A 140713-nucleotide genomic window follows, 5' to 3' on the forward strand; every position below is an offset into this window, starting at 1 on the left:
AGAAATGTCTGTAGTCCCAGGTTACTTAGAAGTGAGGAGGCTTAGAGCTATGTTCCAAACTCAGCCTGTCATAAAAACTGTATGCTTAAAAAACATGAAAGATTTGTACAGCAGATTGAAGAAAGGCGATTAGAGGGTCACACAAATAAGAGACAGTAAGTGAGGAAAATCTTGGGGAGTGAATAGTCTGGTTATGGAAAAGTTTCACAGCTCACAGGCTAGTAATAGAAATAGGCAAATAACCTCTGTAGACCAAACTAGGAAAAATAAGAAATCAACTAAATTTGTCAAAGGAAAATATTCTTTATTTAAATAAAAACATGTTAAGATGACAATCACAAGAGTTATTAAAAGTTGAGGTTTTCTTAAGGTTTAAAATGACTTCTATTTGTCTGTTGACACTTTAATTCGAAATGTCTCCATCAGTTTTTCTGACCTGAGGGGGGGAAAAGAAAAGATTGAAGTAGTGTCATTTTCATAGCTTGAGTTGTTCCAGCAGAATTTAAAAACAGTCTTTTCTCCAGTCTGATATGAAGTCCCCAGAACTTTCCCTGTATCCTACTGTGGGTCAAAGAGGAATAGAATAATATTAATTTTTTTTCTGGACATTGAACCAGGACCATGTACATATGAGGCCAGGGCATTATCACTGAGCTGAGTCCCCAACCAGCATTTTAATATTTTAATTATTTTTTTGAGATGGGGTCTTCTTCTGTAGCCCTGACTGGCTTGGAACTCACTATGTAGACCATACTAGACTTGAACTCACAGAGATCTGCCTGCCTCTGCCTCCTGAGTTCAGGGGGATTAAAGGTGTGCGTCACCACATTCAATAGCTTTCTTTTTACTTTTGTTTTCATTTTTTGTTTGTTTTTTGAGGCAGGGTTTCTCTGTGTAGCCTTGGCTGTCCTGGATTTATTTGTAGACCAGCCTGGCCTCAAACACACAGAGACCAGCCTGCCTCTGCCTCCCATCAAGTTCTGGGATTAAAGGCTGGCACCACCACTGCCCAGCTTGCTTTTTTATTTTTATTATTCTTATTATTTTTATTTCTTGGTTTTTAGAAACTGGGTTTCTCTGTGTAGCCTTGACTGTCCTGGACTCACTTTGTAGACCAGGCTGGCCTTGAACTCACAGCGATCTACCTGCCTCTGCCTCCCAAGTGCTGGGATTAAAGGTGTGCGCCACCACCGCCCAGCTGCTTTTTAATTTTTTAAAGAAAGGTTTGTCTAAGAATTTCTGCAAGTTTAGATCACAATGTTAAAACTTTGATGTTACCCTGATAAAAGTAACTTTACCTCTTCCCCAGGACTTGTAGCTGTTGGGATGTTTATCAGCCATGGCCTCCTGTAGGTCTCTTGAGTCACTGAAGGAGAGAACCAGAAGAGGAAAGTTAACAGGGCAGCAGGCAGGGGAATTAGGGTTGACATACCCAGTTCCAGCGAGTCAGAACTTCATTACTCAGCATAATTTATGTTAGTTACTCAGGGTTACAGTAGCAACCATTTGACTTCTGTCTTTTGCTTCCTTTGTTACCCTTCCCCTCTCCTGTGGCAGGTGACTCCATCCAAGGCTCCTGCCACCCTTGTGTGTGCTCTCTGAGCTTGTCTGGCTAGGGGTCCTGAGCTGTTTGTGCATAGATGGTTCCTTTACATCTGGGAAGTTGGGTTTTTTTTTTGTTTGTTTTTGATTATTTTTTGTTCTTTGCAGAATTATAAATATTGTATATACAAGGCCTTGATGGAATACATCCCCAGTGAACTCTTGAGAAGGAAAGTACCCATTGTGTGTGTGTGCGCCTCGGTGTGTGTCTGTGTGTACAGCTCAGTGTTGGATGTTTCTTCAGTTGTTTTCCATCACGTTTATTTTAAACATGTAAAATTTTATGCATCTATATCTGTGCACCACATGTGTGCCTCATGCCTGAGGAAGAGAGAAGATGTTGAATTCCTGGAACTGGAAGTTACAGGTGGCTGCGATCTGCTGTGTGTGCTGCCAATCAAGCCTGGGTCCTCTGGACGAGCAGCAGGTGACAACTGCTAAGCCACCTCCTCATCGCCGTGTTTTAAACTTTTAAGTGTGTGTGTATGTGTGTGTGCCTTGGGGATGGAACTCAGGCTGCCCATCTTGGCAACAAGCACGCTTTACCTACTGGAACATCTCTCCAGACTTCCACATTAATAATTAATAATAATAAATGATAATAATAACATTAATATTATTTGATATGAAGTTTCCTACTGAACCTAGAGTTTACCGATTTGGCTAGACTATGTGTCCAGCAAGTTCCAGGGACCCTCCTGACCCTGCTTTCTCAGTTCTATAACTATAGGCTCACACCACTACACCTCACTGCTTTTGTTGGCCTGCAGTCTGAATTTAGGCCCTCAGTTTATATAGCAAGCATTTACCAATGGAGCCGCTCCACAGACCTGACCACAAATCTTTTAGTTAGGGACTGAAGCCCAGGCATTTGAGCCTGGTGCCAGGTGGTCATTTTCTCTTCAGAAGTCCAACTTTAGGGATGGTGAGATGGCTGAGTGAGCAAGAGTGCTTGCTGCCAAGCCTTACAACCTGAGTTCGAAGCCCAGAATCTATGGGGTAGGAGGAGGAAACTAGTGACAGCATGTTGTCCTCTGACTTGCCCACATATGCCCTGGCCACACTAAACAAACAAACAAACAAACATTTAAAAAAGCAGTCGGCCTGGTGGTGGTGGTGGTGGTAGTGGCAGCTCATGCCTTTAATCCCAGCACTCGGGAGGCAGAGGCAGGTGGATCTCTGTGAGTTCGAGGCCAGTCTGGTCTACAAAATGAGTCCAGGACAGCCAAGGCTACACAGAGAAACCCTGTCTTGAAAAACCAAACCAAACCAAACCAAACCATAAAAAATGAGTAAAACTTAATAACCTGAATGATGGAGACGAGCATATAGTTTACCTTACCTTTCACAAACCAGCATTTTTGGAGCAAAAGTCTCAAGAACAAATGAAGGAAAATGGTGCATATGATCTAGAAAGTAAAGAACGAGAAAGAAGAAACACAATTCCTGAGCATTTTCAGACTGTTGCAGAGAAAGCTAGCTGGTAGAGAGCCTTTCTTTAGTGTTTCTTCTATGGCCGTGGCTGGGAAGTGGCTGTTCTGCTTGGGACCAAACGTCCACCCCCTTATGTTTAGGTATGTGACCTTTTTACCAGGGGAACGTGAATGCAAGCGTCTTCTCAAATCAGGTGGTTAAAGGCAGTTGTACATGGCTATGTAAGGCTGTGGAATACATGGAGATGTGAGTGAGGGTATTGCCAACTGGGGGATGCAGTTGTTTGGTTAGGGCCACTTTTTGGTAGTTTCCTAGCATGTAATTTGCACCATGTGAATTAAGGCAGTCCAGATCTAACTGTTTATGATACAAGGGCCTTAATTTGAGCTGCTGAGTCTGATTTTCCAGTTGCACAATCTCTGCCATGTAAATTAGGAGGCTATGCAAAGTATGACTGCCTTGGTGGATCAAGGTTCAGTCTTGGTCAAAGGCTGTGGCCATGGGATGCTGGCTCACAGCTCAGTCAGACTACTGGTTTTAACTAGGGCACCCTCTAGAGACAGATGATGGACTCAGTAATTTGATGTAGTGAAAGGATTTTATGAGAAGAACATAAAGATTTATTACTATCTGCTGCTGGTTCTTTCTGTTGTTGTTTTGTTATATTTGTTTTTTGAGACAGGGTTTCCCTGTGTATCCTCGGCTGTCCTGGAACTTGCTCTGTAGACCAGGCTGGCCTCAAACTCACAGAGATCTGCCTGCCTCTGCCTCCTGAGTGCTGGGATTAAAGCCGTGCGCCACCGCCGCCCGGCACTGTCTGCTAGTACTAAAGCACACTTCTCTTCACAGTTGTGTTCAGATCAGCCCTGCTCACCCACATTCCAGACATCAGGGTCAGGAATCTGATTGCCAGCACTGCATAAGTTTTCGTCTCCTTCAAAGCTTGGGTGAGTAATCTTTTGAAGATTAAGTGGCTCTGAAACAAAGTAAAAAATGTGGTCTTGAATTAGAATAGTTGATTAAAAAATTATCTGCTGTGTTTGGACAAGGCTTTTAAGTCACTATGGGATATGGGGAATTAGGAGGCCATAGAATTTGGTACTACAGACCTGTTCTCAGATAAAAAGCTTACCATCATCCATGGCGGTCCTGTTGACACAGTTGGCCTCATGTTCCTTGAGCCTTTTGATCGGGACCACATGACAAGCATTGTATTTGCAGTTAGCCATCTTTTTAGCTATCTTTGGATTTTTCTAGAAGGAAAAATTCTTGTTAGGTTTTGCCTGTATGCCATCCTCCACTCATTTCTGAAAATGCTGAAGAGATGTTATGTCTTCACCAAAGAACTATCTTTTTATATTCTGAAATTTTCCCTCTCCTGTAATTTACAGCTATTATTGGGGAAACTTACCTTTTTGCATGACGCTAGATGGTACTGCAACCGGCTGGCTGGCACCCTGTGGTTTGGGTCATAAGGACAGAGTTCTATGGATTCCAACTCCATTAGTCCTAAAAGGCAGGAATCATAGGTTGGAAAAAAAAAAAAAGATTACCACTTAAGGTCAGGTTGTCTTGACATAGGCCTATTTTCTACTCTTAAAAGCAACATGGTACTGGAGCTGGAGAGAGATGGCTCATCAGCTAAGAGTGGTTTCTGCTCAATCCTAAAGCCTGGAGTTCAGATCGCAGCACGCAAATGGGTGGCTGACAAATGCTAGTAACACCCACTCATCCCACACCTTCTTATTATCACACACACACACACTCACACACACACACACACACTCTCTCTCACACACACACACACTCACACACACTCACACACTCACACATACACACACACTCACACACACACACTCACACATACACACACACTCACACTCACACATACACACACACACACACACACACACACACACACACACACGCATACTCACACTCTTGAGTAACAAAAGCTTGTTGGACCATAGGGGAAAGTATCTGCTTCTTTGCTTTGGGAAGCCAAATTTAACATTTTACACACTCATAGATTGCTTTAAATAGAGTGCTTGCTTTACATTTAGAATATTAAACAGGCAAGAATCCCTGAAAAAATCACAGAGCTGGATATGATTAGACTCAACATGTGTGCGCTGGAGAACGCAAGGCTTGAGGAGCTGGCTCCTTCAGTGCTCATTCCTCTCCCTCTTCTCCAACTTTCCTAAAACTGAGCTACCAATTGGGAAGAAAAAAAAAAAAAACCCGCAATATAATGTCTGAGTATAGGCTACTTGCATTTACCAAGAATACTAGCCTGAAATCTCTAAATTGTGGATATTAACATATGAAAGCTCCCAGAAGTGAGCTAAAAGCAAACCATCTCAAAGCCAATAGGAGGCCCTCTCTCCCCCAAGGCTAGCTGTCTTTAGCTCTCCAAGCAGACATGCACGTCAAGGATCCCCGAGTTTCCAGGCAACAGCTATAGCTGAGATTTCTGCAAAGCAGTGGTGTATAGTTTGGTGGTGGTGGTGGTGGTGTGTGTGTGTGTGTGTGTGTGTGTGTGTGTGTGTGTGTGTGTGTAAGATCAAGGCAGAGTGGCATAAACAACAAGGATAAAGAGTGCCCTAGAATAGCCCATTTCTGTTTGGCTGTGCACCATGCCTAGGGCATAGACAAAAAGGCATAGAGCTAGACTGTTAAATGTCAGATTTTCCTGAGGGCATTTTGGTGATTAAATCCTGAGAGTTAGACTCCAGTAGCTTTTGTGAACACAACCCAGGGTTAGCCTTTATTTATTTATTTTTTTCAAGATAGGGTTTCTCTGTGTTGTCTTGGTTGTCCTGGACTTTTTTTTTTTTTGGTAGACCAGGCTAGCCTCGAACTCACAGAGATCCACCGTCCTCTGCCTTCCCAAGTGCTGGGATTACAGGTGTGTGCCACCATGCCCAGCACTGGGTGGGTTCTTTACGGTGTTTACTGCATATTAAGGAATATATTAGACCCATAGGTACTTAAAGTAAATTGACTTTCTGGAAAATTAAAGCTTGTAAAACCCATTATTAAATATGATTATCTTTAGATTAAAAAAGGTAATGCAAAGGTGTTTTAATACCTATATATAGTCTTCAGAAAATCTGTTATTTCACCCAGTTGCCTGGGGAAGCATGAACTCTGGTTACGGCTGATACGGTCTCACTAAACAAAGATTGTTGGAGGATACACAGTGACAACGGCGATACTGCTTTGTTCATTAATCAAAACACGGCACTTCCTGTGGAGGGACCATGGCTATGACAGAGGCCATTTGATTTAATGTTAGACTCCTCAAAGTCACCTTCATCCTTTAAACTAGCATAAGGATCATGAGACTTACCGTATCTCAAGCACTGCCCCTTAAAGGGAAGTGTCAATGGAAGAAGTTTGAGAAGGCAGAAAGCACAGTACCCTCCAGGTAACAGAAGGAATCAGCTTGCTGTCCAGGCTTTCTGTTCAGTTCCTCTCCTCCCACTGTCGGTTCTACCCTCAGAAGTTTGGGAAGTGTTGATGATGTCATAGTGAAGTCTTAGAGACGTGATTCTCAGTCTGGTTCCACGTGGGGAATTGCCGAGAAGTCTTAAAGGGACAGACCCTTTGGCGCTGCTGCAGAACTATTGGATTAGCTCTTAAGAGGGCAGGCTGGCTGAGTGTGGCTTTAAGAGCTCCTCAGAGGATTCTGGGTAAGAGTTACTAGGTTACTGCATTATTGCTAGGCCTTGTTCTGGGGTAATTAAATGTTTTTTAGAAGGGTTCTTCAAGTACGCAGAAGGAACTATGGTATAATTCTAAAAATAAATCCCTAAAGACTACCTGTTGACACAATAAGCCCCATCTTTCAGCCTGTCCCTTTTGTTTATAGGGAGTCAAATATAGAATTCCATAGAAAGTGATAGGACAAGCTCATTACATGTTCAAAAATCAAATTTTCAGGTTTTTTTTGTATACTTAATCCAATATACCAGGCCCTGAGCTAAGCATACACATGTAATAAATCACTGAGCCCCTTCCATAGTTGTATAAGGGACTAGCTTCATTTAATAGATTAGGAAAAGCAACTCAATAGCCTAAAGCTACCACAAGGCTTGCGCATGTTTCAGCAGCATTATTAATGTTGTCTGAGCTAACACATGTAGAACACTGAAATAGCTGCTATGTAGCAAACAGCCAGGCTATCACTTTACATAAACTAATCAATGTAACACAATAGTCTCACGAGATAGAAGTCACTATCAATACAATCCCATTTAAAGGTAAACTGGGTCCGCTGGTAAATGATAAACTTGAGACATAAACTACCTGGGCCCAGAACCTCGGCTCTTAGCCACTAAATCATAGGCTCAATTCATTGTACTGAGCTACATTAATCAAGAGTTCGATTCTGGCTGATATCAAAGTGTGGGTTCCAGCCCTCCCAACCCCACACCAGCTGAAGGCTGGCATTGCCAGGCTCCAGCAATCTTTCACTGAAGGTGGGGTGGGAATATAACATGAAATGGGACTCCTTTCTCTCACCTCAACCCAAGATTTTGAGCTCATGTGAAAGTTCTGGATATGGGGAAAAAAAATGGGATTATTGAATAGCAAAGATGAGGCTGTGGGAAGGAGGTAGAAGCAAAGGCATCTCTGGCTTAGCACTTTCCCTGGATCTTTTACTTTGTGTTGGAAGAAACTTGAAGTGAGTTGGACGTTCTTTAGGTAGAGGGTTGAAGCTTGGTTGGAGTATGAAAATAATCTCATTGAAGAGTCATTATTAATTTTCTCTTGCTAATTAATTTGGCTCCTCCTTATGGGACTTATTTTTTTAAATCAATTTAGACTTAATTCAATAAGTTATTAGTATTATGTCTTTGGTTTTTCAAGACAGGTTCCCATGTTGGTTAGCCTGTAGTCAAAGATGACCTCGAACTTTTGGTTTTTCTGCCTCTACCTCCTGAGTGCTGGCTGGCGTTGCAGGTGTGCACCAGCATGCCTGGTTTTATGTGGTGCTGGCTATCAAACCGAGGACTTCATATACGCTGGGCCAGCATTCCATCAACTCAGCCGCGACACTAGCCCTCAGGAAGTTTCTATAACCAGTATATTTGTCGAGTGGTTGCTGTGTCTAAGAGGCGTTGCTGCAGATGGGTGCTTCTCAGATGAGTTCCCTGGGACATTGCTTCAAGACCTCCTTGGGAACCTGGGAACTCAGGTTCCTACCACAGGTTTGCTAGTCCAAATCTCTGAGGGCAGGGACTGATCTCAGTCTGCTGAGTAACAGCTTCCTTTGGGATTTTTACATTCCACCTATAGGGAAACTCTTTAAGCAGGAAGGCAAACTATTAAGAGCTCCAGGAAGTCTTTGAAACTGACTAGATTCACAAGGTCCTGTCAGAATAAACAGTAAAAGCTTAGAGTCCCTCTTAGAAGAGAGACCCAAACTGCAAAGAAGGCTTTGAGGCTAGAATAGCCGGAAGAAGCAGAAACCAGCTAAATCGCCTGGCTTAGGCCAACTGTGTCACCTGGAAGGACACACCAGCTGAGCTGCTGAGGCTGTGCAGGGGGCTCCAGATGCCCAGCCTTGTGAGCCCACCCATGCTGGGGGGCTGTGGTGATGGAGCTGTCTTTGAGTTATTTCTGCTCCTGTAAGTAACCCCTCAACCACGTTCCTGTAAATAACCTAAATGAAATCTTCGGTTCATCAAGTTTTACTTTGGTTTGTTGTGGGCTCCCCATCTGCGGTGAGTAGAACGTGGGTTGCATCTCCCCAGGAAAAGTTTTGTTACACAGCACCATTTCCTTAGCATTGTTCTCAGATTGGAGGGCACATCAGAGTCACTCAGAGAACTTGTTACAGAATACAGGGTGTTAGGGGATGGAGAGCTGGCGGCTCAGGGGTTGAGGACTTGCTGCTCTTCCAGGGAACCCGAGTTAGGGTTTAGCACCCACCCACCTGTAACTTCAGCTCCCAGCGGATCAGATGCTCTCTTCTGGCCTCCTGTGTCATGTGTTCGAGTGAGAGTTTGGCCTTAGTAGGTCTTGAGTGAAGTCAAAGAATTCGCATGTCTAGTAAGTTTCTTTTAAATTATTTAATTTTATTTTTTGTAATATCCAGCAAGTTTCCAGGTGCTGCTGCTACTGCTGGATCACACTCACAGAATCACCGTACTAGACACCACAACAGATATCAATATTAGATATCATACCTGCCATTAGGGAGGAGCATATGATGCTTAAAAATATAACAAGGAAGCTAATTCCAGCACAGTGGGAGTGGAAGCAGGAGAGCAGAGGTTCAAGGCCATCGCCAACTACATAGAGATAGAGTTGAGTATAACTTGGGGTTCACAAAACCCTTTCTCAACCCTCCCAACCGTGTGTGTGTGTGTGTGTGTGTGTGTGTGTGTGTGTGTGTGTGTGTACACACATAAAATAGAGTCGAATAGAACATGGCATTGAATGGAATAGTTAGAGATGGGATCTGACTGGGGTCCTAAAGGATGCTAGGGCCTAAGGGTCAGTAGTAAATAACAGGCATTCTTGATGGGGACATAAAAGGGAAAGTGTACAGGTGTATGGAGCATGTTTTGTCTGGGACACTGGGGAGGTGCTGCATTGAGAGGAGCCTGTTTCTTTCTTCAGTTTCCGCCCACATCTTACCAAAGTGCTGCACAATCAGAAAGAGGAAGTCTCCTCTGCTGAGGGTGCAAGAGGAAGCACAGGAGGGTTCTGAGGGCCTGTGAGCCATCGTGACTGCTGTGAGCCAATTGCAGAAGCAGCCGGAAGCCTAGCACACCAACCAGGCTACGTCCCTTCACACAGAGGGCGTTCCACCCAGGCTGAGAATATTTGGGGCGATCGGGTTTTGCTACCCGGATGCTCCTTTCTCTCGGTGGCCATCATGTCTTTGACCTCTGCCTACCAGCATAAATTAGCAGAGAAGCTCACGATCCTGAATGACCGGGGTCAGGGAGTTCTCATCCGCATGTACAATATCAAGAAGGTGAGCCTGGAGGCCTGCAGGCCCAGCAGCCAAGCGTGCCTCTTCTCCTCCGACGCTTAAGTGGCTTTCAGCCACTCAGACGGTATAGATCCCACAGTTTGGGGAGATAGAGGGAGACTTCTTTTCAAGGTTTGCCCTTTCTACATAGATTCTTGCCTTTCCAAGAGCATCATCTTTACTCTAGGCCTGAGGGTAGGGGTTGAATGGGTGAGAAGATTTGTGTCCTGAATGATTTGGATAAGGGTCTAGGATCTAGAATTTGAATTTGGGGTGTATTTGTTGCCAATTCCTCTACTTTTTGAGATTCAAGTTGGGTCTCTGGCAAAAACTTGTGTGTGTGTGTGTGTGTGTGTGTGTGTGTGTGTGTGTGTTTGTGTGTGTAATCATTTCCCTAAAAGGGATTAAAAAGAAAAAAGAAAAGGAGGTAGTGTCTTCTAAAATACTTTGGGGGGCTGTGAATTCTCTCTCTCTCTATCTCTCTCTCTCTCTCTGTGTGCGTATGTGCTTAGGAGGGTAACTATGAAACTGGGCAGAACTGATGTTAAGAAATGAGCCAGGGCCTAGACAAAGCTGTAGGAGGCAGAGATAAAGGTGGGTAATTGTGAGATTCTCTAGGGAGAGAAAGAAGGGACTCATAGGAAGGGGCATTTGTGCACCCTCTAGTAAAGCTGCAGGAAGGAACATAGTCTCTGTGTCCTCATGCTGTTTGTAAAAGCCTCTTGGGATGAGATAGCTCCTCACATACTGGGTAGACCTGTGGCACTGAGCTTTATATAAAGTCCACTTTCTGATCAGCCACTTTTCTCACTACTTCCGGCTTCAGAGGAGGGGCAGGGAATCAGCTTCCTCTCTGTGTTAGAGCCAAGCCTCTGTTAAGACAAGATGCCAAGCTGTTAGCTCTGATGGGCACTGGTTCACTGTCTGGAATGAACCTCTTTCTCATCGACTGTCTTGCTTTTATAACGAAATCCCACACTGCCATTCCCAGGAGAGAGGATGACTGAGTGATGCAGGCAGAGGTATGTATCTAAGTGGAAATATGGTTTGGTGGTTTTATTTTATTTTCGTCTGTGCAGACCTGTTCAGATCCAAAATCCAAGCCACCCTTCTTACTGGAAAAGTCTATGGAATCATGTCTCAAGTATATCAACAAGAAATTTCCCAACATAGATGTCCGAAACAGCACGGTGAGAAGCCCATTTCCCCCTTTTCTGTAACATTCTCTTGCAGGGTAGATTCTTGCAGATTCTTCACTTTTGGCTGTTTGTCTTTAAGTGTGGCCACCTTCCTTGTCTCAGATGGTAGTCTCCCACAGTGAGTGGGGCACAGGCTTGCAAGATAGGTTCATGAGGACACTGGTGCTTACAGAGAGGCCAGCCTTGCAGTGCACACCTTTTACTGCAGTTCTTATACCCACACCATGTTTCTTTGCTGCTGGATGCTTTGTATCCAGTGGCATATTCTGCACTTCTGTATGTAGCACAGTACTCCTGTATTGTGTTGGCTATAGATTTGTTACAATCTATACACAGAACATTTTCAGAGTCTGCTCCTCCCCCCCGCCCCGCCCTGCCGCTCCCATTTATTTGTATAGCAAACCTCTTCAACTGTAAGGAAACTGAACATCTCTTTTCAGCTACCCTTCTGATTGTAGTCAGATGCACATGTGGCTGTCTAATCCAGATATAAGTTTTTTGTCTAGAGAATGCTGGTGAGTCTCTGATCCCTTCCTAGCACACAGACTCCAACTTCTCCAAACCTACTTTATTTGGGGCTCTTTAAATGCTTATACCTCCCTTCCAACCCACCTACCCTAGATAGGAGAGAAAGGAGGGTTATGGGACCAGGAGAAGTAGACCTTGTTGAATTCAGTTCCTGGGAGCGAGTCCGATGGCTTAGTAGGCAAGATTTCAGCAGACCAGCAATTCCACCAAAGTTGCTGCTTGAACCTGGAACAGCAGCCGGGGCCGGGAGTGGTCCTCTCTTGGAGCGTCTCGAAGCGGAGTGATGAACAGCCAGACAATACCTAGACCCAAAAAGCCCCAGCCTCCTCTACTAGGATGTTTTTCAGCTGGCAAAAAACAAGGCCCCGCACAAGGTGGTTCCACTTCCAAGTGGATAAACATCACCTGTTCTCTCCCAAGTCTGTTCCCCATCCCACACTTGGGATCAAAACAAAAACATGTTTACATCCACTAGAGGAGTGACGGATAATGGGAGATGGCTCGGCAGTTAAGAATGTTTGGGTATTACTCCTAGTTTTTAGTTACTTAGATCAATTGCTTTTTTATTTTATGTCTTGTTTGGTTCTTTCAGCAACATTTAGGACCAGTGCATCGTGAAAAAGCTGAGATAATCAGATTCCTCACTAACTACTACCAATCATTTGTGGATGTCATGGAATTTCGGGTGAGTCCTCTGTAGCCAGGGCAGGCATGGGCTTCAGTAGCTGAGCCTTTTTAATAGGCGTTCATGTATATGCTTGATGCAAGTTCTTGAAAGGAAAAAGGAGAAAGGTGCTGATATGCCATGACGTCTAAGTTGTGTTGTTAATGAACGATATATAAAATACTGTATTTTTATTTCAAGAGACACATAAGGTGGGTGTGGCCAGTGGCGTACATCTACTGTCCCAGCACTTAGGAAGTAGAGGTAGGGAGAATCAGAAGTTCAAAGTCATCTTTAGCTACCTACTGAGTTCTAGGCTAGCCTGAGTTACACGGAACCCTGTTTAAAAAACAACAAAACAAAACAAAATATAAACTTATATCAAGCATTATTAATATATTCACACTAAGGATTTAGAATATTTATATCAGATACCCAAACTAAATACATTTGATGATGGATTATGGCTGGTTTCTGCTTACTGGGCCATAGTTCCTCCAATTTTAAAAAGTACTTATTTACGTATGTGTGTTGTGCGTGCATTTGCAGGCATGTGTATGCCAAGGAGTGGATGTGAAGGTCAGAGTACAAGTTTCAGAGGTTGGCTCTCTCCTTGCAGGTCCTATTTGTTTCTGCTACTGTGCTTTGTAAACCAGGCTAGCTGTAGGAATGCTGGGATTACAGATTTGTGGGCTCAGGGGATAAACCTTGGATCATCAGACTTGTGAGGCTAATGCCCTCGCCCACTGGTGTAAGCGGTGTATGTATGAGTGGGAGTGTGTGCGTGTGTGTGTGTGTGTGTGTGTGTGTGTGTGTGTGTGTGTGTCACAGCGTGTGTGTGTAGGACGTGTTCTCTGCGTCTGCCTTGTTGACCTGTTTGCCTTGTCCCCCTTTCTAGTGCGCACACCATAAAACTTACTATCTTCTCCATTTTAAGTATACAATTCAGTGATAGTAAACGTATTCCTGATTAACTACTGTCTTTTCATGTTGTAAAACTAGCATTTTCCTCGCTTTAAGCAACAGTTTCTCATTTTTCCTGTCCCACGGCCCTTGAAGATTTCCATTTTTATGATTTTTAAATATGTTGTCTTGTGTAATTGGCACCTTTTGTCCTTTTGTGATGGCTTGTATAATGTAGTAGGGTATGTTAGGGTTCACCCACGTGTTAGAACCCCCCTCTAAGGCAGAGCACCGCCCCACTCCTTGGTCATGCTTTGTTTGCGTCCCTACTTACCTGTCAGAGAACACTTGGGCTGTTTTAGCTTTGTGACTAATCCTGCTATGAACTGGGTGTTCAAGTGCCTCTTAGAGCATGATTTCAGATCTTTGATATACCCATAAGTGGAACTGCTAGATTGATTAGGTATTTTTACAAATTCTTTTATTATTATCACGTGTGTATGGCATTTGTGTGTATGGCGTGTGTGTGTGTGTGTGTGTGTGTGTCAGAGGACAACTTTAGGAGTAGGTTACCATCCTTTTTTTCCTGTAGTGGCTGTACCATTGCGTGTGTGTGTGTGTGTGTGTGTGTGTGTGTGTGTGTGTGTGTATGTGTGTGTGAGGACAACTTTAGGAGTAGGTCACCATCCTTTTTTTCCTGTAGTGGCTGCACCAGTTAGTTGACGGCTAACAGTAAACAAGGAGATAACTTACCAACATTCTGACATGCTAAAAACTCGTGTTTTCTGTGTTTTGCATAGTGAGTGTCAAACCTAAGGCCTCACAGACCCTAGGCGAAGCTTTACTGCTCAGCTACACCCTTGTCTCAGGGCTTCTGTAATTTATGTCCCACTACTTGGTGATGCAGGGCATCTTTTATTGTTTTTATTGCACATTTGTATATCTTTTTGGAGAAATATCTCCTTCAACTTCTTTGTACATTTTAAAATCAGTTTTGTTTAGTTTTTGGTGAGTGTTAGGAGAGTTCTGTGTAGGCCACACCTTTTTGCATTAGTATTTCCTCCCATATTTTATTATAAGCATAGTAAAAATGTCCAAATGTAAGCCAAGCATGGTGGGCACACCCTAACCCCAGCACGTGAGAGGCAGAAGCAGACTGATCTCTGAGTCTGAGGCTAGCCTGGGTTACGTAGTGAGAATCTATTTGAACTAGTCCTCCATCCCACAGAATATAAATGTGGTACTGGTTGCTTTTCTCTAATCTGAAAATCTGAACTCTAGAATACTCTAAAATCTGAAATTTCTTGAGTGTAGGTCTGACCCATGTGACCAGTTATAGTCAAAATACGAAAAAATTGAATAATGTATTTTTAGGTTGTGTATTGTTACTTTTCTGTTATATGATAAGACACCATGACCCGAGCAATGTGTGGAAGATACTGTTCCAGAGGAGGAATCCATAACAGCAAAAGAGGCATGGGAATTGGGGCGGGGGAAGGAACAGAAAACTGAGAGATCATGTCTTTAATAATAATTTCATTCAAACCCATACAGGCTGTGTACAATGAGGTGTCCATGTAACACAAATGAATTTTGTGTTTGGATTTGGGTTCCATCCCCAAGATATTTTATACATACATGTAAACATTTCCATATCTGAAATATCCAAGGTAGAGACACTTTTGGTCCTTAGCATTTTGGATCAGGATAGTCAACCTGAATAATAAATGCTGTTTTTCTTGTGGATCTCCTAATTGTTAGTATTTTGCCATATTGCTTGTCACTCACTTTTCCTCCAAACCATTTTACTTATTTGCAGACATGACATTTTCTTCCCAAAATATTTTAGTATACATCTGCTAAGGACAGGAACATTTTCTTACATAATCCAAGTACAGTTGTCATGCTGAGGAAATATAATATTCCATGATAGTATTGGCTAACACAGAGCCCATATTTGCACTTGTTTTGTTATAATAATTCTTGCCTTTGTCTTTTATGACCTGACCTTTAAAGAGTCCAGGAAAGTGGTTCAGAATTTGTGTCAGTTTGGATTTGCCTTGTTGTTAAAAGCTTTCAGTAGTTGTAGCACATAGTAATATTTTGTTCGGATTTTAAAGGGTAATCATTTACTTCTTTTTTTGTGTTTTTGTTTTTGTTTTTTGAGACAGGGATTCTCTGCGTAGCCTTGGCTGTCCTGGACTGGCCTTGTAGACCAGGCCTTGAACTCACAGCAATCCACCTGCCTCTGCCTCCTGAGTGCTGGGATTAAAGGCGTGAGCCACCGTGCTCGGCCACTGCTTTTTTTTTTTTTAAGTTTTTTTTTTTTTTAAAAAGATTTACTTATTTATTACATATACAGTGTTTTGCCTGCATGTATATCTTCCACCAAAAGAGGGCACCAGATCTCATTATAGATGTTTGTGAGCTACCATGTGGTTGCTAGGAATTGAACTCTGGGCCCTGGAAGAGCAGATAGTGCTCTTAACTGCTGAGCCATCTCTCTATCCCTCATTTATTGCTTTTAAAAATTAAGAAAACACTAAAAATCATTCTACAAGCAGCCTAAGATGCAAATATATGTAAATAAATATTATGTAGTTGTTAAATTTGATAATATATGTTTGCATTAGCTGGCATGCAAAAACATCCTTTACATTTTGTTTAATGTTAAGAGAAAATTACAATAAAGCTTAAGATGTAATTGTTCTCTAAAATGTATATTTATATAGATAAATATACATATACAGATGAATTTTGAATGGTAGAGTTATGAGTGTTTTTAAAACATGAAGGTGGAAGGGGCTGGAGAGATGGCTCAATGGTCAAGGGCACTTGTTTGCTCTTTCAGCGGACCTGGATTTGGTTCCCAATATCTATAACTTTAGTTTTAGGGGATCCAACACCCTTTCTGCCCTCCACAGGCACCTGCTCCTGTGTACACATGGTGCACATACATACATTCAGGGACACTCATCTACACATACAATACTTTTTAATTGGGGAGTGGGGGATGGCTTAGTGGGTAAATTACTTACCATACAACAAACAAGAGGTGACCCCAGCCAGGTGTGGTGGTTTATGCCTTTAATCCTAGCACAGGCAGATTAGATCTCTGTAAGTTTGAGACCAGCCTGGTCTACGTGTTGAGTTCCAGGTTCATAGGAGCGAGTGGTGAGACCCTGTTCCCAAAGCAGCAGCAACAACAAAACAAAGCCCAACACAAGCATGCAAGCAAGGAAGCAAACACAAACACAAAAAATCAAGAGGCAGTCTCAAACAAGGCGGAAGTTGGGGACCAACAACAAAGTTGTCCTTTGGCCAGGAGGTAGATGCAGGTGGATCACTGTGAGTTCAAGGCCAGCCTGGTCAACAAAGTGAGTCCAGGACAGCCAGGACTACACAGAGAAACCCTGTCTCAAAAAGCAAACAAAAAAAAAAAAAAGGGGAAAAAACAAAAAACAAAAACAAAGTTGTCCTTTGATCTCTATGCTGCTGTAGCACATGCATGTTAGTATTCACACACAAGGACATGTATGGGCATGTGGCCTCCCCACACACATGTATGCACACATGTGAACATAGATTTAAAAAGAAAACAATTAACTGCTGGGTATGGTGACTCCTCCCTCTAATCCCAGCATTGAAGAGAAAGAGATAAATAAGATCACTGTATTCTCAAGCCAGGACTACAGTCTCAAAAGTCTAAACAAACAAACAAACAAACAAACCCAAAAAAAACAAAAAAGAAAAACTAATAGACTAATATGGTGGCTGGTGTCTATAATCACAGCTATATAAGCTATATATATGCAGTTTGAGGTCAGGCTGTGTTTCAACAGCAGCAGCAGCAACACCCTAATTAAAATTAAGCCTGCCTGTATTTTCTTTTAATTTCTATATATTGAACATATTTTCTTTCTTCTTTCTTTTTTCTTTTTTCTCTTTTTTGGTTTTTTGAGACAGGATTTTTCTGTGTAGCCTTTACTATCCTGGAACTCTGTAGACCAGGCTGGCCTCAAACTCACAAAGATCCACCTGCCTCTGCCTCTCAAGTGCTGGGATTAAAGGTGTGCGCCACCACCACCTGTTTCCCCTGCCCCCAATTTTTTTTCTAAGAGAAGGTTTCTGTACATAGCTCTTACTGTTCTGAAACTCTCTATGTAAGCCAGGCTGGCCTCAGATTCATGGAAATCTGCCTGCCTCTGCCTCCTGAGTAATGGGATTAAAGGTGTGTGCCACCTTGCCAGGTCTGGACATGAGTTCTTTCCATATTTGAGAAATAATGCATATTTTACCCCAATAGCACCCAAGTTTGTGGTGATGTTGTTAGGGTTTTTAAAAATTATTATTATTTTTTTATGTGCATTGGTGTTTTGTCTGTATGTCTGTCTGTGTGAGGCTTTCCTGGAACAGGAGTTACAGACAGTTGCGAGCTTCCATGTGGGTGCTGGGAATTGAACCCAGGTCCTCAGGAAGAGCAGCCAGTGCTCTTGACTGCTGAGCCACCTCTCCAGCCCCTTATTGGGGTTCTTTACATGACACAACACTGTAGACCCTGCTTTGAAAATACTGAGCTGCCAGGAGTGTTGGAGGGTTGGAGGCAGAGGCGGGCAGAACTCTGTGAGTTCAAGGCCAGCCAGGTCTACAAAGTGAGTCCAGGACAGCCAAGGCTACACAGAGAAACCCTGTCTCAAAACAAAGACAAAAACAAAAACACAAAAAAAACTCCCAAACAACAACAACAACAACAACAACAACAACAATGAAAATACTGTGTCAACACTAGGGAATTAATTAGAGTGTTATTTAGATTCTATAGTGAATAGAGTGGTATCATGGAGGCTGGGAGGTTAGGAGCAGGGTCAGGTCAGAGTATTAATCTTGAAGTTGAGTGTGGCTATTAGGAAGAGGAAAGTCACTTGAGGGAGCAGGAGAAGGAAACCTGGCTCAGACTCACTATCCTCTCCTGAATTTTCCCCTGGCACAGCAGGAGCTCCCATGCCCAGCTTTCGTACACATTTAAATAAGCGTTGACAAACTTATCTGTTCTTGCATCACCACTCCAATCAAAGTACAGAAAAGTTTCGTTACCCCAAAGGTACCTGGGCCTTTCCCCTTGTCACTCCTGGTCTCAGGCAACCGTTAAACTGGTGTCTGGAACGGTGTTTCTTCTCTAAAGGTTCAGGTAGATGGAATCTGATCAGCATGTATTCTTTCGTGCTTTGAGATTCATCTATAGCCTGTCATGTGACGACAATGGCTCACCACTTATTTTTGCTGAGAATTATTCCATTGTACAGATACAAATGGCTTATTTATTTCTTGGTTCGTGGGTTGCTACCAGATTTGAACCAGTTTGTATAAATTTACAATGAAATTCCAAGTAAAATCTTTTTAGGGATGTGTTTTTCGTTTCACTAGGGTTATTGAATCGTATCGTAAGAATATATTTAATTTTTTTGAGATTTTCCAATTCTAAAAACAATTGGTACATTTTGTGTGTGTGTGTGTGTGTGTGTATGTGTGTGTGTGTGTGTGTGTATATGTGTGTGTGTGTGTGTGTGTGTGTGTGTGTGTGATCATTTGATGTATATGTACAGGGTTTTGTAGTCAACTTAGGATAATTAGCATTTCCATGTTCTAAACATCATCACATCTTTGCATGGAGAACTTTCAAATTCCTCTCTTTTTGTTCTTTAGAAAAGAGTGTTTTTGGAGGATCAAGTCCTGGGTCTCTCTGTGTAGCCTTGGTTGTCCTGGACTCACTTTGTAGACCAGGCTGGCCTAGAACTCACAGCGATCCACCTGCCTCTGCCTCCTGGAGTGCTGGGATTACAAGTGTGCACCTCTGTGCCTGGTTGAATTTTATTTTATTTTTTTAAATGCCAAACTTTTTAGTCTTTCAATTAAGCTTAGTAGGTTAGGTGTAAAGATGTTTTTAGATGAAGGATTTAAGTTACTAGAGATGAGATATGATAGATACTGATCTTCATTCAGAAATTTAGACCCAACAAGATAGGAAAGATGTTTACTTCAAGTTTGCCAAATACAAATAGCTAAATCACTATGAATGTAACATTTATATAATTCCTGATTATCTTGTGGTTCTTCCTGCTGTATGGAGTTTATTTTATCCATGTGTAATAATATAAATGTATACATTAAAAAAGAAACATAGTTTAAAAAAATACCAAACTTCAAAAAGTTGTTTCCTGTTACCTTGTGGGGAAACAGGACCCAGGAACAGGAAGTCAGGCATTATGTGCGTAACATCAGGGCCACGAGCATCTGTGGCCTGTGGCAGCAGACGACAGTCTGACAGGGGCCATTGATGGCCTGTGAGAAGAAATGTTCTTCTCTTTTGAAAAATGCTCTTCCTTAAGGTGGATTCCCAGGACCTCTAGGGAAGTGGTTACGTCATACCTGTCTCGGTAGCATGCACCACTTTCTTCTTACTCACTTTCTTCTTCACTTCTACCCCCAGGACCACGTGTATGAACTTCTCAACACTATTGATGCCTGCCAGTGCCATTTTGATATCGTAAGAGCCTTTGTGAAGTTTTTCTATTGTAGCAGAGAATTAAAGAAAAGGCCAGGTGTAATCTAAGACAAGGGAGGGTAGGACAGAGTTGGACAAATTACTGTTTTATTTGTTCCTTCTCAGGACTATATTTCGTATGTGTATGTGGGTGGGAGGGTGGGTGTGCTCATGTGGCGTAGCACGCATGTGGAACTCAGAAGAACCTTTGTAGGAGTCAGTTCTCTCTCTCTACCATGTGGGTTCCAGAGGCCGGACTTAGGTCGTTAGGCTCAGCAACAAGTGCCTTTTACCCAGTGTGGCATTTTGATGGCCCTAGGTACTGTCATTCTTTTAAAAAAGAATATGCTAAGGTTAAATACTCTTAAATAGTAAGCAGACCACCAATGTGATTTAAATAACACAAAATTGCACAGCAGTATTTTTATTTCACACCCTTTAACCCTCCAATAGTACCTTATTTCCTAGTTTCTTTGTGTCCTTTTTTGTTTATTTTTGGTATTGGGCTTTGAAGCTAGGGCCTTGTGTATTCTAGGAAAAGCTCTATTACTGACTTAGATTCTTAGTTCTATTAAAAAAACCCCAACAACTCTCTCTCTCTCCCTAACTCCCCCTTCCTCTCCCCTATCTCCTCCCCTTTCCCTCTCTTCCTGTCCTCTCTCCCTCTTTCCCTCTCCCATCTCTCTCTCCCTCTCTCTCTCCTCCTCTCTCTATCCCCCCATCTCTTTTCTGTGTCTGTGTCTGTGTCTCTGTCTGTCTGTCTGTCTGTCTGTCTCTCTCTCTGTCTCTGTCTCTCTGTCTCTTTCTGTCTCTGTCTGTCTGTCTGTCTCTCTCTCCCTCCTTCCCTCCCTCCCGCCTCTCTCTCCTTTTCCTCTTGCTCCCTTCTTCTTTTTGATTTTGCAAGACAGGGTTTCCTCTGGAGCTTATCTATGTAACCCTAGCTATCCTGGAGCTCCACCAGGCTCGATTCAAACTCAGAGATGCACCTGTCTCTGCCTCCTGAGTGCTGGGGTGTGCACTGCCACGCCCAGCTAAACTTCCTTATTTTGTGACAAGGCCTCACTAAGTTGTCCAAGCTGGCCTTAAGCTTATTCTGTAGTCTGAGCTGGCCTTGAATTTGCCTCAGTACCCCGAGCAGCTGCGATTTTGGGCTAGTGTCAAGGTACCAGGCTCTCCTGTGTCTTGAGCTCGTGTTTGACTCCTGACCTTTGTTTCCATTTTCTTCTGAAAACTTCTACTGTTGATTCCTACTTCTAACAGGCATTGAGTCTGTTTAGTACTGTAGTGGTTGGAGCTGGGGTTGGTCCAGATTAATTGGTCACATTGATCTTGGGATTTGTATGTATTTTCACCGTAGAATCTCAACTTTGATTTTACTCGGAACTACCTGGACTTGATTGTGACTTACACCTCAGTCATTTTACTCCTGTCACGGATTGAGGACCGCCGGATACTCATTGGCATGTACAACTCTGCCCATGAGATGCTGCACGGGCACGGGTGAGTTAGGAGGAGGGAAGTGCTGCTGCCAGGGGTGCACGGAGACAAAGGAACTTGATGTCATGATCTCTGATGTGAGAACCTATGGTCCACATGGTTCCCAGGCAAACACTTTCACTTATAGTTAACTATTGAATCTCTGCCAGTGGATTATCTACTCTGCATAATCTCTGATCTATTTGTAATCCTGGATTGGCTTCCACTTTGCTTTTCAGGTTATTATAAAAGGCAAAGACAATTCTTTTTAGTATTTAAGACTAATACCAGTAAGGCTAAGCCATTAGAGGTAAATAATGTAAGATAATACACATTAAGGATAATTGGAAGCCAAAACAGAAATGGGTGTTGGATTATTTGCAATTCTGTCCTCCGTTCATTAATGCAATATATGTATTAAAGGAAGCCTAGAAAGATGAAAGTGAGTCATAGCATAGTGTCCTATGTGTGATGTGCGTTCCCCTGTGTCTATATGAGCATCTTGACAGAGCTTTGAGTCCTTTATTTCCCTTTTGGGATTGTCAGAGATTTAGGTGCAGGCATATTTGATGTAGACTAGCAAGTGAAAATTGACAAGTAGCTGTTATGCATCCAGCCCTATGTGGGGAGCTTACAAGGAAGAAACTTTCATGGGCCTGTTCAAAACTGGGTGGTTATTTCTAACCATAGCTTGGTACACCTATAGTGGACATCAGCGTATGTAATCCACAGGCTAGCATATCTGTCTTTGCAGGGAGTAGGGGATGCCAGCCTGTGTATGCATATGCATTATCCCCTACTTATGCATGGAACGGCCTGTAACTCCTCCCTCCTCTGCTTTCCTCCAGTGACCCCAGTTTTGCTCGACTGGGCCAGATGGTACTGGAGTATGACCATCCGCTGAAGAAGCTGACAGAAGAATTTGGACCTCACACAAAGGCGAGCTCCCTGAACAAGAGGAGAATCATCCAGGCAGAAGCATTCATATTCATCCTTGACATTAAGGATTTATTTGCCTTTTCCCACAGGCTGTGAGTGGAGCCCTCCTCTCTCTGCATTTCCTCTTTGTTCGGAGGAACCAGGGTGCTGAGCAGTGGCGCAGTGCCCAGCTTCTAAGTCTCATCAGCAGCCCCCCGGCCATGATTAACCCTGCCAATTCAGACACAGTGAGTTCCCCCTTCCTTCTGTTAGGAGAGGTATTCTCTGCCTAGGCCGCCCTCTCTGGAAGTGCTTCTTTTGGGAAGTGCTAGCCCCCAAGATGTTTTAGCATTCTTCTAGGGCCTGCCTCTAGATTGATCTCTTCTTAAGCACAACAGTCATGACTCATGTTAAGTTTCTTATTGGACCAGGGTTAGTATGTGCCTGAATTAACAAATGGATGAAACTGAGTCAGTAGAGTGTGGTGCCATGTTATACTTATGGCCCTAGCTCTTGGGAGACTGAGGCAAGATGACTGTTATGTATCCACAGTTGGCCTGACACTTGCTGTGTAAGACTTGGACTCAAAACCCAAATAAAGGGGCCGGAGAGATGGCTCAGTGGTTAAGAGCACTGTCTGCTCTTCCAAAGGACCTCGGTTCAATTCCCAACACCCAGTGGCAGCTCACAACTGTCTGTATTCCAGTTCCAAGGGATCTGACACCCTTGCCCCCATACCAAATGCACATAAAATAAAATTAAATAAATTATAAAAAAGAAAATACAAACAAACAAACAACAACAACAACAAAAAGAAATGGAATCATTAGGTATAAGTAGGAATTTTCAGCTAGGCAGTGGTGGCTCACTCCTTTAATCCCAGCACTTGGGAGGCAGAGGCAGGAGGATCACTGTGAGTTCAAGGCCAGGGACAGCCAGGGCTACACAGAAAAACCCTGTCTTAAAGAAAGAAAGAAAGAAAGAGAAAGAAAAAAGTAGGAATTAACATTAGGAGTCAACTAACTAATAAATATTGATCTTCAGACATGACTGGCTTAACACCTCCCCTCAAAGAATTATAGTCCTGAAAGGAAGATATGTCATAGAAATGCAGAGCAATTTCAGCACTTGGCAGGCAGAAGCGTGAGGATTGCCACAAGTTTGAGGCCAGCCACGACAATATAAGCATGAACTTGTCTCAAAAGACCAAAACCAATAAAAGTGTGTGTGGGTGAGGTGGGCGGTGGGGGCTGATGGCTGTGCAGTTGTGAGGACCTGGATTCCAACTCCTAGCGCTGTATAAAAACTGGACACAGTGCTGGTCTCTGTAATCTCAGCACTGGAGAGTGGAGACAGGCAGACCTTTGGAGCTAAGCCAATCAGCCATAAGCTCTGGGCTCAGTGAGAAACTCTGTCTCAGAAATATAAGGAGAGTGATTGAGGAATACGGGGGATGTGGCACTCTGGCATGTACAAGAATGTGCAAGAATGTACACACACACACACACACACACACACACACACACACACACCTGATAGTGAGAAGTCATTGATAAGTTCCAAATGAATGTTTGCACTTCAGGTATGATTAAAGAACACAACGAAGGAAGAAATTATGAGATTTGAGTTGAAACTTCTTGAAAGTATCTCAGTGTTGATGAGATATTATTGCTGTACATTCATTTGTTCTTATGTCTTGTCCAACCTTGTTCTTTTCCTCAGCTATGTCCTTTGTCCCCCAGTCCCTTTACAGTGTCTCATTTCCTAATGGCAGCTTTCTTAGCTGTAGTCTCTTCAAAGTGCTTTGATCCAGTCTGGTAAAAAGAAGTGTTATTTTTGTTTGCTTTTAGTGCTGGGGGTTTCACTCTGGGTCTTGTGCATGCTAGGCATGAGTTCTTCCCCTGTCTTCTATTTAAAAAATTATTACACTTTTATTTATTTATTTTGTATCATACATGGGTGGAGCACAAGTATAGGAGTCACAAGACAACTTTAAGGGATCTGTTGCTCCACCGTGTGGGTTCTGGGTATTAAACTCAGGTTGGCAACGGGCTCCTTTATCTGTTGGGCCATCTTGCTGGCTCTGTCCTTTCCTTAGAAGTCCTAAGCAGCTACTTGGCCCTCTCTGCTTGCCTTCTCATAGATGGCCTGTGAATATCTGTCCGTGGAAGTGATGGAGCGATGGATCATAAGTAAGTTGTCGGAACGGTTGGGAAAGGGCCAGGCCGCACTCCCAGGTGCGCACTAAAAGCCTTCTCTGCTTCTTACCCACCTGCAGTTGGCTTTCTTCTTTGCCATGGGTGCCTCAACTCCAACAGCCAGTGCCAGAAACTGTGGAAGCTGTGTCTGGAGGGCTCTCTGTACATCACCCTCATACGAGAGGATGTGCTGCAGGTGCACAAGGTCACCGAGGACCTGTTCAGCAGTTTGAAAGGGTGAGTGATTTGGAAGCTGATCTTTTGGAAGTTAGGGCCTCATCAACATCCCTTTCCCCAAAGCGTAGGTCTGGGGATTAATTATGGCTTTGAAATATTTATCGAATACCTTATACTTTGTTGGTGCCTCACTGGGTCTTCGGTATAAGATATTGTAAGGCCAGATTGCCTGGTTTGAGTTCAAGCTGAGCCACTTAATACCTGTGTGACGCTGGGCACGTTACTTAACTTGTCCATGCCATGGGCTCAATTTCCTCATCTGTAAAATATGGATAAAGTGGTACCTCCCATCTGGTTGTGGTGGTGTACCCCTATTATCCCAGCACCCTGGGAGGTGAAGGCAGGAGGACCAGGCATTCAAGGTCAGACTTGGCTTGCTCCACAGTGAGTTCCAGGCCAGACTGAGGTATCTAAGACCCTATCTCAAAACCAAAACAAAGCCAAGTAGGCACAAACAAAACACAGAACCACACGAAGTGGAGATATATCTCTCTATGACCTTGTAGTGTTCTGAAGAGTTCACGTATGTAAAGTATGTGAAAAGTATGGGGAACGATCTGGTACATTGTATCATGCACTTGATTTTTTTTTTTTACTGTATCTAGCTGAGTTTTTTGGTACACTCCAGTAATCCCAGTGCTTAGTGTCTAAGGCAGGAGGATAAACATGGGCTTCACAGTGAGACCTTATTAAAATAAAAAGTAGCAGCTGCTGAATTGCTCAGAAAAGCGTAGCCTTTTTGGTTTTAAGTGCACTTTCCCTAACACTTTGGGCTCCCTGACTCTGCCCTTGAAGTTTATTCTCACTCCTTTTTGCCGTGCAGTTGCTTGTCTGCCACCTGTCTGACTTATGTTCTAACTCAAATGGCGTGGCTCTTCCTCTTCCTCTTCTTGCCTTCCTTCCTGTAGCTTCTGAGAATTGCCACTTGCCTGGCTTGTTCCCACCTCTCTTCTTCTCTTAAACCATAATAAAATGGTTCTTGAGCTTAAAAAGAAAAGCTTACAAGTTGTTGGAAAACAGGCAAACTGCTGTGGTAGAGTAGGGGGTTGAAACACAAAGTGCTGTGTAAGCAGGGGTAGTGTGCGGGTGGGTGGGGTGGGGGGGAGGCATTAAGGTTATTTGCAATGGCTTTAGAGGTTCTAAAGAAGATGGAAGACAGACAGTTGCAGCAAACAACCCTCAGTTCCTCCATTCATTCATTCATTCATTCAGTTTTTTCTTTCTTTCAGAAATTAAAAAAAAAAAAGATTTTATTTATTTTATGTATGAATGTTCTATCTGTATGTACATCTGCATTCCAGAAGGGGGCATCAGATTTCAGTATAGATGGCTGTGAGCCACCATGTGGTTGCTGGGAATTGAACTCAGGACCTGTGGAAGAGCTGCCAATGCTCTTACCAGCTGAGCAATCGCTCCAGCCCTCTTTCCCCCCACCCCCCCCCCCTTTAAGACAGGTTTCTCTATAGCCCTGGATGTCCTGGAACTCACTGTGTAGACCAGGTTGGCCTCAAACTCAAAGAGATTTGCCTTCCATCTCAGTGCTGGGATTAAAAGGTGTTTGTCACCGAACCTAGTTTAAAGTTCATAGCTTTTGAGGCAAAAGAAAACATACTCAGAGGTTCAAGTTGGACAGCTTGGGTTACAAAGGTGGGGCTGTGAAAGCTGGTTTTGGAGCAGTAAATTGGGATTTCGCGAGCTCTGCCTTAGAGTCTGAATCTGTACTCAAGAGGGTCAGGAGTCGTTGAATAAATTCAAATGAGGCAGTTAAAAGGATCAGATTTGCATTTTAGAGAAGATTAATGCTCCAGGGAAGAAAGATTAGATGGGCAGAGCTAGAGGCAGGGATTAATTTATTAAATTAGGGAAGATGGAGGATGTCAAGATCTCTGGAATAGGCATCTGGTATTCCTTAGGGTAGAGACACGAGAGCTACCATAACTATGGGGAAAGACTGATTCAGTATTTTATTTTTAGACTTTTAGTTTATTTTTATGTGTATGATTTTTTTTTTTTTTTGGCAAAGTATCTCTGTACCATGTGTGTGCAGTGCCCATGGAGGCTAGAAGAGTGTGCTAGGTGTGGGAAGTCGTCCTGAGGAGCTGGAGTTGGACATGGCTGTGAGATTCCATGTGGGTGTTGGACCCCCAAGCCAGATCCTCTGCAGGAGCAGCAAGTGCTCGGAACTGCTGAGCCCCGCGCACTCAGTTTTGCACAGGCTGAACTGGACGCGTTTGCAGGACATACAGGCTAAGTATGTCTAGCCTCTTGCTGTGTGGCTTAGCAACTAGGCATGCTGCCGGGCCCAGATGACAACTTGGTGACATGCTAATCAAAGCCCTGAGAATAGTTGTGACTGTTCAAGAAGAGCAAGGACACACCTTTGGAGGACATTGATATTCAAGGGCCAAGCAGAGGCAGGAAAACCCATGATAGGCATAGAGGAGAAAAAAAAAAAAATCAAGCCAGGGGAAGAAAGCATGGCAAGAGGGAAGGAACCGTTATCATGTGGTAGACAATGTGACTGAAAACAAACAGAGTTCACTGGATTTCGCTACAGAGGCCATCTTCGTCTTCCGAGGACAACCTCAACTGAGTGGTGAGGTTGGAAGCTGGTTTCAGTGGTTTTAGGGGTAAATGTGAGATAAGGGATTAACTCAGTGTCACTGTGAAGGGAGAATGGAGTGATAGGAGGAGGAGGAAGGCATGGAGTTGAGGGAGAGGTCGGATTACTTCATTTATTTCTGTTGGCAAATACAACATCTGGAAATGTGAAAGAAATGAAGCCTCACCTCCCAGGATGGTTTGATATGCTCTGTGAGTGTGTGTGTGAGTGTGTGTGTGTGAATGTGTGTGAGTGTGTGTGAGTGTGTGTGTGAATGTGTGTGAGTGTGTGTGTGAATGTGTGTGAGTGTGCGAGTGTGTGAGTGTGCGAGTGTGTGTGAGTGTGTGTGAGAGTGTGTGTGTGAGTGTGTGTGAGTGTGTGTCTGAATGTGTGTGAGTGTGTGTGAGTGTGTGAGTGTGTGTGTGAGTGTGTGTGAATGTGTGTGAGTGTGTGTGTGAATGTGTGTGAATGTGTGTGAGTGTGTGAGTGTGTGAGTGTGTGAGTGTGAGTGTGTGTGTGTGTGCGCGCGCACACACACACACACATCAAACCATTCTGGGAGATGAGGCAATTGAAAAGATAATTTTAAATAAATGCTTTTTAAAAAAAATATGGGAGTCTCTTTATATAATCCATGGTATCCTAAAACTTGCTGTATAGATCAAGCTGGCCTAAAACACAGGGAGATTCCCTACCTTTGCCTCCCATGTTAAACAAACACTTTAGAGAATATTCACTGACGTATTCTTGTGAGCACATTCAGATGTTTTGTAGGGTAAGTTCTCAGATGTGGAGGGTAACACGCTTCAGAGTTTCTTTTTTTCCCCCTGACTCCCAAGCTCAGGATCAAACCCAGCGCTTTGTACTTTCTAGGAAAGCACCACCTTTGAGATCTATCCCTAGCCTATATTTTAATAACAGCTTTTTATAAAATTCTGCTCCCTCTAGATAGTCTTATTTATTATATATTAAAGTGTAGGACCATGGCTTAGAGGCAGGGTGCTTCCTAATATGTGTAAGGCCATGGGGTTTAATACTCTGATTGGAAAGAAACAAAACAAACAAACAAAAACAAGACACAGTAATGAAAACACTTGTTCCTCAACAACCAAGTAGTATTAATTTTTTTTTTTTTTTTTAATGTGAAAGCCGGGTGGTGGTGGTGCACGCCTTTAATCCCAGCACTCAGGAGGCAGAGGCAGGCAGATCGCTGTGAGTTCAAGGCCAGCCTGGTCTACAAAGTGAGTCCAGGACAGCCAAGGCTACACAGAGAAACCCTGTCTCAAAAAAAAAAAAAAATGTCAAAAGGCTGTTGAGGTGGCTCAGCACTTGTCACCAAGCCTGACAGCCTGAGTTCCATCCTTGGAAATTACCTGGTGCAAGGAGAAAGCCTTCTCTTAAATATTGTCCTCTGAGTCCTACGTTTGTGCCATGGCACACATACATACACACTAACCCCACAAATAAATACATAGATACATGTTTTTTTAAATTGTCAAGAAGAAAAAAAAAAAGAGAGAGAGAGAAACATTTAAAAGAACAAAACAAGAGAACAAAGAACAAGAACACAGTAAAATAATTCATTTTCAGAGTTGAGAGAATTGAGTCTTTAAGCAGAAGTCACAGGAAATAGAATGTGTATGTATGAAGTTTTCTAGTGAGGTGGGAACATGTTCAGTGCCTGTCACTAAGGACAGCAGCTGATGAGAAGCTCTTTGGCATAAATAATGTGATTTGATCTTTATAACTTAAGTATGTATATTTATGTATATATGTAAATAAGAAGACAGGAGGTGCAGTCTAAATGTCCCTTAATGAGAGGTGGGAATATGAAATAATTCTAGGGTTTTTTTTTTTTTTGACTCGATCTTGTGTCTGTCCTATATACTGGATGGAAGTTGAAATAATTATCCCTTAGCCGTGCTATGGAGTTGAATCCTGATTTAATTAAGATAATTCTCAATTCCAAATGCCTTTAATTTTTATGCTAAGTTTAGTAAAGGAGAGGCTTGGAGAAGGGAGATTATAGAGGTTACAAATTCTCCTCCACTGCTGTGGCAGCAGCTGACAGAATGAATGAAGACAGTTAGGAACACAGGGCGCAGAGGCCGTGCAGTGTGGGACCCGGGTGCAGGTCTCTATTAGAAAAAAGATATGATCAAACGTTGCAGTTAAGCTAAAGCAATAGGAAAGGTTATTTAATTTGGTGACTCAAAAGTTCACATTGACCTCAGAGGAATGGATTGTTCAGTGTTGAAGGTCTTGTGAGGTTGGAAGGGTCAGGGAAGGGTGAGGAGGGAAAAGGAGTGTATCTCTGGAGGAGCTGATGGTGTGGGAGAGTGGGTGAAGTGCAGGGTGTTGGGGTCAAGTGAGAGTTTCCAGAATAAGAGAGGCTTTGAACTTGTTGGCTGAGAGTGGAAAATAAGCCAGCAGAGAGGGAAAGATAAACCGTGACAGATAATTGGTGAGCTAAATACCAAGACAAAGTGGGTGGGGCTGGGACCTGTAGCAAGAAGGCTGGGAGTAGTGTTTGTGACGTCCTTCCTCACTCCAGTCAAATCTGGAAGAATGGTTGACTAGAAGCCACGCACAGTGTGAGAAAGCAGTCCACCTGGCCTTCACCACTGCGGCCCAGCTGACTACTACATAGCATTTCCTTCCTTTTCTTTTTCCTTCCTCCTTTCCCCATTTTTTTCTCCTTTTTTCTTCTCTTAACTCCCTTACTAGCTTTTTTTTTTTTTTGCTTTTGACAGATTCTATCTATCTATCTATCTATCTATCTATCTATCTATCTATCTATCTTGTTGTGCTTAAACTTGTGATCCTCCTGCTCTGTCTCTTGAGTGCTGGGATGACAGGCACACATTATCACAGCCTGGTTTGGCTCCTGTAGTGATTGTCTTTGCAGAATGAACCATGGAGCAGGATGGTCTCTAAGCTTAGAGTCTTGTTTGCATAGGGTGAGACGAATGGATGAAAATCCTGCTAGTTAGGGTGCCTGTTCTTACTAACTGATGGTATGACACCCTGCTGTGCCGGACATGTCAATCCTTAGGTACAGTAAGCGCGTGGCAGACATCAAGGAGAGCAAGGAACATGCCATTGCAAACAGGTAAGGGTGGGGTGTGGGCTCGGAGGGGCTGGGATAGGGATCTCCCCAGACTTTCCACTTCAGCGCACTGAATCTCTGTACAGACTTGTGGGCTCACCCCTAAGATCTTCCTGCAGCCGCACACGTGCCTGTGTTTCCTCTCTGAGGTTCCGCACAGAGCCTTCCTCCTGCCTGACACCCCTCTTCTGCACTGCTTCTGGGGAGCTTGTGAGGGAGGGAAAGACAGTATTCTCTACTTTCCACTTTCCTTCCTCAGTGGCCAGTTTCACTGTCAACGCCGGCAGTTTCTGCGGACAGCTGTGAAGGAGTTGGAGACTGTGTTGAACGATGAGCCAGGCCTGCTGGGTCCTAAGGCAAGAGAAGTGTGTGTGTGTGGGTGGGTGGGGGGGTATAGGGATGACGAATAATGACTCCGTGAGTGGTGACTTAGCATGCCCGAGACAGCACATGCATGTTCATACATGGGTGTGCAGGTCAGAGGACAACCTCACCTGCTGTTCTTAGAGGCAGTCTACCTTGTTGTTTTGAAGTCTTTCACTGGCCTGAGGCTCAGACTGACCAGTGAGGCTCCTGAGCACTGGGGTTGCACGCGCATACCACCAGCATGGCTTCTTTTCACATGAGCTCTGGTGGCTGAACTCAGATCCTTATGTTTATGTGGTGAGCACTTCACCGGTAGAACTATCTCTCAGGCCCCTTCTCTTGCGATCAATTTATATATGTGCTGATTCAGTGACTTCCAAAGTACCCACATGTTTCATGTTTTCCCTTGGCATCTTCACGCATGCGTCTAACAGCTATATGTGTCCTTGGCCTATCTTCTATTTGAGTGTAAACTAATTGACGACAGAGCTTGCTTTCTGTTTTAAGCCATATAAATACCCATTAAGCATTTCTAAAATTTAATTTTGTTGAGAGGGAGGGGTATTGACTGTGAGCCAGGGCCAACATATGTGTGTCTGATTCTATGTCACATGGTTCAGCTTTCTGTGTGCCTGTTTCCAGATGCTGTCAGTGCAGCTACACAATTATATCCACATACAGAGTATCTCAACTGTTTTCTCTGTGCTCACTCCCTTTCCCCCGTTCTGGGGCTATAACCCTGAGCTTTGTACCCGAGAGGTGAGCACTCTCCCACTAGAGCTATAACCATACACTAAAATTAAAAAAAAATGTATGTAGAAAATTCATTCAAGTGGAAAATTCTAATAGGCTTTGTCCTCTCTTAGGCCCTTTTTGCTTTCATGGCCCTGTCTTTCATTCGTGATGAGATCACTTGGCTGGTTCGCCATACAGAAAATGTCACCAAGACTAAGACTCCTGAAGACTATGCTGACTTGTTAGTATTTGCTTAAGACCCTCGTCCTTAGCCTGGGAGAAAGGGGCAAGGTGGCAGCAAATGACCTGGGGGGCGTCTCGGTCCCTGCCTTGTCTAGCTGTGTCTTCACTTACCCATTCTGTGGTCTCTCCTGTCCTCACCTTCACAGGAGCATTGCGGAACTTCTGTTCTCGGTGGAGGAGGTCAGGGGCCTGGTCCGTCGGCACATCAAAGTGATCCAGCAGTACCACCTTCAGTACCTGGCCAGGTTTGATGTCCTTGTGCTGAGTGACATCATTCAGGTATACCTCACTGATGACACTTTGGCGGTCGTCATGATTGCTCCCTGGTAGCTTTCCTTCTGGCCAAGTGCCTGGAGTTTGGGTTCCAGAAAGGTGGTAGAACACTAAGGATGGTAAAGATGAATGATCTCAACAGATTGTTTCCCCCTAAGCAAGAGGAGAGAAAACTGAAGAGAAATGGGAGGCCATGCGGCAGGGCTTCTAGGTGGCTCTGTCTGTTCCTTGCTTGGGTTTTTCTGTCTTGGGCAGCCAGCAGTTCCTTCCACCTCCACGCACTGACTGAGCCTCTGGCTGCATCTTTCCATCCTATGGAAGCCGTGGGCCCTGACATCACCTTCTGTTTGCTTTAGAACCTGTCTGTGTGTCCAGAGGAGGAGTCTGTCATCATGTCATCGTTTGTTAGCACGCTGTCCTCTCTGCATCTCAAGCAAGGTAACTGGAGGGAGGCGAAAGCAGCAGAGCACTTACAAGGGCTGACATGGGTTTTCTGGAAACATTGGTCTGTGAGCCGGAGCACTGGATAACTTTGAAGAGGCCTACCGTTCTGTGCAACCAGGGGCCAGGAGCCGTTTTATCATTTTTCTCTTGCATTTGCTTCTCTTTTATAGTTGATAATGAAGAGAAATTTGACTTTTCTGGATTAAGGCTGGATTGGTTCCGCCTACAGGTAAGGTTCTTGTCTTGTGGTGCCCCCCCGCCCCCCAGTTCTTCTTCTTCCACAAGTCTCTCCCCAATCTTTTGACTTCTTAGGCTCTGCTTCAGTGAATCAGTAATCTTTGGGAACTGCTGAGTACACATGGTCCAATGCACCATGTCAGATTACAGCCTCAAGGCTCGGCTTCATTCATTTGTCTTGTCTTCCACCCCAATCGCAGGCGTACACCAGCGTGGCGAAGGCGCCGTTGCACCTGCACGAGAACCCTGACTTAGCCAAGGTCATGAACCTCATCATCTTTCACTCCCAGATGTTGGACTCGGTAGAGAAAATGCTGGTGGAAACCTCTGACCTTTCTACCTTCTGGTGTGTCCTGGTTCTGACTTCATTATCAGTCCACTTTCTTTCTTTCTTTCTTTCTATCTATCTATCTGGTTTTTGAGAAAGGGGTTCTCTGTGTAGCTTTGGCTGTCCTGGAAGTCTCTGGATGACTCCTGGTGATTCGCCTGCCTCTACCTCCTGAGTGCTGGGATTAAAGACATGAGCCCTGTGTTCTTTTGTAAACTTCTTCGATATATTTATTTATTATATATACACATTCTTCTGCCTGCATGTGCACCTGCATGCCAGAAGAGGGCACCAGATCTCACTATAGATGGTTATGAGCCACCATGTGGTTGCTGGGAATTGAACTCAGGACCTCTAGAAGAGCAGCCTTAACCTCTGGGCCATCTCTCCAGCCCTCCAGGTTTTGTTTGTTTGTTACTTTAAATTCTTAGGACATTATAATTTAAAGATTTATTTTCCTTTATGGGTATGAATCTCTCTCTCTCTGTCTCTGTCTCTCTCTCTCTCTCTCTCTCTCTCTCTCTCGTGTGTGTGTGTGTGTGTGTGTGTGTGTGTGTGTGTGTGTGTGTGTGTGCCACTTGTGTGTGGGTACCCACAAAGGACAAGGAAGGTGCTGGATCCCCGGGAGCTGGAGTATAGGTGGTTGTGAACCACCTGATGTGAGTACTGGGGACTAAACCTGGGTTGGCTCAAAGCACAGTAACTGCTCTTAACTACTATTCTCCAGCCATGGCATTTAGATTTAGAGACATGAAGCCAGCTGTGGTGATGCACATCTAAAGTGTCAGCACTTGGAAGGTAGGGACAGGGGGGTCAGGAATTGAAGGTCACCGTTGGCTACTTACTGAGCTAAAGGAAAGAATGGGCCTCAAAGAGACTGTCGTAAACAACAAGGAAAGAGACATAAGTGCTTGGGAGCCTGCAGTAGGAGGGTTGCTGTGAGTTTTAGGCCAGCCTAGGCTATCTAGTGAGTCCCAAGCCTTGAGACCCTGTCTCAAAAACCCAAAATAAAATAAGATAAAACAAAAGGAAGGAAACGTGTATGTTGTGGAAATTTAGTGTTGGGAAAGTAAGAAATAATTGAGAGGCTGGAGAATAGGGCCATTGGAAAATGAATACTTAACTATCTTCACCAGATAACACTTGGCAACAATTAGTTGATCACTATGATGTGTAACTCTACTCTTTGAAGGATCAAAAACAAACACCAACCACCCCAAACCCCCAAATAACACCCCCACAACACAAAACAATAAAAAAACCAAGGCACATTAGTCATGTCTGTCCTTTGCCATTTCCAGAAATGGAGGGCTATGACACGCATATGCTAAGTGCACAGCAACATAATCTTGATGAAGGAAAGGAAAGTTTCAAGCATTGAGTCTAAGTAGGTTATCTGGAGCCTGAGTGTCGTGTTTTGAGGGAGCGTGAATTTGGAGCTACAGAGTTAGAGGGGATGGCCTGACTCAGGCGACTGCCAGGCAGGAACTGCGAATTTTGTTCAGAGAAGGGAAAGTTATCATTTTGCTGCCTTGGAAGCCATTGTAAGACTCTGAAAAGGTTAAGATTTCTTTGGCTCCTTTCTAGGATAGAAAGCAGGAGGGAGTGGCAAATAGCAAGAAGAAAATTGCAGAAAGGGTCTGGCCATAAGCCCTGGTTGTCAGTCCTCTTCTTTTTCTGCAGCTTTCATCTCCGCACCTTTGAGAAGATGTTTGCTATGACCCTGGAGGAACCAACCATGCTTCGCTACAGCATTGCATTCCCCATGATTTGTGCTCATTTTGTCCACTGCACTCATGAAATGTGCCCAGAGGAGGTGAGTACCCTGCCGCTCACACTCTAATATATCTCTAGTCACTTCTCTTCTTTACCTCTCAAAATATAGTTCCAGGGGATGATTTTGACCCTGGGAAGGGAACAGGCACAAGTGTTGGATGAGTCCCAAACATCTCATTTTGATATGGGATGTATCCGGTCTTTCTGGCTTGTTTCTTTTTCCTTAGGAGAGGATGGCCCAGGCAAGGGGTGAGAGCAGTGTGGGGAGAGGGAAGTGGCCTTCATGTGACGTGTCTCTTCCCTGGTCCTCCCCTACAGTACCCTCACCTAAAGAACCATGGTCTCCACCACTGCAACTCCTTCCTGGAAGAGCTGGCCAAGCAGACCAGCAACTGTGTGCTTGAGATCTGTGCTGAACAGAGGAACCTGACCGAACAGGTGGCCCCTCACCCTGGATCGGCCCCTTTACCCTCTAGCCATACTTGTCTTTCACAGGCCAAATTCCTGGTTTCTTGAATAGGGTTAGGGCTTTTGTTAGGCGAACATGATAACCACTACACTGTGGAAACCCACCGCATTAGGGCTTTTGTGAACTTTGGTTTGTGACAGATTCCTCTATCAGTATTGTCACTCCAAGTACTCTCTTGGAATTAGAATCACAATGCACCACCTTCTGACATTGTGACCTGGGGTAGCCTTCTGCAAAGTTCATGTTGGAGAACTCTTAAAAAAAAAAAAAAAGATTTATTTATTATTTATACAGTGTTCTGTCTGCATGTGTGCCTGCACTACAGAAGAGGGCACCAGATTTCATTGTAGATGGTTGTGAGCCACCATGTGGTTGCTAGGAATTGAACTCAGGACCTTTGGAAGAGTAGACAGTGCTCTTAACCTCTGAGTCATCTCTCCAGCCCTGGAGAACTCTTTAAGTGAGTTACAAGAATGGCAACCCACGCACCCACACATGCGCGCGTGCACGCGCACACACACACACACACACACACACACACACGCACACGCACACACACACGCACACACACGCACACACACACGCACACACACACACACACACACACACACACACACACACACACACACACACACACACACACACACACACACACGCATGTCCTAATGTTTTAAGTAAGCTTGTGATTCTGTGTTATCCTTGGTAGGACATGATCTGTGGTGGTAGGTTGGATACACTCAGAGGACAGAAGCAGCTATAAATGCTCTGACTTGAGCAGTTCAATTTTGGGAGATGAACTTTGTCCTCTTTGCATGCTGCTCACATGTTTGGGACAATAGCTCCAGATCACTGTCTTATCTGGTCATTCTGTTCATCAGCGTCCCAGTCTACAACTAACTGGACATTTCCGAGGACTCCTGCTGGTCCCCGGGATTACTTCTTCTGGTTTCTTCTCTTCCTCCCTTGATTGACTCACAGCACCTGGTCATGATTAGATCAACCTACATTTCAGAAAACCAGGAATAAGAAGGCAGTTTTGCTCTTGTCCCTGAAGTCTTGAGTTTCCCAGACTACCCACCCTTCCTGGGTTTGAGTCAGAATAGTAGCAATTTTGGTAGGAGAGGAAATAATGTGTATGTGTGTGTGTGTGTGTGAGTTTGTACATGTGCAATAGGTGTACGTGTGTGAGTACAGATAGTTACTGTATTACTCAGCGTTTTCATTTTCTTATGTGTCAAGTAAGGATAAAAACACTTTTCTTTTTACAGAGGTGTAATAAGGATTAAATGAAATAGAATACATTAAATCTTTGGTATATACAATAGTCAATAAACATTAGCTCTCGTATTATGCGACTCTAAATGGACACTAATCTCTTAGGCTAACAGTTTGGGGTGAAGATCAAAATGGAAGGTACGTGTTCCCTGCCTTTGGGAATGTCCCAGTGTAAGGTGGAGAGAAATACAAATACATGACTGAAAGAGTGTAAGTAATCGATGCACAGACGACATGCAAATGAGGGACTTACAGCTGTCTTCGTCATTCACTATGCGTATCTACCACACGCATGGTAAACAAGGTTACTCAGTGCTGGATCAGGAATGACTAAGCCCTGAGTCATTACTAATGGGGTTACATATTTGGGTACTGATTTGTGAATCAACCGCAAATACTTTCATATTAATATGTCTTTGTCTATCAAGGTGAATTCTATTTTGTTTTATTTTTTTGAGCCAACAGAATTTGGGTTTAAGAATAGGAAGCATGATTACAAAGTAACAAATGAATTTTCTGTGTGGCTCTTATCTGTTCTGGAAGTAGTCCCAAAGTGATTCCCTAAGGCAACCTAAATATCATGTGGTGGCTTGCATTTTCTGTGGGGCTACGCAGGGAAAGGGGAGATGCAACATTGATGTCTGAGCTAGCTAGCAGGAAATATACATATACACATATTTAAGAAAAAGAAGAAACAAGGAAAGGATATTGAAAACATGTGAACTTTGAGAATTTGGAGGGCCATGGTAGTCTGGGCAAGGCTCTTCATGAGGCAGAATAAGAGGGGTACAGCCTGTGTGATGATGGTTTTGTCTAGCAAAAAGCATTGTTTCCCTACTTTGGGATCCTACAAAACAAGGTAAGTGGAGCTTGTTTTCCCTTGAATTTGTCTGTTAGGAAAGACCTTAGATGTGGGTGGGAGCAGTGCTTTCATCCGGGAAAGACACTGCCAACTTAGGACTTGAGGCTGTACATGGGGAGATATTCAGGAACACTGGAAGATATGCACACAATTCTAAAAAGGTCCCGACTAGAGAAAGAGAAGCTAGCTGGTTGGGGAGAGGAGCCGATGGTGACGGAGGAGCCTTCTTACAGCTGTTGTCAGTGACCGTTGTCTCTCCCTCCTCTGTGTCCATCCCGAAGCTTCTACCTAAGCACTGTGCCACCACCATCAGCAAAGCCAAGAACAAGAAGTCCATGAAGCAGAGGCAGGCCCCCAGGAAAGGAGAGCCTGAGAGGGACAAGCCAGGGGCAGAGAGCCACCGGAAGAACCGCAGCCTTGTCACTAAGTGAGGACCTGGCCCCCAAGGGCCAAAAGGAGGGAGAAGAAGAAAGAGGGGGTGTGATATAAGGGGAAAAGCAGAGGAGGTGGTGGGAATTGGCAGATGCAGAAAAGCACCTAAGTGAATTTTCTAGTGTGTACTATTCGAGGCTGAGTGTCCCTCAAGAGTGACAAGAGTCTAAGGAACATGGCCTGGTATTTCCTTCCCAGATACCAGTACACAGCACCAGACCCATAATCAAGTTCTATTTTTTTTTCTTTTTAGCATGGACAAACTACATCTAAACTTGACTGAGTTGGCACTGGCAATGAATCATGTGTACAGCTTCTCTGTCTTTGAACACACCATCTTCCCATCCGAGTACCTCAGCAGCCACCTGGAGACTAGGCTCAGCAGGTAGCCCTCTTCCTGGTCCATGCTTGCACTCTCTGGCCATCTTCAGTGTGGTCCTGTTAGATCCATCCAGTGGTCATGTCGCAGGCTGGAGACTGATACAGGCTGGCATAGGTTCCAAGCACCCCTGTGAGGAGGAGGAGGAGGAGAAGGAGGAAGAAGAGGAGGAGGAAGAGAAGAAGAGCCCTACTTCTATAGATTTTGATGAGCAGCTGATCCATCCCCATTGCTTGGTAGAGAGAGCAGAGGGAGACCAGCACTTGGGAGATAGGGGCAGAAATGACAGGAATTTAAGGTCATCCTTGGTTGCCTAGAGAAATCTAGGCTAGCCTAACGACACAGACCCTAAAAAGGGGGGAAACATTCAGACTCTTTACAGCCTATAGCACTGAGCCCACACTCTGGCCGTTAGCTACAACAATGGATTATCTAACTTATCTGAGTCAGTTTTCTTCCTGTTAAGTCTGGGATAATAATATTTACCTTATAGATCGTTGAGAATGACCTGACTTTGAGGATTAGTAGACAAATACAGATTACTATGAGTGCCAAGTTCCTGCCATATAATCAACCTTAGTTAAATAAATTCCCTTCCTGCACTTTGCCCCTTATTCCATTGTTTTCTGAAGAAGGAAGGGTTCCGCTTACGTCAGAGGCACTGCAGTTAGGGGATGGAGGGGACTGCGTAGGAGTAATCCATTACCCTTTTGTGATTTGTCTTGGTATATGAGCAATTAATTTAACCAGTATTTATTGAGCAGCCACTACGTGTCGGGGTGCTCTAGAGGCTATTGATAAAGTAGCACACCAGACACAGCCCTGCCCCGTGGAGTTTACCTTGTACTAGGGAGACAGACTAGCAAAATAAAAGAGCATCATATATGTCAGGTTAGTGGTAAATGCTAGACAGAAAGATAAAGCAGGTGAGAGGGACAGCGTAGGAAGTGTGTGTGTGGTAAGGAATTGCTGCCTTGGAAAAAAATGACATTTGAGTGAACCCCTGAAGAAACTATGAAGCCAGGTATGGTGTGTGACTGTCCGGGAGCAGTCATCATAGGCAGAGGAACCAGTATTACCAAGGCTGAGATGGAGCCATGTTGTTCTGTTCAAGGGACAAGGAGGCAGAGTGGTGGCAGAGAGAGACCCTGGGTGAGCTGGGTGGGGCGTGGGTTTCACTGAGCACGTGCACAGTACACTGTAAGGCCTGCGCTGCATCTTGATGTGCAGCCGTGGCTGGGCTGGGGCAAAGCTGTAAGACTTGTGTCCACAGTTTGCTCCGGCTGTATCAGCATGCATGAAAACAGGAGCAGGAAGATCAGTTTACAAGCTGTGTTTTGACTGTGAGAGATGCAGATTTATTTTTCTACTAGAGTTTTTGCCTGAGTGAAGTAAAATTGGCTTGTTTTTGTTCTAGGGGGGAAGTGCTTCAGTTGCACCCAATGGCAAGGAAATGACAGTGTGATAATTGGCCGTGCACACCGTCAGTAGCTGTGGTGGTTTCCAGGCCCTGAAGTAGCAAGGGTGTGGTCATCTAGTTTCCTAGAATCTCTGGTTCTTGCTTCACAGGGTCATTATTCCAAAAGCTCCAGGTTTGGTTAGAGGTTTTAGCTTTAAAAAAAAAATTAATGGGAATTTTAATTTATTTTATTTTTATGTGCACTGGTGTTTTGCTTGCATGTGTACCTATCTGTACACCATATACATGTTTGGTGTCTTTGGATACCAGAAGAAGATGTTGAATTCTCTGGAACTGGAGTTACAGACAGCTGCTAGCTTCCCTGTGGGTGCTGTGACTAGAACCCCAGTCCTCTGGAAGAGCAGCCAGAGCTTTTTAACTGTTGAGGGATCTCCCCATTCCACTCTTCCCCCTTGTGAGACAGAGCTTCCCCAAGTAGCACGTAGCCCAGGATAGACTTTAGTTCCTAATTCTCCTGCTTTATCGCTCTGAGTGCTGGCACCACAGGTGTGCACTACCACAGCTGGCGAAACACTCTAATAGTGACCAGGCCTGCCTCTCTCTTGTTTCCTTTACATCATTTTTCTTTAAATGATGCCCAGGGTTCTAGAAAATTCCCTTTCATTTGTGGGATCAGACCTTCCTGGACTCCCTGCCGTAAACATTTTGCCAAAATAGCAACCGAACAAAGAACTCCAAACATCTCACAGCTTAGGAAGAGTTTGAGGAGTTCCTTTATAGTAAGGTGCGAATGAATGACACACCTAGAAGAATATGTCCTACGCTGAGTTTACCATTTCTTATGAAGAAAAAAGTTGTAAGTCAAAGGACTGGGTATAACTGGAAACCTTAGGCCCTGGGGAAGGAACATACTGTGCACTCAAGGCTGTATGCAGCAGACATTAATTCTGTATTCTCTAGGCTGTGGTGCTCTATCCTGGCAGGCATCCGTGACCACCTGGGACTGCATTGTGTTTCTAAGGACTTCTAGGCATGGATTACCATTCTTGGCACAAGTTGTGACTAGTTATTTCTTTAGAGTTAGGTGGCATTTGAAAGCTCAGGCCTTTTACCAGATGACCTAATTTCTCCAGAGAAAGAAATGGTTAGGAATCAATTGTCAATGGACCCAAATCCAAGCTGCCACTGGCCAGCTGTGTGATCCTCACAAGTGTTTTTGTGAGCTCTGTTTCATTACCCACAAAATAGCGGTAATGGTGTCTACCTTACTGGGTTGCCATGGGGTTTAAGTGAGATAATATGTGTAGCACCCAGGAAGGTAGGGTTGTTTCCGTGGTTGTTAATATATTTGTAATTATTGAGGCTTTTGTTACTTAGAGCCATCGTGACTCTGGCTGGCTACAATGCCGCAACCCAGGAGATCCTTAGACCTTCCGAGCTGTTGGCAGGAGTCAAAGCGTACATCAGTTTCATTCAGTCCCTGGCACAGTTTTTGGGCGCAGATGCTTCCAGAGTCATTCGCAACGCCCTCCTGCAGCAGACGCAGCCGTTGGACTCAAGTGGCGAGCAGACTGTCACCACTCTCTACACAAACTGGTCAGTGTCCTCCTTTCCGTTGTCTCACCTCTGCTGGTGCCTTTTCCTTACATGTTAGGTCCCCATGGCCAAGTGTTCTCACCTCCAGCACGTCACTGAGCCTGTAAAGGGGGCTCCTTTCTGTTTGTAGAGGAGATTAAGAAGGGCAGACCTGGACCCCTCCCATTCTAGCCTTCACATCACTCTCCGTGCATCCACCCCGTGGCTCTTTGACCTTATTCCTCTTAATGTCCAACCGTTAACTTTCCTTTTTTGGATTTTTACTGTTTCTTTTTTCTTTCTTTCTTTTTCTTTTTCTTTTTGTTTTTGTTTTGTTTTGTTTGTTTGTTTGTTTTCGAGACAGTGTTTCTCTGTGTAGCCTTGGCTGTACTGGACTCACTTTGTAGACCAGGCTGGCCTCGAATTCACAGAGATCCGCCTGCCTCTGCCTCCCAAGTGCTGGGATTAAAGGGGTGCGCCACCACTGCCAGGCTGATTCTTGCTGTTTCTATTGAAAAGGATTCTGCCACTTCTTTCTGACACTCTTCTTCCTCCTGTTGGTTTAGCGTCTCTCCTGCACACCATTTCCTCCTTCTCAGCCATGCCTGTGTCAAGTCCAGTAGGTTGTCCTGAATAGGGAAAGGGGCCTTTCCTCCAAACCAGAGAAAGCATCATTTTCTTTGACAATTTTTAAGAACCAAGAGGTAGAGTTCTCCCTCCCCAAGCCACTGGGTGGCGCTTTAAATCTACTATAAGCTCAGCAGGATACTGGGAAGGGTCCAGCCTAGTAGGGTAGGTGTACTTCACCAGCTATGAGCATTTACAGTAGGATTTCACTTTCACAGAGATAGCAACCTTTTAGTACCCACTGAGTGCTGCCCCACTAAGTTATTTTTTTAATGTAAATTTTCAGTTTTAAAATTTTGACGACTAATTGTAATTAACGGGGGAAAACTTAATTGGAAGCTGAGTTTGGCCCACTGGTGGGTAGCCCACGATGCTGAAAGAGACAAACTCAGAACTGATATCTGGGTGAGGGCTGCAGTTGGCAGCAGGCTGGCACTGCTGGAGCCAGCTTCTCTGACTTGTACAGAAGTCAAGGGAGGGAAGATTTGGAGACTGGGTGATGGGTGCTCCTGTCAGCCAGAAGTTTGATTTGAGACTGGCTTCTGGAATCCCTGGGTCCTTGGTCTAGCCTTTTTGCTGGAGAGGATATGGCTTCAGTGTGTTTTACAGGAATCCGGTTAATACTTTAAAAAGTGTCAGCGTGAGCCTGTCTTAGCTGACAAGAGGATAAGAGCAAGGGAAGGACAGTTGTTGGAAGAGGGCCTAAGGCTGGAGGGGCACAATGCTGCATGTAAGGCATGGTGGGATAGCTGTAGATTGGGGTCAAGCCGACTCACACCTCTGCTTCTGATCGACAGCGTATGGTGTTAAGTCAGTTGCTGTGTTGCCTTCCTTGAGCCTTTCTTCTCATCCAAGCCTTTAGCAGGGTTTCTCCCCAAATCCAGTGTCATGGTGGCAGAAATGACTGGATGCTAACTTGGGCTTCCATGGCTTTCCTCCCTCATAGGTACCTAGAAAGTCTACTCAGGCAGGCGAGCAGTGGAGCCATCATTCTCTCCCCAGCCATGCAGGCCTTCGTCAGCCTTCCCCGAGATGGGGAACAGACCTTCAGTGCTGAGGAGTTCTCTGACATCTCTGGTGAGCCCATGGCCCTGGTCTCCTTGCCACAGAACTGAACCTTCCTCTTCAACAGTACCTTGGCCCGAATCCTCCTGATTTCCCAGAGGCCCATTCAGTGCTCCTCTTGGTGTCACTGCTGGACTCTGCTCAACTTAAGGAACATGGGAAAAGAGAGTCTAAAGCAAGGCCTATTTCACCTCCTTTTCTCTCAACTCCATGCAAGTGACGGGTTGTGCCTGGGTGTTTCACAACTCAGACTTCTTTGTTCTCCTTCTCTGGGGATGGCAAGGAGGCCAAAGTACACACTTCTGTTTCCCAGCTCTGCATCCTTACTGTCCCCATGTCTTCCATCTGTAAGCAGACTATATTTTGCCTGCTGCAGTTTTTCGATGCCCCCTTTCATCAGCTCTACCCACAAGCCGTAGGCAGCCTCTAAAAACCTGCTTTAGGTCTTGCTGACAACTGACAAACAGCAGGAGGCTGTGCACATTCACCCTTCTGCCACCCCCACCCCAGTTTTTCCGCGTTGCCATGGTGATGGGGCAATGTTACTTCAAAAATAGATAGATAGGAAAGAAAAGGGTGCCACAGGTTACTAGCTGGGGGTAGAGATGGCTGGAGAAGAGGGCTTTGCAGATCCATCCTGTACACCAGCCTGCTGCCTCTTCATTAGTGTCAGAGAAGGCAATTTTTACCCTTTCCCCTTCTGGCAGCAGTGTTAGCTTTCTAAGGCTGGTAGTTAATTGCAAAATCCTTCTACAATTCTCAGCTTAATCCTGTGACTGTAAATTGGTGACTCTACACATGTCTAGTATTTACTTTGGTCCAGGCATTGCATTAGCTGCAGTGACCAAGGCTGCTTCCCTCTGTAGTTGATGGAGGCAGAAGGCATCAGCTGGCCCTGATTTCAAAGACTGCAGCAGGAACCCTGGTTTCCCTTCCTTCTGAATCCTGATTAATGATGTTGAACTTGTCTTTCTCATACCACTCTCCCGTTACTTCTGGCCTTTTATGGGTTCCCTCGCTGGAACGGCCTATAGCCAAAGACCACAGCCCAGAGCCTCTTCCATCTGAGCTTGGCACTAGGATTTCCAACTTGGGATTCCCTCAGGCAAGTTTGATTTAACTTAGTAGAAGGGAAAAAGCAGGCTGGGTGAGAATAATAAAGCCTTAGGGGCAAGTCTAGATTTGGAAGAATAAATAATTTAAAGCAAAAAGAGCTGAGACCCTGAGGAACGTGTGCTGATTATGAAAAGGCAGCTCAAGAGGGAAGTGGGCCAGCGAGCTGTCAAAGACCGGTGTCTGAGAAAGAAGACTCCAGATGCACAGGCATTGTCTCTGCAGGGATGGAGGGGCGTGCGCTGCGTTTCTGGACATGCCTCTGATGTGACCTAGGTGGCCTTGGCCAAGCACCTAATCTCCTTACCTGTGAAGCCGTGTGGTGTGCTTCAGTCTCATACCCCTCAGGGCTCTTGGTAACTACCATTTAAGATAACCCTTTTCATCTGTATACACTTTCCTACAGTGTTTATCATTACAGGTGTGTGGTGTGTGTGTTCACACTCATTCTGAGAAATTCATGATTTCTTTTCATGTTACAGAGGAGCAAAGAGACTTTGAGAGACTTAGTGACTTCTTTGAGGCCTTATATCTAATAAAGCAAGTTTAGCTAGTACAAGAGCAAAATCCAGAAAAGGGGGCTGGGAAGTACAGGCTCACGTAAGAGGTAAATGGGAGCCTGGAAGTATGGCTCAGCTGTTAAGAGAAACAGCTGCTTCTCCCAAGGACTGGAGCTTGAGGTCCAGTGCCCACATGGCTATTCACAACAGTCTATAGCTCTGGCTCCTGGGGATCTGGCCTCTGTGAGGATTGCATGCTCATGGGCGCATATATTCAGGCATGCAAAAACAATTTTTTTAAAAAAGAAATAAATAGTTACTCCCCCCGACCCCCCACAAGACAGGGTTTCTCTGTGTAACAGCTCTGGCTATCCTGGACTTGCTTTGTAGACCAGGCTGGCCTTGAACTCAGAGATCTGCCTGCCTCTGCCTCCCGAGTGCTGGGATTAAAGGCCTGTGCCACCACGCCTGGCTTAGTTATCATCCTTTGATGTGAGTCATGCTATAGGTACCAGTGGGAAGTGGAGGAATTGTCTCATGGGCAGCCAGACCTGCCACCCATATGTAGGTGTATGCAGGACTAAAGACTCCTCCTCTTCCTCCATTCTGCCCACATTCTTTCATTCCTGGACAACATTTTAAATATCCAAAGACTTGTGTGCTCTTTGAAATTCTCTTCCAGAGATGCGAGCCTTGGCTGAAATTCTTGGCCCCTATGGCATGAAATTCCTGAGTGAAAACCTGATGTGGCATGTGACCTCTCAGATTGTGGAGCTCAAGGTAGCGTGGGAGGGTCCTGGAGAAAGGTCTTGCCTGGGAGTGGGAGCTGCATTGACCTCTCCTTTCCCTGCGGTATGCCTGTTTTCCTCAACTGCAGAAGCTGGTGGTAGAAAACATGGATATACTGGTTCAGATCAGATCCAATTTCAGCAAGCCAGACTTGATGGCATCTCTTCTGCCCCAGCTGACGGGTAAACACCTTCCTAAAGAAACCCTGAGGGAAACACTGTGGATGTCAGGGGCTTTGAAGGAACTGGGTTGGTTAAGCTGGGTCTGAAGAAGCAAAAAATCATCACCATTTTCCCGCGTTCTCTGTTCTAACAATTTGCTTTCTCTTCAGGGGCTGAAAATGTGCTGAAGCGAATGACCATCATTGGTGTGATTCTCAGCTTTAGGGCCATGGCGCAAGACGGACTTCAGGAGGTGAGTGGGGGAGGCTACTGCAGAACCCGAGGCCTTTCTGTGGGTGACGTTTGCGTGAAACATTGAGAGCATGGAAGGGAGGGGGCTGGGCATGGCAGAGGCCTTCAGACCGCTGAGCTTAGAAGACCACCAGGCCTAGGTGATGGGAGTGGAAAGCTGCCTTCTTAAGTCAAGGCCCCCTTTCTGTCCATCTCTATCTGGTCTTGGACATACTTATCTTCTCATTCTCCAGGTTTTTTCTTCCCACTGCCCATTTCTCATGGGCCCCATTGAGTGCCTGAAGGAATTCGTCACTCCAGACACAGACATCAAGGTGAGGGTACAACTTGGGATCCAGTCATGTGGCTTGCTGAGGACATAGGCTGTCTTAGGGTCTTGTAAAGGACTAGGGCTCTGAGGAATTCTGTAGGAACAAGAGTTGGGATTGAATGGGGAAACATGGCAGGCCGAGCTTGAGGGGAAAGGGAGGGAGAGGGGGAGAAGGAGGGGGAGAGGGAGGGAGAGAGGGAGCGGGCGGATCTGGGGAGCCAGATGAGATACAGAGGAAAGTGAGAGCCCTGAAAGGCTTGGGGAAACATCTCTCTGGGGAGACAGGTGAGATCTGGAGTATTACCTGTAGGTTTTCATTTGAAATGAGCAATACGCAAAGTAGATGCCACGTTACTTGCAAACAGGTCCCCTTCTTAGTCAGGAGTACTTTTTGTAAGATTTGTTTTTTCCTTTCCCACCCAACCTCAGTCTTTTCTCCTTTTTAGTTTTTTTTTTTTTTTTTTTCTCCCAAGACAGGGTTTCTCTGTGTAGCCCCGGCTGTCCTAGACTAGCTTTGTAGACCAGGCTGGCCTCGAACTCACAGCGATCTGCCTGCCTCTGCCTCCCGAGTGCTGGGATTAGAGGCATGCGCCACCACGCCCGGCTCTCCCTCTTAGTTGTAAATGTTCAGTCCCCCATCATCTGTCTCAGGCACCCGTGGGCATAGGAGAGAAAGAGTGGGAGAGAGGAAAAGAGAGTAGGAAAGAGAGGGAGGGCGAAGAGCTTCTGCAGGCAAATGGAGTCAGCTGTCCACTCCTTCTTCCCTTGGAATTAGCTTGTATTTTGAATCCTCTAGTACAAGCAAATGTGTTATGCAGTAAATACAGCCAAAGCCTGGGGACAGGTTCCTTCTGGTACAGTGAACAGGCTATCTCTCTTGTGATTGGTTCATCTGGAGGAAAGAGGTCTGAAGTGGTGAGCAGGAAGAATTAAAGTAAAATGTTAAGAACCTCCTTACATGGGAATCAAAATATTCATGACATTTCCTCTTCTTTCTGCCCCCAAATCATCCGGGAGTCAGATGATAGGTGATGCTTGACTGGCTATGCCTGTTAGAAGGTTTTGATTTGACGCATAGCCTGGGTTGCTGATGTTAAGGCTGAGTGCTCCGTCCTGTCAGGAGCTTGTCCAGTTCACATCATCTGGACAGTTCTGACTTTTAGGCTCAGATTGCTTGAGAGTGTAGGCAGGCAGGTAGAGAAAGGGCGTGACCTGGAGGAAAGTCTTGTATTGTCTCAGGGCTGGAGTAGGAGAAGGGAAAATGAGAGCTGTCAGCCATCCCTTTCTTCCTTCAGGACCACAGGTCATTCACTAGTCTCTGACCTGCTTGGCCTCGTGGCCACAGGCAGGTGAGTGCAAAGGATTTAAACAAAGGGCTGAGCAGAAGGCAGCAAAGTGTGTTGCTATAACATCTGTGGGGCCTTTGCAATTTAGATGTGCTTTAAAAAAAACAAAAAACAAAAATCAGTTTGTACTGGCTCAGGGAGGCCTATAAGTCTTGAATTGAGCTTGAGGGGTGCACATGACTTAGATGGAAAAAGAGAAGAGGGAACCACATTAGAGAGTGGAGGACCTGCACCAAAGCATGAAAGGAAGGAAGTGGTAATCGGCGACAAGAAAATAAATAACCTTGGCTGCATTGATTAAATGAGCATTTAGGAAAATAATGTTTCTGTGAATACCAAGCAGTGTGTTTATAGTAATGTGGGTTTGTGAATTTGTGTATGGGTGCGTGTATGTGTGTGTGCATGTGCTTATAGAAACCAGAGGTTGACCAGGTGTCCTCGGTTTTTATCTACCTTATTTTTTGAGTCAACATCTTTCATTGAACTGGTATCTCATTGATATGGTTAGGCCGACTGGCAATGAATCTGCTTGCCTCTCTGCTCTTGCTCCAGAGCTAGGGTTACAAATGTACACCACCATATACATTTTTTTTTTTAATGTGGGTGCTGGGATTCAAACTTAGGTCCTCGTGCTTGTACAATAAGCACTTTATTGACAGCTATCTCCACAGCTCCACAAAGATTTGTTTTCCCCTTTGCAGGCTATAGCTATGAGAAGACTAGAAAAATAATAGTACATCATAAGTTAAAATGCTGTGACCTAGGCATTGTTGCTGCTGTTAGCTTCTGCCAAGCACCTCTCCTTGCTAGAATTTCTCTCCAGGAAGTTGTTTTGTTCTCTGTCAGGTCACCCTGAGTGTCTTTGAGCTGGCATCTGCTGCAGGGGTGAGCTGTGACATTGACCCAGCCCTGGTAGCTGCCATTGCCAATCTGAAAGCTGGTAAGATGGAGGAATTGGGCAAAGAAAGGCTGTGCCCCACTTTTGGGCAGGTGGAACATCAGAATTAAAGAAGTCTTTATTTGAGGTAGTAAATTCAGAGGGTCTAAGTGGGAGGCAGGACAAAGCATAGCCCCTAAGCTTCAGAAGATGCTCGTAGAGGTGATCTAGCTTTTGTTGATGACGCAGACAAACATGGTCCTGAGTGAGAGTCTCTTGTTCAGAAGATGCTCAGGGAACTTGTGGTCGGAAAAATGAGATTCATGCAGATGAATCAATGAGAGAGAGGCTCTAGATAGCACATGATCTTACACTAAGTTGTGTGGGATGACATCCAAGTTTCCCACAGGGATCCTGTGCATCTTCCAGTTTCCTCTCAGGCCCACTCATACATGTTCCATTACCCATGTCTCTGATTGGCCCATATATATATATATCCTGAAGAGAACTGAACCTAGGACTTGGTATTAAGCTCTTCAAATTTGTCAGATTCATCCATTTTTCTTCTCCCTTGGTCAATGAGAATTTAGGATGCATGCCAGCAGAGCCCTTGAAGAGAACTTTGCTCTGCCATGGGCAGGGGTGGGGCTCTAGGATTTGGGCCCCACTATAACTGGGTACTTTTCTTGTCTCCTTTAGTCACCTTTAACTTGCTAACCTACATGCTGAAGCATGTTAGGCATGTTTTCCTATGTGACTATGATTCTGTGAAGTGGGACCCTGTTGCACTAACTCCAGTCTGCTGACGCCCTTACTTTCCCTCATGCCCTTTTCTTTCCCTCAGACAACTCATCCCCTGAGGAGGAGTATAAGGTGGCATGTCTACTGTTGATCTTCCTGGCTGTCTCCCTCCCACTCCTTGCCACTGACCCTTCTTCCTTCTACAGCATTGAGAAAGACGGTAAGGAAGATGTAGATTTGAAGGACCCTGCTGGAGAGGGAAGTAAAGATAAGTTACCTGGAGCATGTAGACTTCTTTAAAGGTGTAAATTTCTGTTTCAAAAAGCACTTGAGAACGATGTGTGTATAAAATTATATTTCAATCAAATGCCATAGAAATATACTTCCTTTTTAAAGATTTGACTATTTATTATGTATACAATGCTCTTCCTGCGTGTATGCCTGCAGGCCAGAAGAGGGCACCAGATCTCATTATAGATGGTTGTGAGCCAATGTAGTTGCTGGGAATTGAACTCAGGACCTCTGGAAGAGCAGTCTAAACCTTTGAGCCATCTCTCTAGGCCTGGAATGTATTTCTTCTAGTCCCCAAATGCTAGTTATTTTGGGGTCAGTTAGGGTGGTCCAGACTGGAGAGAGAGAGAGAGAGAGAGAGAGAGAGAGAGAGAGAGAGAGAGAGAGAGAGAGAGAGAGAGAGGAGAGGAGAGAGGCGAGAGAGAGGAGAGAGGAGAGAGAGAGAGAGGAGAGAGAGAGAGAGAGAGAGAGATATTTCGGTTAGGGCCTGGGCTGTTCACTTTGTCATTCTCTTTGTTTTCCCTCCATCCACGCTAACCTAGGCTACAACAACAACATCCACTGTTTGACCAAAGCCATCATCCAGGTGTCTGCTGCCCTCTTCACTCTATACAATAAAAACATTGAAACCCACCTCAAGGAGTTTCTGGTGGTGAGTCGAAATGGCTTGACTTTTGATCGTCTAGACAATCTGACCTCTCATGTCATTCATGCAAGAGGAGTGGGTGCTACTTGTAAAAGGCAGGAACTTTTCTAGCTTTCCTGACAGCTGGGACTTCAGCTTCTGTCCAGATATTTGGGGAGATCATAGGGCAATGAGAAAATCTGAGTTTTCACTGTGAAGTCCTGTGACCTCTGGACAGACACTTTTGAGGTCTCAGTTTTCTCATTTATAAACTAAAGAGATTAAACTGATTTGTGATTCACCATGTTGGCGTATGTCAGAATATCCCAAGGAGCGTGCTATAATAGACTCCTCACCTCTACCCCCGACCTCCTGAATTAGAATGCAGGCTGAGGCCGGCCTTGGGTTTTTAACTTGGTCTCCAGGGGATCAAAGATACATGGTGAGGCCGAATGTCTTTCTCTCTAAGGCCACTCCCCCTCTGCACTGTCACTCACCAGTTCTCAAGCGTCATTAGCTCTCCCAACAAGTGGGCTTGACCTTAGGATCTTCACTTTGAGAATACCTGCACTGGTTTTCCGTGGGCTGAAGTTTACAACCAAGCAATAGATTATTTTGTTTGAAATTTGTTGAAAATGTTTTCAGTCAGTTTGACTTCCTGTAAGTATTACCACTGATCTCAGTTTTCTCTTAGAATAAATAATCTTCCATAGTTGAAAGAGGGCCTAGAGTTTTCAACTCTGGGTCTCTATGGAGGATTCCCGTCCACACACCCTGACTCATGGCCGTTACCCTCGCCCTGCCTGAACATCCTCAGCAACGGAGAGCTTCTTCCTTTGTGAAGCATGGTCTTGAGTTGATAATTAAGTCAGAAAGGAACAGCAGAGCACACTGCTTTTCAGGGACTCTCCGCTTGTTCTGATGCACCAGGGACAGTAGGCTGGTCGGAGGGTCTCCGCTTAGGCTGGGGCAGCCAACTAAACTGAATGGGCTCTAACCATCTTAAAAGTCAGGAGGGTTTCCACCAGATCTCTGAGGAAAGAGATTCCCCCATGCCATTCCTTTGTTCCCTTCTGCCCTGTTTGTTTGCTGTGTCCAGACAACCTGGGCCTGGGCTGTGTGACTCATGCTCTGTCTACTTCCTTGACGTGTTGGAGGCCTAGCAGCGAGTGGAGATGACAGCCTCGAGGGAGGAGAATACTGAGACCTTTGTCTGAATCAGAGGTTCACCCCTGGCATCGGGGTACAGGGTCCACTGTAAACAGTCTGATGACAGAGGTGTCCAGGGGTTGCTGAGGAAAAGAGGTTAGTGCTGGTGCACAGCATTACCAGCCTTTGTTCTAGGCTCTTCCCTGTCCCTTGTGGCCTCTTTCCTGGCATTTGGTGAGTCCCTTCTGTCTGCATTGATGGGCTAAGCCACTGGGATTCATTTTGGTTTGTAGGCAATGTGTGTCTCTCAAACCTAGGGACCTGACGCTTTCCCACCAGGAGCTTTCAGGAACAGCCTAGCCAGTCTTAATGCTCCTGCTTGATCTTAAGTTCCTGTAGCCTGAGGCTGTCCTGTTCTGACCTCCATAAAAATCTTTCTTTACAAATGCTTCCTCTGCAGGTGGCTTCTGTCAGCCTCTTGCAGCTGGGCCAGGAGACTGACAAGCTCAAAACCAGAAATCGTGAATCCATTTCTCTGCTCATGCGTTTGGTATGTATCTTTCTAAGTTGGTTCGGGAATGGAGAGGGAGGGCCGGCAGGAGACTCCCTTTTTAGGCTTTAGGTCCCTGCCATGTCATCAACCAAAATCATTAACTAAGAATTTTAGTCTTTCTGGATCTGTCCTCATTTTGGTGAACATTTTAGACTTGTCTTGTGATCCCAGAGCAGAGCACTTAAGGACTTCTAGGCAGAACGGGACCCTCTCTCACCCCTAGCTCGTGGGTCTCTTGTCCTACAGTACTCCTGAGTCTGACTTGGAGGAGCGGCAATGTCTGCCTTTGGTTTTCTGTGACAACTTCCTACCAGTGTGTTTCTTGTCTTCAAGGATGCTTACGAAGAGAATACTGGATAGTATAGAGGGGACTTAAGGAGGTTTGGGTGTGGGGCTCACAGGAGGAAGGGAGTAGTTTTGGTTATAAGGTGGGGAGCTTGGCAAGGCCATAAGTCAGGCAGTTCATGCTATCCCTTTCCTTGCTCTTCAAGCTGCGTGCTTGTCTCTAATTTGGCAGAAAGTCCCAGGAGCTCTGGCTCAGTCGACTTTTTAAAGTTCTTCCTTATGACTCTGTTTCTCTCTTCAGCATATTTACTCACTTTTTTTCCCCATCTGATAGTCTGATTCTCCAGGTTGGGCAGGGGGGCTGCTGGGGCTAATGTTCCTCTTACCCTAACCTCCTCTGGTCTAGTGGGAGAGGGGGGACCCCAACTCATAGCACACACTCAGGATATTGATGGTAGTAGAGCTCCCCAGCTCACCTGTAGAACTCCTGTTCTAAGACCGCCCTGCTGGGGTGACCAGTGGACGTACCTCTGCTATCCACGGATATATGGCTGCAGCTGAGATGTGCAGGTAGGGAAGTCTGTGCGTGTTCAAAATTCCCCAGATGAGGTGAGAAGAGAACAGGGACTGGACTAAAAAATAATTTCCCTTTTGTTTTGTTAGGATACAGAGCTCTGATGAGTCTAAGGGTAAAAAAATATTTTTACATTTATTTGTGTTTGTATATGTACATGCCATGGTACATGTGTGCTCAGAGGACAACTTGCAGGAATTGATTCTCTCCTGGAGGTCAAACTCAGGTCTCCTGGCTTGGTAGCAAGCCAGTTGAGCTAGCTCTCTGGCCCAAGTCTAAGCGTTTTTTTTTTTTTTTTTTTTTTTAATTTGTGTTTATTTTATGTGTATTTGTGTTTTTCCTGTATCTATGTCTGTATGACAGTGCCAAATCTTGGAGTTACAGTTGTGAGCTGCCATGTGGATGCCGGGAATTGAACTCACATCCGCTGGAAGAGCAGTCAGTGCTCTTAACTGCTGAGCCATCTCTCCAGTCCCAGTCCAAACATTCTTAATTCAAGCTTAGATGTCAGTGAAATTACAAAGATATATTTTGAAAGTATGTATGTATGTATGTATGTATGTATGTATGTATAGGTGCTCATGTGTCCCAGGCTGGCCTCGAACTTGATATATAAGCAAGGATGCCTTCAACTTTCTGGCTTTCCTGCCTCTATCCCTGGAGGGCTTTTACTACAGACATTTATCCCCATATTCAGCTTATTTATTTTTATTGTTATTGTTTTAGTTGTGTGGTGTGTGGGCTTAGAAATGTAGGCGCAGACATCTTGGGGCCACCCCCTTAGGCTCCCTTCTTTAAAGGCTCAGGCCCTGAGAGGTTTCTACGTCTCAGGCAGAGAAAGGCCTACCCACCTTTTATTAGGATTGGAAGAGAGTGAGTCTGAGCTGTGCACATGTGTGTGGGGTGTGAGGCCTCCTGGGAGGAGGGTGCTAGAAATACAATAGGCAAGCACCTGCATTAAGAGCTCCCCTCCCTGCTTCCTCCCTCCTTCCTTCCTCTTTCCCTTCTTTCCTCCCTTCCTTTCCCTCTCTCTCTTTCTTTCTGAGACAATTTTACCCCCTCAGTGTGATCTCCATCTCAGAATGCCCCTGCCTCAACCTCTGAGTGCCGGGATTGCAGATGCACGTCTTCATGCCCGGCAACTGCATGGTGCTTTACCCACAGCAGTGAGCTCTGATCCTCATGATGGCATCATTAGAATCAGGAGATGTTTGAGGAAGAGCACTGTAGACACTGAGTGCTCGATAAGTGGAGCGCTCTGTGCTTGCTGCTCAATTTCTGGGTGACTTAAGCGTGATGGCTCTATTTCCTCTGGGTGGTGGGAGGTGACTGTGTTATGAATCGCCTTTTAGCCCCACCTACATCCCTGCCCCAAAAGGTGAGGAGGTTCCTGCCCTTGGTAGCCCTGACAGGAGCAGAGCCAGGACCAGATACATTTTGCTAGAGTGAAGACTGGAGGGACTAGCTGCTGCAAAGCAATTTAAATGCAAATGTTTCCACAGAGAAATTGGAGATGATTGGAAGGAAGGCACTGTGTTCTGAGTTAAAAGGCTATTTGTGTAATCCCACAATCCGGCCAGCACTTCCCTCCTTGGGGTCTTGTGTTCTCACTGTCCAGCGTTAGTACTGTCCACTCTCGGGCTGACAGCCTGTTCCTGGTGTGAATTTCCTGGAGAAAGAGATGGCACTCTCACAGTCAAGAGCTTTGATGTCGGAGCCACATTAGATCCTGAGCATTAAAAGTTGATAGCAGGGAAATGGTGGACGAGCAGAGTGAGATTCAAGACACATGGCTGATCTGGGGCCAGCACCCAAGTCTCTGGGTCTTTAGGGCTGTTTCCAGTGCCACAGACTGCTCCTAGTCTCTTGGTGGAGAATAGAAAGTTATGGCGCAACGGCTCCTTTTTGAAGCTACATTTCTCCGCACCTGCTCCCATCCGCTGGCCGAGGGTTGGAAATCTCACCAAGCAAGAGACTCTCTGTTGCTGGCCTTTGTTTTGGGACGTCAGAGTTTATTTGATTTTGGCGTCTTTTGTTTGTTTGTTTGTGTTTTTTGTTTGTTTGGTTTTTTTGAGACAATGTTTTGCTATGTGGCCTGGCTAGCCGGATACTCAATATTAGGTCCAGACTGGCCTCGATCTCATGCGACTCTTTCTGTTTCAGCATTGGGTTCTGGGACAGCAGGCGTGAGTCACCACATCTGACTGGGGCTGTGTTTTTGACAGCAGATGTTCTTTCCTTCAGGCTGTGTTGCTGCTCTTTTGAGGCCACGTGTGTGCACTCTGTGAGCATGTGTTTGCAAACAGCAAAATCTTATCAATGTAAAACTTGAAGGGACTTTGGAGAGAGGCAAAAACAAACATGTGATACCAAACACGGTAGATTCTGTTTCCTTAGTGGATCTGCAGAACTCGAAATACCAGACATAGTGGGGAGAGCCCACTGTGTGGACTGCCAGAGGGGTTCCTCTCCGGAGCATGGGCTTCAGCTCATGATTTCCTTTTTCCTTTATTTTGTTTTGTTTTGTTGAGACAGGGTTTTTCTGTGTAGCTTTGTAGACCAGGCTGGCCTCAAACTCACAGCAATCCGCCTGCCTTTGCCTCTCCAAGCGATGGGCGTATAGGTGTGCACCGCTGTGTCTGTCCCCTGCATGATTTCTAGAGTGAAGAAGATACTGTGAATGTGCACCCTGCTTCTCCCACCCAGATGGAAACCCAGCTCAACTCTAGGCTGTGCTTCTGTTTTGGGCCTCTCTGCCCATTCTCACACCCTTACATTCACCCCGAGTCAAGGCACCCAGTCTATCTTCTGTTTAGCTATGGGGACTGCTGGCATTGCCACAGCATTAAAGCTTCTAATTAAACTAATTAATCACGCCTGGTCCTTTATGTAGCATCCTTACTGCTCCCCAGGTGCTGTGCTGGGAGAGGGAGGAGCCTGAGGCCCAGTATAAGAGGAGCTCTGTGGTTTCAGGTCCCCTCTCTTTGGCTTACAGCAGTGATAGTTTCTCTGCCTGTAAAGCTTTGAGATGAACGAGCACTGCCAGCCGCCATCTTTACTCATGCCTATGCTGCCCACATGTGATTTAGAATCCAGAACAGGAGAGAGGGAGCTGTCCTGAGTCTAGGAAAATGGTTTGTTTTTCTTTTCTCTTGCCAATTTTTTTCTATGCCCTTCATATTATCCCTGATGAAAGGGATGGGTCATTGAAATGGAGTCCTGGAGGACACATGGCTTTTGGGACCCAAATCCAGGGAGGGAGCGGGGAAGAGTTCTATTCACTTCGAACCCTCAGAGCTGCAAAGGGCCTCGGGCCTGTATGATGAAATGATGTCACAGATGCCTTCTGGGAGGTCTCACCTCTGGCTGTCTGTTTCAGGTGGTGGAGGAGTCACCCTTCTTGACTCTGGACATGTTGGAGTCCTGTTTCCCTTACGTCCTGCTACGCAATGCCTATCGGGAGGTTTCCCGGGCCTTCTACCTGAACCGTCTGCCAGCCAGTTCCCACTGAGGGCCTCTTGGAGGTGCCAAGAGCCATACCACAGTGAAAGCTGCAGCCATTTCTTCAAAAGGGGAGAAGAGTGGGAGGGTGCCCAGGGAGAGGCACCCACAGCTGAAAGGCATATAGAGGAATATCCATGGCTGAGGAATCTTGGAGAAGTGGGACACGCTGGGGCCATAGCGATTTATACATAAAGGGATGTGGTGCCACATGCATGAATTTTTAAACATGAATAATAACAAAAAAAAAAAAAAAAACAGTGACCTGTAAGCATATTGTGTATCTTTTGGTGACTCCAGCTTGAGCCCTGACAGGCACGGGCCTCTCCGACCTTCATCACTATTCTAGGATAATGCTGGCGGGCAGAGATGATCAATCATGGTATTAAACCATAATGAGCTTATAACCCTCCCGCTGGAGCTGCTCTTGTCTCCTGCACATTCATTAGGACGATTATCTTCTCTCTTCCTTTTCCAAATGTGTCCAGCACACATCCAGCCTGTTCCTCCTGCAGCAGGCAGCCCAGGGACCCTCTTCTCCCACCTCTGCTTGACTGCCTGCCCCTCGAGGGGTTCATCGCCCGCTTACTCTCCTGCCTCCTGTGGGTAAAGAGTGTGTCTCCCCTGTTCTTACCTTGCCTGTTTTTCCTTGTGGGTCTCCACAACCCAGAACATTACCTGACAGCCAAGTAAAACAGACTCATGTGGGTTTTCCCCTCCTACGCCATTTGGGGGTACTCTAACGTGTGGGACTAACTTGACCCCAAGTCTCCTTGTCAGCCTGAGCACAGCTGTTTCTCTAGGCAGGGACTTCTTTTGTAGACCTTAAATTTCACAAACCTCATTAGGTTGGAGGACCCAAGAGTAGGGATCCTTGAGGGAGAACAAGCTGTTTCAACTTAGCCCTTTTTGTACTAATTAGAATTTCAAGTGTCACAGAGCCTGGGCCATTTAATACAGCACTAACTAGGTTTAGTAACTCCATGGCAGAAGTCAGTAGCCCCATCCTTCACCCACGCAGTCATTGCCAGGGAGGGCTGGAGTAACAGATCGTATGTGTCACAGGTCCAGAATAGCTGGAATGGGAAAATACAATTAGCCAGTTGATTAATTAGGGTCACGTACGTACTTCCACTATGAAAAGGAAGCAATTGTTTGTTGGCTTTCAGCAAAACCACCCAGCTTTCATTAAACCAATTTGATAGCTGTTTTGGGGTTGTGTATGGGTGTTTGCTTTTTATTTCTTCAGACCGGAGGTCAGTCAGTTCTTCCTTTACTGGACGCCCCTAATCAACCAGCATTTGTGTTACTGTCTGCTCTTCAGAATAGATGCAACAGAGACTCTTGCTTCATGTTTCAGTGAATTGTCCTTCCTTCCTATGAAAGCAGACATTACATGCAAAGGGGTGATTCAGTGTCAGACAAGCTGATGAGGCAAGAAAGGCTGAGGGGGTCTGACCAATGACACCTCCTCTCTTTTCCCTTGAGACAGGGTCTCAAGCTAGCCTCAAAGTCATGACCCTCCTGCCTCAGCCTCCCAAATAGTGGGATTGTAGGCGAATACCATTGCACCCTGCTGACCCTACACTCTTGCCTCTCCATTTGGTTCTTTTTTTTGAGGGGCTACAAAGGCACCCCCTTTCCATATGCATGGAGACTCATTTACAAAGAACCTCCCAGAGGTTAGCTACAGAAGTAGCAATGGAGGCAGAGAGGATGTTCTTTTGTTAATTAAAAAAAATTGAGATTCTTGATCTACAATGTATTTGTAAGAAACAATACAGAACAATCCACTCTACCCTCACATAGTTTCACCCAATGGTAACACCTCACAATTCTCTAGTTCATAGTCACAGCTAGGATATGTGGGATTTCAGTTTTAGTAACACTGGTTCTCTGTGTATGTACATGCAGCCCTGTCATGTGCAGGTTTGTGTATCTGTGACAGAGTCAAAACAAAGAATAGCCAACTCTATCACCACACAGATTTTATAACCACCTCCATTTCCCTCTTGCATCTCACCCACCTCCACATCAACAGATTTGTTTTTCAGTCCTAAAATTTTTGCAATTGGACACAATCTCTTTTCACAGACATGTAATTATGCCCACACGTTTATCTACCACCTATATTTTTTTCAAATCATTTTGTTTTCTTTTTCTGGTTTTTTGAGACAGGGTCTCTCTGTGTAGCCTTGGCCGTCCTGGACTCCCGTTGTAGACCAGGCTGGCCTCGAACTCACAGCGATCCACCTGCCTCTGCCTCCCAAGTGCTGGGATTAAAGGCGTGCACCACCACGCCTGGCCCCCAAATCATTTTTCTATACTTATAGCAATTTTGCAAAGTAGGCAGGTGAGGCTTTCCTATTGCAGGTCAGGAAACATCCAGCAACAACAAAGGACTTAATGAATCAGGTGTTAAACTGGAATTGGAACCCAAGTCTGGTGCTTGGTCCTGGACTTTCTGCTGACAGACTGCCTCTTTATAGAATCCAGAAAGCTGTAGGAGGAGCCAAGAGGAGAGGTGAGGATGCAACTACATTTACCAGCAGGAATGAAAGGTGAAGGATCAGAAGGGAATGGACGCATGAAAAAAAAATAGGATGCGTCAGCATTTCCGGTATTTGCTTCCTCAACGAGGAGGATCTCTGACTTCTTACAGCCCAGGACACAGTCAACCATGGATGGTTTTTACCCCAGGACCCCTCGGTTTGCTCAACTTAGGCCCCAAAAGAACTGATGAGCGATTATCAGGAGGAATGCTGACCCCAATTGCTCTGACTTGCAGGGAGAGTTGCTTGTAGCCTCAGTATTTTCATTAGTGCAGTTTTTTTCCTCCATTAAACCTCCATTAGCTTCCTTGCAGTAGTGAAATAGAATCTCTCTTCTCACCAAGCCTGGAGGGAGAAGCTTGCTGAGGTGTTGTCTTTGGTTTGGGGGGCAGGGATGCTGCCCCTTCTGCTATGTTGTTCTATCTAGGAGGCAGGTAAAGAGGGCAGCCTCAAGGTGCAGCCTGAGGTCTGGCCAAGGAGCACTAGATCCTGAAGCAAGCAAGCGTGGTCCCAGCTAAGGACCAGCTTTCGTAGTCTAAGACCCTGCTGCCAGGATCAGCTAATTTTTCTCTCACAAAGTTTGACTTTGAGAAGAGGCTGGCACATGGCTGAAATGTGCTCACGTTGTTGGGGGAAGAATGTTCTTTCAGCCCTCTTCCCCACAAGGTCTCTTGCTTCTCCCAAGTACCTGTCACCAAAGGAGGTGAAGATGAGTCCCCCTCAGCCCCCACACCTCAGTGAGTTGTCAAGTGCTTTCCCTCCCACCTGAGCAGGAAGCAGGAGCTGCAGGCCAGGGTGCAGATTGGGGGAGTCAGAAGTTAACTTGAGCTGAGTTTGCAGCATGGCTGGAGACTGAAGAGCAGGCTTTTCTCTTGTCACTGTGGAAAGAGAGGATGGTGGGGCTGTCCCTTTAAATAGCATTCCTGTAGGAGGCAGATCACATCCATCCGTCACCTGCTGCCAAAGCATCACTTTTGGTCTTTATCAAACTCTGAGCTTGTTGGAAGGGATTGTAAGGCAAGGTGTGTGAGGAGGCAGACTTTCCCAGGGATAAGGGCAGGGCAGTTCCGCAGGAGCTGAACAGAAAGGCAGGCCATGAGGCTGGGCAGTAAGAGCCTGGGAAAGGTACGGGAGGGAGGAGAGGGTTTTGACTCCTCGGATGGTACAAGTGTGCCATTTTATTCTCTTTAGAAGTTCGTAGAGCTAAAATGTGATTGCACCACAGCTAGAGGAATGCGGGTGAAGCTGACCGGGAGAACTTGTGACTGAAGGAAGTGAAAGCCAGAGTGGGAAAGGCCCCAGGAGGTTGGGAGACTTGGATAACTGTGCGACTCTATTGTTTTTTCTGGGCACACTTTCTTATTAAATGGAAAGGGAGGTAGAAAGTTCTATAAATGATCTTTTTTCTTAAAAGGGTTAGGAGTTGGGAGCCAAGGCGAGCACCCTGGGGCCCTTCTTCCCTTTCAGCTCTTCAGGTTGAACAGCCTGTCTATATTGGGAAACCCCTTAGTTCTAATGAAATTTAGAGTTAGAGAATTTTAACTCTAATCTTAATTCACAGTTAATTCTTGTGTAGTTTCCAGCCAGCTCCTTTCCTCAAATGATAAAAGAGATGGCTCAAAAATTTTGTAAACTGCATTGTGCAAATGTGATAGGGTCTCAGATGCTGAGGTCCCTCTAGAAAGGAGGGGACAGTGGTGTGTGTTGAAGTTAGATTGGCGGAGGACGACGACGAGGTCCCCAGATCCTTGTCCCTTTTGGCGCTATCTCCGCCTTTGCTTTAGCCTTCTGCCCATGTACTTCCTGGTGGTCACTGCTTCTCTGATGTGTCCCTCTGCAGGAAGAAACCCTGACCAGAGTTGGCAAATCTTTCACAGTAGGAGACTAGCACTTCCCTTCTGTTCCTTTTTCCGCCTTTGCCAGCGAATAGAGGGGCCTCCACTCCATAGTTTAGAATATATGTCTTTCCTGGTGACCCCTCCTTCCAAACTCCAGAGTTCTTGAAGTGAAAATTCACATTCTGGGCCCCACCTGTTAGAAAATCAGCAGTCTGTGAATCTGCTTATATTTGCAGATTGCTTGAGAGTTTCTACAGTGCCAAAAGTAGGTTCAGGGAACAAAGAAATGGAACTGTTCCCCATGATGGGACAACGCTGCACGGAAGAGGTTTTACCCTGCCAGTCTTGAGTTCAAATTCCATCCCCTTGTTTCGCAAAATGTTTGTTCGACAGAGGCCTGTTTTACTTGCACTGAGCCTTCAGCCCTTAAATTTCTTCCTCTGAAGGCAGAATAAAATGAACCTAACTGGACCAGCTTACAGGCCTGCAGGCCAGACTAGCTATCTGGCTTTATTTCCTGTCTGTGTACAGTTACTGGGTAGTTAAGGAAGGCATGGGGGCTGCTTGCTCTGCAGAGCTTTAAAATAGGTAGAAATTCTCTCCAGCGGGAGACTGGAGGCACGGTGGGTAGGGCAGCAGAGGCAGGTCTGGAAGACCCGGCTGTGGGAACTGAGGCTAGCTGTGGAATGCCAGCATCGTTCAGAGGCACAGGAACTTTTCCTTTCAAAGGCAGGAGCGCTATGGGGTTTGGCCTAGCTAGGTTCTGAGGCTTGTGGCTTCACTCAACCTACGTCCGGGTGTCCCAGGGAGAGAGAAGGAACGGGGAGGACACGCAGGCAACTAGCGACGCGTGGAATCTTGGGACCACAAGTGCGCATCCACAGAAACTCCAAGCACACACAGGAGGAACCACCCCACCATCCACACCAAGTCCTGTGGGCCGCCCGCGCGAGCTGTCAACACGCACTACCCTTCCCCCTGTCGTCCTCCCCCTCCTCCGCGCAGGGCAAACGCAGCAGCCACTCGTGCGGGGCGCCTGTGCGCGCGCTCGCCCTTGGGCGCTCCTGAGTGTGTGCACCGCTCGGCTCCCCTGCGCTCCTGGGCTAGGGGGAGGAGTGGCTGCGCCGCGCGCTAGACCGGCGGGCGGGCAGGCCGAGGATTTAGGGAGGGGAGCGGAGGGAGGGGGACCTGGCCGGTGGAGGAGGGAGGTGAGGAGGCGGCTGTGGCAGCGCGCGGCGGCGGTGGCGGAGGTAGCGGCAACGGCGGCGGCGGCGGCGCGGAGAGCTGGAAGCTGGAGCCCAGAGCTCGGCCGGGCAGCGCGAGAGGAGCAGCCGCAGGAACTGCAGCCCTGCTAGCTTGGGCCGAGCCCAGATTCACCGGCCTGGCTGGTCCACGCCAGCCGCAGGTGGGAAGGGTCTAGCTAGAGTGAGGGGCGAGGGTCTCTCGGCAAGGGGCTCGAAGCTGAGCAGAGGAGCTGTTTTCTCCTTTCTATTCCCTAGACAGTGGCTGAGCATGGAGCTGTCCCCCCGCAGTCCTCCAGAGATGCTGGAGTCGGATTGCCCGTCACCTCTGGAGCTGAAGTCAGCCCCCAGCAAAAAGATGTGGATTAAGCTGCGGTCTCTGTGAGTCTCTGGCAGAGGAATGTGGAGGGGAGGGGGCGCAGCCTGGACTCTGTGTGTGTGTGTGTGTGTGTGTGTGTGTGTGTGTGTGTGTGCAGCTGGAGCCGGGCAGGTTGATTCTCTTGGACACACACACATGTTGGCAGGTGTGAGGAAACATGTCCCTGACACCCGTGTCCAGGCCACATGTGCCAGGCATCTGCAGAACAAGCCCATTGGTTAGAGCAGGTTTAGGAGTTGCAAAGCTTGTGCTTGTGTTTGTGGCTCTTTGGGTGACAGGGTGACACACTCAGCATCATGAAGAGGCAACACACAGTATGCTCGGTGTGACAGGGCTGCGGACAGGCAGCATTCAGGAGGTGCCAGGCTGACTCACACGTATCCATGTGCAGGGTTGTGCAGATGTGAGACACATCACATGCATGTGTACAGATGTTCATGGGTCACAAAGGTGTGAAGAATGCTGGCACACTGATGCAGATTAGTGCATAGAGATACTTGTGCCAACCTGTGGGTTTTATGTATGTTCTTTGGCACTGGTGGTTCTGCCTCCTGCACCCTGCAGGGAGCAGGGTGAGGGTGCCCTACACTTGAGAGGATCATCTGCTTTGGTGTCTGGAAATTGCACATTAAATGGTCCACTTGGAGTCTGGAGGAGCGGATGGAACCTTCACCTGGGAGCGAGGGGAGGGGGTGGAAGTGAAGACTGACTGGCAGGAACAACGTAATTGGCTTAATCAAAGCCTCTTTATTTATAGAGGATCTCCCAGGATCTCCAAGCACTTCAGGCTGCATTCCTTACTGTGGGACCAGAGTACATGGAGAGCAATGAAAGAGGAAAGACCCAGGTGTTCCATGCACCATTTTTGAGGGAGAAAAAGGAAGTTTTCTTTCTGCCCTTCAAAGCAGAACAGGATTGAGTCAGAGACAAGCCATGTACCATGCTTACCTCCCAGGCAGGTGCCATTGGGTAATCTCTGCAGTCCGTTGATTTTTAATCAGAAGATAGGAGAAGATGCACATCTCCCTAAGAGATTTCCTGAAGCCCAAGGAAAAGAGGTGATATCAAATAAAATGGTACCCATGCCTGACTCCTATTCTTCTCCAGTTCCCCCAGCAGCAAGCATCTAATCTCTCTCTGGGCTCTGATAAAGGGAGGGATGTGGGCAGGAGGCAAGCAGATGCCCATGTCTGTGCTGTCCTTTAAATATTTCACTAATGGTGACGAGTTGATGGCTTTATATTGGGCAGGTGAGTCTGATTTGTGTGCTTGCTGCTTACAGAGGCCTTAGGGAGGATGAGACACAGTGGGCAACAAGGCTTGGAATCCAAATGTGCTCCTTTGTCCCCTCCTTTGCTGCCTCTGGCCAATGCAATTTGCTGGATTCTATGAAGCGCAGCCTTGGAATGAATTCTAGGATGAAGAAATGGAAAACCAGATTGAATTGGTTTTTGTTGAGTGGGTTTTGGTAGATAGAGAAGATGCTCTGCCAATGGTAGCTAAGCTGAGGAGAGTGGCAAGTGAGGAAGTGGCTGAGAGGAAAGACGAGGTATCGGCGGCTACCTACACAGAACTCCAGATTCTCAGGATGGCACTAGTGGTCTATCACACACTCACTTGGCTCACTCCAGGTGGCAGGGACAAGTAGCAGAACTGTTTCCCCATTTCCAACACCCTCCATACGTTCCCAGCCAAACAGAAATCTTTCCTGAAGATGGATGGCTGTTTCCCTCTTTAATTTGAGAAAAGAAGACCCCAGAGGTGGCAGTTCACTCTGGAGAGAGAAAGCAGTCGAGGCTCCCACAGTGCCTTAGTTGAGATGGCCTTACGTGGTGGGCAAGAGTCAGGGGACTTCACTGACTAGATGACTTTGGTCTATGTCACGTCAGCAAGCTGGTCCTAAGGAAATGCTAGCTAGCTGACTGTTCATCCCCAGGAGTGGATTCTCAGTCTCATTTCTCAAGGCAGAGGAAGATTTGAAGGTAGAACCCAGGTTGATGGCTTTCTGGATTTGGCTTTGTTTGAATATTAAGAAGGCTTTGACAACCTGAAGAGGAATTTCAGGCTTTTTTATTTTTTCTAAGTGGGAGGAGCTTCCCAGCCCTCTAGTCCTTGTTTCTAAAGAGGTGAGAAGGGAGGAATCCCCTGAAATGGAGGCAGAGCCCTCCCTCTTTCTCATGGACGAGGGTAAAAGGGGTTGTTTAGTCTGGAGACAGGGAGGTAGACATGACTGTCTCAGGACCGGGCACTAAGATGGGATTTCTACATATCTGTCTCTTTCTTTATGTATCTTGGTTCCCAAACACAACACACACTACTCCCCCTCCCTTTAAAGTTCTAATCTAGGGCATCCAGACTCTTAGGGTGCTTTTGCCTCTGGACACAAAGCCCCCACTAATCAAATTGTTCAGGGCAGTTTTTTGTTGAAAAGAACACCCAGGAATCCCATTTCCCACACTAGGACCAGCTGAGAATCTGTCTCCAACAGTGGGATTTTCTTTCTGGCTAGCAGGAAAAAAAAAAAATGTAACTCAGGAGATTCCTAAATAAAGAGGCTGAGAAATGCAGCCTGAGATTGAGGAGCTGGCCATGCTGATTTCAGCATCCCCAGCTGAAGATGAACAACTCTGACTTGGCTGTCCACCCTGATCTGAGACCAGAGGGCACTGGGGACTGTGGGGGGAGAAGCTAGATGTAGAAAGAATTTTCAGGGTCTTTTTTTTTTTTTTTTTTTTTGGGTTGTGAGCCTGGCCTTTAATGGCTGATCCATCTCTCCAGCCCTAGGGCCTTTTTTGAATCAAGAAAAAACCCTGATTTGGTTCGTTCGTTTGTTCATTCATTCATTCACTCGGCTCATTCATTCATTTATTCCCTCATTCAAGAGCAGTCTGAGTGTCTTGCATACTAGATGTTGGCCTTGTATTGCTAGAGGAAGTGAATACCCTTCCTGTGCTCCTGAAGAATTGGGGAGGCACCTTTTCTCATCTTGCTACCCTTTCTTTTGGGGGCTTATGCACAAATAAAAAACACAGATATAAGTTCTGTCTCCCAGGGCATACTCTGCCCTAGTTTCTCTCAGGATCTTAAATTTTACAGATAGATATTCCTCGTGTGTGTGTGTGTGTGTGTGTGTGTGTGTGTGTGTGTGTGTGTGTGTCAAGGGGGACAGTATAGACATGTTCTTCTTTTCCTGTCTTTTCCCTGCTTCATTCTCAGGACCCCACAGAGTTCAAGGTCATAATAGCTGAGTCTAGAGCAAGGACCCATTTGAAATGAATTTTGCTTCTCTTTGTTTCATCAGAGTCTCATGTGGTACCCTGAACAATACGGGCTCTTAAGAAATATTATTATGAGGGAGCGAAGAAAGACATGAGTGAATTATGTGCATGTGAAGTCATAGGATCCAGCTCTTCTTCTGACTCTGTGCTGTGTGTGCACCTCCACACAGGAGGGGGTGGTGTGCAGTAAACGGATGTAGAAGAAAGGCAGATGGTATGGTTGCTGTGTGTTGAGGTGTGGGACCTTAGGACAGAGCCAGGACCTGAACGAGTTACAGAGAAGACACAAAGGCTGTTTTGTGCGAATGAGAGACTGGAATTATGAGTGCCAGACATGTATAAGTGTAGGTAGGGGGCCATGCATGCTGGAAGCAGAGCTCCCCGATGGTGTCTCTTTTTTATGGTTAGGAATGGTTTGTTTGACAGTTAATATGCTGTCGGCCGACAGGTACGCCCTTACCTGATGGTCTTGGGTGGTCCTAGGCAGGGACAAGATGAATGAGCAGGCCAGTAATGGGACATGATGCATACGTGATCTTTTGTGTGTATTTGTGACACATTCAGATATCTTGGTAATCCTGGAGGAGATCCAGAGGGCAGCAGGAGGAGGCTGAGGGACTGGACCCAGATTCTGCTTGATTAGTTCTGCTTTTGATTCTCATGTTGAATATGTCCCATGCAGTAATCTTGTGAGGCTCTTACCAGTATTGGAAATCCTGCTGTCATTCACCCATCTTCTGCATATAGCTGTGGGGCTGCTGTGACAGGAGCGCCAGGCCTCTCAGACTTCAGTGGGATTTGTTTGTTTGTTTGTTTTTCTGTCTTCCTTGAACAAGCCCTCTCACCTTCATTTCTAGTCCAGGGAGTCTCTCCTCCTTGGTTTTTCTACCCTGATTCTCACCAGATATTTCCCATCTCTATTTCCTTTACGTAACTGTTTGATGAGGACTGAGTGGCATCTGGGATGTAGAGGGAGGGGAATTCTGCAGTAAGCTGGGGGAGAGGCCCAGAAACAAGCCAACTCAAATTCAGATAAAAGAAAGAGCTTCCCACACGTCTGAGCAGAACAGGTACTGGAGGAATTGTGGAGCTTGTGATGGCAGAGGGAGAGAGAGAATACAGCAGATGACTTTAGAGCTCTGTCGATTCTGCGCCGTGTGCTCTTGAGTGCATGTGGTCTCTCAGCATCTCTGGTATATATATATTTTTATATATAATATTATTCATATGAAAGTGGCCCTGAATGTAAAGGCTAGAGATCTTTCAGCATGGGGGAGCTTGCTTTATGAAGGAATGAATGGGGGGCTAATGACTGGATGAGAGAAAAAGATGAAGATTCAGGATGCAGGAAGATGAATTATCAAGTAAGCTGGAACCCAATATTTGGGGTGTGATTGAGAAGAGTCTTGCTGATTACATGGGAGGGGTGAGGACGTGTGTCTGGGCTCAGCGAATGAGAGGCTAATGATGCTGGAAGTGGGCTAGCTACACTGCAAAGGGTGTGGGTTACTGTAAAAAGAGAACAGCAGTCTTTGCTAGGTAGTCCTAGTGGCTGAACTGGGCAAAGGTGGAAGAGCTGTTGTTCTGAGCAATGCTCAGCATGAGAAGCAGCCCCCTGCCTCCTGTAGGGTTCTGTGTATTGGGGAACCTCCTTTTGTATTCATCCTAAATGCTTGGCCTGGAGTAATATCACCAGGCAGATCATATCCCTCAGCTCCCCGGACCTGAGGAGAGAAGAGAGCACTGAGTGGACTTTTCTCACTCCTGGGTCAGCTCTTCCTCCATTCCCAGCTATGGCTCAGAGAACCTCTCCTCCCTGGACTTTATAGCCTTCCCTTTCCACCCCATATCTTCTCTCTCTACTTTAATTCTGTATTTCCTCTACTTATTTTTGAAGGCCTCTATAAGTCCTTTGGAACCCTGGTGCTGTTATGCTTGCTCTGGGAGGCAGGTTGGGGAGACAAGGAGGTTCTACACCTGAGGTTGCACTTGTCCTTTTTGCCCAGAGGAAAGTGAAGGGGCTGGGCATGCCTAGCCTTCTCTGTCCCTGTTGCCTTCACTTACCCTTTCAAGGCCCCAGCTTCCTACTCCTCCTCATTCCTGGCTGGGAGCTAGAGAAACTCTGGTGAGACTCCTACCATCAAGGTGTTGCTGTGGTAACAGTAGGGTATGTTGGCTGCAACTTTCTTCAGGGTCCCTCTTTTGCCTGGTTAGTGACCTCATCCTCTCAGCTCCTCGAGGGAAGAAGCCAAGTACTTGCCTTTGAATCTCTAGGGGCTGTTTTTCTCAGGTATGGAAGTTGAGTAGCTATTTTCCAATTCTCTTCAGGGCAGCTGCAGAGGAAGAGGCATAAAATGAGGGCAGTAGGTGGAGTGGAGGTGAGACACTGGGGAGGCTGGAAGTTGTTAGATACAGAGAGTGTCTCCTAAGGGGGAAGACAGCTGGTCCCCGAGAGCAGGGAGGGGCTGAGATGGGATGGACAGGCAGAGGGGTTCCTGTGCTGGGGCAGGAAGAAAAGTGGTTGCTAAGCACTCATTGCAGGCCTACCCAAGTAGTGTTTGTTAGCCACCCACCCTTTCGTTGCAGTGCTTGCTGCACTCCCTCGACCCTAGCTCCTACTCTCTCTGTAGTGTTTGGGAAGAAAACGTCAGGTGAGGACTCTGCTTCAGCGTGTGGGACCTTAGCAATCCCCAGAGGAGGCTGTGATGGAATCTGACAGAGAGGAAGGCCAGGGTGTATCCAGGGGATAGTGCTAGAAGAAGAGTCAGGAGTATTTTAGGGTTCCTCTTGGCTGAGCTGGGCTCTCAGGTCAGTTGAAAAGTCAGACTTTCAAATAATTACGGTGGCTGCAGTAGGCCACAAGGCTGCCAGTTGGTATTGGCATTGTTTAGGATGGGAAAGGACCTAACGTGGGACTTCTGGGTCAGGTTCTGGGGAACCTTTGACAGACAGGATCTGGGGCCTAGGAAGTTTCCCCTTTTCTTCCACATCCTCAGCTTCCTATGGCCTTGCTTATTAGTCATCCAACCTCTAGCCTGGCATCTTTTCCCTAGCTCTGTCCTCTATGTCCACCTTGTTTGGAAACTCCCTTCAGCCTGGGATGAGCACGCTTGCCAAGTTTCATAGCCTGGAGCATCTCTGCACCAAGCTGGAGCTTTAGGAATTCCAAAGTGGAAGATTTGGAAGATGTGTAACACATCCCCTGCTTGCCTTTGAAATGTCAGCAGAGTTGGCTGTTGTTTTGATTGCTGCCGAATGTGAGAGCTTCCTGGGAGATCCACAGAGGTTAGAAAGTGGCCATGCTATGATTTAAAAAAAGGGGGGAAGCTACCGTCTTCCTTTACAACCTGGTAAATGCTGATTTGGGGGAATCAGTGAGTTAGTCAGAAGGGAAGAACCTAGGAATCAAGGCCCAAACACCCTGCTTCCTTAGTGCCTACCAGGCCTTGAATGCAAGAGATACACAGGACTACAGAGGAAGCAACTGATGCCCAGAGCTAGCTGGTAGAATGAGGAAAATACTGGGATCGTACTGCAATCCTGCTGACCCAGCCTTTTGCTGCCCCACACACCTGCAGTCATCCTTGCCCAACTGCCAGCTCTTAACTGTCTTAGCTCGCTTTAAGCATCTGGTCAGTTCCCTATAGGCAGGACATCTGCTGGGATGTGGTCTGGGGTGGTTTATGGAGGTGGCTAGTAAGCAGAATTCCACAGTGCTGGGAGAAGGATCAAGTGAGCTGGAGAAGCATTCTTCTAGATGGGATCCTGGCACCTCCTCTTTCATCTGCCTTATGTTATTGCAACCTTGCCCAATTACTCCCTTTCTTAAGGGCTGAAGTCTGAGGGAGAGGTGATGCATTTGTGTGCTGTATTGAGCCAGGCACTGGGACACCTGGGTTCTTATTAGTCTGATCTAAGGCTCAAACTGCTTGAATTGTTTCTTTCCACAGCACAGTCTGAATTGTGCTGGGCTGTTGCTAGCATCACCTGTTAGAAATGGCTTCTAGGTGGGGGCCTGGGGAGCTGCATTCATACACAGGCTATGCTTCACCCTGTAGCTCAGGGGTTTTTCCTGGCTGTCTTCTGGAGCACCTCCCAGATTTCGTTCGTTCTCTGTTTGCCTTCCAGGACCTTCTGCACTTTTATCTCATCTCCCTTTGCTCTTTTAGGCTTCCATCTACCTCATGGACAGCACCACCCACCAGGATGGAAAAGTACTGACAGTGCCTCTGCCCCCTCTCCCAACCCCTGTCCAGTGCCTAGAGATCTCCCATGGCTGCCATACTATGTCAACCTGAGGTCTGCCATCTTCCAGAATGGCATCCGAGTTCTGCCGCTAGGGGGACTATTTTTATCTTTGGAGCCACCCCCGCCACTCTGCCCAGCCAGCTGCCAGAACTAGTGCTGTTCAGATAGCAATGGGAACCAGAAAGCGAGGGGAGTGTGAGGCAAAGCTCTGGCTGCTCTTGGGTTCTGCAGCCCCATACTCTGCGTGGTCCCTGCTTTGGGTGCCTTCCAGCTCCTGTGGACTACAGAGGAGACTAGAGCTTTCTCATACATAACTCAGGTTCCATTTGAGGACTGCATGAGAAAATTGGGTCCTGGGTACTAGTGCGCATCTGGGACTTTGCTTACGGAAGTCTCTTAATGAATATTTGAATACTAACTAAAGGATTGGACTAAAGTAATAACCTTCTGTAGAGTTCCCAAAGTGTTCTTGTAACTATCTCATCAGGTCCTCGCTAGACTTCTGGGAAACATGTGCTGTTTACTAGATTTAAGCCTGGAAGACAGAACTGAGAAAGGTGCCCCCACGGTCCTACACAGTGAGGAAATCAAGGCAAATTCTCCTGAGCTTTACTCAAGTCACTTTAAAATGAGCCTTAGCTGATGTCCTTGTGTGTTTGTTTCCAGCTTCTGAGATTTTGGATCCGTGAGGTCAGCTAGATACCCTCTTCCCCCAACACTACCCCGGCTCCACCCCTCTCCTTTTATTTGACCAGAGCCAACTTTTGTCCTTTATGCCAATGACTAGTCCTAGGTACAGGGTGGAGAAAGTTGGGTGTGGGCAGGACACGGAGGCCCTGTCCTCGGGCTTTTTCTACCTAAATTCAAGGGTTAATGAAAGTAGAAGTGGGCAGTGTAAGAAGGGAAGGGAGGGGAGGGGAGGGGAAGAGAGCGATGACATGACAGCAAATGGGGAAAGGATCTGGAGGGAAAGAGGACCTTTGCTGGGCAAGAAGGGTCAGGAAGGACAGGAGATGGCTGTAGGGGACAGGGGTGAATGAGAGCAGAGCATAAAGCCAGGTGTGGTGGCACAGTATGTTTAATCCTAGCACTTGGAAGGCAAAGGAAGGTGAATCTTTGTGAATTCAAGGCCAGCCAGGTCTATATCATGAGTTCCAGGGATATATATATATATATATATATGTCACAAACAAACAAACAGCAAAAGAAAACCTAATAAAACCCCAACAGCAGCAAAACCAACAACAACAACAAAAAATCCAAACCAACCAATAAAACCAAACAAAAAACAAGCATAATGACCCAGATGCATGGAACTGCCATAAGGAAACCTGTAATTTTTTTATATTAACATAAACATTTATATATTAAAATATACAAAGACATTTAAGAGCTGAAGGGAAATTGACACTGGACTTCTTGGGAGGTTTTCCTATGTCCATCCTTCCTCCTGGCCAGGTGACTTGGCTCTGTCAGAGGTAGAGCACAGGGTGTGGGTGGGTGTATGAACTCTTCTACCCCAGGAAAGAGATGGCGGCTGGCCCTACTCTCTCCTTACTAGGACTGTCTATAATTACAGGCTGGAACAGGTGACACAGCCTATGGGATGGGGTGAGGGATCATTTGTTCGGCCACCTTTGGTGCTGTTGGGCAAGGGCAGAAGGATGATGAGTTATCCTTTCCGAGGATTCCCAGTTCAGATTAACGTCTATTTCTCCGTGGGAGAGTTGAGATGAGCGGAGCAGGGAAGGCAGGAAGGGGAGCTAGCACGACGTGGAGGGTGCTGCTGTTTGAGGCTGAGTGCAGCTGGCTGTCACCTGCCTCCTCTCACCATCTTACACAGTCAGCATGAAAAACAAGCCAAATAGCTTGGCCTGAGACTCTGATGCGGGGCCTAATCCTTTTTTTTTTTTTTTTTTTGAGAGCACTAAGCAGCTGGTGGCCACCATAGGGACAGAGAGTGGTTCCTCTGCCTCCCCTTCGTGACTACTAGGCCTCTAGAGAGCAACCCGTGGGTCTTCAGCCTCTGTCGCCGCGCAGTTGGAACCCACACTTCCACTTGTCCCAGAGCTCAGAGCTGCTGAGAAACAGCAGGTCCCTAAACTTCGTTTGTTTATATTCCTTTAAGAGCTTGGCACAGTGACAGTATTTTAATTTCTCAGCTTCTGAGCGGTAAGGAAGGAGGAAAAGACTTCTCGTCATAAAACCCAAGTTCTGGGTCTGCTTCCCTTCTCTTTCTTTGGCCACACTAGTCCCTGCGATCCCTTTGTTTCATTCCACGCCCACCGAGCGACCCTAGGTCTGAGGACACTTTTTCTTTTCTTTTTTTTTTTTTTTCTTTTTTTTTTTTTGCTTCAACCCTCCTACCTCCTCCTTAGCCCCGCCCCAGCCCCAGTGGACCAATCGTGGCCCCAGTGCGCTTACATTGGTGATGTCATCTTGCAGCCAATCAGGAAGCTGCTGGGGTTGAGTGCGCAATCCATTTGGCGATGCAGAGGCCAGATTCTTTCCTGCAGGGCGCGGGGAGGTGGAAGAAGGGTCTTGGTCCTCAAGCTCTCCTAGAACCCTCATTTCGCCCCTCCTGGGCTTTGTCATCTCTTCTCCGCTTCTCAGATGTGTTGACCTCACTCTGGTTATTTCAAGGTTTTCCCCAGTCTCAATCAGGGCTAGACGTAATTTGACTAGCCTCGTGGTGTGGTGTCCCCCACTCCCACCCCGTTGTTTCTGTCGGCCACTCTCCGTTCTTTTTCTTTGAACAAGTTCCCCCAGATTTTTCATTTACTGTGGAGTGGTGTGCACTTCTCTACCTGTGAGCCTACGCCTGCCTCTAGCTTCTGCAAGCCCCTTCTCAAGTTCATTCTCCTGCCTTGTAAATTCTCTCAGGAGCCAAGGTTCCTGGGGAAACGGGGCTAGGAGAAGCTCGGGTTTGCAGAACCTGGATCTGCCTAGCCTCTCCGGTCTCTGGCTGGGCCACAGACTTCTCTGATGGTTCAGGATGTCCCTGCCTCCGGACATTGTCTGCTAATCCCTTTTTCCCAAAGAGGAGCCCCACCTCCTTAGAACAAGGGGCTGGCCTATGCTATTTCTGGCCGTTCTGGGACTCTTCTGACAGCAGATTCTTGTTTTCAGTCTGATTCAGATGTGAAACTTTTCCCAGGGCCTCTCACCCAGTTCCTGTGGGCTACCTCTCTGCCTCATCACTTCTCTATCCAGGCTCTTCCAGTTCCCTGTCCACAAAGTGCTCTCTGGTTATTTGCTTAATTCTGCTGGGACCTGGAAGAGGAAGTTGGGGGGTTCAAGAGGGAGTTGTTCCCAGTAGGGGGCCCTTGGGCACTTTGATTTCCATGGCAAAGCCTGTTCCGGTCCATAGGAGTCACCTCCAGGGCCCCATCCTCAGGTAGGTGCCAGGGAGAGGGGAGGAGAAAGAAGGTAGGAGGAAGGGAAAGAAGAGAGGTCAGGAGGAGAGGGGGCCGGGAGGAGAGAGGGGAGGGTGAGGAGGTGTAAGGAAGGGCAGAGGGCGCAGGAGGAGGGGGCCAGGAGGAGGGGGGAGGCAGAAAAGAGGACAGGTTGCTTATGACCTCCATTTCTGTATCTCTTTGCTGTTTCTGCTTACCTATGACAGGTGTTTCCACAGGGTTTCTCCCTCTCTCTTTTTCCTGATCCCTGGGATCCTTTTGTTTGTTTGTTTGTTTTTGTTTTTCTTTTTGTTTTTTCGAGACAGGGTTTCTCTGGCTGTCCTGGACTAACTTTGTAGACCAGCCTGGCCTCGAACTCACAGCGATCCGCCAGTCTCTGCCTCCGGAGTGCTGGGATTAAAGGCGTGCGCCACCATGTCTGGCTCTCTCTGACATCCTTAAGACCGAAAATGCCTGTACTGATCCCGCGCCCCCTCTCCCCAAGCCAACATCTCTTTCTCTCCCCTCACTCTGTAGCCAAAACTGGCCTTAAACTCACGGCATTCTTCCTGTTTCTGCTTCCGAATGCCGAGATGACAGGTATGAACTACCATACCAGAGCTTAAAAAAACAAAACAAAACCCACACAAACAAAAATAAAACCCTAGTGCAGGAGGGGAACACAGGGCCTTACACGTGTTAGGTAAGGGCTTTACCACCGGCTACTCTACCCAGCCGGTTCTTTATTTTCCTTTTCTCTTAGCCCTCGGGGTTGAGGCAGTCTTTTTCTAAGCCCCGTATCTACAGAGATCTTTGTGGCAGTCTTAGTACTGGAAATAGTGGCAGACGACTTTGGAAATCCCCAGATGGCCTGTCACACTGTGATCCATAGAAGTGGCCTGGTGGGGGCTGGGGTCTTCTGTGTGTTAGGGTTGTTATTTCCAGAGTCTTCTCTTCCAACTAGAGCCAGGGGATACTAGGGTTTGCCAAAGGTCAAGGTCAGAGGGCACTAAAAGTGAAGGAGGAAGAAGTGAGATGGTGAAATTAGTATGGATGGGAGTGGAAGGAATTCTGGGAAACTTCAGTTTTCCTGCAGGTTTGATAAAGGCTTGATAAAGTGTTGAATGTCTTTTTGTTTGTTTGTTTGTTTTTGTTTTTTTGAGAGGGTTCCTCTGTGTAGCCCTGCCTGTCCTGGATTCGCTTTGTAGACCAGGCTGGCCTTGAACTCACAGCGATCCGCCTGACTCTGCCTCCCGAGTGCTGGGACTAAAGGCATGTGCCACCACGTCCGGCCAGCTTGTTCTCCAGGGAAGGGGCTTTTCATGGGCCAGGTTCTCTGAGGCCTGAAACAGACGGCTGGGCTACAAGTGTTGTGGGTGAAGAGGAGGACTTTCTGTGCTAGTGAGGCATGGCAGTCTTCACTCTGAAGGACTCTGAGATAAAAGAGGTCTTGCTGCCTGGCATACAGTGAATGTGTGTGTGTGTGTGTGTGTGTGTGTGTGCGCGCGCGCGTGCGAGAGCCCACATGTGTTTATTTGACTTTAGGAGGGTGCAGTTCAGCACCTGGATCCTCTCAGCTGCCTGAGTCTAGCTCCTCATTTTGAATTTCGTGTTTTTCAGATTTACTCTTCAGTTTTCCCTCTCTCCCTCCCTGCCTCTTTCTGGTGTCTGGATCATGTTTCATTCAGACAAGGGAGCTCCTGGGTGAGATCTAGCAGCCAGAGAAGGTGGAACTTGGTCTGTTTAAAGTCAACCTACAGCTTTGTTCCTGTCCCACGGCTCGCCATTAGTCTTTTAGAAGCCTGGCTAGGTAGTGTCATTTTGTAAGTTCTGGCAGGGGCCTCCACCTGACTAGTCCTCCCACACACATCTCCTCTAGTTGATGGACTTTTATTGAGCACATACTGTGTGCTGTGAGTATGGAGACCAAGGAAAACCAGATACTGTTTGTACCACAGTGATAATTGCCATGTCCTGTGAGTTTGCTGAGAGGGCCAGGCAACAGAACACTCAGGGTGGGACTGGCTGAGGCTCTGTGCAAAGTCCTATGTTGCTCAACAAGCTTATTACCCTGCCAGATTTGTGCTGTCCTAACACTGTCAACGTGTAGGGACATAAGTAGGTCCCCTTACCTTGCCAACCTGCGACTAACAAGTCCTGTAACCTTGGGCCAAAGGCCCTTTCTTCTTTCTTAAGATGCTTCTGAAAAAAAAAGAAAAGAAAAGAAAAAAAAAAAGCTACATCTGAGATTCAAATGATACAGGAGAAGGCACTAGTCACTAGCATTTTCTGTCAGGCAGGTGCTGCTGGGTTTAAAGTACTGGTGTGGGGGCAGAGTGGGTGCCAGCGACTCTGACAGTTAATTTCTATTCAGGCTTATGGGGGCCTCTTGCCTGTGCCAGGCTTGTTGCATATTTTATTTCCTTTAGTTCTCTTAATATCCTTGTGAGAGTGCTTCACCGCTTTACAGCTGAAGAAATTGAGGCTCTAGAGTAAAAAGTTGAGTGGTTAAGAATCCCTTAGGATGTTCATTAAAGACCCATGTTTCTGGGACAGGGATTTGGCTCAGGGAGTAGAGAGCTTCTGGAGCAAACGTGATGACCTGAGTTCAGTCCCAAGCACTCATGTGAATGTCAAAGGAGGGAATGGTATGCACAGATTGTCCTCTACCCTCCACACATGTGCCATGGCACACCTACACACACCACACACACACACATTTAAAAACACATGCCTTCCTCTGGTTTAGCAAATGTGCTGTGAAGTTTAGAACCTACCAATTTAGAATTATGATCCAAGGTGATGCTAGTATCTGCTGTCTCTAGACCACTTTTATTCCCTCTCTCCTCTGTCTCTGTCTCTCTGTCTCTCCCTCCTTCCCTCCCTTTCTCTTTCTCTCTCTCTCCCTCTCTCTGGGCAGGGGGGTTGAGACGGGGTTTCTCTGTGTAGCTCTGGCTGTCCTGGAACTCCCTCTGTAGACCAGGCTGGTCTCAAACTCATAGATCCACCTGCCTCTGCCTCTTGAGTGCTGGAAGTTAAAGTGTGCACTACCACTGCCTGGCTTAAACTGCTTAAAAAATATTTTATGTTTGTGTGTACGTGTGTATGTTTTTGTGCATGGCATGTGCATACCACAGATGTGTGGGTGCCTGTGGAGGCCAGCCGAGGTGTTAGATCCCCTGGAGCTGGAGGAACAGGGATGCTAGTAACTGCACGCAGGGCCTGTGGAAGAGTAGTCAAGCACTCAACCGCTGAACCATCTCTACAGTCCTTCCAGGCCACATTTTATTTTTATTTTATCTCCAGGCCACATTTTAATTATACTGATTAAAAATTAGTGACTTGCCCAAGGGTGAATCTCAGGAAGTGAGCTTTGAACCTCGGATTTCAGCGTCACACACTACACACACTACACACTGTAGTAAACCATGTCAAGGGGTTGGGTTTGTGATTTGCCATTTTTTCCCTACCTTCCCTCTCTGGCCCATTGTGAGGATAAAATGAGATAAAACAGGAGAAAACACTTTCAAAGAGTAGAGCTGGCTGCATTGTTAGTGTTTATGCAAAAATATGCAAATGAAAGCCGTGGGTGGGGCTGTTCACTTGGGAGCCAGCGCTTGTTTTCCCCAAGTTGTTTGGGAAAGACAGTGGTAGGCATTGATTGCTGCGGACACGGTTTTTGGTTGAAGGGGGCTGAGTGAATTAGCAGATTAGGGTAAGGGTGGGACTGTGAGGAGAAGTGAATCACAGGCAGTGGAAAAGCCCTTTCTTTCTGTTTTGTGTGGCCTATTCCAAAACCCTCTGTTACCAGGGCTAAGCAGACAGGGAAGCCCAAAGAGAGTGCGCGTTTTTTGTTCTGTGATATCCTGGCAGATCCTGGCTGTTCCTCTTTGTGAAGCAGGAGTGGGCTGAGCTTTCCTCCCTGTCAGACAACTGTTTCTGCATGGAACCAGTGAGGTTTGGGTGATGAGGTACACACTCAGGAGGCACAGGGCTCCTTCCTCTAGCTCCCCACCCCCAGTCTGGCCCCTTTCCCTTCTGCCCCATTTACTTGCAGACATGTGGGCCAGGACTGCTGGGCTCTGAGGTGAGACGTGGCTGGTGATGCTTCCTAGGGCTGGCTATTTTGAGCGCCCGTATTCCAAAGCTGCTGAGACCCCAGGATTCTAGAGCTGATTCTGTTCAGGAATGCCACTGTTCTCCGTCCCCAGCATCTCTGGGAATTGATGCTAATTTCAGCCTCTAGTCCCTGACTCATTCTCTTCCCTGACTCACAGTGTGACCTTGGGTTTTTGAAACCCCTCTCAGTGGGAAAGTGTCCTAACTTCTGCCTCACCTCATCTGGACCAGAGACCCTGTGTATGGGAGTGGGGTGGGGTGGAGTGGGATGGTGGTGAGTCCCTTTCTTCAAAATCACTGTCTAGAGCCAGAGTGTCATTCGCAGCTCTGAGCTGCTTTTGCCAGGCTTCCAGAAACCTCTCAGCTAATTAGTGACCCCCCAGAACTCAAAGCTGCAAAGCATGAAGGACAGTCTCCTTGGGGGAAGCCTTCAGGTGAGTAAGAGCCTGGCTTCACCCCGCAATTTTACAAGGGTAAAACTTTGGCTGGGCCAGAGACAGGACGTGGACCTAGTGACTCTGCCGGAGGTTATCGTGGTATGAGCCTGGGCAGCCAGGGGTTAACTTGCTTTGTCCTGGTTGATGGATTCTGGGATCATAATCCATTAGCTCTGCCTGGGTGGAGTGAGGCCAGGCGAAAGCGTGCAGACCTGTCTTTGTTCTGTGCCTTTGCTATCCGTGCCAGGGTGGAGGGGCTGTGGGTGTGTCCCCCCTCCCTGTCCCGACCACGACAATGAAAGGACCCTGGGGACTATTTTGATTGGTGTTGATCCCAACGCCCTCTCTTTTGGGGGAAATATTGAGACTGTAAAACAAATCATCTCCAGAAACATTACTCTTGAGGCTGCTACCTGCCTAGGCTAAAACTGTGTGGGATGTTAACTTACTGTTGGCAGAAGCCATACCCTGGCAGGGGGGAAAAGTACTGACCGCTGTTGTCATTAATGTTAGACCGATTAACATCTCAGAGGACTGAAGCCTCCTGTTGGGGAACCCCCTGAGTGTGCCCCAGTGTCTAAGCAGGACACCTGTGCTCACACCCTGCAGGCTGCGCTACATGGTGAAACAACTGGAGAATGGGGAGGTTAACATCGAGGAGCTGAAGAAAAACCTGGAATACACAGCTTCCCTGCTGGAAGCTGTCTACATTGATGAGACTCGGTGAGAGAGGCAGGCAGAGCTCCAGAGGGAGGAGGGCAGAGCTGGGATGAGGCTTGTGTGACAGGGACAAAGAGAGATGGGGCAGAGATGATGCAGGGATAGACAGACTTCCTGCCTGGAAAGGGCTGGGGCGGAGCTCAGGGGTGGAGTGCTTGTTTCACATTCCTGACACCCTGACAGCTGGAAAAGCAGTGGTGGCTTCAGGGATGCAGGGACCTTAGAGACCTTCTAGTCCTGACCTCACCCACATGGAATGCCTCTGTAGAGCTGACCAGGAGGGACGACTCTGATTCCATTTGGCTACTGAGTCCTTGTGGTGTGCAAGGATGAATTTAAATGTGTCTGTAAATTATATGCTGGCTCTTACAGATAGGAAAAAAAAAAAAAAAAAAGAGCACAAAATATGTCATTCACCCGTTATATGTTGATTTTTTTCTTGAAATAATATTTTAGAGGAATTAGCTTAAATAAAAATTATCATTAAACATTGCACCAGTTTTTAAAACATTCTTCTTTCTTTAGATTTTATTTATGTTAATTTTACTTGTCCGTGTGAGGGCCTACATGCATGCCTGGTGCCAACATGGAGGCCAGAGAGGGTATGGTATCTTCTGGAACTGGTATTATAGGCAGTAAACTCAGAACTGTGGGTTCTGGGAACTGAACCCTGGTCCTTTGCAATAACTGCAAGTGTTTTTAACCACAGAGCCGTCTTTTAAGCCCCTTGCCAGTTTCTTCTTAACATCTTAATGTAGCTACTGTCTGCTATATTAAGAAAATTTTATTGTTTTCATTTGTTTGGGACAAAGCCTTGTGTAACCCAGGTTGGCTTTGACCTTGCTATGTAGCTAAGGTTGTCCTTGAACTCCTGGTCCTTCTGCCTCTACCACACCTGAAAAAACAATTAAGTTTCATATGTGAACCTTGAAGTTTATTTCTGATGGATGGCACTGCCTTGCAGCCTCCTTGGCAGGTGGTGTTTCATTGTTTGCTAAGTCATGTCCACAGTGATCTCACTGCCTCAAGCAGTGAGCGGTTTCACCATTGCAGATGTCCCATAGGAAGACAGACACAAAGAGCTGTAGTGAAAGAAAGGAAAAGGGCGAAGAGTCACTAAGTGGGTACGGCTGGGTGCAGGGGCTTTATCTGTGACTTTCCATAGGCAAATCCTGGACACTGAGGATGAGCTTCGGGAGCTTCGTTCAGATGCTGTGCCTTCAGAGGTGCGGGACTGGCTGGCCTCCACCTTCACCCAGCAGACCCGAGCCAAAGGTCGCAGGGCAGAAGAAAAGCCCAAGTTCCGAAGCATTGTGCACGCAGTGCAGGCTGGGATCTTCGTGGAGCGGTGCGGTTTGTCCATACTCGGCCTCTGCTTCTTCTGCTCTCTGTCCCAGCCAGCCTGATCCTCATGACCCTACCTACCCTGAGACATATCCCCACAGCCCCAAATCTCTGTTCCCCAAACTGTGTCCCTGATTTCTCTATGTTCTTTCTTAGGATGTTCCGGAGAACGTATACATCTGTGGGCCCCACGTATTCTACTGCAGTACACAACTGTCTCAAGGTGACCCCTGGGTTTTTGGGAAAGAGGAAAAGGTTGGGGCTTGAAATAACCATTGGGACGTCCAGATTCTGTTTGTAGTGTGATTTTTTAAACTTCCCTGATAACTACATTTTCTATGTTCTTCTGGACAACTTTCGCTACCCAAGAGACAAACCCTTGTTTTCTTGTCTCTCTGATACTCAGAGACACCTGGGTTGAAAAAGACCCACTTAACCACCTTTGCTTTCTTTCTTCATTGGAAAGTACACTTAGAAGTCCACCTTATTTTGCCGTGGCAGGGGCGATTCGGAGGGGAGCTTTCCTGCCTAGTCTGTTGCTTCTCCACAGAACCTGGACCTCTGGTGCTTTGATGTCTTTTCCTTGAACCGGGCAGCCGATGACCACGCGCTGAGGACCATTGTTTTTGAATTGCTGACTCGACATAGTCTCATCAGCCGCTTCAAGGTTGGGCAACATCCTACCTCTACCTCCAGGCAGGGCCCCTCCACTCCTCTCTGTCCTGTCCTAAGAGATTGCCAATGAGTAGATTCCATAGCTCCCTTATCCCATCCCATCCACCCATCCCATCCATCCATCCCATCCCATCCATCCCATCCATCCCATCCCATTCCATCCATCCCATCCCATCCCATCCCATCCATCCCATCCCATCCCATCCATCCCATCCCATCCCATCCATCCCATCCATCCCATCCCATCCCATCCATCCCATCCCATCCCATCCCATCCCATCCATCCCATCCCATCCATCCCATCCCATCCATCCCATCCCATCCCATCCCATCCATCCCATCCCATTCATCCCATCCCATCCCATCCATCCCATCCTATCCCATCCCTTTCTTGCCTCTCCTGAAGCAGCTGTAACCCAGTTTTTCCCTTCATTTACTGCTTCCTGAGGTTCCAACATGCAGGCAGTCAGCTTGGGAGGCCGCCCCCTTTTCCTTCCTGGCCTGGCCCTTTGAGCTATCTGCTATCTGCCTCCGCTTCTGCTCTTGTCTGTAGACTCTGGAGGTCTCGAGCCTGGCGCTGTCATCCTTTGGATTAGAGTCTCTCCATTTGCTCTTTGGGGGAGGGGAGGCAGTCAGTGTGCAAACTTGACGACACAGCTCTGGGGGGAACTGGGCCAGGAACAAACACGACAGAACCTATCTCTGGAAGAGGAGAATGAGGGGTTACCAAGTGGCTCCGGGGCCTGGGGTGGCGTCTGGGGTGGCAATAGATGTTGAAAGTGAAGTAGCAGGCTTTGGAGGGCGTGGGCTCAACAGTAAAGGTGAGGGTGTCCTCCTAGCGGTCTTCACTGTAACATTGTCCGTGCAGCCTTTCCCTGACCCTTCCCTCTTCCTCTCCTGAGACCTCTTAAGAACTGTCATGGCGGTCCTGGGTCCTGAGCTGTTCAGCTGGGTTCTCTCTGGGCCTACATGTGGCCTGCCCCTGAACTTCCCTTTGCCCACTCCAACCCTCTCTCCTCAGTCCAGGAATTCCAGAGCCCCTTTCCCAGCTCCTGTTTTGCTATGTAGTTCTCAGATATACTTCAGATACCAGCTTCTGCAAAACTCCCTCTGTATGTGGAAGAACTAGGTTTAGGGGGCCCTAAGAGCAGCTGCACCGGTTGGCTGTAGCTAGCCTGCTGACTGCTTAATGACACTTAGAGAAAGGGATGTCCACTGCGTCCTGGTCAGGCTCCCTTCCCAAGCTCCATGGTCTCTTCCTTCCCTGTCCCCCCAACCCCCGTTCTCTTTCCTTCCCTCTAGGGACACCATGGCAACGCAAAAACAAGGGCAGTTGTCATGGAAACTGTCCTTTAAAATTCCCTGAATTTGGGGCACAGCCCTCTGGGGTAGGGGTGGGGGATGCTCGGGTCTGACTAATGGCACGCCTTCTGTGTCCATTGTAACTCTGAAGCTCATCTGCAGAAGCCTCCCCCAAGCCCTGAGCCCTGGATCCCTTCCTGGCCTCAGATGACGACTAGCCTTGCTCTCTTGAAGGGGTAACCCCCAGGGCATATGTAGTCAGGGGCAGAATTAGAGTGGCTGGATAGAACCCTGGCTCTTGGGGTGTGTGCACACGTGTGTACATGCTGTGGGCTGGCACACATTGCCATATGTGGAGTGGAGGTGGTCAAGGAGGGCTTCCCAGGGGAGCAGCTTCTCCACATCTGCTGCAAGGGAGCTCTGCAGCTCATCTTATTCTGTTGTTTCTGAGCCCTTCTCCATGGTGCTAACTAGATTTGGGGATGGTGAAGGTCTTTGGAAGGTAGGAGGGAGGCTTTCTTTTCTTAGAGATCTCCAGGGAAATAATAATAATTATAGATACTCTTCAGAGAGTACTTACTTGTACTTTTTCCTCATTAAATCCCAGGTCGTTAGTAGTATCTTTATATAGGGAAGCACAGGGACACATGAGTATTACCCAAGGTCACAAGGTCACACGGGGTAGAGCCTGAATTCAAACTAGCAGCAAAATGCTGGTTCTCTGGGCCACTCTCAGTTCTTTCTGGGGAGGGTGGGTGGAGAAGGTTCCCTAGATAGCCCACCCTGGCCTGGGACTTTCAAGCCTTTTGCTTCAGCCAGGTGCTGGGATTACAAGTGAGCATACCTGACTACCTTGCAAAGAATGCTGGGATTGTCTGCCTCATGGCTCCTGTAGATCCTTGATGTTTCCATTCCTCCTGCTTCTACAGATTCCCACTGTGTTTCTGATGAGTTTTCTGGAGGCCTTGGAGACAGGCTATGGGAAATATAAGAACCCGTACCACAACCAGATCCATGCAGCCGACGTGACCCAGACTGTTCATTGCTTCCTACTCCGCACAGGCATGGTGGTAGGTGCCTAGCCATCCTCCTGCTGTTCAGGGCCTATGCTCCTGAACTAGGGAGCCTTGGTTGCTCTTTCAGTGCTTTTTGCTTCCTGTCATCCCAGCACCTTTAGAGTCAAATTGCGTTAATGTCCTCCATAGAATTTCCAGGTATACCAACGCTTCCTGGGCACTGCTGGGGACACATGACTGGGAGTAGTGGGCCTACAACTGGAGGGGCCAGAGCAAGGACACAGGGTTAGATTTGATTATGGGTAGAGTGCTATAGTCATGGGGAAGGCGTCTGGGGAGTGACTGGCAGAGCGCTGACCCAGGTTCATCCTCTTCTTCCTCTTCCCCTAGCACTGCCTGTCAGAGATCGAGGTCTTGGCCATCACCTTTGCTGCAGCTATCCATGACTATGAACACACAGGCACAACCAACAGCTTCCACATCCAGACCAAGTGAGCCCTGGGGCCTGGTGGGAGCAGGAGGGGCCACGGCTGCCGGTGGAGCCCTTTATAGGGGGCTGGGCGTGACATACAGCTTCACAGGTCAGAATGCGCCATCCTGTACAATGATCGCTCGGTGCTGGAGAATCACCACATCAGCTCTGTTTTTCGCTTGATGCAGGATGATGAGATGAACATTTTTATCAACCTCACCAAGGATGAATTTGCGTGAGCACAGGCCAGCATGTGGCGTCCCAGAGACCCTTATCCCAGCTGCCCTTCCCCCATCTCTGTTAGTCCTACCCAGTGCTGAGAGGACTGGTCTCTTTTCTGTTCACTCAGAGAGCTGCGGGCCCTGGTCATTGAGATGGTGTTGGCCACAGACATGTCCTGCCATTTCCAGCAAGTGAAGTCCATGAAGACAGCCCTGCAGCAGCTGGAGAGGTAGCGCATGGAGGGGTGTGGGGCAGGGCCAGGCCAGAGAGGGGTACCCTGAATCAAGGTACACTGGGCAGTGGTGTTCCAGATTCTTACCTGGCTTCACCTGAGCGTACACGGGCAATTGTGTGTGGTTTTTGTGAATGTGGCTTTGGATTTGTACCTAACAGGTCTAATGGCGCCTGGATGGGGGCTTTTCTTGTAACTGTAGGACAGGGTTACTCTGGAATGTTTGGAAATACACTCAGTCTTTCTGGACACGTGTCCTTGTCTGAAACAGTAACAGCGGAGTGCCTCTCTCTACATCAACTCCGGTTCTAAAAGGAGGAGTTGTGTGAGGTTAAAAAAAGAACAAAAATGGAGACGGAACAAATGCGATCAGTCTATCTAATGCTGTCTAGAAGTGCGTGGGTATGGGTAAGCGTGCGCAAGCAAGAAGGGACTTGGCGTCCTGGAGGTGTGTGTTGACTTGGTGTCTGAATGGAGACTGTCGGGTCACCATGGGACATTGTTGGGGGGATCATAAGTATCAATGTAAGTAACATCACTGGGTGCACATTATGTGTCAGACACTTTGAAATTCTTGTTATACATAAGTCATTTCATTCTCAGAACAGCTCAATATGTGGCAGGGCTATTTTCACTTTTGGCTTGAAAAAAACGAATTATGATGTCCTCAGTAGCTTGCTTAGTGTTTTCACAACTAGTGGGTGGTAGGTATGAGGGCGGAGTCAAATGGGAGGCGTCAAATCCATGTCCACGGATTGTAAGAACGTGGGTTCTCAGCTACTTACTGTGCCTCTAGATCTACATACAGATGAGTGTGCACGTGTGTGGACTGTTTAGAGTTATGTGGGAGTGTGTGTGTGTGACTGGAAGTTGGGGAACGGTCAAGGTTTCCTTTTCCTAGAAGATCAGTTTCTCTTTCTTTAACACTTGCCCTAACCAGGATTGACAAATCCAAGGCCCTGTCTCTTCTGCTTCATGCTGCTGACATCAGCCACCCAACCAAGCAGTGGTCAGTCCACAGCCGCTGGACCAAGGCCCTAATGGAAGAGTTCTTCCGCCAGGTAAGCCCGTGGGGTCAAGTCTATGGGCGGAGCTGGACACTGGTTGTCTCTATGCAACCCTCGTTTCCAGGTCACAGGGGGCAGCATCATTTTCCCTTGTTGCAGCCTTCCTAACCCTGAGGCATGCATCCTCTTTTCCTAGGGTGACAAGGAGGCAGAGCTAGGCCTGCCCTTCTCTCCACTCTGTGATCGCACCTCCACGTTGGTGGCCCAGTCCCAGATAGGTGAGTCTGAGGCGGAGAGGAAAGGAGATGTCTGGGCCTGGCCAGGTTTGTTCCAAGCCTCCAAGTCCCCAAACTGTTCTTGTTGCTGAGGCAAGGATGATGGGATGGATGTGGGGTTCTGTGGCAGACGAGAAGGATCTTTCTGGGCTCACAAAGAGATCCTCTCCAAACTGTCCCCTAAGTCACTTCTCTAGGCTTTGTTACTTGCAGCCTGCGGCCCACAGCCACGCTCCCGCTCACCTCTGCCTAGCCCCCCCAAGTGCGGCATCTTTGCTGACTGAGCACTTCCTGCAGGTTTCATTGATTTCATTGTGGAACCCACGTTTTCTGTGCTGACTGATGTGGCTGAGAAGAGTGTCCAGCCCTTGGCAGATGATGATTCCAAGTCTAAAAGTCAGCCCAGGTGACTATGGCTGGGGTGACCATGCGTTCATTGGATGCATGAGAGAATTCCCTCACAAAAAGAGACGCCGCCTGGAAGAAAGTGGGAGGGAGGTGGCTGCTTTAGGTTTGAGAGCCCCTCTGCTTGCCACAAAAGGATGTGGTGTCCTACATTATTTTTCCCTCTATGGGTCTACACTGTCTTTCAGATAATATTGTTTTAAAAAGTAATATATTTATTTTATGTACATTGGTGTTTTGCCTGCATGCATGTCTGTGTGAGGGTGCCAGATCCCCTGGAACGGGAGTCACAGACAGTTGTGAGTGTCATGTGGGTGCTGGGAATTGAACTTGGGTCCATCTGGAAGAACAGCCAGTGCTCTTAACCCATGAGCCATCTCTCCGGCCCTCAGGATTGGTTTTCTCCTTCTATCAGGAGACAAAGTATAGAGAGGGAGGGGTACAACTGGAGAGACAAGGATTTGGGGGTATCTAGGAGAAGAGAAAAGAGGAGGACCCCAGCTCCTCAGCCATCTTCTCTATGCTGAGGTTTAAGAAGTAGGTTCTGAAGAGAGTGGCGTCTTAAATCTAGAATTGCGTGTGTGTGTGTGTGTGTGTGTGTGTGTGTGTGTGTGTGTGTGTGTGTGTGTCTTGTTTCTAGCTTCCAGTGGCGCCAGCCTTCTTTAGATGTGGACGTAGGAGACCCCAACCCTGACGTGGTCAGTTTCCGCTCCACCTGGACCAAGTACATTCAAGAGAACAAACAGAAGTGGAAGGAACGGGCAGCAAGTGGTGAGTGCTGTTATGGGTGCGTGTGGGTGAGCACTCTAGGGCTGCCCGGCGGCGGAGCAACAGCAGTCTCCTTTTTGTTGAGCCCCAGGAAACTCTTTGACTCCAGTCAGGCTTAAATAGGAGGCCACAGGGAAGGCTGACTGGCTGTGGCTTGAGCTGTTCTAACATGAGAGGCTGGAGAGATGACAGGGACAGTGTTGTACGTCCTGGGACCCTATGCGCATGGCTGCACTCCTTTGCACACCGTGGCTGTCTCCAAATGGTGACATCTGGGTGACTTGGTGGTTCTGGCCACTCCGTGAGCAGAGGCTGTGAGTTTCCATGTGGGATGGGTGCAGGTGGCTCAGTTTGGAGGCAGGTGGCAGATGAGCCAGTTCTCTTATTTTCTACACCTTGGTTCTGGAGAAACTACTTCTTAGTCTAACATCGGCTTCCTTGGAATCCTCCGTAGGCATCACCAACCAGATGTCCATTGATGAACTGTCCCCCTGTGAGGAAGAGGCCCCACCATCCCCCGCAGAAGATGATCACAACCAGAATGGGAATCTGGATTAGGGGAGTTGGGGCTGGCCAGGTGAGCTGGGAGCAGGAGGTAGCCAAGCCAGCCTGCTTCTGGGGGCTCATCACTGGGCATTGCTGGGCAGGGGCTTCTTCTCTTTCCAGGCAGTAAAGCAAAGACTTGGAGGCATAAGGCTGCGCCAGGGTGGGAAGCGAGGGACTCCTGCTATCTTCTTTGGACAGAACAGGCAGGCAGGATGACACATGTGCCAGCCTTTGTGAGATTAGAAAACAGGTACCAGTCTGGGCACAAGGCTCAGTGAAGGCAGGTGAAAGGATGAGACCTGTTTCAGCCAGCTGACACCATTGGCTGCCGTTGCTTCTGAGGGACATTAGCACCCAACTAGGGACCGAGGGAGGACTGGGTGGGATTTGGAGAAGGAAGGTTAGGTTAGAGATGAAGTTCTAGAACAGAGCACTGAAGTGTCTTCTTCTTTCCCCAGGTTCTCACTGAGTCCAAAGTCTTTGATGTCATTAGCACTACCCATCAGGACTGGTTCCCCCATCTGCTCCAAGGGAGCGTGTTGGTCGTGAGATAGACAGCCCACCTGAGAGCCAAATGTTGGAGCTGGTGGGATGGGGGAAGGGCCCTTCTCCACCCAACACTCACTGGGGCATAAGCCTTGGGAACCACAGGCCCCAGTGGTCACTGTGCCCACCCCTTGCCTCTGGACTCCCTTCCTGGTCAGATGGCCACGTTGGAGGGGTGAGCTTCCTGCAGGCTTCCTATGGCTTGAGGGGGAGGGTCAGAGATGCCAGCCCCCTGGACCCTCCCCATCCTTCTTGCCTCCAAGTTTCTAAGCAATACATTTTGGGGGATCCCTCAATCCCCCACCCCAGATCTTAGCTGGCAGGTCTGGGTTTCCCTTCTTTTCCCTAAGAAAGGGCCAGAAGCTGGCAGCTTTCAAAGTCCTGGGTGGGAAGTGCAGGTAGCCCTTCAGGTACCTTCCTAGGACAAGCAGGGGACATCCTCTTGACCCCGAACTTTTGCTTCTTCAGCCCTACTCCCTCAAAACCTCTCTCCTGTGCCCAGACAGTGGTTGGGAGAGGAGAGGAGAGGAGCCATTGGGATTCTGTCTGAAGGAAGCCTTCCCTGGGGTCCTCAAGAACTCGGGGCTGGTCTGGGCTTGAGGGACTTGTTACCTGCCCTAGCTGGGTCTCTGGCCCTTCGCCTCCTTCCTGTCCCTGGGGACTGGGAGGCTCTCATCCGACCAATGTCTGTAAATGTTTTGAGGTCTTCCTTCAGGATGTATCTTATGAGCAAAGGAAGGAGAGTGCAGTGGGGCCCCAGTGTGAGCAGGGTGAACCATGTGGTCACAGAACAGGTTCTTCCTGCCTCCCTTCTCCCAGAACTGGCCCATTAAGTCCCCTCCCCTGGGCCCCTGGTGGGTGGAAGGCAGAAGGGGAGTGGCTCAGGGCTGTTGCAACCTGGAGCACCAAGTACAGCCAGGCAGAGCCTCATCCTCTCCTCAGGCTCCGTGTCCCACCTCACCCCAGATAAGGCTGAGTCCAGACGACTGCCTCTTCCTTTCATGTAAATACCAGCCATGCGTTTGTACAGTGGGCCCATTCTTGTGAAGTCCGTCTCCACGGTCATTAGACCTGCCACTCTAAACCGCATGTGACACCCCCGCCCCCCATGCTCTCGGTCTCCCAGGCCCCTGCTATAGCCAGAGATCAATAAAGAAGGGAGACCAGCTGGATGTGTGTGGTGTTCACGAGGTGGAAGTTCTCACGTGTCTTTCTGGTTGTCTTTTAATCTAGACAGAACTCTGCCAACGGTAGTCTCCCTGACTCTTCTAACCCTAACCCCTGAGTGTTGGAGGGCGAGCGGGGTAAAGCCTGTCTGGGGGCACACGGCCCTTCACTGTCCAGGCTATACTCTTTTTGGCTGGGTAGCACTGCTGCAGCAAAGGGTGTGGGAGAATCTTGCTTTCTCTCGTCCTCTCTTTAATTCTATGAGAAAATCAGAATCAGCAGCAGGAGATGCCTGGCTAGGATCAGAGACCATTCCTCCATTTGTCCATAATGTTAGTCTTGCCCTGGCCTCAGCAGGTGGGGCAAGGGGAGAGGTCGCCCTTCTGGTTTCTAGCAACCCTGTTCTCTGACAATCTTTCTATCAGGTTAAAATAAGGAAGAGTGGACACACAATTGGAGGCCAGACAATTCCAAATACTCCCTTTCTCAGGGTCTAGGGACAAGATGCACTTCCCACTTATGTCCAGCAGATGGCGCTTAAGCAAGCCCTCGCTGGTCTGGGTAATGCTTTAGAGCAGTGGTTTCCCAGAGCCTGCAGTCCTGTTATGTTGGCAGAGCTTTCCACAACGAGAAAGAAAGCCCCGAGATGACCCCACCCCCTTCCAGACGTCCATTTCTCTTTGTGCAAGTAGAGGCTAGGTCTCTGCCACTTTCCTGTTTCCTGCCCTAGTCGGTCCTGAGAGCGGGGACTGTGGAGTGCAGATAGGAACCCACGGGGGGGGGGGGTGGTGGGGCAGAAGGCATCCCTAGGCTGGAAAGAAGGCGAGCACCAAGGACCTAACACCAAATTTATCACTTTTAAAAACAAGGGATTAAGAAACATCCAGTGTCCATGAGTTTCCACACTGCAGTGGCGATCCCAGGATGCCAACTCCTGTCAGACCTGTTGCGGGGGAGGAAAGGAAGGTGACCGAAGGGCCAGAGGCTCACCCTTTCTAGTCAGCTCAGTTACCCACCTTCTGAGGCAGTCTTTCTGGATCTCAGACTGAGCCCCTTCTCTTCTAGGCAGGGTTAGGGAGTATCGCTGCACCTGGCCCACAATATTTTGGTTCTAACTGCCCTTTATTAAAAAATAAAATGAAGTCTACAGCTGACTTCCATCACCTGTTCCAGAAGGTGTACACAGCAAACTCAATTCGCTTCTTCCTGAAGTTACTTAATTCTCTCTCTCTTTGTCATGGGAGATATGTAGCCTCTTAGCACAAAGGCTAACTTCTTAGTGACTAAATATAGCTGCTCTTTTGTCTACACTTTTGGTTCCAAATACTAGCCTCTATAGCCTGCTCTCCTGAAGGCCCCAGAGCCCAGCCCATGGGCTTACCAAGCTGGCTCCGTGGGAATCCAGAGATGGTATGTGGACTGAGGGGTCCTCTGTGCTGGGCTCCACACCACACTGCTCCTGAGTTTTGGGTGTGGATTCCGCAGGCTCTAGGGAGGGAAAGTGGGTAGTGGAGGAAGAGCCAGGCCTTTTAAAGGCACAGCTTCTGAGGAGGGGCCCAAGACCCATTGGGAGCAAGTCTACCTTGCCATCTGGGGTTTCTCTGATCACAGTTACTATGATAGTTTCACTATTTTTTCCCCCTGTAACTAGAGATTTAAAATAAAAATGTCCCCCCCCAACCCTCTAAAAAGTTAAAAAAAATTAGAGTATAAATTCAAGTGAGGCTAGGCATGACATGAACTGATATGAGGCTATGTTGTTACTTCGTGTGACCATCCACTGTACTATAAAAAAAGTATGTGTTTGATTACAGGGTGTTCTGCGGGGCATGTTATGTAACACGAAGTGTGTGCCCTGTGTCACTTCCGCACAACTGGAAATGGTCTGAGTTAAGGAATACATCTGGGAGAAGGCACTGTGGCTATGAATCTACACCACCAGCACTGCATTTCCGGAATTGCAGGCTTTGTGTGTGTCAGGTGTTGAGCCACGCTCAATGGCAGACTCCCACGCAACCCCAGTGAAACAGACACCAGCTCTGCTGGTAAAGTGGCCAGTGGTGGAGGCAGCACGGTAGCCCTGACTCTGTTGCCGGGTCAAGCACTGTTCCAAGTCTGGTGGGTTTTCCCTCCCTTGCCAGCCGCAACAGCATCTCTGGGGTTTAAGGCAGTAGCCGACAGTAAGACAAAGTGATTCAAACATGTGATGTGCATCCATGCCCCTGACGGGGACTTCAGCTATTATCCCATCTCTCCCAGGCTGCAGCTCCTCCTTTTACCCCGGTAGGCAAAGCTATCTTCCTGCAAGGCTGTGGAACTGCATTGTGGTGTCTTCCCAGGCTCATACATACTTTGTGCTGTCCCAGAGGTATCTGGCCTTGACGCTGAGCCTATGTCTGGGATCCCAGGTGGGCAGGACTCCCGGCTCCCTGTGCTCTCAGGGGCTCCCTCAGGTTCCTCTCCTTGCTTCTGTTGCCCTAGGTGATGCTCAACCATCGTCTGGAGCTCTGGGGGCACAGAGAAAGGGAGGAGACATGGGATGTGACTGCCTAAAACCTCCCTGGGGGATCTTCGAGTTCAGCAGCCCCATCAGTGGGTCTGTGTGTGTTTCTGGTTGCTAGAATTTCCCACACACTGAGCTCTAAACAGGGAGGAACATTTGCTGGGCAGTAAGGAGAGATGAAGGGAGGCAAGTAAGCAAGTAGTAGAGAGGAAGAGCCTGTAAGTACAGAAGACACTCCTAAAGTACTAGCACCTGTGGCTTCCCTAGGGGCAGGAGAGAAGCCTTGATTTGGACTCAGGTAATATAGCACCTTCCATGTGCTGTGCTGAGGCGGCCACATGTGCTTTTTATCTGCCACAGTGAGGAGGGAGCATTCAGTCTTGGTCTGTGGATCAGTTTCACCAAGGCTACAGGAGCCTCCCTCATATAGCAATAGCTCCACTCAAAGAAAGACAGACCCAGTGACCTCCCAGGGACTTCCTGCAAAGGGCGACTCGATCTACATCCCTTTGCCCCACCCCCCCAGCTTCAGGCAGAGGGGAAACTGGAGGGGATTGCCAAACCTTTCATGGTGGGTGTGGTCCTTGTCATCTTCTTCCGTTGCCGTGGAGACATTGACAAAGTGGACTGTGAAGGACACAGAGCCTGGTTGGGTGTTAGCCCTTCCCACCCCCCTCTTCTGCCTTGGCATGCACTTGGATGAGAGACTGGAGCAGCTGGGTTGCGGGAGTGAGAGAAGATTCCCCATTTCCTAGCTGTTTCCGCCAGGCTGAGCGTGGACACTGTGTGTGAGGCAGGCGGAGCCTGTGTAGAGGCACTCCCACACACCTTTTGGGAGTGCATGGAAGGGGGCATCAAAGCCCTCCTGGTGGGAAAGCAGGGTTCTGCGTTGGGTTGGGGGAGCTAACTCAGAGCCTGTGTATGCTAAGTGGGTACTCTTTCTCAGAGACCCACACCCCAGGTCTGGAGGAGGCTGGGCTGAGTGGGAGGAGCCAGCTCACCTTGAGAAGTGAGTTAGGGATCCGGTCTTCATCTATCTCTGGGGGGAGTAGGGGGGAAAACAGTGGTAAGAGCAGGAAACCCAGGGGCTCCCCCAAACCCTGAGTTCTTAAGAAGAAGGGACTCTGCAGTCACCTCTGTCCTTAGCTGTCCCAGGAGCCTGGCCTGTTCTCTCTGGGTCCCCCTGTACTGCTCCTTGGCTTTGTCAAGACTTGGACCCTGTGACCAGCCTAAGCCTGCATCCCGGCCTCAGGCCTTGAGGTCTGTGAAGGCAGATTTGTGGTCCTTCTGCTCTTTCTCTCTCCTCTGCAGCATCCCGGTCTCTTTTTCCTTCCAGCCATTCTTCCACCCCCAGGCAAGAGCTGAGCTTTCACAGGAGCAGGGCTCCCTGAGAGAGAATAGCAAACTTGTTCCAGTCAGGGCCCACAGATGTGCATCGTTTATGGGAGCTGTGGGGGAAGCTGGAGACTTGGGCATCCCGGATTTCAGGCTAGCCTGGTTGCTGCTTCTCACCTACCAAACTCCACTGACATTCTCCAAGACCTTGCTGTATCCCTAGACCTCGATGGGGACTCCGGTGACCAGAATCTAAGCTGCTCTCTGAGCTCATTCTAACCTTACTGTACTCTGGGGGACTGATGCTCGGATGATGGAGGCGGTCTCTCCCCCTCACAGCTGTCGCTGCATTTGGGAATGGGGGCATCTCAGTTGCTGGAGAAACCTAAAAGGCTGTTGTCACAGCAACCTGCACTAAGTTGACCAACCCAGTTCCTGGGGGGCTTGGGAACCAGCTTGTCTCCTCCCCTCCTAGTACAGCTCCATCTTCCTAAAATCAAAATAAATCTTATGAGGCAGCATAGGGGGATCTCTACAACAGAGCTCTACCCTTCCCCTTAGCACCCATCCCCTCTAATAGGGACCCCGTCCTCCAGGCACTTGTCCTTTGGGTTACCTGGGGATGACTGGTCACTGGTCAGCACAAGTGTGGCAGGGGTGGGGCGGCGCCTCCGAATCTGGGTAAGAGGAGGAGGAAGAAGAGGTCAAGTTCACCAGGGTCACCACCCAGGACAATTATGCATATCCCTCAAAAAGTGTCTGGTCACCTTGGAGTACTGTTGGTCCCCTCCCCTCTTCTGGGGTGAGCTGTTCTTAAGGACACAAGAAACCAGCTCAGCCGTCTGCACGATCCCTTCCCTTCCCTGCACTGCCTCCTTACCCCACCCTTGTCCTATCCTGCTCTCCTCAGAATCTCTGTTCACTCTGCATTATTGATTTCAGGCCTTTGTCCTTCTGTCCATCCTGAATCAATGGTCAGAAATAAATGAGAGGTCAGAGGGCTTTCCCCACAGCCTCCCATTTACCTGCTAAGCAGACATTTTAACCCTCTGTGGGCTCATACCTGTCTGCAGAAGGCCTCCCTCAGGCTCACCTACCATGAAGGAAGAGTTGAAGGCTCCTCTCCCCTGGCCACCACAGCCCCTCAATACCCTAAGTTTTCTTTTTCTTTTTTTAAAATTAATTTATTCTTGTTACATCTCAATGTTTAATACCCTAAGTTTTCAATAACCTTGGACACACTGGCTTTTTATTTTATTTTTAAATTTTTCTTTGTTTCTTTCTTTTTTCTTTCTTTCTTATTTAAACAGTATTCTGTCTGCACACCAGAAGAGAGCGCCAGATCTCATTATAGATGGTTGTGAGCCACCATGTGGTTGCTGGGAATTGAACTCAGAACTTTTGGAAGAACAGTTAGTGCTCTTAACCTCTGAGACATCTCACCAGGCCCACACCGGCTTTTTTAATTGGCCAGAGAGCAGAGGAAGTGGTCCTAAAGGTGAACAGGACATGGGGAGGGGTCCTAGCCAGAACCCTGACCACCCAGGGGAAATTAGCATAGAGAACTGACTGGTGGCTAGTCTGTTAAGTTGATTGTTGCTGAATTCTACAGACTCTCCTTTCTGGGGAAGGCTGGGGAGAGAGCAACACCCCAGGGGTGGAGCTCCTGCAGCTCTCTCAGGGCAGCTGTGGGCAGGTTAGGCTAACAGCCATAGGGAAGCAGGGTCCAGTGAGGACCCAAACGACCAGATTTAGATCTGTTTGCTTGGTATCACTACCGCTGGCAGTGGTGGCTGGAGGTGATAAGATGTCTAGAAAGTGGGAATAGTAGGAGGGACTGTGTGAGTCAGAGAGGAGGCTCTTTCCAAAGAAAGAAACAGCACGTATGGAATGGGGCTATGAGTGACTTCTCGCTTCAGGGAAAATCAGTGGCATCTGTTTTTAGTGACATTTCAAGGTCCCAGCAGAGCCAGACCTCTGTGTGTGTGTATGTGTGTGTGTGTGTGTGTGTGTGTGTGTGTGTGTGTGTGTGTGTGTGTAAGAATATTAAATGTGAATTGTCTCTGGCTGTTCCTGGTACAAGATGCTTCATGTGTGCGCAAGTGCGACCGCCCCTTTGCTAGGGTCTGACCCCTTCTGCCTGGGTGGAGGTGGGGTGGTGGTGGGAATGGAAGTGAGACTGAGGCTGGGTGGAAGGGTTAGGGTTAGTGGATTGACATAGCACCTGCGTTGGCAGCCCAAGGAGTTCATGACCAAAAGGTCAGCAGGGTTCTGAGGTCAGACAGGTCCCTGACTTAACAGCCTTTTATTTATTTATTTTTGGCTTTTCAATACTGGGTTTGTCTATGTAGCCTTGGCTGTCCTAGACTCGCCTTGTAGACTAGGCTGGCTTCGAACTTACAATGATCCATCTGCCTCTGCCTCCCTGAGTGCATTACCACGCCCAGCTCTTAACAGACTTTTTACTTTCCCCTAGACATGGATTTAAAGCACCCAGAGTCCTTGAGAATTGTGATACTGGCAGGAGGGAGGAAAGCTAGACTTGCTGGGTCCCAACAAAGAGGTCTCTTTTCTGTTTTTTGCCCTTACCTCTCCTAGCTCTCAAGGACATATGAAGGTTGTGGTGGAGGTCAGCCCCATCCCTCTCTCAGCTGTACACTTAGCTTTTCACTCTTTCTCCCCTCCACCCCTACCACCACCCCATGGGAGGTTGGGGGTAAGAGTCCTGCTGTGATTGGAGCTTTTGCCTACACACTTGGTAACAAGCAGGAAGGACTGGGGGCAAACTTTCAGGCCCAAGAGACAGATTTCTGAAGACTGGAAGAGAGCAGGGTCCCAGCTCTTCGCCCACCTCGGCTCCCTAACCCTGCCATGTGCCCCCACAACACTGCCATGTGCCCCCACACGCTTCCTTGCCTCCAGCTCTAGGAACCAGCTGGCCTTCCTGTTTCCCTTCCTCCTTCAACACCTGAACAGAAGCAGGTGTCAGGTCCTATCTGCCACTGAGAAGCATCTCTCAGAACCTTTGGTTCCCACAGTTCCCTCTCCTGGGCTTCTTTTCTTGGGTCAAAAGTCATCTTAGCTAATCTCTTGTCTCTGGGGCATAGGCATATTCCTTGAGCACATAGAAACATTCATTTTCTTCATCAACACACCCTCTCCAACCACACCTTACAGCTGCGAAGATGCCCCTTGGTTACCAGGTAGGGAGAGGAGAGGCCAGGGGATTTGAGAAGCAGAAGTTTTAAAGAGAGAATCTGCTGGGTCCCTTTTCATCCACACCCAATTCTGTCAATCAGCTCGAGCAAAGTGGAAACCTCTCTCCCCTACCCATCCCCAGGGCCCCTTCCCCCAAGTCTCTCAGTGGGGAGCCTTGGCCTGGAGGGAACTGGATGCTCTTGGCGACCGAGTTGGTCTCCACATGGCCAGGGATGCAAAAGGAGCACGCGGCAGATAGTAGCCCCTTCTGTACACTCACTGACGCAGGCACACACTGCTCACTCACACACTGCCGCCTCTGCCAGGCTGCTCAGAGCTAAAAATAGGCCAGGCCAGGAGGCTGGGCTAGGGCCCTGCACTCCCACCCCGTGAGCCGAGCTCTCTTGTTGGCTTGCTAAGCTTGGACCCCAGCCCCACACGTTCCAGTCCGCCGCGCTGCGCGCCCCGCATCCCACCCCCACCCCCGTCCCTACTCCAAAGGGCAGGAGTTAGACCCTGGACCCACGTGCTCCCACTTGCAGAAGGGAACATCAGCTTGCAGACTCCCACCCTCGCCCCCAGAGCTTCTCCATAGCCGCCTTTATCCTTCTGTGTGCCACACTCAGCCCAGGTGCGTTAAGACTCCGAGGGGAGGACAGCGGTCTTTTTTTACTCGCCGACCCCCGCCCTGCGCTTCCTCCCGGTGGTACCCTTTAGCTCAGCGCCGCCACCTAGGCGGCAATCTATGACGGTTGAATGGGTGTGAGGGGATGTAAGGTCGCCAGCGGGGGAGGGGTCGGGTCCCCAGGACTGGGCAAGGAGTGAACAACGCTCTGGGAGACAGACACCCGGCACAGAGACCTGCACTTGATGAGACCTGGTTCCACCGTTGGGGGAGGGGATGGGGATCCCCATAAACAGGGCGAGTGCATCCCCCGAAGAGGTATGGCGCTGGGCTTAGGGATTCAGGTCCCACAACCCCGCACCTAGTCCTTCGCTGAGACCGGCTGCCCCGCCCTGCTAGTACCTGCTCGGCCGCCTCCGGGTCCAGGTGCGGCTCCAGTAGAGGGACCGTAAACTGGATCTTCCGTGGGCTGTTGTCTGGCTCCATGGCTCTGGGCCCCGCGGTGGCGGGACTCGGGCTGGGGCGGGCGAGCTCCCTCTTCGCTGCACTCCGGCCCCGGCCCCTGCCCTGGCCCCGGCCCCAGCCCGGTGCACAGCTAGCTGCTCCTTGCTCGGCGCGCCCCACTCTGCTCCTGGACTGTGTTGCGGATTGGCTCGTCACCGCCCCCTCCCGGCCCCCTCCCCCCGGAGTCCCGAGTCTTAACCCAGTCGTGGCTGGCTGGCGGCTGCGAGCCAGGCCAGGGCGGGTCGCTGTCCTAATCCACCTGACATCCCTGTATCCTAGAATTCTGGGTAGAGGGTGGGCTACCAAGAACTTCAAGCTGAGGCAGGTTTTATGGACTGGGCGAGACTCGAGAGGTATATTGTAAATAGTAGAAATCTCTCTAAAGGAGATTTCACAAAAAGAAAAGATAGAAAGAAAATTTAGGTAAGTAGCAGGAGGGATTAAGGTTGGACTAGGAGATAACTTTCCCCAGAGGCAAATACTAGAGAGGAGCTGAAAACTTGAAGATCAGGTGTGGGCTTTGGCTCCAGGCTAGGGAGCGATCTAGGAAGGGGGAGGAGGGGGGAAGGCCTCAGAGGGTCTCTAGGCTTGGGGAGAGAATGCCATTTAGGGTAAAGAAGAAGTCATGAGGGTGAAAGCCAATCCTGCTTGTGAAATAGATTTCACTTTCTGCTTGCTACATTGTGGGGCTGCAGAGTAGGTGAAAGGCTTACAAGGGGATTACAGGCCTTCGGTGGGGATGGAGACCCTCTGGCTTGTGCTCTCTTTCGCTGCTGTGACTGTAGGCATGGAAGGTAGACTACTAGAAGAACCTACTGGGTTGGTATGGGACCAACATACCACTCAGTACTAACCAGTGAGGGCGACAGGATATTCATAGGAGCTGAAGTGCCCTGTGCTTGGGCTGGGCACTGGAGAGGGGCCCTGATGACTTAGGAGGCACCAAGGGCTGAGACAGAGAAGGAAAAAGCCTGGAGGGGGCGCATGGCAGGGCCAGGAGAGCAGTTTTTCATCTTAAACTGAACAGAGGAAGGGTCTTGATCAGCTACCCCCCCATACACATTCTAGGGGGCAGCTTTAAACCTCAGCCTGGGATCCTCTGGTCTGCTTTCCATGGCCCCTTCCCCTCTTCCCTCCAAAAATAGTCCTCCCTCACCCTCCTTCCTCCCCTAGGGATCTCTTTACACAGCAGGCTCAGCTTTCTCCAGGGCAAGGCCAGGTTGCAGCCAGTCAGCAGCCCTGAAGGTTCTAGCCAGTGGGCCTCTCATTTGCTGTTAGTTGTGGTGACAGGACTCTGGGAATACGTCTCTCCCGGCACTTCCACAGCCTTTGCTCTGTTTGTGTAGTAGGGCAGGTGTTCAGTGTCCCTGGATCCCAGTACCTGTGCACCCACATCACAGGGCAGGTTGCAGAGAGAGATGGCAAAGCCATGTACCGTGGGAGACAGGGCATGGGGTGGGGGTGGGGGCTGGGGGAGGGTGGGCTTAGGGCCAGGCCACTGTTTTCCTTTCTCTTTGCATCTCCCTCCCTCACATACACTTAGGGGCACTGTGTCCTAATTCTCTGTCCTCTCAGCCTGGACGTGATGACCTGAAGGCACAGTCCGCACCACTGGCTCTGGAGCTCAGCCCTCATCTCCTTTGTGGTGTCAGAACCCCCATGCCATATAGGTGAGGATCCACAGAGTAAGGGAGCTGACATGGAGGCATAAGGGAAGGGTTGGGGTGGGGTGGGGAGGGAGACACTCTGGCTTGTTTCCATGCAGAATTCCAGAGTGAGAATTTCTCTATCTGGGCTTTTATGAGATTCTACTCTTCTGGGACGGTCCAGTTTGCTTAGATTTCCTCCCTGCTCCTTACCTCCCCCCATCAAATTTTAGGCCTGGAGTTCATCAGGGGCTTTGCCTGTCTGTCTTTAATGTTCCTTTCTCAATTCCTAGATTCTGACTTCCCTAGATCTGAAAGCTCCAGCTTAGATGGGGGCCAAGAGAGGCTTAGGGTAGATGAAAAGAAGGGTACTGGGAGCAGCTGGGGGAACAGTAGTGGTGGGGTACAGGGGGATGGGGAAATGGTGCTCAGAGGAGAACCAGAGGGGAGAGAAGGGCAGGAGGTGAGGTGAGGAGGGAGGCCAAGTGGTGGATCATGGCTTGGCCTCTGCGGGCCAAGTGGAGTGGTGACTGTGGAGGTGTGTACACACTTTCCTTTAAGCCCTGAGCTGAGCGAGTAGCTGTGAGCACCTGCTAGGCACACGGGAAGCAGAGCGTATTGCACACAGGACTGGGGAGTTGCAGAGGGCCTGTGCCTGCCTGGAGAGGGCTCCCAGCTGAGGAAAAGCAAGTCTGTCCTTTTCCCTGCTCAAATGTGTCTATGTGAGGAGTGCCCAAGTGGTCACCCCTGCTGCAACCCTGGTGGCAGAGTTATAGCTACTCCAGGGCACACTTCTGGCCTATGAATATTTAAGGTTACAGGGATGAGACTTGGGGATGTCACTACCTAGTGGAATTACTTAATGCCATCCCTGCTGCCTGTGCTGCCTTCCAGACTAATGGACTGTGCTTTGTTTCTGTTGGTCTGCCCTTCTTGCTCCACCAAACTCAGTGCTAATTTCACCAGTCCCACAATAAAGCCTGAGGATGGGCAACCAGGCTGCTGCGGAGAGATGGGGCCACCTAGGCTGGGATTTGGGAAGTCAGGTTCAAAACCTTACTCTGCTATCAGTGTCCTGGGTGGTTCTGGGATCGCCCTGCTCCCTAGTGGGAGTCAAGGCAGCCTGCATACATCTTTCAGTTCTAATGTTCTGTTGAGAGTCCAAGGTGAGCAAGCCTCGTCCAGGAAGTCACAGGGCTATGGTCACAGCAGGGAGGACCTCACCTCCAGATTCCCAGACACCCTGGCCTGGTCTGGTGGCAGAGTGTACTCCTGGGTGTGGAGTGCATAGTGCTGACACACTTGTCCACACAGTTGTTTGTATACACACTTGCTCACACAGTTCTGCAGAGGAAAGGCTAGTAGCTGCTTTTAACCCCCCAAAGAGCAACAAGACCATCTACATGGTTCCTCGGGAAGCCACACATGCTCATCCCAGGTGCTGCTGTTTCTCGAACATCTTTTGGAACCACTTCAGAGCTTGTGGCATATGCTCTGAACATCCTCACCGTGGCTTCTGACCTATGGAGTGACTTTGCTCTTTTGAAAAATTCTGAAGTTGTTAGGGATCTAGTCCTATGAAGCAGGAGTGGGTACTGTTCCCAAGACTGTGATTCTGCAGGCTTCCAAAGCCCATCTGGAAGGCCTCACCAGCGTAGATATTTCCAGAATCTGTAGGAGGCCCAGAAGCCCTATTGGCATAGATGCATGGTCCCTGTCATGTGCTGGAAGAGGGCGCTTGGGCAGACCCACTTTGCCTGTGAAAGAGCCCTGTCACTGCAATTATCACAGGTGGCAGCCCTGAAGCTGGTGTTCCTGGGAACCCGTGATGGTGGCCACTGGCTGAGGCAGAAGAGACTTAGGAGTAGCCATTCAATGGCAAGGCATGACCTAAATGACCTCTTGAAATACATGGGCGCCCAGACGGTTTTCAGAAGATGACCACCCTATAGGTAGGTACTAATTACAACCTTCTTACAGGTTGAGTTGGTCCTTTCAATAAGCATTTACACATGCCAGTCACTGTGCTAAGTGCTGCGGGTACAGTGTCAGTCTCTTTCAGCCCAGGTGCTGGCTGCTGATGGGTGGCCAATACTACCAGTCTGGAGTATCTCAAAAGCAGAGGGACAAGATGCTGTAACTCCCAGGACAAGGGGGGAGAGGGAGAGAGCGGGAGGGTCAGCATGACCTTGGGCTTCTCTTACCCAATGTGCCTTTTCCACGCTTAGGTCCCTTCAGCTTGAAGGTCTACCTGGGCTCACATGCTAGTTCCACCCGTTAGTGTCTGTGACCTTAAACAGTTGCTTAGCTTCTCAAACTCCCAGTACCCTCAGCCTTTACACTGGCTTAACGACATGCAATCCTGTTATATAGAGAGGATTGGGCTGATGTAGTCCCCAAATGGGTTCCATCCATTACACGCTTGCAATTGTTTTCTCCTTTGGTGCTTGACAAAGGGGGATAGTGGAAAGGGCGATTGATGCCTTCAGAGTTCAGAGGGGGGATGCCAGGAGCACATTCCTGCCCCTTTTCAGTCGGGGCCTGCTTTTCCCCATGTTTGCCAGATCATCCATTCTTAGTGTCCAGCTGTGCCCTCATCAGCATGGGTGATCATCCTACCCTACTAATTAACACACACTCTGTTAATGATTAAATCTAATGACTTTGACTTGGAGGTGGGATGATGGAAAATTCCCTAGCCATAGGACAGGATGAGGGTAGGTTACCAGGAGTGCAGAGAACAAGGCCCCCTGGGTTCTTGTGTGTTGTTATAGGTGGCTAGGGGGAGCAGATGCCAGCTTCCCTCCTGGGCTCTCAGCAGGGGAGGGTGGCTGCAGGAGGGTCATTTGAAGGTTATAGCTTGTCAAAGAGCTCTGAGCCCTGGCCCAGCTCCACATTCCTTTTTTCAGGGGTTAGCCACCCATCCCTGCTGTGGCTGGAGGGATCTGGTCCCATGGTTTCCTATGGCATGTGTGACAATGTATAACTGCCTGTAGCAGCCGGTGAGAAGTAGATACAGTGCTGTGCTTAGGACGGCCTGGCAGGCTAGCAACTCAGTCTTTCTCCTGTCTCCACAAGTGCTTAGGAACCTGGTGGGGTTGGGCTAGGTCTCAGGTCTGAAGAGGATGCTTCAGCAGACGGGATCCTTTGGCTTCTTGAGGCAGCCCTATTTCAGTGGCCCGAGGCAGACCTGTGAGGAATCCAGAGTCCCTCCCCTGGGGGCCTAGACTCATTCTCACTTTGCCAGGCAAACTCTGAAAGCCAAGGTATCTCACAGCTGTTTTTCCAGGCTGCAGCTCCTCAACCCTCTCTCTCCTTCTAAGTTTCTGTTAGCACCCGGACTCCAGAACATGACCTGCCCACAGGCCACATGCTCAGCTCTGGGGCCAACAGGTACCAGTGTCCCATGAGATTTAGGGTAAAGGGTGAGGAAAGAGATGGGGCTGGGAACGCTATTCCTTCTTTCTCACAAATGCCCTGCTCCTCTTACTGCGCTGCCCTGGCTCACTCCCCAATAGTCTTGTTCTGGCTGAGGTTCCTGGAACTAGGCTTTCAAATCCCTTTAACTCTCTGTGTGATGCTCTGGCTCCTTTCTTTGACATGTCACCTACAATATTTTGCTGCCTGTGATAGCTGATCTTGTCACCTTGCTGGATTGTGAACACATTGGAGTGTGTCTGTGAGAGACCTCTGAACTAACCAATGGTTTAATCCACTGATGTGTTCAAAAATGTGAATGAAGGACCTGGGGCGGTGGCTCAACACTTAAGACCATCTGTTGCCCTTGCAGAGGACCTGGGTTTGATTCCCAGCACCCACATAGCAGCTCACTGCTGTGCTGCCTCTTCTGGTCTCTGTAGGCATTAGGCATGTGTGTGGTGCACAGACATACCTGCAGGTGAATACTCATACACATAAAATAAAAACGTATGAACATGTATTCTTCAAAGTGATGAAGCTCGGAAGGCGGAGCCTGGTCAGGGTAGGTCCCTGGGACATGCCTTTGGGGGCTATGTCTTGTTCTGGCCCCTTCTATTAAAGGTTCCTTCTATTTTCTCCCTGTGTGCCCCTGCTAATATTCTCTGCCTCACCCAAGGCCCAGAATCCACGATGCCTTTGAAACCACATTGGGAAAGATCCCGTAAATTATTTCTGACGAGCATTTTGTTACAATCATAAAAAGTCTGCCTAATACAGTGATGAGTTGAAATTTTACCTTTAATTCTCTTTTACAAAAGCTCCCAAGGTTGTTACCGTTGTGTCTGGGGAGAGGGTTTTCAGGTTCTAAGTCTATACCAGCAACTCTGACAGGGAGAACAACAGCCCAGAAATGGAGTGGCCAGCAGAGGGCATCAGATAGTGTTTCAAATACAGTTTCCTTCCTAGGAATCATTGAAGTTACATTAAAAAATAATTTAAAACATTTGTGTGACTATGATTATACCGTTTCCCCATCCTTTTCCTTCCTCCGGCGCGTCCCATGTGCCCCTTGCTACCATTCAAATTCATGGCCTCTTTCTCTTCCTTCTCCTTCAGGTTGGGGCTTCTCTGTGTAGCTCTGGTTGCCCTGGACTTGCTTTGTAGAGCAGGCTGGCCTGAGACTCACCTGTCTCTTCCTCCCTGAGTGCTGAGATTAAAGGTGTGCCACCATGCCTGGCTGTGCTTTTTCTTTAATTGTTACTACACACACACACACACACACACACAGCATACATACATGTAGTAAGTACATAAATACAATCTTCTCAGTCAGTCTGATGTTGCCTGTATATCTATTTTTAGAGCTGACCATTTGTCTTGGATAACCAATTGGTGTACTGTTTTCTAGGGAAAGCTAGTCTGCTCTCAGCATTCCTTAGGTGCACAGGGTTGAGGTGCTGGTAGCTTTCCCCTTTCCATGTTAGCATGTCTTTTTCAGGGTTAGGCAGCCATGTTGATGAGACTTCATGGGTGTAGCTTCCGAGACATTTCTGGGAGACATGACCCCACAGCGAACGATCTTTTACAATCTTTCTATGCCTCTTCCTTTCCAAAATGTTCCTGAACCTTAGGAGATGTGTTGTGTCAGTTAGGGCTCCACAACTCTGCGTTTGATCAGTTGTGAGTTCCTATGATAGTTTCTGCTGCAGAGATAAGTTTCACTGATAGAGGGTGAGTACTACACTTGTCCAATGATATAAAGATATATACATAAAATGTAATTATGGGAGGCCCTGGAGAGATGGCTCAGTGGTTAAGAGCACTGTCTGCTCTTCCAAAGGACCCAGGTTCAATTTCCAGCATCCACATGGCAGCTCACAAACTGTCTGTAACTTCAGTTCCAAGGGGTCTGACACCTTCACACTAATGCACATAATTTTTAAATTAAAAATGTAATTATGGATTATGCTGATTTAATAAAGTGATGGCTGTAGGTTCTCCTCAACTTCCACAAGATTCTCCTTGAGATCCACAACTTCCCTAGCTCTGGGTAGTTGGTCAGATTCCCAGAGCCAGGCATGATTTCCCTCTTGTTGATGGAGGGGTGGGTCACATTGTTTTATTAAGTCTCAGGCGACCAGGTCCCCCAGGGGTGGGTTGGGGCTCAACTCTTTTGGAGTCTCAGCAAGTTCCTTACTGTTGCTTCCTGGACTTCTGAAGTCTAACCACATTTCTTCCACTTGAAATATCTAAAGTGAATCAGTCTGACACAGCCGCTTACTAAGCACCCACATTGTGAGGGGCGCAGAGGTGGAAGACACCTTTAACAACCCTAGAGAAGCCAGTCTCAGGAGGGAGCCCTGAGAACCACAGCAGTGACCGGGTTAGAAAGAAATGAGAAGCAAACACAGCTGGAGAAACCTCTCTTCCTTGCTTGCTTCCTTCCTTTCCTTTTTCTTTTTAGAATGAGTAGGGTTTTGGGGAAGAAGAATGTGAGAATAAGAGGGAGGTAGAATGAGAAAGTCCTGGGAGATGAGGAAAATGGAATGCATGAGGGAGGAGGAAGGAGGGAGGCAGAAGCCATGGGGTTGCTGGAGCGGTGTTGTGGGCTGAGGGAGGACAGAGGTGTAGTGGGGAAGGTGTGGGAGGTGATCGGTTTCCAGTGCCGGAGAAGAGGGCATGAGGCTCTGTGACTGCCAGGGTTTTTATTGAATTTGGCTATTACTGTGGGGGATTGGAGCTTAAGAATCCCAGAGAAGAGGCACTTTGATCTGATGTTTAGTGGGCAGAGGAGACTCAGCTCCAGGAGGCTTGGTTTTAAGAAAGGGGTGAGTGTAGACCTTTCATGGGGTCAGACTGGCCCTGGGACAATCCTGATTCTTCTAGTAACTGAGACACCTTGGGCTGGTGAGATTTCTTTTTCTGAGCTCATCTCTTTATCTGTTGAGTGACGACAATTCCTACATCCTAGGGTTGCAAGTATTGAGTGAGGTAAGGCCCACAAAATTCTCAACACCGTTCCTATTTAGAGCTTGACAAATGAAGCAGTTAATATTCAAAAGATAATTATCTTCAGATGCTTCAGGGATTGTCACGTATAAACCAGAACCAAGTCTCCCGTGCTTTCTACCAGACTGAGCCAGTGATGCAAGTCAGAAGGACAGAGATTCAGCTCGTCTGAGAAGGGAACTTGCTCTCTGGAGCTACCGGGGCCTGGATGATCTTGCCTGTGCTGAAGGGCTCTCTAGCTGGGAGTGCCCAAGTGGGTGATGGGGAGAGAAGGTAGCTCCTTCTAACAGCTGTGGCGTCCTGGGTGGTTCTGAAACTACGGTGGGTTGGTGAAAGATCTAGTGAGTCCACTGAAGGAGAAAGGCTCCTGAGGCCAGGAGAGGTGCCAGCTGTGGGCAGAGTCTGTGCTTTGTGAGTCCAGGGCCAGGTCATATGAAGGCCTAGCTATCCTGTCTTCCCAGGTCACAGGGAAGGGTCTACTGCAGTGCAGGTCTGTCGGGGCGGCCCATCTTTCCTCCTGCCCCACATGCTGGAACTCCATGTTCTACAACAAAAGTTTGGGAGTGGGGGAAGGACTTCGTATTTTTATAAAACCCTGAATCCACCCATATACATACGCACATTGAGGAGCCCTGCTGAAACATAACATCAGGACTCCTTGCTGTGGCCGTAAGATACTACAGCAGGTTTTCTAGGCAGGCAGCCTTCTGTTTCCTCCTTGTTCCTCTAACCCCTCAGAGGCCAGGAATGGAGTAAGTGGCCTTCTTAGCCCTTCCCAGCCCCTCTGAGAAGCCCTTACTTGCCATCCTTCTTTATGCCCATTTTCACCAAGGGTGAGAGCCTTATCCCTTTCTCACCACTAGTGGGCTGGTGGACACCCAAAGTCTCTTTCTGTTCCTTGCTTGCTGGGAAAGGAGCAGCAGATCCATCACCCGTCCATTCACTTAAGCCAAAACACTATGCGTGTAACATTTATATAGTTCCTGATTGTTTTGTGGTTCTTCTTGCTGTAGGTAGTTTATTGTATATATGTATAAGAATATAAATATAGGTAAAAAATAAAAAATATTTAATAATAAAAAATTTAAAAAAGAATTCATTATTTATTTCACCCAAGAATTCAATTGAAATTAATCCCCTGAACTCCAGCTGTGTGATGTAATCACTATTCAAGGTACAGGGAAAGTAGTAAGTAGGACCAACCAATTAGTTCCCAGATCCCATGGAAGAGAGATATCTATGTGGGAAAAAAAGCATACAAATTAGTAAACAAATATACAAATGAGACAATCTCCAAGCAAAGTAAACTCAGTGGTGGTAGATAAGCATGGGATGACAAAGGCAAGAAGGAGAAGAGTCAGGTAGCCAGGGAGGCTTTCTCCAAGAGCAAAGCATTTGAGCTGAGGCCTGAAGTATGAGAGTAGCAGCTTTGCAAACAGTAGGAAGAATGTTCTGGAAGGCAGCTATGCTCACCATTACACTGTCAACACCACTTATGGGGCTGGAGAGAAGGCTTAGCGATTAAGAGCAGTGCTTGCTCTTCTAGAGGATCTAGGTTCCATTCCCATCACCCACATGATATTCATAACTATGTATGACTCCAGTCCCAGGGTATACATGCCTTCTTCTGGCCTCCAAGGGCACTGAGTACACATGGTACACAGACATACATACAGGGAGCAGCCATACACATAAAATAAAATTAATTAAAAAAAGAATTATGGACAGGAGTCTTGAGCTCGAAAGATGCTGATGTGTCCAAGGATCACAAAGGATTCTGGAATGGGTAGAATATATTTCTGAGGAAAGTGGTAACAGCGGAGGCTGGGAGCCAGACCAGGCCTAGTAAGGCGTTTACTACATCTTATGTGAACTGCAAGTGGGCACTATTTTTTAATCAGCAGCCTGGCTAACATATATGATCTTATGTGTGCGTTGAAAATATTTCTCGTCTAATGTTGAGTGGAGGAAAGATTAGAAAAGGAAAAGTAGAAGTGCAGGTGTTAGGTTAGGTTCACTTGTGAATTTATCTTTTCCAATATGTGTTCCAACATAGCTAGCTGTTCGAACTCTCACCTTTTTCTCAACTCAGGTGGCTGGAGGGTTTAGAAAGGACAAGAAGACAGGTTCCTTACCTGGCAAAGGGAAAATTATAATCTATCTGTATTAAGTTACTTTTCTGATTGCTGTGAACAAATAAATACCTGAAGAGGAACAACTTAAGGGGACCTGGGGAGCTTCCTCAGTCAGCGGTAAAGAGCTTGCTGAACGTTTAAGGGGGAAGGACTTATTTCGGCAGAGAGCAGACAGGAAGTGGGGCCAGGCTACATGACCGAAGGCCTTTGCCCAGTGAATCACCTCCTGTAGTAGGCTCCACTTCTTAAAGGCTCCACAAATCTTTCAAAACAGCACTACCTGCTAAGAACCACGTATTTAAATACATGAGCAGATGGGGAATACTTCACCTTTGTTACATTGCCCTCCTGTGTGCTCATCTTCTATGGCTAATACCTAGTCACATGGCAACAATGAGCTACAAGGAACCTGGAGAAATGTAGTCATCAGCTGTATGGGAAAAATGGCAGGGTCAGTGCATTGGAGGTCAGACTCGTTGTGGCTGGATTCTTAGAGTAATGGTGATGGCAGGAGACCATGGACAGAGTGCAAGAACCTTGAATTTAAAGTTCCTGAAGGCTATTGCTACAGCACAGGCGGAGGTACAGCAGTCAAAGATGTGAGCAGCCTGGACCCTGGAGAAGTCCTCTACACAAATGGCTGTCAGAACCAGGAACAAAGGGAAGAAGACTTGGCCCTGAGATCATCAGCAGATGGAGGAGAAGCTGTGATTCAGCCTTCATGGAAGAGAGACCTTGAAGGAGGAAGACATAGTTTAAAGCAGCAATGGGAGCATAGAGAGAAATCCCTTCCCAACTTTGGGCTCTAAGCTATTCAGTGGTTAAGAGAGGAAGCAGTTTCCACCTGAGCAGCTGCAGGGGTTGTAGGATTCTCAGGACATCTTAAAATGTTATACAAGATGATGCGATGAGACATTCAAGCAAGACTTAAGGCTGGGAACTTAAAGCATTTGCTCAGAAGTCCTAGATGGCACATGAAAAAATTTCAGTGGAAGGGGCAGGGCGGAAGAACTTGGTGGAATAGGTGGATGGACAGTAGATGGTTCTTGAGGCTTTGACTTGGTCCTGGTGATGACTTGGTGTCAATATCAGAGGTGTGATAGCAGCAGTGTATCTTACTTTAAGAGTCATCAAGACACTGTATAACCTTTAGCGTCTGTGTTGATAGCTTTGGCATCTCAGGCATCAGATTCCCAAAGGAGCAGGATATACATGGGAGCAGAACAGGCAGCGGCCCTCAGTGAGATGCTCCCATCACAGACCCTGTGACAGTTGGGGTCCGTGGGCAATGGGGAGTTAAAACTGCAGATAAGTGTTCCTTGGCCACTTGATGCTCCTCTGTTGACAATTCTCTGTTTAGCTCTGTACCCCATTTTTAAAATTGGATAATTTGGTTTGATGGTGTTTAATTTCTTGAGTTCTTTTTTTGTTTGTTTGTTTGTTTGGGTTTTTGTTTTGTTTTTGTTTTTTGTTTTTCAAGACAGGATTTCTCTGTGTAGCCTTGGCTGTCCTAGACTCGCTTTATAGACCAGGTTGGCCTCGAACTCACAGCGATCCACCTGCCTCTGCCTCCCACTACGCCCAGCTTTGAGTTCTTTATATATTTTGGATATTAGTCCTTTGTCAGATGAGATCTTTTCCCAGTCTATAGGCTGTCGTTTTCTTCTGTTGACAGTGTCCTTTGTCTTGTAGAAGCTTTTTAGCTTCATGAGGTCCCATTTATTAACTGCTGATCTTAGAGCCTGAGCTGTTGGTGTTCTGTTCAGGAAGTTGTCTCCTGTGCCAATGAGTTCAAAGCTCTTCTCCACTTTTTCTTCTAATAGATTTAGTATGTCTGGTTTTATGTTGAGATATTTAATTCACTTGGACTTCAGTTTTGGCCCAGGAGGGCCTATACAAACTGCTGCACCAACCAAGGACAATACATGCAGTGAACCTAGATCCCTTGTTCAGATATAGTCAATGGACGGCTCATTAATTTTCCATGGTTGTGGGGGAAGTAGGGACTCCCTCTGACATGAACTCTGGTGCCTCCAATTTGATCACTTCCTCTTGGTGGGGGAGGCCCTGAGGGCACACAGAGGAAGGGGATGCAGGTTATCTGGATGAGACATGATAGGCTGTGGTCAAATAATAGGGGAGGAAGTCCCCTTCTGTCGGAGGTCTAGGGGAGGGGCATAAGAGGGAGGGAGGGTGGGAACAAGAAGAAACAAGTGAGGGGATAACAATGGGATGTAATCTGAATAAATTATAATAAATTAAAAAGGAGAGAGAGACAAAATAAAGCAGAATAACAGAAGTTTTAAAAAGTTCTTATTAATTTTTTAGATTACATCTCAATTGCTGTCCCTTCATTTATATCCTCCCATCCCTCCCTCCCTCTCTCTTCCCTCCCCTAGGTCTGTGACAGAAGGTTATCTCCTCCCCCACGATATGGTCACAGCCTATCAAGTCTCATTCTGGTAGCCTGCTTATCCTTTCTCTGAGTGCCACCAGACCTCCCCACCAAGGGGAGGTGGTCAAATATGGAGCACCAGAGTCCATGTCTGAGTCAGTCCCCTCTCTCCATGCAACTGTGGAGAATGTCCTGACTGTTGGGTAGATCTGAGCATGGGTTCAATAGAATAACAGAAGTTTTATAAATAAAATATCCAAAGGTTAAAAAAATAAATGTATGTAAAAGTGGGAAAAAAAAAAAAAAAGAATGCAATTAAAACTAAGTTGCTAATCAGCTGGCCTTAAAGATAGATAAGGAGACTGTCCTCCATTATCCAGACGGGCCTGAAATAATCCCAAGGGCCCTTCAGTGTAGATTAAGGAGACCAGGGAGACAGCTGCATTGATGGCAGGGTGAGAAGGCCTTGGTCACATTGCTGGCTTTGAAAATGGAAGCCATGGGCCAAGCATTGCGGACAGCCACTCAAAGCTGAAAAGGGCCAGGAAGCAGATGGTCATTAAAAAAGGATGGAGTCCTGCCTGAGCTCACTAACATAGCCTGGTGAGACCCATCAGGGGCTTAGGACCTGCAGAGCTGAGAGATAATAAATATGTGTTGTTTTAAGCCAATGAGTCTTTGGCAATTAGGAACTAATATGAGATGAAAGGCCCTTCTCTCTGACGGCTGCTCCCTCCTGCGGGCTGTGGTGCTGTGACAGCTGGGCAGAGGAATGCTTGTTAGTTTTATGAGGCTGCATTTCATGAGGGGTGGAGTTGGTGCATTAACAGCTGTGCCCCTCAATAGCTTTGCACCATGCCCTTCTTCCCTCAGTGAAGAGGTTCAAGGACTGGATGGAGAGTGTGAGTGTCCCCTCCCCTCCCCTCCCCTCCCCTCCCCTTCCCTCCTCTCACTGTTTGCTTCTTTTATTAGTGGTATATGCAGGAGGAAGAGGTTGAAGAGGTCCCTTTGGATCTCTGGCAATTCTCAGTTTCGCAGGACCAGAGTTTGGAGGGTGCTGTGGCTTGTAGACAACAGTTTGGCCGTTAAGGAAACGAATGCCTCCTTTCTGCTGTTATTCTCTGGCGCTTCTCCTTTGGCTGGGTTCAAATGTGGAGGAAAGCAGCCATGGGCCTCCCTGTAACGTCAGTGGTGAAAGACAGGCCTCGGAACCTGGCACTACTGTACAGAGCAGTTTGATAGCAAGCAAAGGCTCTAAAGGTTTCTTAGGTACAACTATACAAGTGAAGTGAAGCTGAAATAAAATTACCCCCACTCCGTGTAGACAGACTGTGGCTGTGTGACTGCATATGAGTCTTTAGCTGCTGATTGTCTACATGGCTTTGAACTGCTCTTAGAACCTTAGAATGAACCGTGGAGAGTTGTCACTTTTGGCCTGATTGCAGGTTCCTGGAATTATTTGCTACCAGATAGTCTTTGGTTGGCTTGGGCTTGTAGGTTTCTTAAACTCTGCTTGGGATTGTGGATTCCAGACCTCCTTGTGGGGCTAACCACATGGAGGTGTGTGAGTTCATATAAAGATAAAGAGAAATCTTTTAGGGAGGAAATGAAAATTCAGTGGAATTTTTTACAAACCCCAAGGATTTGAAAAAAGGAAGTCCTATCCTTGGGTCATCATCTTTAGGAATCAGGCTTACCTAGAAAACTAGGAAACGGGGTCTTCCCATGTAGGCTGCTCCTACAGTGAGAAAAGTCACACAGAAAGGGCAGAGACAAGGCAGTTCTGTTGATTGAGCTCAGGGAGTGGAGAAAAAATTTCCTTCCTTGTTCCTTTTTCACTTCCTTCTTCCTTTCTCTTTGACTCCTCTTTCTTCCCTTTCTTGCTCTTCCCCCTCCTCCCTCTGTTAAACCTGAAAATTGGGGTGGGAGTGGGGGTCTGGTGGGGAAGGCCAAATCCACAATTGTCTAATTAAAGCAAGCTTTATTAAATCCTAGTCAGGAAGATATACACTGGCCAGATCCATACCCAGAATTCCCAGAGAATGGCACTGATAAAGGCAGAACCCACAAGGCCACATACTTCCTGCACGCGTTCTATCGGGGCAAGCATACACCCTGACATACTTCTTGCCTGCATGTGATCTAGGATATCTGTGTAATTGGGGCCACCAATCTTGTTCACTAAAGTGAAAACACATGGCTTGCTATCTTACACGAATAACAACCTCCGGCATTCCAGGAGGTTATCTGCTCTTGGGCAAGTGGGGCTTAAGGGTTAACTTTAGTGTCGTCAACACCTTCCCCTCTTTCACGTCTCCCCTCTCCCACCTTGCCCATTCTCTCTCCTTCTTTTTGTACTTGGGCTGACTCTAGCTCTTTGCCTTGTCAGCTAAGTGATCTACATACACCCCCAGACCAACGACAACATTTTCTTGACAGAGAGGTTGAGTTCTTAGATATCTGTGAGTGTGACTGAAATAATAATTAAAGAAAAAAGGGGTATGCTCACGCCTAAATACTTTTAAGGATGGAACCAGAGGCATTAGAATATTCTTTACTAAATCAGGGGAGATGAGTTCACTAGATTAGACAACATTGCAGAATAAATGGAGGCCACTAGAGGGAGCACGGACCTAGAAAACTGGCAGTCACTAACACACTGAGGAAATGGAGAGGCTCTATTGTTGTCTAAGTTGTTGAGGGACATGGTTAATTTTTCAAGGGGATATTGGCCATGCTCTGAGAAAACATGCCACATAGTTATGAGGAAGACAAAACTCCTTCTAAAGGAAATTTATCACTAAAGAAACAGATCAAGTTACACTTACATTAGGACTAAAGAAACATCAATCTGCAGATACCTCCAGGTCATAGACTAGTCAATGCGCATGCTTCTTTACCCCACTGTAAAGCCATATCCAAAACAGCCTCTCCATGGCAGATTTTTGCCCCTGGAGGTTTAGTTCACATGCCAAAAATTGCTAAAGAAATCTGATAAGGCTGAGATTCATGAGGAATCCAAGGGTCTCCACTTCACCTCATCTTGTCCCCATGATTTCTGGCACAAGAAAGATGATTTTTGCTGACCTCAGAGATTCTGAGCATGTTTGGAACTGATGAGAACGCTGTCTTTAAGATACTTTCTTCTGATTGTCCTGGACACAATTTGTAGACCAGGCTGGCCTTGAACTCATAGAGATCTGCCTGCCTCTGCCTCCTGAGTGCCAAGATTAAAGGTGTGTGCCACAACCACATGCCTGGAGTATTTTAATAAAAAAATTGATTTGTTTTCCTTCCATACAATGCATCCTGACCACAGCTTCCCCTCCCTCTACTCCTCCTAGTGCCCCATCAGTTCCACTCTACCCCTGTCTCCTCCAAGAAAAGAGCAGACTTCCCAAGGATATCCATTAAATGTGATACAACAAGATACAACAAGACCAGGCACAAAACCTCACATCAAGACTGGGCGAGACAACCCAGTAGGAGGAAAAGGGTCCCAGGAGCAGGCAAAAGAACCAGAGCCACCCCACCCCACCCCCACTGCCAGAAGCCCTCCCCACCTGCCCAAACACCAGGCTAACAATCGTAACATATATAGAGAGGACTTAGCATAGACCTAGGTAGGCCCCACAATGGCTGCTTAGTTGATTTCGTGGCCCATGCTCCTCTAGTGTCCTTAACTTCTCTGGCTCTCACAATTCTTCTTCCCTCTCTTCCACAGGTTCTCTGAGCTCTGAGGGGACTCCAATCTGGGCTCTCTTTCTACCTCGCGTTTAGTTGTGGCTCTCTGCATTTGCTCCCTTCAGCTGAAGAGGCAGCCTGTGAGATGACTGTTGTTTTAGGCACTAATCTATGAGTGTAGCAGAGCACTGTTAGGAGTCATTTAATTGATATTCATTATTTATTTGTTTTTGGCCAGTTGTATTTGGTTCTATCTAGGTTTCTGGGTTTTGCAGCCTCCACTTCCTGGTCATTCAGTGTCAGGCATGGGTGTGGGCCATTTTTACTATGTTAACCCTACTGATCCAGGGTCTTGGAACATCTTTCCGTCTTCTGATATCTTCTTCAAAGACTTGAAGGTCTTGTTGAACAAGCCTTTTACTTATAGAGTTATCCCAAGATACTTTATAATATTTATGGCTATTGTGAATAGTGTTGCTTCCCTGATTTCTTAAATCTTTTTGAAGATGTATTTATTTTATGCATGAATACTCTACTTGCATGTATACCTGCAGGCCAGAAGAGGGCATCAGATCCCAGTTTAGATGGTTGTGAGCCACCATGTGGTTGGTGGGAATTGAACTCAGGACCTCTGGAAGAGCAGTCAGTGCTCTTAGCCACTGAGCCATCTCTCCAGCCTGCTTCCCTGATTTCTTTCTTGGCTCATTTGTACATAGGAAGGGTACTGATTTTTTGTTTTTGTTTTTGTTTTTTTTAGTTAATCTTATATCCAGCCACTTTGCTGAAGGTGTTTATCAGCTGTAGGAGTTCCCTGGTGGAATTTTTAGGGTTGCTTATATATACTACCATAACATCTGCAAATAATAATCTTTGACTGGTTCCTTGACAATTTGTATCCCCTTGGTTTCCTTTAGTTGTCTTATTGCTTTAGTCAGAACTTCAAGCACTCTATTGAATAGACATAGGGAGAGTAGCTAGTTTTGTCTTGTTCCTGATTTAAGTGGAATTGCTTTGGGCTTTTCTCTATTTAATTTGATGTTGGCTATAGGGTGTAAATTGCCTTTATTATGTTTAGATATTTCCCTTGTATCCATAATATCTTCAGGACTTTTATCATGAAGAGGTGTTGAATTTTGTTAAAGGCCTTTGTGATGATCAGGGGTGCTTTTTCTTTCAGTTTATTTATATGGTAGATTATATAGATTGGTTTTCATATGTTGAAACTTCCCTGCATCTCTGAGATGAAGCCATCTCCTGGGCCCCAGCTCTAGCTAAAACCCCAGAGACAGCCGCCACCAGGCACTACTATGTGAGACCTTTCCCCCCATCCCTTGCTTTCATGGTTCCGATACACAAACCCAACAGTGATGAGGCCTGCTCTGTGCCCTCCATTCCTTCCATTTCCCAGGCCCTAGCTCTAGCTAAAATCCCAGAGACCTGAAGTGAGAGTGGAGGGCACCAGGCAGGACCCACTGCTGCTGGTTTGCTGGATGAACCGAGCAAGCAAAGGGCTGGGGGAGGAGCCTTGTTTGGTAGTCCCTGATGGCAGCTGTCTCTGGGGTTTCAGGTAAAGCTGGTGCTTGGAGACCAGAGGGCCAGAATCTTCTTTTTTAGGTTAGGACAATTTTCTTTTATGGATTTGTTGAAAATATTTTCTGGGTCTTTGAGCTGGGATTTTATCTTTCCTCTATTTCTATTATTCTTACGTTTGGTCTCTTTATAGTGTGCTGGATTTCCTAGATGTTTTGTGTCAGTAATTTTTTTAGAGTTAACATTTACTTTGACCAATGTATCAATTTCTTCCTTAGTGTCTCCAATGCCTGAGACTCTTTCTTCCATCTCCTGTTTTTTGTTGGTGAACCTTGCCCATGTAGTTCTTATCTGAAGTCCTAAATTTTTTATTTCCAGAACTCACTCAGTTTGTGCTTTCTTTTTCTTTCTTTCTTTCTTTTTTTTCCCCCAGAGCTGAGAACCGAACCCAGGGCCTTGTGTTTGCTAGGCAAGTGCTCTAATACTGAGCTAAATCCCCAACCCAGTTTGTGCTTTCTTTATTGCTTCTATTTCCATTTTTCATGTATCGAACAGTTTTATTTACTTCCTTCAACTGTTTTTTTCTATTGGCTTTCTTTAAGGGATTTATTTACTTCCTTCAATTTTTTTGTTTATGTTTTCCTGGATTTCTTTATTTCCTCTTTAAGGACCTTTACTATATTCGTATAGTTGATTTTAAGGTCTTTTTCTTCTTCTTCGGTCCTGGAATATTCAGGGCTTGCTGTAGTAGGGATAGCTCTGGTGGTGACACACTGCTTGCCTGATTGTGTTTCTATGCTGGTATCTGTGCATTTGGGTTTGGGTTGATTATAGGTAAAAGTGCTGATTTCTGAGTTTGTCTTTGTTGGATTGATGCTTTGTTCCATGTTTTTTGTTTTTGTTTTTGCTTTTGTTTCCTCTCTGGTCTTCTAGTCTGTTTGGCCTGTGATTAAACATGGTGTTCAACCTGAATTGGGGCCTGGACTACTAGCAGCCAGGGTGGCGCCTGGTCGAGCGGGTGTGTGTGTGTGTGTGTGTGTGTGTGTGTGTGTGTGTGTGTCTCCATCTGCATTGGGATCTGAGGCAAGGTGACAAAGAGGGGAGACTAGGCACAGGGTGGGGGTGGGGCACCCTGAGAAAGTGGTGGAGGTCCATGGGTGTGTGGCCTACTTGGACTTTTGGCAGCTGGCATAGCATCTGGTTGAGCAGCTGCATTTTTAGTTTAAAAGAAGATACAGTTAAATTCTGCTCTTTGTTTCTTTTGAAATTAAAAGGAAAAAAAAATTAAAAGGGGCTCATGCTAAATTTTAGGGTTTTTTTGGGTTACTGATGTTGAGCTGTCTGCTGTTGTATTGGTGCTACACTGTGCTTGGTTTGCATCCCTCACGTGAACTGTGTGGAGGGAGTTGCTGAGCTGATTAGGAAGAGGCAGAGTAAGTAGAGTTAATTGCTGTCCTATTTGGATATACCTCAGAGGCCTTGGGGGCCAACAGTCACCTGCCTTCATGACTGTATCCCAGGAGGATTCAAAGCATGGGGTGAGAACCTTTATTCGATTTCTTCAAATGAAAGTGAGGATAAGCCCCCTTTAAAAAACAGGTTAACATGTCCCATGAAAGTCTTCACTCACCAGGAAAGTGGGTCAGAGGGGAGGACATCCTATTAGGACTCTAGGTGAGTGAAGCATGGGAGAATGGGGAAATAGAAGGATCCAGATGGTCCTAGAAATCTACAAGAAGAGCATTATTATGGGCAGATCTGGGCCCTGGGATCCTGCATAAAAACTATGGCACCAGCCAAGGACAATACATGCAGTAAACTTCGAACCCCTACCCAGACCTAGCCAATGGTCAGGACATTCTCCACAGTTGAGGGGAGAGTGGGGACTGACTTTCACATGAATTCTGGTGCCCCATATTCGACCACGTCCCCTGGATGGGGAGGCCTGGTGGCATTCAGAGGAAGGATAGCAGGCTACCAAGAAGAGACTTGATACCCTGTGAGCATATACAGAGGGAGAAGGCCCCTCTCAGTTACAGTCATAGGGGAGGGGAGTAAGGGGAAAATGGGAGGGAGGGAGGAATGGGAGGATACAAGGCATGGGGTAACAATTGAGATGTAATATGAATAAATTAATAAAATATATTTAAAAACAGGTTAAATTAGCAAATATATGTAAAATATTCTGAAATAGGGCCACACCAATTGGTTATTTGGTTACATATTTGATTACAAATGGCTAAACATCTGAAAGTGGGAGACTGCTCTGATGCTGGCCTTTTAATCATCCTGCATGCTTAACCATCAGTATGAAAAAAAGAGGCTACTCTGTGTTGGAGTCTTTCTCTCCTATTCATCCCTTCCTCACAGAAGCAGCAGAGTGGAGCCGGGGTGGGGGTGGGGGGATAAACCAGGGCATCTTTCCAGATTATCTTTTTTTTTTTTTTTAAATGTTCTAGACTACTAGTAGCTTTTCCAGCTCTGTCTCTGTGATTCAGGGTGTCAGCAGAGGAGCAGAGAGCAGACAGATCCTTATCCTGAGGCTTCTTATCCAGAAAGCCACAAATGTTGGGTCTACTGGCATACTTTCCATATCATAAACTTTGGCATCACGAAGACTCTGGGCTGATCTTCCTGTCTGGGAGATAGTAACAGTTGAGTGACACTAGAGAGCACCAGGGAGCTGGAGGAAAGCCAGAAGAGTGCCAACCCTGCACTGTAGCAGATTAGCTGCTCTGTTGGTCTCTTGAGCTCTCTTTTATGTATAGGATGCTGGAAAACAGAGATGCCTTTGCTTCCTGCCATCCTCTCTGCCGATACTCAGTCTTCTTTCCTCATGCATTTCCCCCTGTTTTGTATGCATTCACAGTGAAAACTGCTTAGGGTTGCAGGGAATTCAGAGCAGATTCGTTAGGCAGGGCGTGAAAGGCACTTGGTAGATGTTAGCTGCGTGGGTTAATGAGGGTGATCCGCCCTGAGAAGTCCTGCCAGATGAGGCTATGGCAATCTTGAAGAGAGGTGAAAGCAGGGGAGCACAGGATAGGACTCAGGATCAGATACCACACAGTTCACAACAGGAGCAGAGAGAATGAGTAACCAAGAGTGGCAGTGTTCAGGAAAGTTATTGAGGAGGATATATTTGTGTCTAGTCTTTCGGGGAGAGTAGAAAAGTCAGAGCTAAGAAACAGCCCTGAGGCCTGTTGTGTGTGGCCTTTGGGAGAGCAACTGTAATGGGCTGGTGGGTGGGAGCAGGCACATTACAGTGGGTGAGTAGGCATGGTGGCCCATGTTGGAGGTGCAGAAAGATGACTAGGGTAGCATAGGTAAAAAGGAATCCTAGTAGAGTGAAGGTGTCCCCCCCTTCCCTTCCTCGGCCTGACAAAGTCACGAGAGAGCTGGGTTTAGGTTGCAATACTTTAATGTAAGACATTGAAGGGCAGGCTAAGAGGTAGTGGTCAGGATAAGTGGAGTGTGGGTGATGATGACGCCTCCTATGACCTAGCATGGGACGTGGTTAGGCACTCTTGTCTTCATGGCACCAGGGATTATGCCTTCCACACCAGTTATACGTCTTTCATTATTTTACTCAGCTCTTTCTTCATCATCTAGCTTAACTTGGTCAGTTTCCCCTCTGAGGTAGTTGATGTAATTTGAAAATAGAAATGTCCAGTTAGGGTGGATTTCCTGTTCATACCTCCACTACACCTCCCTTTAGCAAAAATCTTCCTGCAGTGCTGGCAGCTGGTTCATTTGATCTTACACTTAAAATTTGTGCTTCTAAGACTTCTTTTTCCTTTGTAGAATCTTCTTATTTCTACACAAGCTAAAGACTGCCCTGGCTTTCTCTGCTTACCACCTCACCAGACATTTCTCTTCTTCCCTGGATCATACCAGCTGAGGTGGTGGGTGCTGTGGTCTCTTCCAGATAAGAGGCCCCACTCCTGAGCCCATCCTGGGCCTTTTGACTCTTTGGTTTGGCAGATTCTCTCACCACATTATCGTTAGAAACCAGCTCTTCTCTGAAGATGGAAGGCTCCTTGGAAGAGTCCTTACTAGAATCACTCTCCTTTATGGTGTGGTTGATGAGAGTGGACTGGGAATCTAGAACCAAGGTCATGCAGGGAATGAGGGGCAGAGAAAACTTCTAGGAGAAACAGACTGTCTCTTCACATAAGCTAATGCACTGAGTTTCTGCCTAACTGATCTATGGTAGTGTTGAGGTCCTCAGCTTATATCCCTGACCTCCTCAAAGCATGAACTGGATTTCTAAAACCAGGACTAAGAATCTCTCGCCCCCTCCCCCATTCTTACCACCAGAAAAATTTTCCTTCTCAATTAAGAGCCATTTGCAAACACCCCTATGTTTGCTTGGCTTACAGGAGGAGCTTATTAACCTGGGTTCTTTCTTCTGAACTCAAAGTGTTTTTATACTTTAGCTTTTCAGACTTCTCCCAGGTTAGTGTTGGAAGTTAGCTCAAGATTAAGCCATGTTTACAGTTAATCTGCAAAACTGAACCCTTCAGTGTTTGAGGTTTTTGGGAGGTGAAGAGCTGATATAACTGATAAGGGCCCTTGTCTCAGGATGAGCTGAAACATTTTACCTGCCAACACCCAATTTCCAATGACCACATAGCACAAGTGGCCTGCAGATCTATGGCCAGTTAGTGCAACAGGAAGGGTTAAGGCCAACAGCAGGAGGGACTGTCTACTCACTTCCTCCTAACATCATTTACTTTTAGTCTTTTGCCACCACCAGCTAGCAGATGCCCTCAGAAGACTTACTGGCATCAGTGTGCTGTGGCTTCATGTGGAGTTCATCTTCGGACCCTGAGGATAGAATAAGTTAAAATCTCCAGAGATCTCAAGACAGCTACCATGTGAACTGGTCCTTTGTAGTCATCGCACTGCAGCCTCCTCAACCTTCTTCGCTCTCTTTTGTTTGTTTGCTCTAAATGGGGTTTTGTTTGATAGCTCTGGTTAATCTGGGACTTGCAAGACTTCCCTGCTTCTGTTTCCTGAGTGCTGGAGATGCAGGTGTATACCACCATGCCCAGCTAGTCCCTTACTCTTTACACTTTACATGGTGTTTATAAAATACTGTGTAATCTTTTCAATATATTCATTTTTCTTCCCCCTCAAATTAAATTTCGGTGATGGCAGAGGTATTTATGTAAGCTGTTAGTGTATCCGTAGCTGAGTGGGTGCTATGAATAACAGCACTTCATGTAATGTGTGTGTCTTGCTCTCATTGTACCAAGGGAGGTGAGGAGGTCTAAAGCAGCGATTTTACTTGGGTTGTGCGGATCCAGCCTCTGGTTATAGGAGATAGCGGAATCTCTGTTGACTGATAGTCTGCCCTGTTGTGGGTCTAGTCTGGCCTTCTGGGTTGTTGGACCCAAGGGTGTACGTCTTCATGCCCACTTCCAGCTGTGGCTTTTTTCACTCTCCATCTTATCATCCGTCCACAAGGGTGGCTACCTTGCACATCTGACAGCACAAAATGGCCTGTAAAAGACTAAGGAGAGTGGGAAGGAAGGCATGCTCACCAGGCAGGGCAGCAAGGGGGCTGGCAGCAAGGGGGCTGGCAGCAAGTGGGCTGGAAGCAAGTGGGCTGGAAGCAAGGGGGCTGGCAGCAAGGGGGCTGGCATCAGCAGGACAGTGAAGAATTTCGTGGTGTCCCTGGAACAAGGTCAGCTTTCCTTTGGAAGCTGTGTAGAGTGCTGGAGTAGCAGTCTGGCTGGGACTGTGTTTATTTGGGGGTAAGGATGCAGCACAGCAGGTTGAAGATTGGACTGGGAAGCAGGATAGGCCCACTTCCCATTCTGACTACATTGGGTTTTGGGAATTGGTGTTTCTCGGAAAAGAGTTAGCAGAAAAGTAAGGCCCCTAGCCTTCCCTTTGGCCTAGCCATTGCCAGGGTGTGCCAGCCCTGGGTGCTATCCCTTTGTACCTTTGGGGTAACTTCCTGAGTGGGCTCCCTTTCTTAATGTTACTCATTACTGTCATTATTTTACTTTCCCCCTTTTGATTATTTAATTACTATCTGCTTCCTTCAGAAAAGTGAAACTTCCATGACGCTGGGATCCTAATTGGTTTCTTGACATGGTTTCTCCAGCACCTGTCTAGAAGCTGGCTCATATTTGGGTCCATAAAATATTGCTTATGTGACTGAACTGAGGAAAGGTCATCTGGTCCAGGGTGCAGACAGACAGACCTCCCCATCAGTTCAGGATGCAGGAGTGAGGCAGGTACAGGAATTCCACCTGCTAGGTTATGTTCCGGGTTTGCTCACACAGGATGTCTCATTTGATTAACAATAATTGGGAAGTTACTTATTAATCAAGGAACTAATATTCTAGCCATGAAGTGACTTCTACCAACCACATATCTGGATGCATATTTTCCTTCATTAATATAGATTCACTGTGCAACATACAGAGCTTCATTAGAACACCCCATATGGCCTTATTTGGTCCTTTTCCATCCTGAGGGTTTCCTTTCTCTTTCTAAATAATTACCCTTCTACTATCCATTTGTTTCTCTCTCTCTGTCTCTCTGTCTCTCTCTCTCTCTCTCTCTCTCTCTCTCTCTCTCTCTCTCTCTCTCTCTCTCTCTCTCTCTCTCACACACACACAGAGTTTTGACACCAGAAGACATAATAGGTGGATGTTTCCCAACTGGCTCAAACAGTAAGCTTGTTAGCCTGCTAATGTAGCAAGAAAGGGAGTGTGGAAGAGAGCGTGCAACAATCACAAAATTAACCATGCAAATGGAAGATGTTTGTACTAATCACAAGCCTTCTGTTAGATTACCAGAGGAAGCACTCCTCAGTTGTCCAGGGTAAAATGGCCACCACCGTTTACTGAGGCTTGTGACTGTAAAAATACCTGGGACAAGCTGTTTGAAATTGTTGTGGTGAAGGTAGTGCCTTTAGGAGCTAGAGCTATGCTTCACTAGCAAGCAGCTGCTGTCGCCATACAGTTTCCTCAAGGTGTCTATGGGCGTTCAAACTAGTCAGGGTATTGTGAGTGTCTCTGTGGCTGATAGTTTTCCACTCAAGGCTGCTGGAGTGCCAGGGAAGGGTCTAATAGCTGTCAGGTCACTCTGGTGCTCAGCATTATGGGCTATTTGCAGGAAAATCGATCTTAAAGAGGAATGCTTATGATACATTCTTTTCTAACATGAGCCATTATTTATTTATTTTTAAAAATATATTTTATTAATTTATTCATATTACATCTCAGTTGTTATCCCACCCCTTGTATCCTCCCATTCCTCCCTCCCTCCCATTTCCCCCCACTCTCCTCCTCTATGACTGTTCCTGAGGAGGACCTCCTCCCCCTGTATATGCTCATAGGGTATCAAGTCTCTTCTCAGTAGCCTGCTGTCCTTCCTCTGAGTGCCACCAGGCCTTCTGACTTTCACATGAGCCATTATTTAACAGCTATTCCTTTCCCAGCTCCCTAGGGAGAACTGAATCCCCCTCAGGTCTCACCCATACTGTATTTGAACCCTAACACCCTACATAAGGCTGGATGGGTGCCCTCTTCACTCTAATTGGGTTTTGATACCTCATACCAGATTTCTGCTTCCTTTCACTCTTCTGGAAGACATCTCTTCTCTCTTTTCTTCCAGTTCCAACCTCTTGGTCCCATTTCACATTACCTCTGCTGCCCAAGCAGCTGCTTACCTCACGCAACTCTACCTCCTGTCTTCTCTACTGAATTATTCAGGGAGGCAAATGGGAACACCAGCAGCCAGAAGGAAGACAACAGCATTTTCTTTGTGTGTGTTTTTTTTTTTATATCTTTTAATTCATTTTAATAGAAATTTCATGAAAAATTTCACTTTAAGACATGAATTTGTATTACTTTTTGTTTTTTCATATGCAAGGCATGCTTGGTATTAGTTTTAGGCTTTGTGTAATTCTTTAATGTTAACAGTTTTTAATTATATCTTGCTATGTGACCCATTTCTTTTCTCATTTTTATCTGTAATTATGATAATGTAAAAGCACAGTTACAAAAGATGTATTCAGCTCCTTGTTTATTTAGATTTGTTTTCTTCTGCTGGCATTGCTTAAAGTAGTGTTCTTTCACTTCCCCAGTCCGCTTTTCTCTTTAGTATGTCACCATCGTAGAGCATAATATTTTATTATTATTTTCCCTTACCCCTTGGTTTCTGCACTTCACATGGTTTCTGGTTCCCCAGCTACAAGAACTGTAGAAGTGTGTCTACATACACCAGTGGTCTCTCCTGACCTTTTTCTCAGCTTTTCCACTGTCTCATAGATTCTAGTGTTCACTCTTTACTCTGTAACCATACTTTCTTTAGTGGTTTTGCCTTAGTCCTGTATCACAAAGGATTCTGCAGCCATAACGAATCCTTCTTTCCACTTACCTTTGCTAGGTTGAAGTTTATCTCATACTAAGGTTATTTATTTATTTATCTTTAGAAAGAAATAGTTCATAGAAATGAAATCCTATGAATTTTGACGTACTTGAGAATATTTGATCTGTTAGCCTGATAAAATGGGTTGATTGTGAGCTGGGCGTGGTGGTGCACGCCTTAAATCCCAGCACTTGGGAGGCAGAGGCAGGCGGATTGCTGTGAGTTCGAGGCCAGCCTGGTCTACAAAGTGAGTCCAGGACAGCCAAGGCTACACAGAGAAACCCTGTCTCGAAAAAACAAAACAACAAAAAATTGCATGTGTACAGAGTGTATTGCGATGTTTTAATACACATGTATAGTGTATAGTGAGTAGATCAGGGTATTTGATCTGCCCACCACCTCAAATATTGGTCTTTGTGCTGGCAAATCCTTCCTATTAGCCATGAAAGACACAATTATTTGTTGTCTGAGTAACCCTGAGTGGTGCGGAGCATCGTAAGTTACCCACCCTGCTGCTGCACTGTCATTTATGTTCATTCTCCCCTCTTCCCAACACCTGCTAAGGGTTCTTTAGCTTTGAAAGAAAGGAATTTCATTAGGTCAGTTCTCAAAATCGGTCTTTGTATATCATTTTTCCCTCTCTCTCAAATCTATAGTTTCAAGATTTTTTTTAAAAAAAAAATTAAAGTTAAATGTTTACTTGCAGTAAAATTCACAAAAAACCAGCTTACCAATCTTAATCATTTCTAAGATTGTATTTTTACAACAGGAAATAAGGTGGGCAATCTGCTCCTGGAAACTTTTGATCTTATAAAAAGAGAAAATCCATATCTTTTAATCAGCCCCCTTGACCTCCCCTCTGACCACCCAGATTCAAGTTTTCTTTTCTTTTCTTTTTTAAAAAAACATCTTATTCAGTTATATTTTCCTCTTCAGTTTGTACAGTTCTCTATTTCAGGCCTGTTGTTATATAATGTGTGAGTCTAGTTACAAACAAGGCGTCCCTGCTTTTGCTCCTGTGGATGTCTTGTGTACGTTAGAGATCTGTGCTTTCCTGGCTCTGCCCAGATCCTGTCACTCTGGGACATTCTGTTAGCATTCTCCACCTGTTTGTTTCTGGTCCTGTTGGAGAAGGCAGAGCTTCTCTACAGCAAGTGTTGTGTGAGGTTAGAAGGCTTCTGTTGTCACATGACGGTGTTTATTTATGCATCTTTGTTTCCTCATTGTAATGGGCTGGCTGTAGAGATTAGAAGTTGGTCCTTCCCTCCTTATATTTGGAGTTGTATTGAGTACTTTCTGTTTTTGTTTGCATACTACCCGTATCTGAATTTCCATAATCTTAAATAAGCAGGAAAAGAAACTGTAAATCCAGAAAAAAGGCCCATCTCTTCTCTCTCTGAATGTGTGTGAACATGACATGCCTGGCTTTTTAATATGTGTTCTGAGGATTTGAACTCAGTCATATTGCTTCTGCAATAAACTCTCTTACCCACGGAGCCACCTCCTGAGCTTCAAAGTCTCTAACTTATTACACCAGTGCTGTCTGTCATTTTGTGAGATGTGCTGTGGGGAGTGAGGTGGAAGGTTGCGTATGGCCTTCCATCTGGCACAGATGTGCCTCAAGTGGTTTTGTTTATAGAGTGAGAGTACACTACCCCTCGCAATGAAGTAAAATCTTATCATCTATAAAACACATCAAAAGGGGTGTGCTCCACTTCTTGTATAGCCTAGGTCTTTGGGGTTGAAGTTTTTAATTTGAAATAGTATCTGACAAAGTCATTTCCACTCATTAACTTGTTGGCAGCCCTGTGTATGCAGAGTCAGCCATTTGTGGGTGTGAGATGAAGTTACCTCCCTTCCTCTCAGCCAAAAATAGATTCTTTCTCACACATTATCTCCTGATTATAGTTTCCCCTCCCTCTACCCCTCCCAGCTCCTCCCACCTCTCCCTCCCTCTGGATCAACTCCGTTTATGCCTTTCATTAAAAGAACAGGCTTCTAAGAGAGAACATCCAAACAACACAAAAATAGAATATAATAAGATGAATGGCCACCCCCAAAGAAGAAAAGAGCCCCAAGAAGAAGCAAAAGAGACACACTAGTTTTCATAGTCAGGGGTCCCATGAAGATACTAAGCTAACAGCTGTAACATATATTTTCAGAGGGCCTGGTGTAGACGCACACAGGCCCTGTGCTTGCTGCTTCAGCCTCTATGAACTCATATGAACCTTGCTTAGTTGATTCAGAAGACCTTAATCTCTTGTTGTTCTCCATCCCCTCTGACTCCTGCAATCTTTTCTTCTTTATTTTCACAGGGTTCCCTGAGCTCTGAGGGGAGGGATTTGATGGAGACCTCCAATTTAGACTTGCTGTCCACATAACGTCTGGCTGTGTGAGCCTCTGCATCTGTTCCCATCTGCTGCTGGAGGAAGCCTCCCCGATGAAGACTGGATAAGGCATTGGTCTGTGAGTGTAGCAGAAAACCATTAGAAATAATTTTATTGATTTGTTTTTTAGACCAGTAGTGTTTAGTTTACCCCAGGTCTCTAGGCTATGTAGTCTCTTGTTCTTGGTTACCCAAGCAGTGTTAAGTATGGATTCCTTTCCGTGGAGTGGGCCTTAAGTCAAATCAGACATTGGTTGGATACTTTGAGGCCCTAGCATGTCTTGTGGGCAGGAAGGATTATAGGTCAAAGGTTTTGAAACTGGGTTGGTGTTCTTGTCTTTCTTTTGGTATCCTGCAAAGTACCTTCCCATACCAAAGACACTAGAACATAGGGATGAAGGCTCCATGCAGGCACTAGCTTGACGTCTGCATGTTTAGTGAGTTGTGTGGATGTTGTCTTTGGCCATAGGGCCCCACTATCAGTTTGTAGAGAGCAACCCTTTGCCTTAGCATCAGCCTGGGTTGCTTGGAGATTCCATGGGACCTCGGCCAACAACTCAATTGAATGTAACCCAGTCCCTCCACTGGAAGCCTTGTCTGGCTACAGGAGACGGCCAGTTGAGACTCTCTATCCCCCATTATTACAAGTTCTCACTAGGATCACATTCATAGATTTCAAGAGTTTCCCACTCTACTAAGTTCTCACATCCCCCCCACATGCCCCCACATGCCCCCACATCCCCCACATGCCCCCACATGCCCTCACATTCCCCCACATGCCCCCACATGCCCCCACATCCCCCCACATGCCCCCACATGCCCCCACATCCCCCCACATGCCCCCACATGCCCCCACATCCCCCCACATCCCCCTACTCTAGCCGTGTCTTTCTTCCCTCACTCCACTCCATCTCTACCTCCACCTGATCCTGAATCCAGTCTTCCCAGAAGACCCATGCATATGACCTAGACCCTTCCTCTTCTTAAATTTAGTTTTAATTTTACTTATTTTACACCTGCAGTTCCCTTCCTTCCTCTCTCCCTAGTCCCTCCTCCTCTCTACACTCTACTCTTGCTCTGTTTCTCTTCAAAAAAGGGCTGGCCTCAGTCTCAATGGATACCAACTGGCCATGGCACATCAAGTTGCAATAAGACTAGGTACCTCCTCTCCTGTGAAGGCTAGACAAGGCAACCTAGTAGGAGGAAAGAGTCTTAAAGGCAGGCAACAGAGCCAGAGATAGCCCTTGTTTCCACTTTTAGGAGTCCCACCAGAAGATCAAGCTACACAATGGTGACATATGTGTGGAAGGGTTAAGTCAGTCCCACGCAGGCTCCATGGTTGGCGGTTCAGTCTCTATGGGGCCCTGTTGGCTCAGGTTGGTTAATTCTGTGGGTTTTCTTGTGGTGTTCTTGACCCCTCTGGCTCCTACAATCCTTTCTCCACATCTTCTGCTGGGTTCCCCAACCTTTGCCTAATGTTTGGATGTGGGTCTCTGCATCTGTTTCCATCAGTTGCTGGGTGAAGCCTCTCTGATTGGCCAGGCATCAATCATGTTTGTCTTTTGTAGACTCTACCTTCTTAAGTCTCTGGGTCTACAGATTGTAGCTTGGCTACTATTTACTTAATGGCTAATATCCACTTATAAGTGAATACATACCAAATTTGTCTTTCTAGGTCTGAGTTACCTACTCAGGATGACTTTTCTAGTTCCATCCATTTGCCTGCACTTTTAGTGATGTAATTTTTTTTTAAACAGCAGAGTTATGCTTCATTGTGTTTATTCATTCCTTCATTTTGTTTACTTATTCCTCTTTTGAGGGACTTTTCTCGTTTTGGCTATTATGCATAAAGCCTCAATGATCATAGCTGAGCCAGTGTAGGATGGAGCATTTTTGGGTATATGCCCAAAAGTGATTTTAAGGTAGGTTGAGTCCCAGTTTTCTGAGAAACTGCCATATTGATTTCCACAGCTGCTGTACAAGTTTGCGCTTCCACCAGCAATGGAAGAACGTTCCCCGTGTTCCGCATTTTCACCAGCATGAGCTGTCATTTGTGTTATTGATCTTAGCCATTCTGACAGATGTAAGATGGAATCTCAAAGTAGCTTTGATATGCATTTCCCTGGTGGCTAAAAATACAGAACATTTCTTTAAGTGTTTCTCAGACATTTGAGAATCCTCTAATGAGAATTCTCTATTTAGATCTGCACCACATTTTATATTAGATTATTTGTTTTTTGGTTTTTTTTTGATATCTAGTTTCTTAAGTTCTTTATATATTTTGGATATTAGTCCTATATTGGATGTGGAGTTGACAAAAATCTTTTCCATTCTGTAGGCTGCCACTTGCTGTCTTTTGTATTATGAATCTTTTCAGTTTAAAGGGGAGGTTCCATTTATTAATTGTTGATTTTAGTGCCTATGCTATGGGTGTTCTAGTCAGAAAATTGCCACCTGTGCCAATGCATTCAAGGCTATTCCCCACTTTCTCTTTTATCAAGTTCAGTATATCTGGTTTTATGTTGAGGTTTTTGATCCACTTGGACTTGAGTTTTGTGTAGGGTGATGAACATGGATCTAATTACATCCTCCATTCAGCCATCCAGTTAGACTAACACTATTTGTTGAAGATGCTTTCTTTTTTGCATTGTTTATTTCTGGCTTCTTTATTAAAAATCAGGCATCCATAGGTATATTGACTTATGTAGATTTGATTCTATTCCATTGATCAATATGTCTGCTTTTATACCAATACTATTTAGCTTTTATTTCTATAGCTCTGTAGCACAATCTGAAATCAGGGATGGCGATACTTCTAGAAGTTCATTTATTGTTAAGGATTGTTTCAGCTATCCTGGGTTTTTAATTTTTCCATATGAAGTTGAATATTGTCCTTTCAAAGTCTATAAAGAATTGTGTTGGGATTTTGATGCAGAGTGCATTGAATATATAGATTGTTTTTGGTAAGATGGCTATTTACTATGTTAATCTTACTGATCCATGAACATGGGATATACTCCCAAATTTTGATATCTTCTTCAAATTCTTTCTTCAAATCCTTGAAGTCTTTCACTTGCTTAGCTGGAGTTACCCCAATACATCTTATATTCTGTGAAGCTATTGTGAAAGATGTTGTTTCCCTGATTTCTTTCTCAGCCTGTTTGTCATTTGTATTCAGGAGGGCTACTGTTTTTTTTTTTTTTTCTCCCTTTGAGTTAGTGTTGTATGTAAGCTTAGATTTTCCTAAACCTGCTTTATTTAGGGTTCTTAAACACTTCAACCTCGCTTCTATCGAAGTCCAGCTTTGACACCAACTGCGGAAAACTGAGGTGGGGTGTGAATCCTGTGGCTGGTTGACTGGTGACCCTGTAGACTTTCTCTGAGGGCAACCTTCCAAGCCAGAACTGATAGTTACCGGCAATAACTTCCACTGAGAGTGGCAAGCTGGGGCTAGGGCTGATGGCTCCTAGCCGGGATTAGAGTTGATGGCTCCTAGCAGGGGCTTCCACTGATGGTGACAAGCATCTGAAAAAGAAAGGAAAAGGAGCGAAAGGAACTGGTACACACACACACACACACACACACACACACACACACACACACACTTACATTAGACGATGAAGTAAGACAAATTCCAGCTGGTAGGTTTCAACAAACTGTTTCTTCTTCCTTTTATTATTATCTTCTTATTTTTATCCTTATCCCCAATCTTATCTGTCGTCTTTTTCTTCTTCTTCTTCTTCTTCTTCTTCTTCTTCTTCTTCTTCTTCTTCTTCTTCTTCTTCTTCTTCTTCTTTTTCTTCTTCTTCTGTTTTTTTCTGCTTCTGTTTCTGTCTTCTGTTTCTCAGTTTCTATGTCTTCTTGTTTCTGTCTTTTATCCTTTTCCTTTCACAGTTTATATACCCCAACAAAGTTTTTCAAGCAGTACAAAAATCACAATATGTTTACATTCTATTTATCTATAAATAAACGATTACAATGGACATATGTAAGAAAATCATGTTCCACAATACCTTCACATGACCAGGTGTTTTACATATTATGGGTAAGGAATAAACATGAATAACAAGTTATTTCTGAGAACCCATATACATTTGTGCATAAGCAACTTGTTACATATTAACAGAGTATAAGCAAGCAAGAGAATTTCTCAGCCAGCTTTTCTTTACTGGCAGGCTACAATTTGAGGTTACAAAGAAGGAATCAATTATCTTAAGAAGTAATCTTATGAAGACCTTAAAGGAATCACAAATCTAAACTCCTATATAAAAATAATCAGCCATATCTATTTAAAGTCTCAAAGGTGCTTGTCTACTCATTAATATGTTTTATTAAATCATATCAGGAAGCCGAGGGCAGAAAAATAGAATAAGAAAATCAATCGTCATCTCAGTCACCAGCCCAGCTTGAAAAAGTCACATCAGTCAATACTGTTATGGCCTATTGTTCTTGCTTTGTCAACCTCAAAAAGTCTCTAGCTTCACTAATAAGAGTGTGCTTTCTCTTAACTTCAATTGTCCCCTAAGATTTCCTGCATCAGGGTCAACAGCAAAAACATCTTTACCTTACTTTGCTAAACAATCTGTTCTTCTTCCCTAAGACTTTCTACGTCAGAGCCACGAGCAAACACATCTCTACCTAGCCTTGTTGGACAATCTAATTTTCCATATTCTTCCTAAGGGTAGTGATCAGTGTTAGCAATCTACATCCATAGGCTGTTTTCAGAGGTGGTAGTTGAATCATTAATCTGCTCCAGCAGCAATGCCTGAAAGAGATCAAGCGTTGTTATTGCACATGCCAATGACTCTGCCCAATGAAGGGCTGGGAGTCCCCTTTATAATACTCACACAATTCACATATTATGGGGATTATAAGGACCGCAAAGGTAACAAACAGAGCTATGCTCCATAACAGGACATGCAGTTCTCAGGGCTATGCCTCGCCAAGACACACCCATCGTGGGTTTGCTAACTGATGGGCTGCATTCCATGAGTTCTAGAGCTGTTTTGCTGTTCCTCTTGCATGGACCCAACACACTTCTAACCCACCAACCAGAGGAAGGGGAGAAAGAATGTCAATAGGAAAAGGGGTTGTGGACCCTGTTTAGACGTAGTTCCTTGGGCCGGTTCCACTCTGTGTTGTCAGCACACCACTAGTCCAGTGCAATAGTACAGTGCAGAAATGCCAAAAGCCGCGTCTCACTATCTGTGGCTCTTTTCATCCTCCTCCCCACCATGACATGCCTTCTCATGTGTCTGCTTCCAGCAAAACATCACATGCCCCCTCTTCCAGCAAAACATCACGTGGCCTCTCACAAGACTGCTTTCAGCAAAACACCACGTGACACAACTGAGTCTTCAAAAAACCCCAGAAACTTCCACTTCAGTTGTATCCAGCCATTTCACCTAAGTGTTTATTATCTGTAGGAGTTCCCTGGTGGAACCTTTAGGATCACTTGTATATACTATCATATCATCTGCGAATAATGACACTTTGACTCTTCTTTTTCAACTTGTACCCCCTTGATCTCCTTCAGTTGCCTTATTGCTTTAACTAGAACATAAAGTTCTATATTGAATAGGAGAGAGTGACCAATGTCGTCTTGTTCCTGATTTTAATGGAATTGCTTTGTATTTCTCTCTATTTAATTTGATGTTGGCTATAGGCTTTCTGTAAATTGTTTTTATTATGTTTAGTTATGTTCCTTGTATTAAAAAAATCTCTCCAGAAATTTTATCGTGGATGAATGTTGGATTTTGTCAAAGGGCTTTTCTTCATTGAATGAGATGATCATATATGTTTTTTCTTTCAGTTCATTTATATGGTGGATTACATTGGCTGATTTTCATATACTGAATCACTCCTTCATCTCTGGGATGAAGATGGATGGCCTTTTTAACACATTCTTGGATTTTTGTTTGCAAGTATTTTATTGAGTATTTTTGCATATATGTTAATAGGGAAATTGGTTTATAATTCTCTTTGTTTGGTCTTTGTATGGTTTGGTTATCAGGGTGACTGTGGCCTCATAAAATGAATTGGGAAATGTTCTTTTTGTTTCTAATTTCTGGAAAAATTTAGGGCACATTGGCATTAACTTTTCTTTGAAAACCTGGTAGAATTCTTTTCTAGCATCGTCTAGTCCGGGGCTTTTTTTTTTTTTTTTCCAGTAGACTTTTAATGATCACTTCTATTTCACTAGGGCTTATAGGTCAATTTAAATTGTTTATCTGATCTTGACTTAGCTTTGGCAAGTGATACCTATCAAGGTAACTATCCATTTCTTTTAGATTTTTCAATTTGGTGATGTACATGTTTTTAAAGTATGTCCTTATGTTTCTCTAGATTTCCTTGGTGTCTGGTGTTATGTCCCCTGTTGCAGGGTATTTGATCCCATTGTGAACCCTGAGATTGTGAACTGTAAAGACCCATTTCTTGTTTGGTATGACTCAGCCCTAACACACACCTTTTACCCAAGAGTTTTCTGTAAACAAGATTCAATAAAGTTAACCCTAGCTCAAGAGGCAGAGCAAGCAACCAGCTGACAGGGATTAAACAAAAAGGAGAGACCCTGAGAGAAGAATGTGAAAGGCAGCTCGGAGATGAAGAAAGAGAAACGTTTTTTTCTTCTTCTTGCCAGGAGACTTGAGAGGACATGAGCATGACTCTGGGCCTGGAAGGATGGGGCTAGGTGGATCAGCTAAATTAGGTGAGCTAGTTGAGAGTTTCCCCAACTAAGGCCTAAGCTTTGAAATATTAAAAGGCTTTGGTGTCTTTATTTATATGACCTAAGGGCCGCACTGGGTCTTAGGCCTTTTCACCAGGAGACATAGGATGATGCTGTCTACAATCCCCCTTTTAATTTCTGATTTTCATTCTAATTTGGATATTCTCTTCCCACATTTTAGGTAGTTTGGACAAGGGTTTGTTTATCTTGTTGATTTTCTCAAAGAATCAAGTCTTTGAGAGCTGGTTTCATGGATTCTTTGTATTGTTCTCTTTGCTTTTATTTTACTGGTTTCAGCCTCAGTTTGATCATTTCTTGCTGTCTGCTCCTCTGGTATCTGTGGTCTCTTAGAGTCTGCAGCACATATAGCCAAGCCCTTCTAGCTTTTAGACTCTCCATTAACAAGTCAGGTGTAATTCTAATAAGTTTGCCTTTATGTGACTTGGTCTTTTCCCCTTGCAGTATTTGATATTCTTTCTTTGTTCTATCTATTTTGTGTTTAGGTTATTATGCAGCAAGGGTCTTTCTTTTCTAGCCCAATCTATTTGGTGTTCTGAATGCATTTTGTACTTTTATAGACATCCCTTTCTTTAGGTTAGGAAAAATTTCTTCTGTGAGTTTGTTGAAAATATTTAAGCTGAGATTTTCTTCTTCCTTCCTATTTTTCTTAGGCTTGATCTTTGCATGGTGTGACAAAAAGCCTGGATGTTTTGTGTCAGTAATTTTTTAGATTTAACATTTTCTTTGACCAATGTATGAATTTCTTCCATAGTATCTTCAATTCTTGAGATTCTTTCTTCCATCTCTTGTATTCTGTTGGTAAATCTTACCTCCATAGTTCCTGTTTAAATTCCTAAATTTTTTATCTCCAGAATTTCTTCAGTGTGTGCTTTCTTTATTGTTTCTATTTCAACTTTCAGGTTTTGAACAATTTTATCCATTTCCTTCAACTGTTTGTATGCATTTTAATGTATTATTTTTATTTTATTATATTTCTTGTTATTATCATTTTCTTCTTCTTCTCCTCCTCCTTTTTCCTATTATTATTATTTAGAGTGAGGCTCTCCTAGATGCATTTGACATTTTTATCTCGACGTGACCTTATCAACTCTGATTTCTACATGGCAGTCCATCCTGTGAGTGATGATTCCTCCTCAGCTGTCAATGAGGGCCCAGCCTGTGCTGTGGGGTCCTGGAGGTCAATTTGAGGCCTTTCCCTGACCCGAGGGTCCAGTTATTCGTGGAGCGGCAAGGAGGGTCGCCACCTGTGAATAAAGAATGGGCGGGAGAGAGACAGGGCCCAGGGAAACATTGCTTGTCAAGGGCCGTTTATTGTAAGGGGGTATTCAAATTTAAAGTGAGCTTCTGGGAAGGCAGGGGTAGGAAGGAATGCAGTGGAAAGTTACAAAATCTTCTGGGCCAGGCCCAAGGGCAGCAGGTGTGGAGTGGGGTGATTATTCAGAAGTCGCGATACATCGAATGTTCTCTTTCTCAAGGTCAGGCTGGATCTTTTGTGGTTGCCAGGCAGAATAATTATCTCAAGTATGCAGACAGCTGTGGCTTTCAGCCAGCAGGGCCTCTCAGCCACTGGGGCAGGTCAGGCAAGGTCCCATGGCTCCTGACAGAGGCCAGCCCATGAACTCTCTTTTGTTCCCACATTGAGGACCATTTTCACTTCCACATGTCACATGATGTAGCCATCTCCTCATAGCAATCTGCGAAGCTCTTGTTTATGCTTTTTAAGGAATTCTTTAATTTTCTCCAATTGTTTGTGTTTTTCTGGATTTCTTTTTTAAAAATATTTTATTAATTTATTCATATCACATCTTAATGGTTATCCCATCCCTTGTATCCTCCCTCCCTCCCATTTTTCCTACTCCCCTCCCCTATGACTGTGACTGAGGGGGACCTCCTCCCCCTTTATATGCTCATAGGGTATCAAGTCTCTTCTTGGTAGCCTGCTATCCTTCCTCTAAGTGCCACCAGGCCTCCCCCTCCAGGGGATGTGGCCAATATGGGGCTAGATCTGGGTAGGGGTTTGAAGTTTACTGCCTGTATTGTCCTTGGCTGGTGCCATAGTTTGAATGGGACCCCTGGGCCCAAATCTTCCTGGATTTCTTAAGGGGTTTTAAAATTTCCTCCTTAAAGACCTCTATCATCATCATATATTTGGTTTTAAGGTCTTTTTCTTATGCTTCAGCCATGTTGGAATATTCAGGGCCTGCTGGAATCTAGTAGAGAACACTGTTCTGGATGTTATTGATTGTGTTTTTACACTGATGTCTTGGTATCTGGGTTTGGGATGATTATAAGTCTTGGTGCTGATTTCTGGGTTTGTTTTTGTTGGATGAATGTTTTGTTCCTTAGTTTCTGTTTCCTTTCTGGATTTTCAGAGGGTGTGATGGCTGTGTGTATCCTATTTTAATGGCCTGCTCAGCTGGTATGTTCCCAGCTAATGTTGGAAGCTGGGATATAGGAACAAGTTGGGGACAGAGTTTAGGAGGGAATGGTCTGTGGGATCCCCAGATGTGGGCAAGGGGGAAGGGAGACTACAGCTGGTGTTTTGTTGCAGTGCAAGGGATAAGCCTAGGTACTGGGTCTTGGGAAACAGAGAGGAGAAAGCTTATGGGTGCCTACCTAGAAGTTTTCTCTTTTGAAGGGAGTGGCTATGGAGTGTGTAGGGTATTGTAGAGACAGCCACAGGGATGTGGGTGGGAGAAGTACAGGTGATGCCCAGTAGATGCTGTCCATATGAATCTCTTTCAAGGCAGACTATTTACTTTCTATCTGTTAACTGTCAGATGTTAGGCATACTGACTGCATTCCACATATGTGTGCTTCTAAAGAGCAGCCTATCGGGGAAGGGATGGTGAGTGGGTGGAATGGGTTGGATCATTCAGTGCTCACCTTGTTTTTTTGAATGTTATGTTTCAGGTACTGCTCTAAGCACTGTGGGCCCTATGGTAAGAGAACAGACTGATGCTTCTGGCTCCATGTGTTTGCTTCCTAGTAAAGAAAGAAAGTGAGCGAGTTGTGTAGTGCATAGGCAGGGAAAATGCTAAGGACAAAAATAAAGTAGGAAAATGTCAGGGAGAGTTGACATTTTAGAAAGGCTCACCAAGAAAACTCTGGCTAAAAGGTGACTTGTGAGTCAGGATCTGTGGGATGCACAGGAATGAGCCAGCTACCTTGGAGATGTTTTCTAGGAAGAAGGAAAAGCAAGTCCTGGGACAGGAGCATGATTGATGTGGCTGAGCAGTAGTGAGGAGGACAACGTGGATGGAACGGGATGAAAGGGGTCACTAATGGGCATGAGCCAGGGAGGAAATGGCATGTGGGCCCTGGGATACTTTGTAAGTTACTAGAAAGACTGCTTTTTTGTTCTCGGTGATGCAAAAGGCCTTGTGCGGGGCTCCCAGGCAGGTGGAAGAGCATACATGGTAATTTTAGAGTGGCTGCTGTGTTTAGTACAGAGAAGAGGCAAGGATGGAAAACTAGAGACCAGTTAAGAGGAAAATATAGAAATCCAGGTGAGAGGTTATGGTGGGTAGATTGGTAACAGAATGAGCCGGAAGAATAGGGCTTCAGAAAGGTAGAAAGTGAGAGGTTATTCTGAGGTAGGCCAGGGATGAACATCTGTGAAATTGCAGACATTGCACTGTGGCTAATGAAGATGGTGTGTGAAAGGGACTGTAACAAAATGCATTCAGGAAGTAAGTGGCAGCTATGCCATGGCTCACCTTGAATGGTAGTGACTGCTATGTATCTGCCTACCTTAAGCCTATAACATTTTAGTGTGCAGGGGCCTGACAAGAATGTCTAACTTGCCTTCTTGACTCATTTTATTCACTGTAATGTCTTCTTACTATTATTCCTATGGGCTGTTTCTCATTGTCCAGGCATTTACTCTTGTAAATGTTCTTTATTCTCCGGTATTAAACTGCTTACTGCTATACTTTCATCTGGAAAGCCTTTTCCTCCTATAATTTTTCTTCTTTTTGCTTCCTTTTCATATTCCAACCTCTAGGCTCACCCTGCAGCTAAACTTTCTTTTTGTGTTCAGACATGAGTGATCCAAGGGATGAACAGGCCACAGCCTCCTAGATAGAAGTGGCCCATGTAGGGTCATGGAAATTATCTTCTACAAAGGAGAAAAACCCAACATCATAAAGTAGAATGGCACGATGTCAGAAGATGCTCCAACTCAACACTGCAGACAGTTGCCAAACAACTGCAGGCGAGGTGTCCTTTGATTGGCATTGGCAACCATGCCTCCCCACTCCTTTCCAGGTCCTAGGATCAACCATCAAGGTAATTCTTGGGTGGGATGAGAGGACTGTAGTCTTTGTTGGTGTGGATGGGTAACTGTTTCCTGAGGTTAACTTGATCATCCTCTTGCCCCAGGTCCTGTGCCAGGTATAGTAATTGGAGGGTTGGGAGAACTTTCCAAGAGTGACTGGAACCTATCCCAGGAAACTTTTTTCTTGAGCCACCTTTGCAGTGGAAGTATGTTTAGAATGTTCCATCAAAGCTAAAATGAAGGGGAGTTTGGAGTCCCTGAGTGCTCATTAACCAGGAGTTAGAAGAAGCAGTAGGTAAATTGGAAATAAGAGTGCTTACTAGTTTGCTCAGGTTGCCTTAAGGCTACCTGGGTTTCTATTTGGGTTTCTTTTTCTTTGAAGAGACACTATGACCAACACTACTTTAAAAAAATTAATTTATTTATTCACTTTACATCCTATTGTAGCTCATATTTCCTCTCCTCCCCATCCCACCCTCCATCCCTCTTTTCTGTGTCCCCCTCTTCCCCCTCAGAAAAGGGTAGCCCCCCACCTACCCATCTCAGTGCAACTAGTTGCATCAGGACTGAGAACCCCTCTAACCATGGTGGTCTTGCAAGACAGCTACACTAGGGGGAAGTGATAAAAAAACATGCAAGAAAGGCTTTGTCACAGATGTTGAGACTCAGCCAGACCCTGGGTGGAGTGCTGAGAGTGGTATGGCAGAGTGGAAGGATGGAAGGACCTGGAGGGTTCAGGAGCCCCGCAAGGAGACCATCAAAGCTGGCAGATCTGGACCCAGGGGGCCTGCACAAACTGTTGTACAAACCAACCGAAGACAATGCATGCAGTTAACCCAGACCCCCTGTTTAGATATAGGTAATGGGCAGCTCATTCTCCATAGCTGTGGGGGGAGCATGGACTGCCTCTGACATGAAGTCTGGTGCCGTGAGATTTGATCACTTCCCCCTTGGTAGGGATGTCTGGTGGGTACATAGGGGAAGGGGATATAGGCTATCCAGATGAGACTTGATAGGCTGTGGTCATATGGTGGGGGAGGAGGTCCCCTTCTGTCAGAGGTCTAGGGGAGGGGAATAGGGCATAAGAGGGAGGAAGGGTGGGCATGGGAAGATACAAGTGAGAGGATAACAATCTTGATGCTATCTGAATAAATTATAATAAATTAAAAAAAGAAAGTCCTTGTCAGAGACAACCCCCCTCTTGCTGCTCCCCTTACTATGGGACCCACATGAAGACCAAGCTGCCCTTTGGGTACATATGTGTAAGGGGCTTAGGTCCAGTCCATATGTAGTCCTTGGTGGGTGTTTCAGTATCTACAAGCTCCCCTGGGCCCAGGTTTGCTGGCTTTGTTGGTCTTCTTGTGGAGTTCCTGTTTCCTCTGGGTCTTTCTATATTTCCTCCCACTCTTTCACAAGGCTCTCTGCATGCTCTGCCTGATGTTTGGCATCTGTTTCAATCTGTTGCTGGATGGGGCCTCTCAGAGGACAGCTATGCTAGGCTCCTGTCTGCAAGCAGAGTGTCCTTAATAGTGTCAAGGGTTGGCTCTCTTGCATGGCGTGGCCAGGCATTCGTTGGACATTCCTCAATCTCTGCTCTTTCTTCATCTTTTTTTTTTTTAATTTGTATTCATTTGGTATTTTGCCTGCATGTATGTTTGTGTTAGAGCATTAGATCCCCTGGAACTGGAGTTACAGACAGTTGTGAGCTGCCATGTGGGTGTTGGGAATTGAACCTGGGTCCTCAGGAAGAGCAGCTAGTGCTCTTAACCACTGAACGATCTCTCCAGCTCTGTCTCTGCTCTTTCTTTATGTCCTGCAAATCTTGTAGGCAGGGTAAATTTTGGGTTGAAGTTTTTGTGCATGTGTTGGTGTTCCCCTCCCTCTACTAGGAGCCCTGTCTAGTTAGAGGGTGGCCTCTTCAGTCTTCATGTCCGCTGTTAGTAGGGGTGTCAGGTAGAGACACCCTCACATCCTCCCATAAGCCTACCCTGTCATAGGTTTCCAGCCTGTCTCAGAGATGCCCTGCCCATGGTTTCTCTTCTCTCTGAAAGCCCTCTGTCCTCCTGTCCCTCCCCCTCCCCACATCAGATCCCCACCCTCATTTCCCTCAGCACTTCCTCTCCTATCCTGTTCCCTCTCTTCAAGCACTTCCTGTCTAGTCTATTTTCCCTTCTCAGTGAGAGTCATCCTCCCTTGGGCCATCCTTCTTACTTAGCTCCCTTGGGTCTGGGCATTGTAGTATGGTTATCCTCTACTAAATGGCTAAAATCCACTTATAGGTGAGTACATATCACATATGTCTTTCTGGGCCTGGGTTACCTCAGTCAGGATGATATTTTCTGTTCCATTCATTTGCCTGCAAATTTCATGATTTCCTTGCTTTTAATAGCTGAATTGTATTCCGTTGTGTAAATGTACTACAGTTTCTTTATCCATTCTTCAGCTGAGGACATCTAGGTTGTTTCCAGTTGGCATTACAAATACCAACACTACTCTTGTAAAGGAAAACATTTAGTTGGGGCTGGCTTACAGTTCAGAGATTTAGTCCATATCATCATGGCAGAAAGCATGGTGGCATGAGGGCAGACATGGTGCTGGAGAAGGAGCTTAGAGTTCGTCATTGTGATCAGCAGGCAACAGGAAGTGAATTGACTGAGACCTCAAGGCCCACCCCCACAGTGACACGCTTCCTCCAACAAGGCGGTACCTACTGCAATAAGGCCACACCTCTTGATAGTGCCACTCCCTATGGGGGCAATTTTTATTCAAACCACCATAGCTACCAACTACTAACTGACCTAAAACGGTACAAATTTATTGTCTAATAAGTATGCAAATCAGATATCCAAAACCCAGGCACCACCTTCTTGTAGTTCTTAATTCTTTAATGAAGACATCTTTATTTCCTTTTCTTGCTTCTAGTATGAAAGCTTTGGGAATTTCTTGTGTTAGAGATGTGTCCCTTTACTGAGCCTCTGTTATCACATGGCTTTCTACCTTGTGTATTTTCACATAAGCTGCTCTGTGTCTCTGTTTCCAAATCTCCCTTTTTTTGGTAAGGCTAGTCCTATTGGAGGGCAGCCCAACCTACTCTACTATGACCATGGCCAATACATCTGCAGTGATCCTATTTACAAATAAAGCCACAAGTGTGGAACAGCTTCCTGGGCTTTTCTCTCATTGTGTTGGTACCAGGTAGGCCCCGATAGTACTTACCTCAGTTCTGATCTGGTGTAGAGACAGACCTACTTATGGATCTAATTTTTTGCACTTGGGGCCACTGTTGAAGTTGGCTCTGGTGGTGAAGTGCTAGAGTTTGAATCTCCTCAGCATTATCTACAAACATACCAACTTATCAGTTTTAATGAATCCTAAGGAGGCTTATTCTCCCTGGGTGTGGTAGCAGGGCTCACAGACACCTGATACGTGCCTGGGGCTTGGACACAGGAGAGATAGTGTACAAACCCTGTTGCCTTAAGGAAGGTGGGATTTCTATACACAGTGGTTCTCTGAGATAGGCCAGATTCCAGGCACTGGATGAAGGAACCGGGAGTTATGGGAGTTGTTTTCAATTGAACGAGTTAAAACCAACAGGCTCATCAGTCGACTGGTTATCATTAGACCTCATGTTTCTCTTTCTTTTCTTCATAGCAAACCTTTGTGCTTCCCTCTGGCCTTGCTGGCCTGTGCGGTGCTCTTATTATACCACCTGCTCTATCATCTGCCGTCATCATCCAGGAAGAGCCCTAGCCCTCTCCCCAGATGCTCCTGCACCCTCCAAGTACATTTCCAACGGTCACACCCTAGCATGGAGGTGAGGAAGCATAGAAGGACTCTCAGGTCTAACATCCTTTGCAGGAGCAGCCTCTGTAGGGTCTGAGGAGGCATTTTTTTTTTTTTTTTGTAATGGGAGAGAGAGAGAGAGAGAGAGAGAGAGAGAGAGAGAGAGAGAGAGAGAGAGAGAGAGAGAGATGGATGTCAGGTGAGAGGGAGGATTGAGGCAGACCACTCAGGCTGCCATTCACTCCACTCTCAGGGTCATGGGGATGGATATGGTTGAACAATCCTTTTTGCCACACAGAAGGTCCACCAGGACTTTCTTTATGAGGTTTCTAGTGAACTCTTGTAACTTTTTGAGGTGGTTCTCTCTGAGAAGGGAGGCATTAGAACACTGCTCTTCCCAAGTTCTCTGGCTTGTGAGGGTCCTTGAGATTCCTGTTGGGGCCTAGTCCTGTTCCCAGAGGCTAAATCTCCGTGGTAGCATCATGAGCAAAGACAAATGGTGCCAGTTTTGGAACTTAGACTTTTATTACTTCTATTCTTTCAACACAGTGTTTAGGCAAAGGTCTTTGTTCACTAATAAAGATATAGTGCCTAAGAATGGGGAGCCCCTTTTCCCTAACTGTGCTCATATTTAATATTTATTTATTTATTTATTTATTTATTTATTTATTTATTTTTTTAGATTGCATCCTGATTGTTATTCCCTCACTTGTATCTTCCTGTTCCTCCTCCCTCCCTCTTTCACCCTATTCTCCTCCCTAGGCCTGTGACAGAAGGGGACCGCCTCCCCCACCATATGGTCTCATCCCAATAGCTTGCTTCCCCTTCCTCTGAATGCCACCAGGCCTCCCCATCAAGGGGAAGCAGTCAAATAGAGGGCACCAGAGTTCATGTAGAATGTGCCGTCCATTGGCTAGATCTGGATAGGGGGTCTAGATTTACTGCATGCATTGTCCTTGGTTGGTACAGGAGTTTGTGCAGGC

General features: G+C 46.6%; 4 protein-coding genes and 1 pseudogene across 5 annotated transcripts; 2 read left to right on the top strand and 3 right to left on the bottom strand.

Moving 5' to 3' along the window:
- Window positions 1–337: 337 nt before the first annotated feature.
- On the bottom strand, window positions 338–4540 carry LOC127201098 (gametocyte-specific factor 1-like). Its single transcript, XM_051159441.1, has 6 exons — window positions 4448–4540; window positions 4169–4289; window positions 3911–4012; window positions 2945–3011; window positions 1299–1366; window positions 338–436 (listed from the first exon to the last, which is right to left on the bottom strand). Exons 1-6 carry the CDS (start codon window positions 4538–4540, stop codon window positions 423–425), a joined length of 465 nt encoding a protein of 154 aa, XP_051015398.1. The 3' UTR covers window positions 338–422.
- A 5283-nt stretch (window positions 4541–9823) lies between these two features.
- On the top strand, window positions 9824–56074 carry Nckap1l (NCK associated protein 1 like). The gene is made up of 31 exons (XM_051160492.1): window positions 9824–10030; window positions 11107–11217; window positions 12347–12439; window positions 19809–19865; window positions 21220–21362; window positions 22187–22277; window positions 22367–22504; window positions 24400–24448; window positions 24535–24691; window positions 30349–30405; window positions 30662–30758; window positions 31635–31744; window positions 31893–32025; window positions 32376–32457; window positions 32634–32692; window positions 32901–33046; window positions 34712–34844; window positions 35123–35242; window positions 37692–37837; window positions 38096–38227; window positions 41019–41237; window positions 42790–42920; window positions 45204–45301; window positions 45399–45492; window positions 45642–45724; window positions 45957–46037; window positions 48226–48319; window positions 49101–49217; window positions 49831–49940; window positions 51523–51612; window positions 55854–56074. Exons 1-31 carry the CDS (start codon window positions 9929–9931, stop codon window positions 55983–55985), a joined length of 3405 nt encoding a protein of 1134 aa, XP_051016449.1. The 5' UTR covers window positions 9824–9928; the 3' UTR covers window positions 55986–56074.
- Window positions 56075–61624: 5550 nt separating this feature from the next.
- Pde1b (phosphodiesterase 1B) lies at window positions 61625–88243 on the top strand. 2 transcript variants are annotated; one of them, XM_051160493.1, is made up of 16 exons: window positions 61625–61770; window positions 61865–61987; window positions 78072–78185; window positions 79348–79530; window positions 79683–79749; window positions 80077–80193; window positions 82433–82573; window positions 82910–83010; window positions 83101–83226; window positions 83341–83442; window positions 84386–84506; window positions 84649–84730; window positions 85025–85133; window positions 85773–85903; window positions 86355–86477; window positions 86905–88242. In XM_051160493.1, the coding sequence occupies exons 2-15, from the start codon at window positions 61878–61880 to the stop codon at window positions 86456–86458; spliced, it is 1608 nt and encodes a 535-aa protein (XP_051016450.1). In that variant the 5' UTR covers window positions 61625–61770; window positions 61865–61877; the 3' UTR covers window positions 86459–86477; window positions 86905–88242. The 2 variants fall into 2 exon arrangements, with proteins under 2 accessions (XP_051016450.1, XP_051016451.1); XM_051160494.1 differs by lacking the exons at window positions 61625–61770; window positions 61865–61987 and adding an exon at window positions 77439–77459 and having other exon boundaries at window positions 86905–88243.
- Window positions 88244–88991: 748 nt separating this feature from the next.
- On the bottom strand, window positions 88992–96413 carry Ppp1r1a (protein phosphatase 1 regulatory inhibitor subunit 1A). The gene is made up of 7 exons (XM_051160495.1): window positions 96223–96413; window positions 92614–92674; window positions 91664–91701; window positions 91226–91289; window positions 90511–90666; window positions 89541–89647; window positions 88992–89102 (listed from the first exon to the last, which is right to left on the bottom strand). The coding sequence occupies exons 1-7, from the start codon at window positions 96304–96306 to the stop codon at window positions 89097–89099; spliced, it is 516 nt and encodes a 171-aa protein (XP_051016452.1). The 5' UTR covers window positions 96307–96413; the 3' UTR covers window positions 88992–89096.
- Window positions 96414–117641: 21228 nt separating this feature from the next.
- Window positions 117642–120140, bottom strand: LOC127201048 (glycosylation-dependent cell adhesion molecule 1-like; annotated as a pseudogene).
- Window positions 120141–140713: the final 20573 nt, after the last annotated feature.

The sequence above is a fragment of the Acomys russatus genome, chromosome 17 (genome assembly GCF_903995435.1).
Source record: "Acomys russatus chromosome 17, mAcoRus1.1, whole genome shotgun sequence".
NCBI lineage: Eukaryota > Metazoa > Chordata > Mammalia > Rodentia > Muridae > Acomys > Acomys russatus.

What these genes read in the sequence shown, in the direction of transcription:
- Pde1b (XM_051160493.1), top strand. Translation starts at nt 61,878, where the DNA reads ATGGAGCTGTCCCCCCGCAGTCCTCCAGAGATGCTGGAGTCGGATTGC. An exon ending in CTCACCAAGGATGAATTTGC is followed by an intron (nt 83,227 to 83,340) that starts GTGAGCACAGGC and finishes CTGTTCACTCAG; the next exon opens with AGAGCTGCGGGCCCTGGTCA. An exon ending in GGTGGCCCAGTCCCAGATAG is followed by an intron (nt 84,731 to 85,024) that starts GTGAGTCTGAGG and finishes CACTTCCTGCAG; the next exon opens with GTTTCATTGATTTCATTGTG.
- LOC127201098 (XM_051159441.1), bottom strand. Translation starts at nt 4,540, where the DNA reads ATGGAGTTGGAATCCATAGAACTCTGTCCTTATGACCCAAACCACAGG. An exon ending in ATCTAGCGTCATGCAAAAAG is followed by an intron (nt 4,290 to 4,447) that starts GTAAGTTTCCCC and finishes TTTTCCTTCTAG; the next exon opens with AAAAATCCAAAGATAGCTAA. An exon ending in AAAATGCTGGTTTGTGAAAG is followed by an intron (nt 1,367 to 2,944) that starts GTAAGGTAAACT and finishes TCTCTCCTTCAG; the next exon opens with TGACTCAAGAGACCTACAGG.
- Ppp1r1a (XM_051160495.1), bottom strand. Translation starts at nt 96,306, where the DNA reads ATGGAGCCAGACAACAGCCCACGGAAGATCCAGTTTACGGTCCCTCTA. An exon ending in ACCCGGAGGCGGCCGAGCAG is followed by an intron (nt 92,675 to 96,222) that starts GTACTAGCAGGG and finishes CCTCTTACCCAG; the next exon opens with ATTCGGAGGCGCCGCCCCAC. An exon ending in GACCACACCCACCATGAAAG is followed by an intron (nt 90,667 to 91,225) that starts GTTTGGCAATCC and finishes CTGTGCCCCCAG; the next exon opens with AGCTCCAGACGATGGTTGAG.
- Nckap1l (XM_051160492.1), top strand. Translation starts at nt 9,929, where the DNA reads ATGTCTTTGACCTCTGCCTACCAGCATAAATTAGCAGAGAAGCTCACG. An exon ending in CAGGCCTGCTGGGTCCTAAG is followed by an intron (nt 30,759 to 31,634) that starts GCAAGAGAAGTG and finishes GTCCTCTCTTAG; the next exon opens with GCCCTTTTTGCTTTCATGGC. An exon ending in CCTGAAGACTATGCTGACTT is followed by an intron (nt 31,745 to 31,892) that starts GTTAGTATTTGC and finishes TCACCTTCACAG; the next exon opens with GAGCATTGCGGAACTTCTGT.